This window comes from Phocoena sinus, chromosome 3, assembly GCF_008692025.1.
Source record: "Phocoena sinus isolate mPhoSin1 chromosome 3, mPhoSin1.pri, whole genome shotgun sequence".
In the NCBI taxonomy this organism is placed as follows: domain Eukaryota; kingdom Metazoa; phylum Chordata; class Mammalia; order Artiodactyla; family Phocoenidae; genus Phocoena; species Phocoena sinus.
Window position 1 is genome coordinate 79,534,086 of NC_045765.1, and position 144,179 is coordinate 79,678,264.

At 36.6% G+C, this 144,179-nt stretch overlaps 1 protein-coding gene across 6 annotated transcripts; it reads right to left on the reverse strand.

Annotated features, from left to right (window-relative positions):
- Positions 1–40,241: 40,241 nt before the first annotated feature.
- YTHDC2 (YTH domain containing 2) lies at positions 40,242–107,827 on the reverse strand. Of its 6 annotated transcripts, XM_032627349.1 has the most exons (30): positions 107,439–107,827; positions 105,837–105,927; positions 99,018–99,214; positions 97,486–97,685; positions 92,267–92,433; positions 91,397–91,499; positions 90,005–90,161; positions 86,947–87,054; positions 85,675–85,823; positions 83,782–83,917; positions 79,884–80,010; positions 79,606–79,671; positions 74,447–74,625; positions 74,096–74,192; positions 73,930–74,017; positions 73,763–73,843; positions 71,980–72,062; positions 66,394–66,499; positions 64,824–64,943; positions 64,242–64,514; positions 61,625–61,751; positions 60,372–60,577; positions 59,822–60,017; positions 57,683–57,792; positions 56,011–56,303; positions 51,746–51,920; positions 45,823–46,026; positions 44,888–45,070; positions 43,577–43,664; positions 40,242–43,441 (listed from the first exon to the last, which is right to left on the reverse strand). In XM_032627349.1, the coding sequence occupies exons 1-29, from the start codon at positions 107,623–107,625 to the stop codon at positions 43,584–43,586; spliced, it is 4,290 nt and encodes a 1,429-aa protein (XP_032483240.1). In that variant the 5' UTR covers positions 107,626–107,827; the 3' UTR covers positions 40,242–43,441; positions 43,577–43,583. The 6 variants fall into 6 exon arrangements, 5 of the variants coding, with proteins under 5 accessions (XP_032483240.1, XP_032483241.1, XP_032483239.1 ...); XM_032627350.1 differs by having other exon boundaries at positions 40,242–43,664; positions 57,683–57,789; XM_032627348.1 differs by having other exon boundaries at positions 40,242–43,664.
- Between the last annotated feature and the right edge of the window lie 36,352 nt (positions 107,828–144,179).

The following is a 144,179-nucleotide window of genomic DNA, read 5'->3' on the forward strand; positions in this document are numbered from 1 at the left end:
TACACAGCTGGAGGCAATGTAAATTGGTATAGCCACTATGGCAAATAGTATGGTGGTTCCTCAAAAAACTAAAAATAGAAATACCACATGATCCAGCAGCTCCACTACTGGGTATATATCTGAAGAAAACAAAAACACTAATGCAAAAAGATACATGCACTACAATGTTCACAGCAGCATTACTTACAACAGCCAAGATATGGAAGTAATCTAAGTGTCCGTTAACAGATGAATGGATAAAGAAGAAGTGGTTTGTACACACACACACACAATGGAATATTACTCAGCCATAAAAAATGAAATTCTGCCATTTGCAAACATGGATGGGCTTAGAGGATATTATGCTTTGCAAAATAAATCAGACAGAGAAAGACAAATACTCTATGTTTTCACTTACAGGAGGAATCTAAAAAATAAAACAAATGAATGAAAATAATAAAATAGAAAGAGATTCACAGATATAGAAAACAAAAACAAACTAGTGGTTACCAGTGGGGATAGGGTAGAAGGAAGGGACAAGGTTAGGATAGGGAATTAAGAGATACAAACAACTATGTATGAAATAAACAAGCAACAAGGATATATTGTGCAGCACAGGAAAATACAGTCATTCTGTAATAATTTTAAATGGAATATAATCTATAAAAATATTATATCACTATATTGTACACCTAAAACATTTATTATTATAAATTAGTTATACTTCAATCAATCAATCAATAAAAAATGATTTGCAAAAATATTTTAAAATGCTACTCTTCTCACTAAACTATTTGCTTTGGAAAGTTTAGCTATTTTTCATAAATATGTGTTGTTTATATTTAAATGCAATGAGTTTGTTATTGTTTTAAAAAAATTTCTAACATGGTAAATATCAATTGATATAACCAACATAAACAAAAGCTCTTTGGAAGTTTCAATAATGTTTAAGGTCCTGTAGAGAGTTTTTGAAACCAAAGAGTTTGAGAATCAGTGCACTGGAGAATTGAACCTGAAAGACTCCAGATTTGGGGACATCTTGAACAGCAGAAGGCAAAGATAAGGCATGAAACAAGGAAAGGATTAAGAGTCTACATACTGATCTATAAAACCTTTCTAACCCTTACTCCCATTGAGCACCCAGGAATCTAGGAACAAGGATTATACCACCTCACCCCAGGCAAAAGATAGGAGAATTCTATTCTGGAGAAACTAACCGACTAAGGGAAAAGTCTAATAAATGACTCCATACTCCCAGGATCATCCTACAGTGAAGTCACCAAACGACAGGCCCTGGCCATGCACACAGCCAAACCAGCTTGTTAATGTCTCATTTAAAGATGAATTGACAGCCCAGGATCACCAACCATTTGGGGGAAACTTCTAATGTGAAAGATAAGACCAAAACAAGCAAACAAGACAAGAGAAAGGCCGAGAAAGGCCATGAAGCAAAAGAAAACTTCAAAAGAAAATTATCATTGCCATCCTAAGTAATTGACATTACTTCAGGATACAATGAAGGAATACCTAAAGTAACAGAAGACTTGGAAATTAAAAACAAGATAGCCAAAATTAAAAAGATCAGTGGAGGTTTGGAAAACCTAGTTGAGGAAATGTCCTAGAAAACAGAGCAAAAATATAAAAAGACGGGAACTAGGAGAGAAAAGGCATTAAAGGACTGGTGAAACCAAGTCCAGTCCATTAACTAGTATTAACTTTTGATTTTAAAGCTTTTTTTTCTCTTCATTTTCTTCTTACCCCTCTGACTTTTCTCACACTTGAGCAGTAATAATTAACCAGTACAGGATGCCTTAAGAATGTAACCTGTGATAATATCACTGACGCACAAATCTAAGTTGTTTTCCAGGGCAAGATGACCTTTGCAGATCATGTTAACTCAGACCACCAGGTCACGGACCACCGGACCAGAGACACATAAACTGCAGACACCCTGCCTCCTTGTAATATGACTAAGAAATGTCACAAGATGATTAACCGCAAGCTCCCGTTTCTTTCCCCTTTAAAAATCCCTAGCTTGAAGACCAAGCTGGAGTGGATCCCAGACTTGCCTCCCACTTCCTTGCTTGGTGCCCTGCAATAAAATCCTTACTTTGTTGCGAACTCTCACTGTCAATTGGGCTTTCTGCGCTGTAGGCACATGAACCCTTTGCTTGGTTTCACTGGTTTAGAATGTGCAGCATCTGACTTAAAGTAGTTTCACTAAAAAAGGAGAAGAAAACTAAAACACAAGAGAGGAAATTATTAAAGAAATAATTCAAAAAAATTTCCCAGAGCTAAATGATATGAATTTCATCTCACCTGATAACTGCAGTGAAGCACCAGGAGAGGTTTGCTAATACTTCTGAGACACAGGCAGTTGCAGCTGTGAGGACATAAATCTTCAGCTACTCCTATCTGCCCCCAAAGGACTGAGTTTGTCTGAGAATGGAGCCCAAGTGAAAGGGACAGAGCTGGCGGATATAAAGAAATTCTGTCCCATTTTCATTATTTAATCCCCTAAGTAAGCCGCTGAGCATTCCACTAGCACCTCTCAGTCAATCATCTATTTACCAGTTTGGAGGAGGCCAGTTGGACTTTCTGCCCAAAATGAAAAATTCCTAAATGATACAAATATAAAAGATATTTGAGGCAGAGGAGGTCTTTCTTTAGCTAGCGATGGTCTGCCAGGCTGTAACTCCAGCCCAGCTCCCCACAATGGGGACATTTGAACCTGAATTACAAAGCTGCCCTGTGGCTATGATTCATGTGCAGCAACAAGCTAGCATTCATCAACTGCGTCCCTCATTTTAGCATCTGTTCTCCTACTACAGCACCATTAGGTAATGTATTTGTTTCCTGGAGCCGTCATAACAAATCACCAAAAACTTAGTGTCTTAAAACAATGTAAATTTATCCTCTCATAGTTCTGGACTCCAGAAATCCAAAATCAAAATGTTGGTAGGCCACACTCCGTCCAGAGGCTCTAGGGGAACTTCCTTTCCTTGCCTCTCCCAGCTTCTGGTGACCACGGGCATTCCTGGGATTGTTGGCACATCATTGCCATCTCTGCCTGCATGGTCACATGGCCTTCTCCCCTTCTCTCTGTCTAATCTCCCTCTGCCTACCTCTCATAAGGTTACTTGTCATTGAATTTAGGGGCCACCCAGATCATCCAAGATGATCTCCTCACTCAAGATCCTTAATTTAATTTCACTTGCAAAGACCCTTTTTTCCAAATAAGGTAACATAGGACATGGACATATGTTTTGGGGCGCCACCACTGAGCACACTACAGGTCACTAATGTCTTTAAAACCTGTCACAGATCATGAAGCATCTTCTTGAGGAAATACTCTTTGACATGGTGGTTCCCAGACTCTGCTTACACACTAGAATCACATGGGAAACTCCTAATGCCCTGCTGACACTCCATGCCAACTAAATTTCAATATTGAAGAACGAGAACCAGGCATCAGTAGTTTTTAAAGATGTCCCAGGTCATTCCAGTGAGCAACAAAATTTGGGAACCATTACTTTCATAGCAGTTCTTTGTTTCTATATATTTTCAGTAATCTTCAAGTTCAAAACTCTCCAGTTTACTTTTTCTGTTTGTTTATTAAAACTCTTAAACTTTTCCCTTGTGGTATCTGTTATTAAAATGAAGTCATTTTATAAAAATAAGACAAAAGAATATCTTACCAGATATATGGTTATGTTTTCCCGTTGATTGTGCTCTGAGATCTTAGGACCTGCTCTCACCCCATTTTCAAAGAACTGCTCTAAAATGAATGATTAAACATTTAGAGCTTTTAGCTCTATGAAGTATTAACATCAGAGAAGAAATGAAGAGATCGAGTTTTGAAGGAATCTTGATATGGGTATGGAAAAGAGATGCTCATATTTCTTATATTTTAAGAGAAATGGTTTGTAATATTTTCAAATGAGATCCATGATCTTAGAATCTTAGGGCATGGCATTAGTCCTGAGACATAGTGCTTTCAGGAAGGTGCTAAGTTTATCTTTACAAAGAGAAGTTCAACTTGAGCCACACATGTAGTTAAACTAGCTCTTAGATATTGAAATCATGAGCCATCTTTCCATTTTTCTTATTAACTTTTTATCAAATTTGCCAACATTCCACTGAAATATTTTAGGTAAAAATATTTCCCAGTATATATCTCTCCTCACACTAAATCTTAAAGCTCTCCACAAGGATATAGCCAAAAGTTATTAAATAATCCAAAAGCCCAGAACAGATGAGAACACAGCTTATACGTACTAAAAGAAGGAGTTTATACCTATTTAATATCCATTTCATATTACTGCAAGTGATTTCTTTCCCATAATATAAGTTTGACCCCTGGAATAAGCTATTTATCAACATGGCTAATTTTAATATGTATTTACTAGATTAATAAGACTCTTTTTACTTTATACACTAATATTTGCTAAAGGCTTTAGTAAATCCCAGATACTATACTCTCTGTCTTCCAAGATCTTTTAGCCAGAAGACACATGAGGATGCAGATTAAAATATTCCAAGATCTTATAGCCTGAAGACTCAGGAGGACACAGATCAAAATCATCAAGAGCAAATATTTATCAAATGCCTACTTTATGAAATGTGTTTTTCTAAGAATGAGATACCAAGAGGTTTGATGCCATTCCTGGGCTGGAGAGATTTCCTTGGCCTTAGTTGAAGACTAGGACTTGGACAAGGAGAGCTGCTAAGCAAGATAATCAGTTGGAGGAAAGGACCACTGATACGAAAGTACTTGTTGTGGTAGCAGGTATCTGGTCATTGTTTGCCCAGCATCCTTTTTTCCTTTTCAGGTAATTGCACCCCAACTTTCTTTTGGACATCTATTCTTCTTTCATTCTCAGTCAGCCAGTTTACAGATCCTGACAGGAGACACAAAACTCCTGGATCAGAGTCAAAACGCATGGTTACTCACAGCAATAGCAGTTGCCAGAGTATTTGCATTTTCTTGTGTCAGTTACCTGAGCCCTGGTTCCCAGAAGGCAATGCAAAGAGAGTGAAGGGACATCTGTACACACAGAGGGGTGTGTTGCAAGAACCCAAGCTTTTACAAGGATGGTAAGCATGCCTCCCATTTGTTCCAGAGGGAGACACCATCTCTATCTTCCAAGGCTGTTTGCTATATAAATGTGAACAAAGAAGAACAAAGAGTGTTGCTCACCACCTGGTTTTGCTAGGGTTAAGTCGTAACCCACTGCTGATCCACAGTGCACTCTAACAGGAAACTGAGACAATAACGGGATGAGGCCCTCTGCTTTGGACAAGCAGTCCCCTTAGATAGTTAGATGTATATCTCAGGCAGAATTTTAATGACCCCAGATTCTTGCATCTTCCCATACACAGAAAAGCACTAAAATCATTCACTTGAGATATCTGTCCTTTGTGATTAGCAGTAATCTTTTGCCAAGATGTATGCTTGACTGTATGTATTCCCTAGCCAAAAATCAGATATAAACTGGTTTCTCCCCTACTTTTTCAGAGCAGTTTCCTCAGAGCTGAGTGATTGTCTGTTGGGCTATAGTCTTCAGCAAGACCCTGAATAAAACTTAAACTCACAACTCTTAAACTGTGTGTTTTCCTTTAGGTTGACACAAACATCATTGAAAACAAAACAGTCACTCAGTGCCTCTGCTCACAAGACATGCAGAAACACATGAGACACAAGGAGAATTGTCTGCCAATGGGTACAGTTTTTGTTTTTCAGTCCATTCTTCCCAGGAAGTATACTAAGTATGCAACCACTCAATTAAAAACCGCTAGTCATCTGGCAGTTTGTTTCCTTAATTCCCCAGCGAAAAGTAAGGACGAGAATAACCACCTTGGATGCTATACTTAACCATGCCTCAGAAATGCATAGAAGCCTTGCTGAGAAATTTTGTCCAAGACAACAATCCCCAAACTTTAACTCTTGGGAGAGGGCTTTGTATGTCACAGTGATAGACAGTACACAGCAATTTTAAGAAATCATCTGTTTTTTACTCGAGTGTAAAGAACAGTGTCTTCTGCATTTTGGTGAATAATCTAGTTCATTTGCCAGGTCACTTTCAAACTATCCTATTTTAAAGATTAGTATGCAACATGAAAGTAAAAATAGCATTTTCCTCATTCCTTTTTTTCTGAAAAACTAACAAAGAAAAACATTTGTGTCTGAGAATGGTGGTTTTATTACAAATAAAAGGAATTTCTGCACAGTGTGGGTAAAAACTGAAGGAACCCATCCCCTTTAAGAAATTATGCCAGTGAATTTTTTCAAAGATTTGGAAAAGTTCATGAGTAAGAAATGCAAAGTAAGTTATAGGGAACACTTAAATATTAAAGGAAATAATACCTAACCATGAAGTGAGCTCTAATGTGACATTACAAATATACATACTTAATAAGATAGATAACTAGTGAGAACAGACTGTATATGCAGGGTGCTCACTCAGTGCTCTGTGGTGACCTAAATGGGAAGGAAATCCAAGGAAGGGGGGATATATGTATATGTATAGCTGATTCACCTTGCTGTACAGCAGAAACTAACACAACATTGTAAATCAACTATACTCCAATAAAAATAAATAAATAATAAACATACTAAGCTAATTCATAACTGGTTTATTGTCTTATGATCTTATTCTGATCTCTGAAAGTGGCATTTAATATGATGAAACACAGTGGAATTCTTGTTAATGAGCTATCCATATCATAGTCTTTTTCTGCTCTTTTCTAACCAGGTGAAATGATGATTCACCATTTCAACTAAATAATTTGAAGATATAGTTTCTGGCCTTACATTTAGGCCTTTAATCCATTTTGAGCTTATTTTTGTGTATGGTGTTAGGGAGTGATCTAATCTCATACTTTTACATGTACCTGTCCAGTTTTCCCAGCACCACTTATCGAAGAGGCTGTCCTTTCTCCACTGTACATTCCTGCCTCCTTTATCAAAGATAAGGTGACCATATGTGTGTGGGTTTATCTCTGGGCTTTCTATCCTGTTCCATTGATCTATCTTTCTGTTTTTGTGCCAGTACCATACTGTATTGATTACTGTAGCTTTGTAGTATAGTCCGCAGTCAGGGAGCCTGATTCCTCCAGCTCCGTTTTTCGTTCTCAAGATTGCTTTGGCTATTTGGGGTCTTTTTTGTCAACATACAAATTGTGAAATTTTTTGTTCTAGTTCTATGAAAAATGCCAGTGATAGGGATTGCATTGAATCTGTAGATTGCTTTTGGTAGTAGAGTCATTTTCACAATGTTGATTCTTCCATTCTAAGAACATGGTATATCTCTCCAGCTATTTGTATTATCTTTAATTTCTTTCATCAGTGTCTTATAATTTTCTGCATACAGGTCTTTTGTCTCCTTAGGTAGGTTTATTCCTAGATACTTTATTCTTTTTGTTGCAGTGGTAAATGGGAGTGTTTTCTTGATTTCACTTTCAGATTTTTCATCATTAGTGTATAGGAATGCCAGAGATTTCTGTGCATTAATTTTGTATCCTGCTACTTTACCAAATTCATTGATTAGCTCTAGTAGTTTTCTGGTAGCATCTTTAGGATTCTCTATGTATAGTATCATGTCATCTGCAAACAGTGACAGCTTTGCTTCTTCTCTTCCTATTTGGATTCCTTTTATTTCCTTTTCTTCTCTGATTGCTGTGGCTAAAACTTCCAAAACTATGTTGAATAAGAGTGGTGAGAGTGGGCAACCTTGTCTTGTTCCTGATCTTAGTGGAAATGCTTTCAGTTTTTCACCATTGAGGATGATGTTGGCTGTGGGTTTGTCATATATGGCCTTTATTATGTTGAGGAAAGTTCCCTCTATGCCTACTTTCTGCAGGGTTTTTATCATAAATGGGTGTTGAATTTTGTCAAAAGCTTTCCTCTTAGAGGAAAACATAGGCAGAACACTCTATGACATAAATCACAGAAAGATCCTTTTTGACCCACCTCCTAGAGAAATGGAAATAAAAATAAAAATAAACAAATGGGACCTAATGAAACTTCAAAGCTATTGCACAGCAAAGGAAACCATAAACAAGACAAAAAGACAACCCTCAGAATGGGAGAAAATATTTGCAAATGAAGCAACTGACAAAGGATTAATCTCCAAAATTTACAAGCAGCTCAATAACAAAAAAACAAACAACCCAATCCAAAAATGGGCAGAAGACCTAAATAGACATTTCTCCAAAGAAGATAGACTGTCAACAAACACATGAAAGAATGCTCAACGTCATTAATCGTTAGAGAAATGCAAATCAAAACTACAATGAGATATCATCTCACACCAGTCAGAATGGCCATCATCAAAAAATCTACAAACAATAAATGCTGGAGAGGGTGTGGAGAAAATGGAACACTCTTGCACTGTTGGTGGGAATGTGAATTGGTACAGCCACTATGGGGAACAGTATGGAGGTTCCTTAAAAAACTACAAATAGAACTACCATATGACCCAACAATCCCACTTCTGGGCATATACCCTGAGAAAACCATAATTCAAAAAGAGTCATGTACCAAAATGTTCATTGCAGCTCTATTTACAATAGCCAGGAGAAGGAAACAACCTAAGTGTCCATCATCGGATGAATGGATAAAGAAGATGTGGCACATATATACAATGGAATATTACTCAGCCATAAAAAGAAACGAAATTGAGCTATTTGTAGTGAGGTGGATGGACCTAGAGTCTGTCATACAGAGTGAAGTAAGTCAGAAAGAGAAAGACAAATACCCTATGCTAACACATATATATGGAATTTAAGAAAAAAAAATGTCATGAAGAACCTAGGGGTAAGACAGGAATAAAGACACAGCCCTACTAGAGAATGGACTTGAGGATATGGGGAGGGGCAAGGGTAAGCTGTGACAAAGCGAGAGAGTGGCATGGACATATATACACTACCAAACGTAAAATAGATAGCTAGTGGGAAGCAGCTGCATAGCACAGGGAGATCAGCTCGGTGCTTTGTGACCGCCTGGAGGGGTGGGATAGGGAGGGTGGGAGGGAGGGAGACGCAAGAGGGAAGAGATATGGGAACATATGTATATGTATAACTGATTCACTTTGTTATAAAGCAGAAACTAACACACCATTGTAAAGCAATTATACTCCAATAAAGATGTAAGAAAAAAAAAAAAAGAATCTGTAGATTTAGAATAAAGCTGCTGCCAAATATATAGACTCAGGACACTCAAAATGCATCCCTAACAAGACCCCTTTGATTTATTTACTCTCAAGTTTGTTTTCACACGAGGCAATATAGTCCACATTTTTAATGAAAGTGAATGTTTATGAGCACTTATTGAATATTACATATATTAACCCATGTGTCTGAAAGCCACTCTCTGAAGACCTTTGATTCTTCCCATCTTCAGATGAGGCCACTGATGCAACTTGGCCAAGCTCCAGTGCAGGGAATGGTGGAGCCTGGATTCGAGCCCAGAGCCTGTGCTCTCACCTCTACACCCACTAGCCTTAGGAACAGTAGCTAGTTTTCCCTACTTAGTGGATAGCAGTCAGAATCAACCCCCAAGGTATATAGCATTTCCTCAATACATTTCTAGAATTTAAAAATATCACAAGGGTTTTCTCATCTTAATTTGTTTTGGCTGTCATTTGTCATACTATGTAGTTTGTTTTAAGAGTTTTATTGATTTATTAGAACTGTAAATTTCTCACCCTTTGCTCAGATGGGCAGAGGAAATGTACATTTTTAAAATCTTGCCTATAACTCTTCTGATAAGTGCTCACAAGCACCCACCAGCTAGTAACAGGAGGAAGACATTTACATTTCAGTCCAATCTAGTAATCTGTCTGTCTGAGAACATTCTTTGAAGTAACTCATTGATCCCTCCTGGGATCATACAGGAGATACAGCCAGACTTCCACTGGGGACGCCCAGGCTGGGACCAAGGCCAGGCTTTCAGAAATTCTCCCTTCTACCACCCCTGCCCTCAGATGTGGTGCATGCTCATGGCAGTGGACAAAGGGATCTAATGATCTCAGTGGTAACTTCTTGCTTCTCTGACCTCTGCGTATCACCCTAGTCAGACTGCTCACATCCCTCTGACAGCATTTACAGCACAAATCCGTGCCTGGTGTAATTTGTGGTTTGGTCTCTTTGGCTTGTTCTGGGCCTAGCATTACTCATTGGCTTACTTGGCTTACTTGGAAGTATGTGTCTCTTGTATGATCCCAGCCACAGGCTCTGCCTTGCAGCCTTCAGCTACATGGTAACTTCCCCCCATGCTCCCCCACTCCAACCTAGAGCTAATTCCTCATCTAAACCTTTAGCAGGGACTTCCCTGGCTGTCAAGTGGTTAGGACCCTGCGCTTCCACTGCAGGGGGCGTGGGTTTGATCCCTGGTCAGGGTACTAAGATCCTGCATGCCGTGCCACGTGGCCAAAAAATAAAAAATAATTTTTTTAATTAAAAAAAATTTTTAATTAAAAAAATCCTTAGCCAAATGTTGTGTCATTCCTAAAGAATATTAGAAGCTTCTGGACTTGTCTAGGCCATGAACCAAACGTGAGTGGGAAAACTAAGCTTAGCCCCCCTTTTACGCCTAAAACCACTGTCAACAAGTTTAATTTGATATGGTTTCTCCCACAAATTAGGGTGTAACTTACAAAAATAACCCGCAACACCAAAATGCCAATCAAGGACACAGCTCCCTAACCGTGGCATTCCCTTCAGATTATTTAACATATTTTAGCCCAGAGAGGAGTGGTTGGGATGCCCCTCACCCCCTACCTACTCTGCCTCTCTCTTCCCTCTTTATCCCACAATCCCTCATGACAAGGGGATTTCATTTCATGCTTAGGGCAGTATGCCTCATGGAATAACTGTCATAGAGAGATGGGAATTTACTTTTGTTTACCTTTATCGAAGAAACCCTGATACTCTGATTCAAGTTCTCCCTGTTTGGTTCTTGATGTGCTAAGTTTCAGAAACTTGCCTCTTCCTCATAAAGTTTGTCATGCAAGCCTACTGCCTTAATGCAAAATCCTGTTTGATATGGCAGAAATTGAATGTTAATTCTTTCTTTCTCTTTATATTCCTACTGTAATAATCCTATAACCTCATCTCCACCCTCAGCCATATGAATCCATCAATCTGTAGAAGAAAAACACATGGAAGGAGACGAAAAAGAAAAACACAACATATTTTTAAGAATATTATCCTAGTTGCACTCATATTTAACATCTACAAGTATGTGCATATTTTCATGATTCTTGTATGGAAATATTGCTTCTACTTTTTTTTCTTTAAAATGTTTTCCGATTCAACCTTGGAGACGTCCTTTTATCACATATGCCACTTATGAGCTATTAATTTGATCTTTCTCTTGATTAATAATAGGTATATATAAATCTTTACTACTGATATAAAATTACAAGAAATAATTACATTAATGCCAGAAAGTGCTCTTCATCTTATTTTCATCATTTAGCAACAGTTTGCATTAGGTATCATTTCATTTCCGAGGCATTTTTACAATGGTTACTGTCTATATTTTACAGTGTATTCAGTTGGTGTGCATATCCATGGATGAGAAATTATCTCCACAGTTTCTCCCAGTATCAGCAACAACAATAGCAAGCCAGAAGTAAATGCCTAAGATCTTAACTCTTCTGAAGACAGAAAAATGAATACAAGGCACCAAAGAGAAGCAGCATGATCAACAGTCACTAACCATCAGGGAAATGCAAATCAAAACTACAATGGGATATCACCTCATGCTGTCAGAATGGCTAGTGTCAAAAAGACAACAAACAACAAATGTTGGCAAGGATGTGGAGAAAAGGGAGCCATAGTACACTGCTGTTGGGAATGCAATTGGTGCAACCATTATGGAAAACAGTATGGAGATTCCTCAAAAAATTAAAAATAGAACTATCTTATGATCCAGCAATTCCACTTCTGGGTATTTATCCAAAGAAAATGAAAACACTAATTCAAAAAGATACACACACCCCTATATTCATTGTGGCATTATTCACAAAAGCCAAGGTATGGAAGAAAGAAAAGTGCCCATCAATAGATGAATGAATAAAGAAGATGTGCTCCTGCAACTACAGGTAGAAAATGTACAAAAATCCTTAAATTTATGTAAGTTCCCTGTCACATGTTAGCCCATAGCCCAAAGAAAATCTCTGTAGGGAAGTATTGATAGATGTAGCCTTTCCCCTTCCACTTTCCTGCTGGGCTTTTACTCAGAATTAGCACTTTCCTATGTTTCAGCTTCACTCTCCTAACCACACAGAGAAGTCGCCATAATTGTTCCCTTCCATCATTGCTGCCTCATTCTCTCAGCAAAGTGTGGGGGAGTAAAATAAACAGAGTTCTCAGGACTTCCCTGGTGGTGCAGTGGTTAAGAATCCGCCTGCCAATGCAGGGGACACGGGTTTGATCCCTGGTCCGGGAAGATCCCACATGCCGTGGAGTAACTAAGCCTGTGTGCCACAACTACTGAGCCTGCGCTCTATAGCCCGCGAGCCACAACTACTGAAGCCCGCACGCCTAGAGCCCATGCTCCGCAACAAGAAACGCCACTGCAATGAGAAGCCTGCGCACCACAATGAAGAGTAGCCCCCGCTCGCCGCAACTAGAGAAAGCCTGTGCACAGCAACGAAGACCCAACGCAGCCAAAACTAAATAAATTTTAAAAAAATAAGGCCACATCTCGATATAACTTAACAAGTGTTTTAAGAAAAAAAATACTGAAGTAAACAGAGCTCTCACTTCCTAACAAAGCCTGGAGGCAGGCCCACGTCAGGGACTGTTGGGCACTTGAACATAAGCTACCTCCTGAAACACTGAAAACTAAGTCAAGATCAGTTAGGAAAGTCAAACCAAGCAACACTTTCAAAAGCTGATTGGAAACACACTAATCTGAGAAAGATTTTGTCATCAGAAAAAAAATTTTAACTAGCATTAATTTACAGGTTCTGTGCTTCAGACTACCAGGTTGTGCCCAGTTTTTCTACTCAAACACTTGAGAATATCCTCCTTTCTCTCATGCTGGGACACTCTTCAAGGAAGGAAAGGTTAACCCAAATACGAATACACAATGCTCCAACCACAAATTGTAGATGTGTATTTTTCACGGTAAAAACACTAAGCTCCCAAACGGACGTTTGTGCTCTCACATTCATAGCAGCATTATTCACAATAGCCAAAAGTTGGAAGCAAACCAAGCATCCACTGATGGGTGGATTAACAAATTATGGTATGTATGTATGTATGTGTATATATATATATAAAATGAAATATTATTCAACCTTAAAAATGAAGGAAATTGTGACATGCTACAACGTGGATGCACCTTAAAGACATGAAATAGGCCATCCACAAAAAGGCAATTATTGGTATGATTCCACTTCTATGAAGTATCCAGAATAGTCAAATTCATAGAGACAGAAAGCAGAACGGTGGTTGCCAGGGACTGAGGAAAAGAAAGAATGGGGAGTCATTATCTAATGGGTACAGAGTTTCAATTTGGGATGAGGAAAAGTTCTGGAGATGCATAGTGGTGATAGTTGCACAGTACTGTGAATGTACCTAGTGCCACTGAACTGTACACTGAAAAACTGTTGAAATGGAAAATTTCATGTGGGATATACATTTTACCACAACATAAACACACATGTGCGTGTGCATGCACGCGTACGCCCGTGCATGCGCGCGCGCGCGCACACACACACACACACACAGCTGTGTCCTTGCTCTGAATATAAAAAGTTCCTCAGCCATGCTCCTATACTTGCTGTGTACTACTTAGGAACTGATTTTCTTTTTAGAAAAATTGAGGCATACTTTCACCAGTTGCAAACCCCCTTCCTGTGTCTCGAGGTCATGCTTTATGACCATGCGCATTGGCAGCCTGATCTTCATCCTGGATTGGAGGAGGCAGAGGAGGACCCCAGGACCTCAGCTTGTCCAGCTAAAGCATATCATTCCACTTGTGTTACCTCCCTGTTTCCCCCAGACGACGGATTCCCTTCTTGGTGCCAGCTGAACTTGGTGAACTCCTTGTCCGCTCAGAAAACATCCTGACTGTGAGATGGTATCACGTGGACATGCATAAAAGATTCTGAACAAGTTGAAACTTTACAGTGTGAAGCAGGGAGGGAGGAGAGCCAAGATCTCCCAATGCTCATCCCAGCTCCTGACTGAGGAAGGGAAGTAAAGGGTCCTGATCATGAAGTTAGAGACTCCTCTAGGTCTCCCTTCAACACCTGTCCTTGCACCAGACCACATGAATGCCTTCAGGCTTGGACTCTGTCCTGTCCTGGAAGTATTATATCACCTCTGGGCTCAAATATCTTTCCACATGAGTTGGAGTAAGGGTTAAAAACTGAGGCAGTAAGTCCTCTTACCTGCAGCCTTGAGAAAGGGCTTTCTATCTGGAATTAGAACAGAAATATATGTTGAGGTCCAGTCATCCAGAAAGCCCCACATACCTGATCTTCATCCTGGCCCCTCTGTCAACATATCATCTGAATGAAGGACTCAGAGTTAAGTTTCAGAGACACACTTCTCCACTGTCATAAAATATTATTACATGCATCCTCATATCTGATTATTCTTTCTTAAGGGTTTTATGCACTCCTCCACTGTCATAAAATATTATTGCATGCATCCTCATATCTGGTTATTCTTTCTTAAGGGTTTTTATAAGCAGCTTGTAAATTTCAAAAGAAGTATGGGATGCAAATTTCTTAGCTAAATCAGTGTAACAAATGGACTTCTTGACAAGGGTAGGTCAGTCCTGGTGTCTGTAGAGTTTGTACGTTTCAAATATGTCTTCATTGTTCGAGTGCTCACAGTGACAAGGTCTCAGACCTGAGACCTGTTGTAGGAGATTCAGGAAAGAGGTAAAAACAACACAATCTGAACTGGAATAGGAAAGCATATGAGATTGATTCAGCTCAGTCTTGAATTAAACCTCTGAATTAAAGCTCTGAATTTCCTCTAAGCATTTGGCAGCAATTTCACCCACAAATGGCTTGCAGTATCACTTAATTTCCTATTGGAACTTTGGGGGAAATAATGATGCTAACAATAAAGTGAAATAATACATGTGCAAGAACCTAACTCAGTGCCTAGTAACATGTCAGTGCTTGGATGAATTTGAAAAACAATAATAACTTCTTTTATTAAACCAGCTGTAAAACATTTTTCTATACTTTATAGCAGTGTTGAATGGGGATGATCATTTGTCTGTTGGTTGCTTCATCTGCTTTCAAAGTGTTCAGCCTGTAAGGGTGGATCAGTCTCAAATAGATATGACTCCTGGATGTGGGAGGGAAGGCATGCGCAGGGCTCCTACACCCGACCAGCAGAAAGTAAACTTAGAGGATTCGATTCAACTCTCTTTCCTCAACTCCAAAAATGGTAATGCTTCAGAAATGGGACAAGTCTAAGTCTGGGCAACAGGATGAAAAAAATAATATGAATCCACTCTCCCTCCTCCCCAGTCCGATCCAAAATAGAATTAAAAATGCTAAAAAGTACTGTAGACCCCATGGAATCACAACCAACTTGTATTACTGACTTAGGGAGAGAGCTTCGGCCTCCTTTCACATCATTTGCACTCTGAGTGCCATCCCAAGTGAAAGAAAATTGACAGAGCAAGGCACCTTTATTGATAAAGGCTTGTTTTTTCAAAAGATTAAATCTTAAATGACAGAGCTTGGTTTATGAGTCCTAAATGGAAAAAGATTCACAAACAGGTGTTGAATTCCTCCCTATTCACAACTTGCTCAGCTTTATGACATGCTTCTTGTGTTCCCTGAACTGCTTGAAAGTTTTTATTTATTTATTTATTTATTTTTTGTGGTACGTGGGCCTCTCACTGTTGTGGCCTCTCCCGTTGCGGAGCACAGGCTCCGGACGCTCAGGCTCAGCGGCCATGGCTCACGGGCCCAGCCGCTCCGCAGCATGTGGGACCTTCCCGGACCGGGGCACGAACCCGTGTCCCCTGCATCGGCAGGCAGACTCTCAACCACTGTGCCACCAGGGAAGCCCGAAAGTTTTTATTTTTAATTTAGTCTTTTTGCTTTGAAACAGGCTTCATTTACTGTGTGCTTTTGGCATTATTTATTTTTCTAAATTTTATTTTCTAAGACACTGTGGTCCTAAGATTCTACTCTACCCTGGAGCCCATTTTTATGTTTTAAAACTGATTAGGTGGTTTATTTCATTTGTTTGCTTCTGTTTCCTGATTTTATGTTTAGTAGAAATAAAGCATCATGTTAGGGTATGTCTGATGAGATAAGCTGGTGTCCTCTTATTATTCACATTCTTACTTCAGAAGCCTCTAGAACTACTCTAGAGAATGTGCAAGCAGAGAAGAGAGAAACTGCAATGAAGTCATCACTTGTGCAGGATCTGCAGAGGAGACAGAGATGTCTGAATATGTTCAGAACTTCTCTCCTGATCACCAGAAGCACACTTATTTTCTAGGGTAAGACATCTTTCTTTATCCCATAACTGTGTTCTCACCTTCTTGAGAAGGTAAGAAGTTTGCATCCCATAACTTCTTTTGAAATTTACAAGCTGTTTATAAAACCCTTAAGAAAGAACCATTTTAAGAAGAGATTGGAGCCTCGAGGAATGGCTCTGAGTTTGTGTTGGAGCATACCTTCAACACTCAAGAAGTTACAACTCTGCCTTAGCCTTCACTTTCTGCTTGCCCATGGCCTCAAAGGCAGCCAGAGGGGAGAAAATGAGGCCCTCTCTGGCCTTTCCTGGATATGCTCACAGTCCCACACATGCACATGGCATTCTAGATTACCAGAAATAAATTAGAGTTTTTCAAAACCCCCTATACATATTTTGTTTCCCAGATTTTCCTCTAAAGTTTCTGGCCAGGCTTGTTTGCCCCAACTGGCATTGTAGCTTCAGGCAGCTGAGATGTTAAAGACTTGCTGCTTATTGTTTTTGTCAAATGCCTTGGGGACAGAGCATTTCCCAATAGATTAAGTTCCTGAGTCAGGTCAAGTCATAACAATGCCAGTCATCTCACTAATTGTATTTTGTTTGAAATATACATACGTATGCTATTTATGTTAAAATGTAACTAGTAATTTTTCAATGAAGTAATACAATTATTTTTTAATCTTTTTTTCAGTTTTAATATCAATTGCATTAAATATTGATAGACATAGTCCACAAAAACAGTATCTCTTTAGAGTCCTCAATGATTTTTAAGAATGCAAAGGAGTTCTGAGATCAAAAAGTTTTAGAACAAACAGTTTAGCTAAAAATAAAATTCTAAGTCTAAAGGACTTTTCCTTTAACATTTTGAAGACACTACTTCATTATGTTCTTGCATTCCATGTCATTGAAGAGAAGTTCAGCATTAAATTTACTCTTACCCTTGTACTGTTATGACTTATCTGTTCTTTCTTTCTAGAAGCTTTTAGAATTTTCTCTGGTTCTTATTTGTTCTTAAAGTTTATGATAGTATGTCTAGGTATAGGTATCTTCTTATCTATCCTTTTTTATACTCAGTGAATTCTTTCCACTTTCTCTCATTCTGGAAAATTCTCAGTCATTATTTCTTAAAATATTTACTTCTTTGCTTATTTTTTTCTCTCCTTTGGGGCCTCCTATTTTTATACAGATGTTAACACAGTTCCTTCTACTATTCATATCTCTTGGCTTTCTGTTTATATTTCTTACCTTTTTATCTTTTCCTAACCAGTGTGAGCTCCTCAAAGTAATCATATTTAGTTTTAATTCATTCTTCGTTATTTTTGAGTTCCCATTTTATTCAGTTATTTTATTTGTTTATTATGAAACATAGCAAACAGAAGAAAGTACATAAAACATAAACACCTAGCTTAACAAATTATTATAGAGTGAATACTCATCCAATCACCGCCAAGGCTGACTCATGTGCAGTTACACAGAGACCCATACTAAGGTCCCCATGGTTGATCTAATGTCACTGTCTTGAGATTTTTAATAATCTTTAAAACAAGGGACTCCACATTTTCATTTTGCAATGGCTCTGCAAATTATGTAGCCCATCCTGATCACCATCCATGTCAAGAAACAAAAAAATTGCCACACTTCAGAAGCCCCCAACTTGTCCCTTCCCAATTACAATCCCTTCCCTCCCCACAAAGATAATATCTATCCTGACTGTTATGGTAACAACTTCATTGCTTTTCTTATAGTTTCATCACCTACATATGATCCTGAATAGTGTAGTTTAGTTTTCCCTGCCTTATGAGTGTCTCACGTTGTTGCTCATCAATAAGATGGAGTATACAGAAGCTACTAAAATTTAATTATGAAAGTCACAGGGAATGGAAATAGGGAATTCCTTGTTCCTGACAAGATGGCTAATTATCATAGGCTCTTACTTCCTCCTCCAACTCAACTCTGAAGATAGCACATAGAAAAGAGCAGTGAATGAAGCCAAGGCAATAATGTAAAAAGAAGGGGGGGAAAAGGCTACAATGTCCCAGGTGGCATGCTGCAATAGTGCACCTAGTAGATAGGGTTCCTGCACAAACACTGAAAAAACGATCACACAAGGTATATGTCTCATAAATGTTCAAAGAAAAATACCTCATGCAATAAAAGCACATAGTGGGGATTTGACCAAGCCTGAAAATCTGAGAAGGCTCCAGGAGTAACTTTTGCTCTGAAATCTGAAGATGTGGACTGAGGTGAGCCCTGCTGTGGGAAGGAGCACATCTCAGACGAAGGATTTTAAGAAAGTGTGCAGCAAGTGAAGAGGAGGTGTCAGAAAAACCTGGACAGGCAAGCAGGGGCCAGATCAAACAGACTTTTATGCCAACAGCAAAGATTTGAAATAGGTCAGGGATGTAATCCAACTTGGTTTTAAAGGGTCTCTTGAGTTGCAGAAAGTGGATTGGAATGGAAAAATGGAAATGAAGAGACCAATTAGATGGCTACTGAAGTACTCCAGGTAAAATGTGAGGATGGCTTGTCCAGGGCAGTGACAATGAAGATGGAGAGAAACAGATGGATTTGAAAGATATTAAGAAGTAAAATGGGGCTTCCCTGGTGGCGCAGTGGTTGAGAGTCTGCCTGCTGATGCAGGGGACATGGGTTCGTGCCCCGGTCTGGGAAGATCCCACGTGCCGCGGAGCGGCTGGGCCTGTGAGCCATGGCCGCTGAGCCTGCGCGTCCGGAGCTTGTGCTCCGTAACGGGAGAGGCCACAACAGTGAGAGGCCTGTGTACTGCAAAAAAAAAAAAAAAAAAAAAAAAAAAATATATATATATATATATATATATATATATATATTAAAAAAAAAAAAAAAAAAAAGAAGTAAAATGGTCAGTTGTGGCTGTAGAAGGTGAGGCAGAGGGATGTATCCAGATTAAGAATAACCCCTAGCTCCTGGCACATGCATCCGAATGAACCGGGGTGCCATTTGCTGAGTTAGTAAATCAAAAATGAGGAACACCTGGAGGGGGTTGTGGAGTGGGGGAAGGGGGCATCCAAATAGCGAACTTGGTAGTTTTAGACATGGTGATTTGTTTCCTTGGAGACATCCAGTGAAAATAGTGAGTAGGAAGCAGTGTGGACCTTAAGCCTTTCATATGGCCTCTGATCACACTTGGAAGTTTACCAAAGAAAAAAAGAAAGAAAGAAAAAGGCACCCAAACAATATTCTTTTCATGTACCTATCTTACTCCTTTCTCCATTTTCCAAGGAAATTAATGAAGCCAGATGTATGATTCTTACTAGGACAGCCTCATTCTCAAGCCATGACTCTATCTGAAGAGCACTACAACCTATAATCTCTGATAAACAAAGATTCCTGATCCCTGGACATTAAATAATAATTATTATTATAATAAAATATTTAATGCAAAACAACTTGAGGAAGCTCTTTAAAAAGCATTGTGTACATTCTGAACTCTTATTACTGGGTGCCTACAATTGTACTGAACATTGGGTAACTTACTGAGAATGATTCCTTACTAAAGGAGAGGGATTATGTAGAAGAATATGACTTTGTACAGCAACAATTTTTCAGAGACAATATAAGCATCACTTTTCCTTAAAAGGCTGCAGATGTATTCTGTATGAATTTAATACTTAAGCACTAATCATTAACAATAATTCAGGAGTTCCCATAATATCATTATTCTAATAAAGCAAGATAACTTCCATAGCATCAGTGATCAGTGTTTAAATGAACAAGACTTATTTTATCATCACAAATGGTGGGAGGTAATCAATCTAATATGCCAGTATGTTAGCCAAGGTCCAATCACCCTTCAAACTTTTCTTTTGTTCTAATTGCGTGTCCCTTATAGACACATGTGTTTCTGACTTGCTGCTTCTGATTCTCCTTTCATGATACATTAAACTCCCTTAGCACCAATTATTAATTTATTAATTATCACCAAGTAAAAATTTGTTAAAAATGCCCGGAGGATATGTACTGTAGGTTCACAGCTATAGATCCAGCAGAGCTTATGAACTCATTTTCAGTGAATTAGGAGACTTCTATATGCTCAGAGGTCATTATTTGAACCAAAAATAAAATTTCTAATTATTTCCATCTATAAAATGTCCAGGAGAATGCTATGCTACGCTAATTTTAAGAATATAGAGTAATGTAACAGGTGTCATGGGTGAGCTACCACCTAGGAGAGACAAAATCCTTCAGTGAAGGAAGCTTTCTTTTTGGCATTATCATATTTCATTACTTATGAGCTCTAACCACTGAATTAGCAACAATAGTATATTACGAGGATGCCCTCTCTGTCCCAGACTCTGAACCAGTTGTTTTCCGTGAAATACTGTTTAATCCTTACAACAAGCTTATGAGATATATATTATCTGCATTTTACAAAGGCAAAACCTGAACACATTGGGAAACTTGCCCCAAGTCACACAGATAAGTAAAGGCAGAGCCATAAATTAATACCTTGCCTTTGGACTACAGAATCTCTATAGGAAACGATGGTAAGGAACAACTGGTAACCTGTGTACACCAGAAATCCTAGAAGCAGAAAAAGAAAACACCCAATAACAAAGATTTTCAATATGATTTTCACCTCCAGTCAACTCTTGATCATCTCAGGATACAGAAAACAGAAATTACCTAAACGATGGAAATTATAGGAAAAGCTTCAAATTTGCTTCACCAGTCCCTTTTCTTACTTAGTGTAAAAATGTGTTTAGGTTGCAGAGAACTAATGCCACAAAGATCTAACATTAATTATAGGGAAACAATAATCAAACAGAATTAAACTATGTGTGTTAGAAAATGACTTCAGAAATTTTTCATTTTTCCTCTTTCTCCATGTCCAAACCAGGAGTCAGACATTTCCTCAAGATATAATAGCACTGACTAGTACCACATTTTCATCACTAATTTATTTCTTGATTATTTTATTGTCAAATCTACTTGCTTTAGAATATCTCTGCCACAACCTCCATTTTCCCTTTTTGGAATTTTGGGTTTTTATTTTTTATTTTTCTGCCTTTCCATAGAAACCTAGGCTTAATATAAAACTTAATATAAAACTCATTAACTCTCTATTATATAATAAACATTGTTTCTGTAAGGTAATCTCTTAGGATCCTGGTCATTCTGAAAATTATCCTAGTCTGGGAGCAGATCTTAAACAATAAAGACTGTGTAGGTACATGGTCCCTTTTAACATCATCTCCCTTGTTTTGGGAATAGAAACATGCTGCAGTCAAGGTCCTCCCTACTTCTCCTTGATCCACCCATAGGATTAATCCTTACTGCATCAAGTTAAAGGTTACTAGTGGGGCTCTTTTTAATCCACTAATTTACATTTTGAAATCTGCCAATTTCCCAATATCAGAGGATATAGGAGTCAGCTCTGAGCATCCTTTTTCAATTTAGTTCAAATGATGTTATATCTAGAAGATATTCCTTCATCTGTGATGTGGAATTTAGTTGTTTCCTAGTTTCCTCTATATTTTTTCCTCTATATTTGATTCTTTTTGTTCATTTTGTGGCTTCAGGGAGAGGAATAAGGCAAACCTACTCTTATTTTACTATCCTTCCAGAAACTTATCTAATTCGAATATTTAAATACCTTATCCAATATTCATCAAAATATTGATTAAATAATGCATATTTAAATTGATAGAGGTATATTCTATGGAATTAAAAAAAAAACTCAAACATCTAAAGCCTCTTCTGATATTCATTGTTAAGAGTACTTACCCAAGCTTTGTTCAAAATGTGAACCTTTGACACGAGAAATCACATCACTCACTCCCTTACTAACCACTGGTTAATAGGAGTCTTGGTCTTCTCTACATTACACTAGGACCCTATAAGAACACGGAGCTAACAGGGGGGTAACTACTTAACCTGTACATAGTATGCATATTGACTGGCATGGTGAGTAGGTAGGTAAATTTGTTTGAACTATGAGCAGGAACCACAAATGATGGTTTGCACATGATTTAGGAAGAAATAACTTAAAGAGCAGCAGCAATATTTTTTTTTTTTTTTTGTGGTACGCGGGCCTCTCACTGTTGTGGCCTCTCCCATTGCGGAGCACAGGCTCCGGATGCGCAGGCTCAGCGGCAATGGCTCACGGGCCCAGCCGCTCCGCAGCATGTGGGATCTTCCCGGACCAGGGCAGGAGCCCGTGTCCCCTGCATCGGCAGGTGGACTCTCAACCACTACGCCACCAGGGAAGCCCAACAATACTTTTTAAGAGTATGAATTCCATGGTTAGGCACTACTTATTAACAGTGCCTGGACCACAATATGAACTAGCCCCAAGACCACCTGGCCTGGGTCACCAGACTACCCCATAACTCTTGTCACAATGGACTACTCATTCCTTTATATGTTGCACAAAAGTGCCTTTCCCCACAAAAGTCTCTCTACCTGAACATTTCTGATTCTGCCTGCCAGTTTTACCCATTGCAATGTCCATTGTAAATGCTTTCTCTTCCATGAAGCCTTTATCATTGTTTTCTCCAGTCAAAATTAACCTTTCCCTACTTTGCATTTCTATTTTTCCATCTGCCCTTTGTCCTCATTCATTAATTATTATTCAGCATCTACTATATGCCAAGCACTATTCTAAGGATTATGGATACAGTACTTTAAAGGGTATAATTATTGATCTATTAGCTCATATTCAAGTGGATGATACAAAGTAACAAACAAAAATAATTGAATTTCAAGTACAGTTTGGTGCTATAAAGAAAAATTAAACTAGTTAAAGAGTTAGGTGAATAGAATGACCGTATGGAAAGGGTTGGGGAAGAACCCTCTGACTAAGTGACATTTGAGCAGAGACCCACGTAGTGAGGGAGTGATCATGGTAAAATGAGGGAAGAGCCTCCCAAGCAAAGAGAACAGGTGCAAAGGCCCCACGGCAGGAATTAAATGCTTAGCATACTTAAGGAATAGCAGGAAGGCTAGCGTGGCCTAGAATGTTGGGGAGGGGGACAGTGGAAGGAGATGAAGTTTAGAAAGATAGAGGCCAGGTCAAGTACAGCCTTGTCGGCAATAATAAGTACTTTAGTAACAAGGACTGCATCTCCAACTGCACCAGACATCTCATCATCCTTTTCTTTGGTGAACTCTCACCATCCCCCATAGGGTTCTGTTAAATCTCCGTCACAACACCTTGCCAGTTCCCCTGCTGCAAAGTACATGACCCAGGTCAGGTCCAGCACTATCCCCTCCTATCCAGTCCCCAGAGAGTAGATGGTCATGTGACTCAAGCAAGGTCAAAGTTTTAACAACTGCATTGCTACCTTGTGCCAGGGGCTATCTGCATTCCATTTACCACCAGTGATGAGAGTCCTTTTTGTCAACCAAATGGTGCATAATCCAGATCCAACATCTTCTGCCAGCATCTACATTTTTGGATCACTCCTGGCACCAAATGTCACAGGTTGGACCCAACTCTGAGAAGGATTATGGCATGCAGGAGTGTTCTTGTGATAAATACCTGAAGAGGGGAAGCAAAGAAGCAGAGTTGGGCAGAGGGAGAAGATGAGCCACAATGCAATCTCAGTGGAGGTCTCAGCCCTCTCTACAGAAAGTCTTGAAGCTGGAATGACCCTTCAGAGTTGTCTCAAGTTGGGACAAGAGGCCTAAACATTTATACCCCAAACGTCAATCAGTCACTGGAGATGGGCCACCCTGGAAAGCAGGCATGGCTTGGGCAAGGCAGTTCTCTTCAACTGAGGCAGTACCCACAAGGGGCTGACATCTGAGGGCTTTCTGCCAGCAGCCCAGGCAGAAAGGGGACCTGTTTCCTTCCTAAACAGGTATCTGGGTAACGTACCAGAGTGCCTACATAGAAACTATGACTAGCAGTAAATAATGGATTTTTATGATAGTATTTTAAAACACACATACAAATACATACACAGTAAAAAATGTCAATGTTCAACTATTATGTTAATGCCTAAAAAGTTTCAGCTATAAAGCCCTCAGTTCAACCTAGAGGGTTGTGATGAGGATAATACATAATGAGAAACTGAAGTGCCTCATTTTGTCAGGGAGGGGAAACTTTACCCTTACCCCTCTTGGTTCTTTTGGCTGGTCTAATAATTAAACGGACACAAGGCAGATTAACAGGAGGAAGGAAAAAAAAAAACAAATTTAATTTTATATTTAGGGTGGTCCCATAGATATATGATCCATATAAGTGACAAAAGCAGGCAGCTTTTACACCTTTTAGACAAAGAAACAGTAAATTCGTGAAGAAATGACAAGACAAAGGGGTTTGGGCTTGGAGTAGTAAATTAGTAAAGAAGTAACAAGGTTTGTTTATACAGGCTTCTTGGCCCCCTGAATTCCCTGTCTCTAGTGATCAGGATGTCTCTCTCCCTCCTGGTACAGTGATGGTACCTTTCACAAGGGAGATTTATTTCCTGCTTTCAGGGGGACAAATGGAAATCAAAGTGTCCTTCTTGCACCAGCTGTGTCTTAAATAACTTTAATTCCAAATGATTAATATGCCAAAGGGCATATTTTGAGGCAGCATGGCCTAAGCCTCATCAATGCCATACCTGGCACCCAGTAAATGTTTTCAAATTAAATCTAACAAAACTTGACCATTAATGCTCCAATTTGAAAATTCACATATAAATCCATCATCACAGATGTTAAGAAGGAATCTCATACTACAGAAATTCAATAAAGTTTCATTGAACAGGTCAGGGTTTTGACTGAAAACAGATGGAAAGATTGAAGAGATTTTTATGAAGTGCCTATTTACAAAGGACTCAGGGTTAAGGAAAAACAACAAGGGGGAATGAAGTACCCAATGACTGGCAAGAGCAGGAGGCTACTACCACCCCTAGACCAGATGGAGCAAAGGAAGGAACAAGAAGTCGCTGGAAACCAGAAAGTCCCAGCTGTAGGATAGAGCTATCTGACAGGAGCTGTGGCTTTTAGCAGAAGATCAAGGACACAGAGAACCTGCCCAATGACCTAGCAGACGGATGTAGGGAAATAAATTCTCAGCTCTCTATCTTCTCACCTTCCCATTTCTCACTGTTGCCTTCCATTGGCCAAGCCCAACAAGAAGTCAGAGGACATAAAAGCCAGTATCCTGGGCACAAAGGAGAGTGATCTGTAGAGTCAAGGTCTATCCATCATAGCAACCTTCACAATTGCTCACTATAATTTAAGATACAACATTGAGTTTTAGATATAGTTAGGTATGTTTATCAGTGCAAATGAAAAGATTATTCTTTTAAAGGACACTTTATTGACTCAATATTATCTTCAGTGGAAAGAGGTGTGAACAGTGAGCACTTTAGTTCCTGTCTTGGCTGGAGTGTGGCTGAGGATATTACCAAAGTCAGAAAGGACTGGAGGAAAAAGAGAACAAAGAAGTAGAGGGGAAAATAGCACATCTTTTGGAGATTTAGGCACTTCAAGAATTTGGGGGGGAAAAGGGGAATTCCCTGGCTGTCCAGTGGTTAGGACTTGGTGCTTTCACTGCCCTGAGCCCAGGTTCCATCCCTGGCCAGGGAATTATTTAGAGCCTGCAAGCCACGCAGTCTTGGCAAAAAAAAAAAAAAAAAAAAAAAAAAAAAAAAGAATTTTGGGGAAAGGAATATGGAAGGGTTATACTCTAGAGAGGTGGGTCCTGAGCACATGCCACGGCTCTTCTTCATGCCTTTGTTTAGTGGTCTGTACACAAGGGATGCTGCAGAGAATCTGTATAGCCACTTTGCCCAAGTGGTCTCCCCATTTGACTTGGGTTTTCTCTCTCTTCATGTCTGAGGACTCCAAACACCAGTATTTATAATATGTTCCTTATGTGTCATCAATCCTCCGTATCCACACATTTATAGTGTTACCTTTGGCTGTGGAGAGAACATAAAGCACATAACTATAAGGTACGTGAAAGGGGTAGGGAAGGTTAGTTACAAGGAAGGCTCTGGGCAAGCTCCCTCCCTAACCAAAGCCTCTCAGCATTACTAGGACCCCTTCTGCCTCAAGGGAGAAGGACCGGCTTTTAAGTCATGATTGTAACTGAAATATAGACATGTCTCAGAGCCAAAGAATCCAAGTCCACAACCAGTATCACCCTGGTCCCTCAGCAGCCAGAGGCATATCCCTAAAGTATGTTACGACTGAAGAAGAGCCCCAGCTCCAAGTGTTCTTCCCGATCAGGGCATCCTTTTGACTTTTCCAAAGTCCTGTTTTCCGTCAAAGCTCTCCCTTAACCTTTGGGCATTAGGTTCTTCAACTGTTAAAAAAAAAAACATGCACTTTGTGATTTCTTAAACTCCTTCCAACCCTAAAATGTTCTTGAGAACGTGCCATTTAAATCACTGCACTTTTTCATTCACGTCTATAAAGCTTACGATTGAAGTTTGAAAGCACCATGCAATACCACCATCTAGTGGAAAAAAGGAAATAATACTAGGGATAATTAATACAAACAAAATGAAATTTCACAAGGAGAAAGTAATTATGTAGAACATTCCAGGCAGTTTTTTTTTTTTAATTATTTATTTGTTTTTGGTTGAATTGGGTCTTCGTTGCTGTGCGCGGGCTTTAGTTGCAGAGAGCAGGGGCTACTCTTCAATGCAGTTGGGCGGGCTTCTCATTGCCGTGGCTTCTCTTGTGGAGCACAGGCTCTAGAGCGCAGGCTCAGTAGTTGTGGCACACGGGCTTAGTTGCTCCGCGGCATGTGGGATCTTCCTGGACCAAGGGCTCTAACCCGTGTCCCCTGCATGGGTAGGCAGATTCTTAACCACTGTGCTACCAGGGAAGAGCCTGTATTTCTTAACTTTTTATACATTGTGGGCCTCTTGGAGATTCCCCCCAAAATGATAAAGTCATATATACCTAAATTCTGCATACAATTTCAGGGAACATATGGCCCTGTCGAGGCCTCTCCAATCATGCATGGGCCACAGGTTAAGAACCTCCACTGTTTGTATTATTTCAACCATTGGGAAAATAAAAAATGATACTATAATCATCAGGAATCAGTAGATGCTATAATAGATCTATGTCTCCCTTAAAAAAAAAAAAATCTAACCATAATTCAAACCTCCTTGTTCTTGGGAGGGATACTTCATTGTATTTGGGTGGTTGGGAGGCAGGGTCTCACTGTCCATGGCAGAAGAGGCCAGATGCTTCTGCTTCCTACTCTTTGACAGGAAGGTTACCCACTTGGCCAGTCATTCGCTCCCACCAATTTTGATTCTTGAGAGGGTGGGGAAAAGATACAGGGGAGACTGGGAAATTCATTGAAGAAAGAAGTGGGAATCTAGCATTGTCAGTGTCCAGTGGCAGCAAAGCCAGTGGTAAGATCCTGGACTAACTTTTCCTTGGCTCTAACTCCATCTACACACTCCCCTGCCCATTTCCATATATTTAATCCCATCAGTTCTCTAAACTGCTTTGACATCCTTCAAATAAATTCCTTTACGGCTTAAGTCAGAATGTGTTGCTTACAATTAAGTTACACCAAACTTTTTGATTGATACACACACCAAATTCTTAGGGGTGACCCAAAAGTTAACTTTCATTCAATACAACATATTTTATCATTTACTTACCAGCACTTCTACTTAAAACAAAAGACTGAAAACTAAAATTTCCAGAAGCCACATCTCTAAAGATGATCAAGTATTGACAGTGCATTACAGCAATATAAGTCAGTCTTACATGCACACTTCTCTTAACTGATGACCCTATGTTTTGCTGTTTATACAATAAGTCATTTCTTATTTTGTTATTTTCCCCTATGTTTCACACCAGAATTTGTTTAGTACAATCTCAAATACACTTTGGAACAAGATAAAGGATTCTATATATTTACATACTCACATAAGTGTTTCTGATGGTTAACTAGGATGAATTAAGGGTAGATGAAACATGTTCTGAAAAAAATTAATTGTAACTATGGAATCATTTTTTAAGAAACTGCCACATGAAAGGGAAAGAACCACCAACAGGTTTGTGTGTGTTTTTCAAACTCAAACAGAATAGGACTAATTTTTAAAAAGATTATTTCCCTGATTTAAAAATAAAAGTTTTTGTTCACTAAACTTATTGTGATAATCACTTCAAGATGTATGTAAGTCAAATCATTATGCTGTACGCCTTAAACTTATACAGTGCTATATATCGATTACATCTCAATAAAACTAGAACAAAAAATAAATAAAAGAAAATTTAAAAAAAGTATCCAGGTATAGCTAAGACCATTTCCATACCCAAATCATTCTGTTTAAGGAACCATATCCTCCACTTGTAGCTAAGTATACCTTGAAATACATAGTAGAATTGTTCATACCCTCTCATCTAGTAATACTACTCCTGGGTATCTGTCCTAATGAAATTATTTAAAATAAGAAAATATTTGCAATAATACTATTCACAATAGGGAAAATAAATGAAATAATTTTATTCTAAAAAAATGAAATGTATTCAATATTATATAGCCATTACTATGAATGAATCAGAAGTCTGCAATACCATGGGGGAAAATCATCATATAATTTTAAGTGAAAATAAAATATTATACTGTACTATAAAAAAGACTAGGTAAAATTAATATTCAATAATGACTTTTTCTCATTGCTATTTTCATTATTGCTCTTAGTAATTTCTTAGCAAATATTTATTAAATGCTTACTAAACACTGGGCAAGAAACTCAGCATATAAAATTGAAAGATTCCTCACCTCCAAGGAATGTCTGTGGACAGAGAAGAAGGCAGACATGAAAACAGTGAATCATAAGCAATTAAAGTATCTGATAATAACTATAATTAAAATATGCAAAACAGTGAGGAAAAATTATGTCAATACCTAGGACTGGAATGTGGTAAGTGTATGTTTAAATTTTTAAGAAAATGCCAAACTATTTTCTAAAGTGGTTGTATCATTTTACATTGGACTGAGAAATCCAATTTCTCCCTGTCCTTGCCAACATTTGCATGGCCAGTCTTTATCATTTTAGCTATTCTACTAGATACATAATCGTATCTCATTGCGGTTTTAACTTCCTAATGACTAATGGTATTGTGCATCTTTTTCATGTGCTTATTTGGCTTCTCTGTATCTTCTTTGGTGAACTACCTGTTGAAATGGCCCAATTTTTAAATTGGGTTGTTTTTCCTATTATAGATTTTGGAGAATTTAAGTGTCCTGGATACCAGTCCTTTATTAAATGTATGTCTTCCAAATGTTTTCTTGCGGTCTACAGCTTGTGTTTTCATTCTCTTAATAGTGTCTTTTAAAGAAGAGAAGTTTTAAATTTTGATGAAGCCAAAGTTATCCTTTTGTTCTTTTAGAGATAGTGGATCTAAAAATTCTGCAAAACCAAGAAAGATTTTCTCCTGTTTTCTTCTACAAGTTCTATAGTTTTAGCTCTTATATTTTAATCTTAAGATCCATTAGGAGTTAATTTTCATATATTATGTGAAGTATGGATCTAAGTTCATTATTTTGTATATGGATACCCAATTGTTCCATCACATTTATTGAAAGGGGTATACTTTCTCCACAATATTGCCTTTGTGCCCTTGATTTTATTTATTTATTTATTTTAACATCTTTATTGGAGTATAATTGCTTCACAATGGTGTGTTAATTTCTGCTTTATAACAAAGTGATTCAACTATACATATACATACATCTCCATATCTCTTCCATCTTGCGCCCTATCCCACCTCTCTAGGTGGTCACAAAGTACTGAGCTGATCTCCCTGTGCTATGAAGCTGCTTCCCACTACCTCTCTATTTTACATTTGGTAGTATATATATGTCCATGCCACTCTCTCACTTCGTCCCAGCTTACCTTTCCCCCTTCTGGCATCCTCAAGTCCATTCTCTACATCTGTGTATTTATTCCTGTCCTGCCCCTAGGTTCTTCAGAAATTTATTTTTTTTGTTTTACATTCCATATATATGTGTCAGCATACAGTATTTGTTTTTCTCTTTCTGACTTACTTCACTCTGTATGACAGACTCTAGGTCCATCCACCTCATTACAAATAACTCAATTTCGTTTCTTTTTATGGCTCAGTAATATTCCATGGTGTATATGTGCCACATCTTCTTTATCCGTTCATCTGTCGATGGATACTTAGGTTGCTTCCATGTTCTGGCTATTGTAAATAGAGCTGCAATGAACATTGTGGTACATGATTCTTTCTGAATTATGGTTTTTTCAGGGTATATGCCCAGTAGTGGGATTGCTGGGTTGTATGGTAGTTCTATTTTTAGTTTTTAAGGAACCTCCATACTGTTCTCCATAGTGGTTGTATCAATTTACATTCCCACCAACAGTGCAAGAGAGTTCCCTTTTCTCCACACCCTCTCCAGCATTTATTGTTTGTAGATTTTTTGATGATGGCTATTCTGACTGGTGTGAGGTGGTATCTCATTGTAGTATGGATTTGCATTTCTCTAATGATTAGTGATGTTGAGCATCCTTTCATGTGTTTGCTGGCAATCTGTGTATCTTCTTTGGAGAAATGTCTGTTTAGATCATCTGCCCATTTTTGGATTGGGTTGTTTGGTTTTTTGATATTGAGCTGCATGAGGTGCCTGTAAATTTTGGAGATTAATCCTTTGTCAGTTGCTTCATTTGCAAATATTTTCTCCCATTCTAAGGGTTGTCTTTTTGTCTTGTTTATGGTTTCCTTTGCTGTGCAAAAGCTCTTAACTTTCATTAGGTCCCATTTGTTTATTTTTTTAATTTCCATTTCTCTAGGAGGTGGGTCAAAAAGGATCTTGCTGTGATTTATGTCAGAGAATGTTCTGCCTATGTTTTCCTCTAAGAGTTTTATAGTGTCTGGCCTTACGTTTAGGTCTTTAATCCATTTTGAGTTTATTTTTCTGTATGGTGTTAGGGAATGTTCTAAGTTCATTCTTTGACATGCAGCTGTCCAGTTTTCCCAGCACCACTTATTGAAGAGGCTGTCTTTTCTCCATTGTATAATCTTGCCTCCTTTATCAAAAATAAGGTGACCGTATGTGCATGGGTTTAATTCTGGGCTTTGTATCCTGTTCCATTGATCTATATTTCTGTTTTTGTGCCAGTACCATACTGTCTTCATTACTGTAGCTTTGTAGTACAGTCTGAAGTCAGGGAGCCGGATTCCTCCAGCTCTGTTTTTCTTTCTCAAGACTGCTTTGGCTATTCAGGGTCTTTTGTGTTTCCATACAAATTGTGAAATTTTTTGTTCTCATTCTGTGAAAAATGCCATTGGTAGTTTGATAGGGATTGCATTGAATCTGTAGATTGCTTTGTGTAGTATAGTCATTTTCACAATGTTGATTCCTCCAGTCCAAGGACATGGTATATTGTCATTTGTTTGTATCATCTTTAATTTCTTTCATCAGTGTCTTATAGTTTTCTGCATACAGGTATTTTGTCTCCTTAGGTAGGTTTATTCCTAGGTATTTTATTCTTTTTGTTGCAATGGTAAATCAGAGTGTTTCCTTAATTTATGTTTCAGATTTTTCATCATTAGTGTATAGAAATACAACAGATTTCTGTGCATTAATTTTGTATCTTGCTACTATACCAAATTCATTGATTAGTTCTAGTAATTTTCTGGTAGAGTCTTTAGGATTCTGTATGTATAGTATCATGTCATCTGCAAACAGTGACAGCTTTACTTCTTCTTTTCCAATTTGGATTCCTTTTATTTATTTTTCTTTTGTGATTGCTGTGGCTAAAACTTCCAAAACTATGTTGAATAATAGTGGTGAGAGTTGACAACCTTGTTTTGTTCCTGATCTTAGAAGAAATGGTTTCAGTTTTTCACCCTTGAGAACGAGGTTAGCTGTAGGTTTGTCATATATGGCCTTTATTATATTGATGTAAGTTCCCTGTATGCCTACTTTCTGGATGGTTTTTATCATAAATGGGTGTTGGATTTTGTCGAAAGCTTTTCCTGCATCTATTGAGATGATCATATGTTTTTTCTCCTTTAATTTGTTAATATGGTGTATCACATTGATTGATTTGCATATATTGAGGAATCCTTGCATTCCTGGGATAAACCCCACTTGATCATGGCATGTGATCCTTTTAATGTGCTGTTGGATTCTGTTTGCTAGTATTTTGTTGAGGATTTTGCATCTATGTTCATCAGTGATATCGGCCTGTAGTTTTCTTTCTTTGTGACATCTTTGTCTGGTTTTGGTATCAGGGTGATGGTGGTCTCATAGAAGGAGTTTGGGAGTGTTCCTCCGTCTGCTATATTTTGGAAGAGTTTGAGAAGGATAGGTGTTACCCCTTCTCTAAATGTTTGATAGAATTCACCTGTGATACCACCTGGTCCTGGGCTTTTGTTTTTTGGAAGATTTTTAATCACAGTCTCAATTTCAGTGCTTGTGATTGGTGTGTTTATATTTTCTATTTCTTCCTGGTTCCGTCTCAGAAGGTTGTGCTTTTCTAAGAATTTGTCTATTTCTTCCAGGTTGTCCATTTTTGGCATAGAGTTGCTTGTAGTAATCTCTCCTGATCCTTTGTATTTCTGCAGTGTCCGTTGTCACTTCTTTTTCATTTCTAATTCTATTGATTTGAGTCTTCTCCCTTTTATTCTTTATTAGTCTGGCTAATGGCTTATCAAAATTTTATTTTGTCAAAGAAACATCTTTTAGTTTTACTGATCTTTGCGATTGTTTCCTTCATTTCTTCTTTATTTCTGATCTGATCTTTATGGTTTCTTTCCTTCTGCTAACTTTGAGGATTTTTGTTCATCTTTCTCTAATTGCTTTAGGTGTAGGGTTAGGTTGTTTATGTGAGATGTTTCTTGTTTCTTGAGATAGAATTGTATTGCTATAAACTTCCCTCTTAGAACTACATTTGCTACATCCATAGGTTTTCGGGTGCTATGTTTTTACTGTCATTTGTTTCTAGGTATTTTTTGATTTCCTCTTCGATATCTTCAGTGATCTCTTGGTTATTAAGTAATGTATTGTTTAGCCTCCATGTGTTTGTATTTTTTCACAGATTTTTTTTCCTGCAATTGATAACTAGTCTCATAGCATTATGGTCAGAAAATATACTTGATATGATTTCAATTTTCTTAAATTTACCAGGCTTGATATGTGACCCAAGATATGATCTATCCTGGAAAATGTTCCATGAGCACTTGAGAAGAAACTGTATTCTGTTGTTTTTAGATGGAATGTCCTTTAAATATCAATTAAGTCCATCTTGCTTAATGTATCATTTAAAGCTTGTGTTTCCTTATTTATTTTCATTTTGGATGATCTGTCCATTGATGAAAGTGGGGTGTTAAAGTCCCCTACTATGATGGTGTTACTATTGATTTCCCCTTTTATGGCTGTTAGCATTTGCCTTATGTATTGAGGTGCTCCTATGTTGGGTGCATAAATATTTACAATTGTTATATCTTCTTCTTAGATTGACCCCTTGATCATTATGTAGTGTCTTTTCTTGTCTCTTGTGATAGTCTTTATTTTAAAGTCTATTTTGTTTGATAGGAGAATTACTACTCCAGCTTTCTTTTGATTTCCATTTGCATGGAATATCTTTTTCCACCCCCTCACTTTCAGTCTGTATGTGTTCCTAGGTCTGAAGTGGGTCTCTTGTAGACAGCAAACATATGGGTCTTGTTTTTGTATCCATTCAGCCAGTCTGTGTCTTTTGGTTGGAGCATTTAATCTCTTTACTTTTAAGACAATTATCGATATGTATGTTCCTATTACCATTTTCTTAATTGTTTTCAGTTTGTTATTGTAGATCTTTTCCTTCTCTTGTGTTTCCCGCCTAGAGAAGTTCCTTTACCATTTGTTGTAAACCTGGTTTGGAGCTGATGAATTCTCTTAGGTTTTGCTTGTCTGTAAAGGTTTTAATTTCTCCATCAAATCTGAATGAGATCCTTGCTGGGTAGAGTAATCTTGGTTGTAGGTTTTTCCCTTTCATCACTTTAACTATGTCTTGCCACTCCCTTCTGGCTTCCAGAGTTTCTGCTGAAAGATCAGCTGTTAACCTTATGGGGTTTCCTTGTATGTTATTTGTTTTTTTTTCCTTGCTGCTTTTAATATTTTTTGTGTTTAATTTTTGATAGTTTGATTAATATGTGTCTTGGCGTGTTTCTCCTTGGATTTATCCTGTATGGGACTCTCTGTGCTTCCTGGACTTGATTGATCATTTCCTTTCCCATGTTAGGGAAGTTTCCAACTATAATCTCATCAAATATTTTCTCAGTCCCTTTCTTTTTCTCTTCTTTTCTGGGACCCCTATAATTCGAATGTTGGTGCCTTTAATGTTGTCCCAGAGGCCTCTGAGACTGTCCTCAGTTCCTTTCATTCTTTTTTCTTTATTCTGCTCTACAGTAGTTATTTCCACTATTTTATCTTCTAGGTCACTTATCTGTTCTTCTGCCTCAGTTATTCTGCTATTGATTCCTTCTAGAGAATTTTTAATTTCATTTATTGTGTTGTTCATCATTGTTTGTTTGTTCTTTAGTTCTTCTAGGTCCTTGTTAAATGTTTCTTGTATTTTCTCCATTCTATTTCCAAGATTTTGGATCTTCTTTATTATCATTACTCTGAATCCTTTTTCAGGTAGACTGCTTATTTCCTCTTCATTTCTTTGGTCTGGTGAGTTTTTGCCTTGCTCCTTCATCTGCTGTGTGTTTCTCTGTCTTGTCATTTTGCCTAACTTACTGTATTTGGGGTCTCCTTTTCATCGGCTGCAGGTTCGTAGTTCCTGTTGTTTTTGGTGTCTGCCCCCAGTGGCTTAGGTTGATTCAGTGGGTTGCATAGGCTTCCTGGTGGAGGGGACTAGTGACTGTGTTCTGATGGATGAAGCTGGATCTTGTCTTTCTGGTGGGCAGGACTGTGTCCAGTGGTGTGTTTTGGGGTGTCTGTGACCTTATTATTTTAGGCAGCCTCTCTGTTAATGGGTGGGGTTGTGTTCTCATCTTGCTAGTTGTTTGGCATAGGGTATCCAGCACTGTAGCTTGCTGGTCATTGATTGGAGCTGGGTCTTAGCATTGAGGTGGAGATCTCTGGGAGAGCTTTTGCCATTTGGTATTACATGGCACCGGAAGGTCTTTGGTTGACCAATGTCCTGAACTCAGCTCTCCCACCTCAGAGGCACAGGCCGGACACCCAGCTGAAGCACCAAGACCCTGTCAGCCCCATGGCTTCATTTCTATAGATTAGGGCTTTCCAGATGGTAGAATTATAGATGTCCCTCAATATATTCGGTCTTCTTATCCTTTGGGAAGTCCAGGCAAGTAGCTTGATCCTGAGCTTCTCAAATTTGGGGCTGGCTTAAAGTCAGGCAGGCTGGAGATGTTGGGCTGCAATGTGTCTCCTCTGGATAGTGGTTCTCCAAGTGTGATCCCCAGACCCTCAGCCTCAGCCTCACCTGCGCATTTCTGTGCCCTTGTTTTTTTTAAAAAATCAGTTATCCCTAGATGTTGGGTTTACTTCTGGACTCTCTATTATGTTCCATTGATCTACCTGTCTATCCGTATGCCAATATCAAGCTGTTTTATGTACTATAGTTTTTTATGAATCTTGAAATCAGGTACTGTGAGTCCTCTGAAGTTGTTCCTTTTCAGAGTTGTTTTGGCTACTCTAGATCCTTTGCAATGCACATGAATTTTGTCAATATCTACAAAAAAGGCTTATGGGATTTTGATTGAGATTTTGTTAAATAAAGAGTTTGAAGAGATCTGACATCTTAACAATACTGAGTCTTCCAACCCATGAACAAGTTTAAGTCGCAAGTTGCTTTTTAGGTCTTCTTTCTCTCAGCAATATTTTGTACTTTTCAGAGTACAAGTTTTTCCACATCTTTTGTCAGTTATTCCTAGGTATTTGATATTTTTAATGTTACTATAAATGTTACTTCTTTTAATCTACAATTGTATAAAAATACACTTTTTAAAAACTGACCCTGTATCCTGCAACCTCGTTAAACACACTAATTATTTCTAGTAGCTTTTGGTAGTGGATAGCTAATAATTTTGCCTTCCCCAGAATGCTTATTCTGGTAATATTACTTTGATATCCCTTTAGAGGATCATTTCTCTTCTAATCTTGGTCCATGTGTTTGGGGTGAACATTTGACACAGATTTGGCCAATTAGCATAGTGAATGGTATAGAGATAAGCACATGACCAATTGATCCAATGAGAGTCAATCCTGGAGCTTATGAGGAAACTAGTGAGAAAATGTTGCTTTTTCTAGCTGGTTTAAAGTAGGACGTTACTCATTTCTAATTTAAGTCCATTGTGGTTAGAGAACATACTCTGTATGTCCGGAAACATTTTTAAATTTATTGAGATTTCTCAAAAATAGAATTATCATATGATCCAGCAATGCCACTTCTGGATATATTCAAGAGAACTGAAATCAGGATCTCAAAGAGACGTGCACTCTGTGTTTACTGTATTATTATTCACAATAGCCAAGATAGAGAAACCACCTAAATGTCTATCAAAAGATGAATGGATAAAGAAAATGTGGTACATACCTACAATGAAATATTATCCAGCCTTCAAAAGGAAGGAAAGCCTGCCAAACACAACACCATGAATGAACCTGGAGAACATTATGCTAACTAAAATAAACCAGTTACAGGAGGACAAATACTACATCATTCACTTTATGAGGTATTTAAAGTAGTCAAAATCATAGAGACAGAGAATACAATAATGGTTGCCAGGGAACAGGGGGAGTGGGAAATGGAGATGAATAAGTTCTAGAAATCTGCTGTACAACACCATGCCTATAGTTAACATTATTGTATTGTACACTTAAAAATTTGGTGAGGGTAGACCTCATGTTAAATGCTCTTACCACAAGAAAAAATAAATTAATAAATAAATGTATTGAGATTTGTGTCATGGTCCACAAAGTGGTCTATCATGATATTCTGTGTGTACTTGAAAAGAGTGTATATCCTGCTGCTGTTGGTTGGTAAGTTCTATAAATGTTAATTAGGTCCATTTGGTTGATAGTGTTCTTCAAGTCTACAATATATTTGCTGATTTTTTGCTTACTTTTTCTATCAACTATTGAGAGAGGTATTGAAATCTGACAATACTGTGAATTTATCCTTTCAGTTCTATCAACTTTCACTTAAGTATTTTGAAGCTCTTTTAATTAGGTGCCTAAATATTTAGGATTATGTCAATTGATCCTTTTATTATTACTGCCTGTCTTCAACCCTGTCTTTATAGTCACTGCTCTGAATTCTACTGCCATTCTAGGTTTTTGTTTGTTTGTTTACTAATAGTAGCATGGTATAACTTCTCCCATTTTTTAAAACTTTTAACCTATTTGTTTTCATATTTAAAGTATATTTCTTGTAGGCATCATGTAATTGAGTCTTGATTTTTTTTATCCAGTCTGACAAGCTCTCCCTTTTAACTGGGATTTTTAGACATTAATATGATTATTGCTTTTGTTATGTTTGAGTCTATCATCTCATTATTTGTTTTCTATTTATTTTGTTTCCATTTGTTATTTCCATTTGTTCCTTCTTTTTTCCTCTTTTCTGCCTTCTTTCGAATTTTTACAAGTCTGGCTAGTGAAAAGAGTTACTATTACTAGCCTTTTATAAGCACCAGGCACTATTCCCTTTAATCCTTTCAGATAGTTCTTTTCCTGACCTCAGGCAGTTTCTGTGCATGCATGACCTGATCGGCACTCTGATGAGTGTTCCATGGAGACCGACAGATCTCTGGGGTTCACCTGCTATGCAGTTCTACCCTCTCTGGTCTTCTGTTCTATGAACTCTAGCTGCTCTGGTTTCCCCACTCTAACCTCTGTCTCCTCAACTCAGAAACTTTCAAGTTCTGCTTCAGTTCCCCTCCCTATGCCACAGCCTGGAAACGCTCTGAGGCAGTAAGCTTGGGCAATTGTAGGACTCACCTTGTTTGTTTCCTATGTCTCAGGAATTACTGTCCTTCACCTGATGTCCAGTGTCTTGAAAACTGCAGCTTCATGTATTTTGTCTTATTTTTTTAATGTTGTTTCAGGAAAGAAGGTAAATACGGCCCATGTTACTCCCCATCTTGGTTAGAAGTGCAAGTCCTCACTACCCAATTTTTAAAAATTACTCTAAAACACCAATAATCGAGACTTCAGTATTGAAGGACAAATATATAAATCAATGGGACATAATCGAGAGTCCAGAAATAGAGCCAAAGAAATAGGCAAACTGATTTTTGTCAAAGGTGCAAAGACAATTCAATAAAGGTAAAGTTTTCAACAATGGTGTTGAAACCACTGGACATTCATATGCATTAAAAATAAACCTCAACCTAAATATCACAACCTGTACAAATATTAACCCAAAATGGATCATGAATCTAAATATAAGACATATAACTACAGAACTTTTAGAAGGAAACATAGGAGAAAATCTTCATGACTAAGGATTAGGCAAAAGACTTCTTAGATATGACACCTAAATCATGATTCATAAAAGAAAAAAAACTGATTTTTTTAAAAAATTTAAAAATACAAAAAATACTGTTATGAGAATTAAAAGCTACAGAGAGAAAAATAAATTTTTAATCACATATCTGACAAAGAACTTGTATTCCAAAAATATAATGAAATCCCCAAACTCAACAGTAAGAAAACAAATGATTTAATTTTTAAATGGTCAAAACACTTGGACAGGCACTTCACCAAAGATGGAGGGTGACTGCTAGAGGCTGAATGTTTGTGTGCCCTCAAAATTCTTATGTTGAAATTCTAATGCCCAATGTGATGATATTAGGAATCTTTCTGGGACCTTTGGCAGGTGATTAGACGATGAGGGCTGAGCCCTTATGAATGATATTAGTGACTTTAAAATCCCCTTCTACCATGTGAAGACACAGTAAGAAGTCAGCAATCTGCAAGCAGGAAGAGGGCTTGCACCCAAACTCAACTATGTTGGCACCTTGATCTTGGCCTTCCAGGCTCCAGAACTATAAGAAATAAATTTTGGTTGTTTACAAGCCACACAATTTGTAGTATTTTGTTATAGCATCCTAAAGAGACTAAGAGAGCACATGAAAAGATGGTCAACATTAATAGCCATTAGAGACATACAACTTAAAACGATGATCAGATGCTATCACACACCTAATAGAATGATGAAAATAAAATATACTAGCAATAGTAAGTACTGTCAAGTATATGGAGCAACCAGGAACTCTAAGACATCGCTGGTAGGAATGAAAAATGGTACAGCCACTCTGGAAAACAGTTTGGCAGTTTCTTATAAAATAAAACATACACTTACCATATGCTCCAGCAATCCCAGTCCTAGGTATTTACTCAAGAAATGGAAACATATTTCCACACAAAATACTGTACACAAATGTTTAGCTGTTTTACTTATAATCACACACACACACAAAATGGAAAACAATCTAAATACCATTTGACAAGTAAATGGTTAAAAACAAAATGTGGCACATTCTATACAATGGAATACTACTCACGATAAAAAGAAATGAACTTTGATATACACAACTTGGATCACTCTTAAAGGCATTATGATGAGTGAAAGAAACCAGACCCAAAAGGTTACATACTGTATGATTTAAATGATATTCTCAAAAGGAGAAAGCCAAAAATGTCAGAGAACAGACCAATGGCTGGCAGGTGTTAAGGGTATATAACTACAAAGGGGTGCATGAGGGAGTTTTGGAGGTGATGGAACTGTATCTTGATTGTGGTGGAAGTTACATAAATCAGTACATGTGTTAAAATTCATAAAGCTATATATCTAAGAAAAATTTGATTTTACTGTTTGTTAATTCTAGAAGTTAAATAAATTTTTTTTAAAATTTACAGTAAACCTAACACTGAATGATGACACAACTAATTGGCCAAACAGATATTCTGAGAAGAGTAGGCAGAGTGAATAGCTAAAACTAGTCTCTGATGCTGGAAGGTGCCTGGTATATTCAAGGAATAGTGAGGAGGTCAATGTGGCTAAAGTGGAATGAGCAGAGGAGAGTAGAGTAGAGAAGTTCATAGATGTAATGGGGGATCAGATCATAAAAGGTGCTTATACCATTATAAGGACTTTGGCTTTGAGTGAAATGGGGAGCCGCTGAAGGGTTTTGAGCAACAGAGTAATATGAACTGATTTAATGTTTTTAAAGGACTACTGATTTCTGTGTTGAAAACAGATTGGTGGCATGAGGAACAGGAGAAAAGGGAAGACATCTTAGGAATGATGGTGGCTCAGTCCACAGTAGTTATGACACATGTGGTGAGAAACAGCTGGAGTCTAGATATATTTTGAAGGTGAAGCCAAGAAAATTTTCTGATGGATTAGTTTGAGAGAAATAAAGGAATCATGGATGACTCCAAGTTTTCTGGTCTGAACAACCAAAAGAATGAAACTGGCATCAATTGAAAATAGGACAGCCTTAAGTGGAATAGATTGTGGGGAAAGAACTGTAGTTCAATTTTGAATATACATAATTTGACATTTTATTAGACAACCAAGTAGAAATTCATTTTTGGCTAGAAAGACCATGATGCATCCAGTGGCCTTGGCTATACTGACTGCACTGTATGGTCCTCTGGGTAGAGAGGAATCATGGAGAATTCAGGAGCACAGTGAGGATGTGTGCTGCGGGAAGCTCATTCGGACTGAGAGGTGTGGCCACTTGTGAATTATGTGTCCAGTTTTTCACCCTGGTGTTGATTCAGGGGTTAAGTTCATTTGACTTATTCCTTAACACTTTCTCTGTCTCAGGATATAAGATTTTAAATGGTGAAGAATGAGTCTCTGAGCATAAATTCTTAAATGAACATGTCTTTTCTTGAAGTACTCATTTGAGATTATTCTTTCCTTATTGTCTATCTTTGCTGTAATTGGTAGAGTGAAGCTGGGTTGTTCAGTGGATGCAATAATGCAGTACCATCATGCAGTGTCCTGAGAACAAAAGGTCCACGGCTACATATTCTATTAATAAGCAAAGGATTTTATATAAAAACACGTCTTGGGATTTTCCCCATTCCCCTATCGTAATAAGGCAATTTTTTTTGAGGGGGAGGTATTGATATGAGGCCATCACCTTCTATTGCAATTTAGTATTCTTCAAAGTGTATGAAATTCATTAATATCTCAAGGGGTATTGTTGATCATTGTTACCTTAGTCCTACTATATAGTGTCAGAAATAACAAAATTTTAATGATTTAACAGAACTTCATTTAATAAGTATGTTTAAAGTTCATCTCTTCCAAAAAACAGCATTTTAATTACATTCAAATTGTGTTCATCTTAAATATCAACAAACACATCATTTACATACAGGGATATATATTAGAAAACAGATGGAAATTAAAACAACTTCTATTTTTTAGAAGTTCTTACTTCCAAATTAGGACACTGTGAACTGCTAAATATGTACCTAAACAAAATGTATCCATTATCAGAAAACCACAACTTGCTCTAATAGGAAAAGAAGTGTAATACACATATAGTGGAACATAATTCACATAGGCTTAATTTACAGGTATGTTTCAAAGTATAAAACAAACAAAAATCCTGTACCTACAAATACAGGCAAAAGTCACAGCCGACATTTTAAACTAATGTACCAACATATAATGCTTTACCAGAGAAAGTAGAAGAGTTCCCAAGATTTTATGTTGACCCATGATTTTTCACTTCTTTGTTCTCAAATACAGAAGAAGAGGACTTAGAGTTTTCTTTTTGTCTTTAAATCATATTCATGTTTGTTTTTTGTTACATGGCAATGACCCAACTGCATCATGAGAAGTGCTATCAAACCAGATAGAACTCAGTAACCAAGACATTTCTTTGATTTCTCCCTGTACCTCCATTTCTCTTCAGAAAGCGTCTAAGGAAACTTCATAGACAATTGTGGTAAAGAGAGCAAACCAAATAATTCTGAGATGGCAAAGAAATATATGAGAGTTGGCACTAACATGGGTTTACAAAAAGTTACCCACCATTTATTAAACCACAAATGCAAACAAAGAGAAATCTTACCTGGAAACATAAGTAGAATAAAAAGTACTAGAAAACAAATAGAAGGCATTTAGAATTGTGGCGTTTGGAGGCTTCAGTTTGGAAGACATAGAGAAACTAAGCTACCAGTAACTGTTAAGAGCATTTCTTTTCAACTTGTATAATTTACTTAAATTTTTAACTTGTCTAAATCAACTTTCTCTAGCCAAAACAAAGAGATCATAATCACTGTTTTTATATCAGAGATGTGTGACGACTGTAATGTAGGAGAAAAGAATGTTTGGGACACATCAGGTTTAAAGAGGTAGCACCAGGAATAAAACTAAGCACTTAATCTGATCAAAGTCAGGGAGGAATTCTGCCTTTCTTCAGTTTTTACTGCATTTCATAGTTGCAAAAAAAGAACATCCTTTCTTTTTTTTTTTTCCTTAATGTGCCTCAGGTTAAAAATGGCACAATGAATAGTCCTTAATCAGCACACATTATTTTTGAAAGGGACATTTTTAGATTTTGGTCATTTGCTTTTCTTTGCTTGTTTTTTAATGATAAATCTTTAGAGTCGACTCTTTTAAAATGTTGCTCAGATGGACAGATATAGTCAGACCTTTCTTAAAAGTAAACAATTTACTCTGCATTAAAAAAAATCACCAATAAGAGTTCTAAGTCAGTGTTTCAAACAAATGAAATGTTTAACTTCAAATTAAGTATGTTTAACTGCTATTGTGTTAAATAATGAAACTAACTCTATTTCATTCAATTATAAACATATTAACAAACATATAATCATTCCCTATGATCACTATAAAAACTAAATTATCCTTTTCTCTTTTATATGAAGATGGTGGTTCTAAAGCAACACTTTCAACCAGAAAAGCCCATTCAGAATAACACACAACCCCATTTCAGTTTTTGGAAGTCAGTGCATTCAGTGGTTATGAGTAGGCATGATGTTCTTCTGAAGCTAAGAAGTCTGGAAGGGTTAAAAAAAAAAGAAGAAGAAGAAGAAGAGGAAGAAAAAGAAGAAAAAAAGAAAAGATAAATAATCTGAAAGATATCCTTAATGATCACAAATACTGCCAGTACTCAAAGTCAAGTATGTTATAACCTGAATGTCAATCAGTTGTGGTTTTTTCTCCCAATGAAAGGCGTTCCCATAACTGGAGCAACTGTTCACCAACCTGAGGTTCTAGTTCCTAGATAAACCAAAAGTCAGAATGAACATAAAAAGGACCAGACTGAATTTTTTATCATCAAAACCTATACTGATAAAAATGTAAGAAAATCAACTCAAATTCCATGTTTCTACAAGAACATGCTAAACTCCTATGTTATGCATTGCTCTAATTCTTTTCGTTAAGATTCAGAGTTGACTTCCAGATTTCCAAGATTGTAGTTAACCTGAAAATATTGCAACTATCTGTGACAAAATGGTGAGAAATTTCCAGGAAGTTCTTCTGCAATTTTTTCTATCTGGAAATAATAAATTTTGTTTTCGTGGAGATTTAGCAAAAGCACTCAGCTTAAACTTCCAAAGGTTTATGGTGATACTTAGCATATTAGATGTTTGGGGTATTTTTCTCAAGAAAGTATCTTGGATGACTATAAGGAATGTGACTTATTTCAAAATCATTATTATAGAATAAAAATGAAAATATTTTTATATATTTGAAAAGAGCATTTATAGTCCCCTTGTGACATCATGTGCACTTAAAAGGAACCCTAACACTTTTCATATGGTGATTTGAACTGAGTCACACTTGTTCAAATAAAGTATTAGATGTGACCTTAGGCAAGACTAGATAGATTCTCTGAATCTATTTTCTCCTATAAAATATTTGGCTAATAACTCATTTTAGGCCTAAGAATTGAACTACCTCATATAAAGAAGCTAGCACAGTAGTCAATATATCAATATATGTTAATTCCCATCACCTTAACTAGTTTAAAATACATAGCAGCATCATGAAGGCAAAGCAAAGCATAATAGAAATAAAACAAGCCACAAAAATATTAAAAGGTTATTATTTATGTTATATTATTAGTTAAAGCCACAAAGAACTTAGATACTGTTGTTATCCTTAGACTTTAGTGAAATTACTTCAGAATTACACTAGGTTTTGATCATATCTTTAGTTAAACAGGAACCTCCAAGAATTGACTTATGAAAGATTTTATATATGCAATGACAGAGAGAAGTCAAATTTACAAAATGTTAAAAAAAACAATGAGCTCTGTCAGGCACATTTGAAAGTAGGCTTCTAACTACCTCTTTTACAAATCTGAACCATTATCTCCCCATGTGCACATAGAATATACAATTTGTATTCTTGCATTTGCTCCTCAAACAAATCACTGAATAACAGCCAAACAAAACAAAAAGAAGAGTGGAAGAAAAATATTAAATGCCATTGCATACCTGCCCATCTCTGCTTATCTGGACTTTCTTGTTGTCATTCCAAGGATTGAGTAAATGGTGTGCAAACTGAAAGGGAAGACTTTCTTTTCGTATCCACTCCACCTTAAACACTCCTCCTAGTCCAGCTGAACCCCAGTCCTGACTCTTCTCCCTTCCTATCTCAGAAGACATTCTAGAAAATCCCTGTGGGTAAAATGAGGGGAAATGGTGAAGGTGAGGATGACATTAAGACTCTGAATTCAATTTATCTGAGAAACTCTGAGTTGTTTTTTTTTATTTTAAGGTAAAAATGTAATATAAAAATAATAGATATATAACAAAAATCCAGAAAGCCACCCATTGTTTTTTATAAAAAGATGAATTAGCAAATTTTAGAGGAAAGACCAATTCCAGCCTTCTAATATAATTTCAAATACAGATATTTTCTAAATAATATATCATAGTTCTAAACCCACATTTATCCATTACAAATGGATACAATCTAATTTCTAGGTTTTTAATTCCAAAAATGATAATAATATCAAATAATAATTCATTATTTTATAAATTCAGATATACATCAAGTAAAGATGAATTAAGAAACACACTCAGTTTCCTGACAGTCAAAACTAATCTCTTTGGCCTATTTTAAATAAACATTTTATCAAAAAGCCACACTTCTCATTACTTTTAATCCACCTGAGAAATAGTAAATCTAAAGTTGTCTCAAAAGGAAAAATTGTTTATCTGGAAAAGCTCTGGTAAAACAAGGCAAAAGTAAAGGGATCCCTATACATCATTCCTTTGAAGAGGTGCAATATATTCCTCATCCAAGCACAATGTATTCTTCCATTCCAATGCAATAAAAAGCCAGCTTCTTTTTAACCACTATGATTTAAATGATCTAATCTGCAGAGAGAAGAACAATGCCCTTTTACTGCTTCAGGATGGCTCACCTGGAAATGTCCAGATCCTTGAACAGAAAATATCAAGTAAACCATGCTGCTTTCCCAAAAGGCTCGGTTTAGCTTCCTCTCATTACTAGAGGTTGTAGACCAGATACCCTTCTGTTGAGAAATTTCAAGGTTTCTCAGATTGCTACTCTTCATTATGAAGTATCGAATAGGCATGTTTGGTCTTGGTGAAGGAGATTTTGAGCCCTAAAAAAGGAAGTATAAATTCTTGAAAAGTAATTTGACCTTTCAAAATCAATAGGCTCCATTAAACATCTTCATAAATATATAAACCAAAATATTTTACCAAATAGTCAAGAAATGCAAATAGCTCTATAATGCCTGAAAACCTACACAAGGCTCAGTCAAAATGAGGTTAAAGAGCCAAAACCAAGCACTCATTTTCAGAGTATTCAAAATCCCTTATCAAGAAAGGATCCTGTGCTTCCCTGGTGGCACAGTGGTTGAGAGTCCGCCTGCTGATGCAGGGGACACGGGTTCGTGCCCTGGTCCGGGAAGATCTCACATGCCACGGAGCGGCTGGGGCCGTGAGCCATGGCCGCTGAGCCTGCGCATCCAGAGCCTGTGCTCCACAACAGGAGAGGCCACAACAGTGAGAGGCCCACACACCACAGAAAAAAAAAAGAAAGAAAGGATCCTGGTTTGCCAACTTTGATTTACACTCCAAATGTACTTTCAGAAAATATTTTAATAAACTTGCGAAGTCTGAAAACAAAACAAAAATTGCTCCAGCTTACTGCCTCGATACAGTTTCCAGGCGGCAATGCGGGAAGGGAAACACAAACAGAATCCAATGGTCTTACTGAATTGCAGACATAGACCTTAAGAGTTTAGAGGTCAAGGTAACTAGATTTTCCACGGCAGTGTACTATATAGAAGGAAGCTTCATGGGAAGAGAACTCCCAGGGAACTGCAGAAGGGGTTCCCAGAAGTTTTGGGGTAAGTAGTGACCTGCACATAGGTAAGAAAAAATGACCTGAGGCCAGGAAAGATCCAAAGGAAAAGAGTTCTTAGAGCTCACACACAGTTGGGAATATTTCATCTTATTCCAGACAGAAGAGAAAGAACTTGTAATACATAGTGCATTAGCCCACAGAAGGATCATACTTTAGTACTGGAACTAAATTAGTATCAGAATAAAAACTGCCCTGGATCCACCCTAACACTGCTTAAAAGCAAATCCCGAAAGGATTACACTGATTGCAACTAACTTAACTGTGTATCAGAAAAATGTCTAACACTATTTAAAGAAATACAACAAAAATATAGCAGCCAAACAAAATTTTAAGGAATGCAAACAACAGGAGAATATGACACACAACCAGAAAAAGACTAATCAACAGGAACAGAGTGAGATCTGACAGATGATGATATTAGGAGATAAGAATTTAAAGCAGCTATCCTAAATCTATGTGCTACGTTCAAGAAGGTGGAGGAAACATAAATGTGATGAGTGGGGAAATAGAATGTATTTTTTTAAAGACCCAAAAGAAGTTCTGGAGATTAAAATATAATATATGAAGTAAAAATACACTAAAAAGAATGCACATCAGATTAAACATTACAAATAAAAACATCATTGAATTTAAAGATGTAGCAATAGAAATGATCTCAAATGAAGGAAAGAGACAAAAACAACTGAAAAAAATGAAGAGAATATCAGTGACCCATGGAACAATATCAAGTAGTCTTACATTTGTATACCTAGAGTTCCAGAGAAGAAGGGGGAGAGATGAGATATAAAAAAATATATGAAAAATAATGGTGTTAAATTTCCCAAAATTGATGGAAACTATAAATATACAGATTAAACAGGAAATATAAAGAGAATCAGACCGAGTCATATCAAAATCAAATTGCTGAAAACCAGTGAGAAAAAGAAAATCTTAAAAGCAGCTAGGGGAAAAAAAGACAAATTATATATGGAGAAAGAAAGATAAGAATGATACTAGACAACCCATGAGAAACTATGTAAATTACTAATCTAGTATTATAATAATGAAAGAAAATCACTGTCAACCTAGAATTATACACACAGTAAAAATATCTTTCAAAAATAAAAGTGAAAAAGAATTTTCACACAAAAGCTAAAAGAATTCATTTCCTGCAGATCTGTACTTAAAGAAATGTTAAAAGAAGGTTTTCAGCCAGAAGAATATGATCCAAGACAGAAATTCGTGTCAACACAAAAGAATAAAAAGCACAGGAAACTGTAAATATTGAGTAAATATAAAGGACATTTTCCTAACTTTTGCTAAAAAGATAATTGACTATGTAAGTAAAAAGCAATACATTGTGGCATTTATAACATATGTTGAAAAAAATGTATGAAACCAATAACATAATGGATTGAAGGGTAAAATAAAAGTACATTGTTGCAAGGTTCTCAAACTGTAACTGAAAGGGCATAATACTGATTCAGGATACATTAGGGTAAGGTAAAAATGACTTAACTAGTGAATTCTATCAAACATTTAAGGAAGAAACAATACCAAATCTATACATCTCTTCCAAAAATTGAAGTGGAAGGAACACTTCCCAACTAATCTTTAAGAGTACAGCATTATTCTGATACCAAAACCATCCAAAGATAACATAAGAAAAGATAACTAGAGAATAATATCTCTCATAAACAAAGATCCCTCATTTAACAAAATTTTTGATTGAACAAAATCAAATCTAGCAATACTTTAAAAGGATAATAGATGATTACCAAGAGAGGTATAAACAATAGAAAATCAATCAATGAAATCCATTATATTAACAGACCAAAAAAAAAAAAAAAAAGAATTGTGTTATCATTTCAATAGATGTAAAAAAAAAAAACACTGAGTATAATTCAATGCTTATTCCTAACAAACCTTCTTATCAAACTAGATCCAAAAGAAAACATCCCACTAAATGGTGGAAGACTTAAGATTTACCCTCTAAGGTCAAGACAAAGAGGAGGACTCTCAGCATCTTTATTAAATATTTTATTGCAGGTTCTAGCCATAGATATAAGGCAAAAAAGAAATAAACGGCGTTCACTTTGGAAAGGAAAGAAGTAAAACTACCTTTATTAACAGCATGATTGTCCATGTAGAAAATCCTGAGAAATCTACATAAAAAGCTAATAGAATTAATAAGTGAAGTAAGGTCATAGGATATAGGATAAATATACAAAAATCAAATGCATTTCTATATGATACCAATGAACCGAAACTTAAAATTTAAAAAAAACAGCATCAAAAATATAAACTATTTAGGAATAAATGTAAGAAGAAAACTGTAATATTTGAACTCTGAAATTTACAAAACACTGTTGAGAGAAATTAAAGAATATCTAAATAAATGCAGCTATGCTTATGGATTGGAAGATTAAAAATTGTTAATTGTAGATTTTCAAGTTGATCTATAGATTTAATGCAATTCCACTCAAAATACAAAAAGTTTTTCTGTAGAAATTGACAAGCTTCTTCTAAGTTTATACAAAAGCACAAAGATTGTAGAAGAACCAAAACAATTTTGCAAAAGAAGAACAAAGTTGGAGAAAAATCATTAACTGATTTCAAGACTTACTAGGAAGCTATTATATAATCAAGTCACTGTAGCACTGGCAAAGGAGAAGTATGCAGATCAATGAAATAGAGTCCAATAAGTAGAAAACATATTTATGGTCAATTGATTCTTGACAAAGGTGCCAAGGTAATTCAATGAAAAAAAGATCTTTTCAACAGATGGCTCTGGAACAACTGTATAGGCAAACACCACAAAATTATTGTTCACCCACCCATACTATAAACAAAAATTAACTTGAAATTAATTAATTCAAGGTATATGAAATAGATCATATACCTATCAATACATGTAAAAGTTCCAACTGTAAAATCTCTAGAAGAAAGCACAGGAGAAAATCTTGGGTTAGGCAAGGACTTCTTAGGACACCAAAAATATGAACCCTAATACAAAAAACAGATGAAACCAAAATAGAAAAAAATAGATTAAATGGATTTCCATCAATATTTGTTCTTTAAAAGACAACTGAATCACTTTGCTGTACACCTGAACCTAATACAATATTGTAAATCAACTATACTCCAACATATAATAAAAATTAAATTAAAAATATAAAAAATAAAATAAAGTAAATAAGCAACAAGGATACATTGTACAGCACAGGGAAATACAGCCATTATTTTGTAACAACTTTAAGTGGAGTATGATCTATAAAAATATTGAATCACTATGTTGTACACATAAAACTAATATACTATTGTAAATCAAGCATACCTCAATAAAAAATTAAAAAATTTTAAAAACACTCATAAATAAATAAAGTGATGGGTTACATGAGAAAAAAAAAAGACACCATTAAGAAAATGTAAATGCAAGCACAGACTATTAGAAAAGATGTTCAAAACATAAAATTAAGACTTGTATCCAGAATATACTAAGAAACTCTTACAACTAAATAAAAAAAGACAACCAATAAACAATGTAAAGAGGTTAACAAAAATTTGCACAGATATTTCGCCAAAGAAGATTCAGAAATGGCAAAAAAGCACATGAAATGATGCTCAACATCCTTAGTCACTGGGGAAATGAAAATTAAAACTACAGTGGAGTATCACTATATACCCACGAGAATGGCTAAAATTAAGAGACTAGTAATGTTAAGTATTGTTATGAATACTGAACAAATGGAATTCTCATAGATTATTGAAGGGAATAGAAAATAGTACAGCTATTTCAGAAAACAGTTGAGTAGTTTCTTGTAAAGTTATACTTACCATACAACCCAACAAACCTACTCCTGGGTATGTACCCAAGATTAGAAAACATATCTATACGTAAAGATTTGTACCTGAATATTATTCATAATAGTCAAAAAGTAGAAATGATCCAAATGTCCATCAATGGTAAATAGATAAACATACTGTGGCATATCCATACAATGGAATACTACTCAGCAATAAAAATAAACTAATAATACACTCAATAATACAGATGAATTTCGAAAGTGAAATAGCCTGTCATAAAAAGCTATATACATTCCATTTAGAGGAAGTACCAAAAAAAGCAAAATTCCCAGAACAAAGAGCAGTTTAGTGGTTGCCAGAATCTAGGGGTGATGCGCATGTTCTCTACATGACTATAGTACAGTTACATGATTGTATACATTTGTCAAAATTCACTCAATTGTACAGTTTAAATTCGTGAATTTTATTGTGTAAATTATGCCTTAATAAAGGCACTTTAAAATTAAAAACAAAAAAATCTTAAAACCTAAGAATGCAAATCTGCAAAAACACTGCTTTTCCTCTTATTTAACAAGAGTAGTTCAGCAGACATTTTCACCAGAACCACATCATATAGCTAACGAACACTAATCGAATACTCAGGTACTAACAATGCAGGAAAGTAAATGTAAACATATTCTAGACATTTGAAGTCATTCGTATTACAAATTTTTTAAAAGATACATAGTTCTCAATTCTTTATCAACATTTCCTATCTTCCTAACCCCATCCAGTCTTGTGTTTTTTAATATAACCATTGAATTGGAGAAATCAATTAAGAATTGAAAGAAACTATTGTTTTCAATTCTGAAGGTATGAACCAAAATTAATTTAAGAAAATCTTCTTGTCATTTGTTTTGAACAAAAAAAGGTTCTAAAGATACAGAAAGGAAATCATGAACTGCCTAGCTACATGCCATCAGTGAATGACCTATTAGGTTTAAAACACCCCAAGATGATAATAACCTAAAATACTTGGCAAGCAGGAAAAAACTAAAAAATTTACTGTTTGTCAGCTTCTATTTATATCTAGAACAGAGGCCATGATTAGTCACTTAAAAACAATTTTATAATTTTGTTTAAATATGTAACATCAGATTTGCTACAAATCCTTGATACTCTACCTTTCCTGAGGATGGAGGAGAAGGACTAGCACAAGGACTTTGATAATTATTGCTGTCTGTATTCACAGAAGACTGATCTGACCTGTCATCAGTGCTTCGTTTAGGATGTAAAATTCCTCTGTCTTTGTACTTCTGAGGTGGGTGCAGTGCTGGAGATGGAGATTTCATCAATACTCTTGAGTGAAAATGAGGAAGCAAAGATCAGTTATACATAAGTTCATAATACAAAGCACAGTCCATTTCAAACCAAAGCTCCAATGACACTTTGATTTATGGAATAGTATTTAAAAAGGCAATTTCATTCTTCAATTACATTTAGATGAAAGAGTTGTATTATTACGGTATACTTACAAAAACAACATTTAAAATAATACAAAAATACATTTAAAACAACCTATAAAAATCTTTAACTTAATATTAAATACCCAAGTATTATTCCCTTACAAAACTCCTAATCTCTTTTAATGTCAGTCCAGGATAAGTCCTTAACAATTATAATGTCTTATATTGATATTTAATGTCTTTTAACATTATAAAATTAATTAAATATACCTGTGCTAACGGCCTTTACTAGAATATCACTGACTCCGCTTCCGTTCCACTTTCATATAATATCGTAAAGCCAAATACAATAGATTTCAAAAGCATACTAAAAATTACAGTATGGTAAAGTGGAAATAAGACAGGACTAGAGTCAGGAGAGAAGATTTTTGGGACAGTACTAAATTTACAACTAACGAGGCAGGTGATCCTGGGCAAGTCTTAATTTATCTGAGTTTTAATTTCCTTACCTGTTAGATAAAGGGAGTAAATTAGATAAACGCTAAGATTCTTCTGTTTTAAAATTCTATCAATAAATGCAGCAAAAACAGCAGTCAGGAATTTTATAATTTTTTAAAAAGTATACATCTTAGTGGAACAACCAGACATTAAAAAAAAGACATTAAGTACTTCCTAAAGTAGTGCAATATAAAGTTCATAGCACTACCTATAAAATATTCTTGCCAAAACACTGGATCTAATCAAGCCCTGAGAGCTAACCACCATTTTCCATGAAATACATAGGGTATAGCAATAAAAAGAAACCAATACAGAATGTGGTACATCTAATGCCACTGACCTCGTTCCCTAAAAAAAGTCAGCAGAGGAACTAACTGCTCTAGATCACAAGAGATTCAAGAAACAAGACACCCTAATACAATGCATGAGTCCTCCCTAGATGTTGTTTCAAATAAATCTATAGTTTGAGAATTGGGGAAATGATTATTTTCTTGGGACTGATAATTGGATTTTGATTATGTAGGAAAAATCCCTCTATTTTTAAAAGATGCATATTTAAATACAGAAGGGTAAAATGACATGATGCATGAGACTGATTTTTGAAATATGTAAACAGAAAAAGAAAAGAAGCAAGAAAAAAATAATTGGGGTAGATAAAGCAAATAGGTGAAAATCTTGGTAAACTAGTGAAGCTGAAATATGGAATTCACCATGACATATCATTTACTTTGCTATGTTTAACAATATTTGTAATAAACAAACGAAACAAAAAAGGCCAAGTCATCAATAGTATATAAACTTCCACTGAGTCTTGCAATTATAATTATTCTGCCTTCAAAAGAAGTTAAAATAGCTTATCCCCACAATTTGCTTCTCTTTCAGTAAGTATCTTAGATCCAATACTATTTCGTTCAAAAATGAAATAAAATAGCTAAAAACCTAAAAATATTAATGAAAATATATAATGAATAAACATCTGAATAATTAATAACAACTTGATAAATGTAAAGAACCAACTTTTCAGGTTTTTTTCCCTCTCATGAATTGACGTTCAATGAATTATCAAGTTACACCTCTAAAATTCCATCATTCTTTCCCTGGTACTTTATTTACCTGAAAATTATGTAACAGAACTTAACTGAGTGTAATACCTTATTAAAATAAAAATGATGTTTTCAATAGAACTAAATGTCTACTTTCGTGGTTTTCAATTTGATCTTTGACTCTGTGCTCTATTCTAAGTTTTTCTCTCATACTTGGCTTCCCCCCCAAAATTTCATGCATGTAGAAACAAAACAGTCGTGTAAACCCTTCTAACCTAAATTTTTATTTAAGAGGAACAAAGAGCTCTGATAACTCATTTATATCTCATTTTTCTTATAGAAAAGATATGTTTATTCTCTGTAAATGAGCAAGTTATTATTTAGAAAATGACAATAAAAATTGGTTTAATTTTAAGGTGGGATGTGGGCAACTTCTATTTTTAAATAGTTTCTTAAACTTTTAAAAAATAGTTTCAATAAAATCCTTTTATTAAAAGAAATTATCTAATCTATATCTTGCCATGCTAGCATGAAAACTCTAACTATAAATCCCTTTTCTCCAAGAAGTAATCCTAGAAAGATTATAACTTCTCCATTCAAAAATAAATCTTCCTAAGAGTCCTCATTCTATTCCTCACCAAGCTATATCAATTCCAGGCCTTATCTATTAATGCTAGCAAAAGTCTAAAAGTGGATGAAATTCTGTATCTCACTGTTCAACAGACAAGAGAATGAAGAATGCAAGGCTACAACTTGTAAGGAAAGGAAAATGGTAGACACTGGTATCACAGGCGGAAAAATGAATTTATAAGATAATCAGTTTCTAAAGCATAACTAATACTACACTTTATAATTCTGATTTTCTTCTTCTGTATTTCCAAATTTTATTAAATGAGTATGTCTTACTTTTATAAAGAAAAAAAAATGAAGGTTTTTTTTCCCTAAAAATGTATGTGTGTAGTATGTATGTATACAGACACATATGTGTGTAAAAAGTCTCTGTGAACATAACAGGTTTTTTACAGATTAGTCTATAAATAACTCTACCACATAATTTCTATGCAAATGTATTCTCACATTCTAAACAATCATTGTTCAAGTAAACTTTTAGAACAATCTTTTTAAAAAGTGAGGCGTGTCTAAGTAGAAAATGTGTTTTTTACTATTTTCCTTTCACTTGGCAGTGTCTATATCAGAGAAAAAGGTTCAGGGATGCATATTATGAGAAGGTTTTCTAAGCAATTGGTTGAATTATTCCTAAAATGTAATATATGAAGAACTTGGAAACCACCATGTATTATTCCTTTTCAACTGAAGCCTTAACTGATAACATGCTTTTATGCTTCATTCAAATAAGTAAAATCTGATCAAAAGAAGGCAGGTACTATATACTCCATCTGATCCTTGAAAAACAATAAGCACTACATATCTTTTATGTTTCCATTGATCCTATTTTCAGGTTTTTAACAATGAAATCATATTCTTATCACAGAAACTATCTACCATACTGCCAAAATTAGCATTCCAAGCAAGAATTTTGTCTCTGTTATCAATTCTAACCTGGTTTAAAAAAAAAAAAATTAACTGATATAAAGAAATTTAAATTTGATTCTAACAAATATTTTTACAACCAGAAATATTTCTGAATCATGACCAACAATTCATTATAACCACTATTATACCACAATACATTTTTGGATAAATAATTCAATATAAGAGCTCTCATTATTATTACTAATCATATAATAAACAAAAAATCACATCTAATTGCCAAATGCTAGAAAAGATAAAAGAAGTTAGCTAAACTAAAAAATTTTGCCAAGACAGTAAATTTATTTACTTTTTTAATATATGTATGCCTCCCCTCAATAAAATGTAAACTCTGAAGAAAGAGATTTTGTCTGTCTTACACATTGCCATATCCTTCACACTAAGAACAACAGGCATTCAATGTGTCCCTGTATGAATGAATGAATAAAGTATTTTTCTGTAGGAATACTAGTCAGTGTTATTAATATCTAGGTAAGGCTTGTGGGGAGGCTGTTCTTCTAAATGGCCACAGCCAACACTTTTCATTGTGAAGTATCTAGGAAAGATATGGCTTAACATATATCAACTAAAATACATAATAAAAAATGTTGCTATCTTTTTCTCAGACCCTAAATTTGTAAATTCTGGAAATTAAATGTTTTAAGCTTTTCCTGACAAAAAAATTTCCTTGTTAAATAACTCAAGACCCCAGGAGCTTGAAATCCTTAATATTATCTAACACTTGAAAGAATTATCTTTTGAAAGTAACTCTTCCCATTTTATTGTGACCTTTTTGTGTATCTTAGATTATAAGAAAGTAATTTTTAAATATTATAAAAGCATGTGATTCTATGATAAATAACTATTTTCCTAGAGAAAATATCTCATTTTGATAAAATGTTACGAATTTACCTTTCTGCAGTAGTAGACTCATCAGAAAATTCAGTATCTGCTGAAATTTTCCTACTATTATTTGACCTCCAAGATGATGCCAAAGGAAGTTCTTCTGAAGACATAGGCCTTGGCCTTTGGCCAATCCCAGATGGTTGTTGTAAACCTGCAGACTGTTCTTCAGTGCTTAAAACAGCTATAACTGCTCTTATGGTAGCGTCATCAACTTGGGACCAAGGTTTGGATGGAGCTCTCATTCGGCGTAAAAATAAGCTATGCCACTTCTGTCTAAGCTGCAGCAATAAACTGGCTGCCTATAATAAAATGGTTTCTTCAGTTCAAATAGATACAAGCAAAATATCTATCACACTTCCAAGACAACTATTTGTTTATTAGTTAAGGTCTAAAACTGTTTCCAAAGAACACGTTTTACATTTCATATCATTTACTATCAATTTCAGTCTTTCTGTTACATGAAAGAAATAAAATATCTTATTTACCATTTTGAGGCACTAGAGACCCAAAATCAAATGAAACACTCCAATGAGAGAGAAAGTAAACAATGTGTGGTAGAGTGTAATTATGATTAATACTGGAAAAGTAACAGCAGGGTAAATAAAGAAAAATACATTTAGTTCCATTCATACTTTATTTTTACTGCCAAATGATGATGTCCATAAGGCAGGTGAATTCATAGGTCCAGAGAAAAGCTTAAGCTAGAGATACAGATAAGATGTACCTGGAAGTTATCAATGCATAAATGGTTACTAAATCTACACATAGATGTAAGGTCCTTAAAGATTGTGCAGAGACAGAAGAACAGAGTAAAGAACAGACTACTAGAGAACATCTAACATTTAAGGCACAAACACATACAGAAGAGTTAGTGAAAGAACCTAAGATGGAATGACCTCTCTAGATAGAAGAATCAGGAAAGAGTAATGTCATAGAAACTAGTGACAAAGAAGTTGGGACAGGGGTGAGGAAGAAAAATGGGGAAGGGCAGAATCAATAAAAACAAGGGTATGGACAATAGCTAAATATGAGAGAAAGGTCAAATTTATCAAGGACAGCAGGCTGGCTTTGATAACCTGGAGGAGACAATATTGACCTTGGCAAGCACAGTTTCAGTGAAGCGAAAGATCGATGGGAATGGAAATGAAGACTGCAGTAGGTTGAAGTGATAAATGAATGTATGGCAAAAAAGTAAACCTAGCCAGTATCGACTTTTAACAGTTGATATTGTCCCAAAAAAGGATATAGAATGATCTTTAAAAGTAAAGATGGAATTAAGGGAAGGCTTTATCAAGAAAATTTTTAATTTGAAAAAAAACATTCATCTTTCCTACTCCAGAGAAATATGAAAAGAGAAAACAGGATGAACTCACACCTTTCCCTTATAAACAGAGTTACATGAAATAAAAGGATTTCTTGTGTACCCAATATTCAATATTTTCTTATATACACAAAAATATTCAAATATTACCATGCTCAAATACTGAGCCACACCTAGATTTTTCAAATCCTCTAGAGAATAAACCCCAATATGGCAGAGAATGTATGAAAACTGAAAAACAAGCTGTATTCTCTCATACTAAGGGCTCAATTTTAAAGATATAATTTTCATCACACTGTGTATCAATTCATACAACTGAATAAAAGAAATCTATCACACTACTAAAAAGCAACTTACCTCTGGCTCTAGTTTGAAATTGAGCCACTCATCAAGTTTTAAAGCTGCCAAATTAGCAGTAGTTCTGTCTTCCATTTCACTATCACTACTGTCATTAGGAATACCATCTGCTGTTCACACATATTGAAAGGAAAAAAATTTCACTTTTACTATCTTATATCACAGACAAAATAGTAAGTCAATATAGATACTCTACATTTACACAAATCCTCCTGATATACTAACAATTTGTGTGGGGAGTTCTCCAAAAACAACAGGTCACAAATTAAAACTCAGTATCTGGCCATTGTTTATTTCTCTACTCAAATTCTAAATATAAGAATTTTTCAAATTTTGTCAAGAACCCTCTTCTTTTTAATATCATTTACTAGCTGATGATTTCCAAATTTGTATTGCTAGTCCAAACTTTTTCCCTGAGCTCCAGATATGGATAATAAATCCACTGACTCCAAAAGAAAAAATCTTACTTAGGATTCCTTAGCCATCTCAAATTTAACATGTCTAAGAGGACCCCTGACTTCCCTACACAACCTGCTGCTCCCAGTTTTCTGAATCTCAAATAAGTGGCACCAATTATTCAACTAGCTATCACAGCCAAAAACCCAAGAATTAATGATTCCTCCCTTTCACTCACCACCCACATTCAATCCAGCCATTACTAGTACATCCAAAATAATTTTAAATCTACTTCTTTTCATATCAGATGCCATCACTGTAGTTCTGAGCCATCATTATCTATCATAAGACCACTGCAAAAGCCTCCTACTTGCCTCTTCTCTTCCGTTCTTGCTCCTTCAAGCAATCCATTCTCACAGCCAAAATGATTTTTTTTAACATAAATCACACCATGTTACTCCCTTCTTAAAACCCTTCAACAGTTTCCCTTGCATTTTCCTTTACAAGTCCATGTCTTTCTTTCAACCTCAGATCATCCCACTCTCACCTTGATCACTGTGGTCCCAATCACACAATCTTTCTGTCTGTTCCTGTATCATTTCCTAGTGCAGAATCTTGGTCCTCACCATCTTCTCCTACCTAGAGCATATTCCTGCATCTTCACATGGCTGATTTCTTCTCATACTTTAGAGCTCAGCTTAAATCTCATCTCCTCATAGAAACTTGTCTAAGGTCCCTTTCTAAAGTAGGTCACTCCTAAGGAGACCCTCTTCATTTTCTTCAAAGTACCATGCATGTTATTTACTTTTTTGCTATATGTCAACACCCACTAACAGGTGAACTCCTGAAGACAGAAATACTTTGTATATCTTATTTTCTGTTATATCCTCAATGCCTAGCACAATAACTGACATGTAATAGTTGCCCAATAAATATTTGCTGAATCACCAAATGGCAAAAAATTGGAAACAATCTAGATGTCCGACTGTAAAGGAACATTTCAAATGCATTATGTCACTATAATGTGATAGAATATTTTCCAGCCATTAATATGAAATATTAAAAATGTTTTTTATATTTTGTGAAATGAAAATAGCAGAATATAAACAGTATGGGTAAAATAACCTAAAATATGTAAACATACAGAAAAAAATGTATAATATTAAAAAGTGTTTGCGTAAGGGTAGTGGGATTATGGGTAACGTTTCCTTTAAACAATTATTTTGGTTTTCTTTTTAACATCTTTATTGGAGTATAATTGCTTTACATTGTTGTGTTAGTTTCTGCTGTATAACAGAGTGAATCAGCTATACATATACATATATCCCCATATTCCCTCCCTCTTTCGGTTCCCTCCCACCCTTCCTATCAACCCCTTTAGGTGGTCATAAAGCAAGGAGCTGACCTCCCTGTGCTAAGGGGCTGCTTCCTACTAGCTATCTATTTTATACTTGGTAGTTAAACAATTACCTGTTTTTTATGTTAAACTATCATTTAAATTCAAGTGGAAGAAAAAAACAGACTCTCAACAAGATTAATCAAAAATGCACAACTGAATATCAAGTTACCTTAGAAATCAATTTCAAGAACAATGGTACACTTTAGTAATTTTTAATTAGTCTTAATACATCAAAAGGGAGCTACTACCACATAAATTTTTATAATTTCAAAATTTGTTTGGTTTAGTAAGAAGAAAAAATTTTATTTCAAATAGATTTGTATTTCCTTCAATAATATATTTACCTCGAAAAGATGAAAGTTCCTGAAGAGCATTACTTGCCAACCTAGCTGGTCCACAAAATATCAATACAGTGACAGGTGTCACTGCTGAACAACATCTAATATTAGCTATTCTATGAGCTCTGGTCATTTCATCATAAATAAGCCAATCTGTGGGCAGTGCCTGAATTGCTGCAGCTTGACCATTAGCTGGAGGAATCTATTAGGAAAATAAATTTTAAAACTGTTAAGTAAATTTATCACTTAATTTACTGGTAATACTTTTAAAAAGTACAAAGTCCCTCAGCGAAATAGATGTTGTATATTAGTACCCAAACAAAAATTAAAGCAAGTCATTGGTCATGTAGTTTGTACATAAGTCCTCAATACTTAACACATTACCTCTTCCAACTTTAAGACTCAACCAAAATATTGTTCCAATGTTGAATTATACATACATAACTAATTAATTTCTTAAAGCAGGTTGGCATTGGGAGCATTTTTTTATTGATCTTCAACTATCTAAATTAGATTAGTTTTACCTCAAGGCCTAAGAGCATTCAAAAAGTTTTACCTTTTTATAGTGAGACTGACTGAGAACTGAACTGGGATGAAACCGTACTTTTTTCTCCTTTGGCCCTGTCAATACTACATTCTCTCTGTCCACGTGGACTAAATGAGGATACATGCCTGCAACCAATGCAGCTTTAACGACAGCCCAGTTCTCAGAATTTGTGTTAACATCTCGAATGTCACCACCACCTCGTGCTCTCACAAAACCTAGAAAGAGGAAACAAACCACACCAACCTTTTCTATTGCACAAAATATACTTTTAAATTTGGGTTTTAACAAAAATTGTATAATCCATACAAGTTTAATGATTCAAATGCCACAATAATTCATAAAATCTCCTCTGAAAAGTTTATAATATAGTCAATGTTCGAAGAAAGTTAAGTTTGCTTAGGCTAAAGTAAGCAGAAGATTCAATTGAGGAGTTAGGGACTTCAGAAACCAAATACATATTCTTGCAATAAAGTTCTTCATAAGCTGCTATCAGAAACATACTAAAATCATAGCTGAAAACCTAAACTATTCTGCTGAATGGTATTAATAACATCTTGGTTGTGACAGAAACTAATCCTGGAAGTGAAGTCAAGTAAATATAAAGTATTCTTGCTTGAATTTCAAAAGTCCTTCATATGTCCCCATATTTGAGACAACTCTGAATCCTCTGGTTCATTCCTTATATTACTTTGGCACTTCAGCTATTCCATAAATCCAGGCTCCGGTACTTTTCTTCTGTTTCCTCAATGTACTACGCCACTCAAAAAGAAATTCAAAGGAGCAGTTCTAAAATGAAATAGCAAAACTGACATTCTCTTTAAAAAAAAAAAAATCAAGTGCCTTCAAGTGATTACTAGTTGTTTTATGTTCCAAAAATATAAAGGCCAGCTTTCATATCAATCTACTTAAATTTTTGTAATTTCTCTTTCATAGAGCTAAATATTTATTAATAATGATAAAATATAACAAGTACAATCTCTAAATTGATTTTTGCCAACAAATATATTATAAATTGCTCATTGCCAACAGTATCAAAAAGCATTCATATATTTCTCAACTATAGCTTCTACAATATCATTTTTTTAATCAACAAACAAAAGTTGAGGTCATGCAGAAGTCTACAAAGCAGTTCATGAACATAAGATATACAACATGATAATGTCATAAAAATAATATAAGATGGCATTAGTTAACACTAGGAATACTATAATGTACAGGCAACTCTCAGTAGTTTAAATAGGTTCTTTGGAGGAAAATTTTACCTGATGCTCTAAGTTGACCAAGCAACTGAGTTCTCATGCCTATGATTATTTCCAGAGTAGCTTGTGAAAGAAAATTCTTTTCACAAAAGGCTCGCTCCCACCCATCACTTCGAGCCTTCTGCCATGCCTATAAAAATATAATTACATAACAAGACACATTTCTAATCACTTCTTAGGAACCAAAGTAACTGAAAATCACTACAATAACCACTCAAGGTCAGTTTTCCTTTTTCTGATTACTTTATAAAATCTAAGACTATGAAAAACAAAAACAAACTCATAGATACAGAGAACAGATTAATGGTTGCAAGAGGCGGGGGCTTAGAGGAGTGAGGAGGGTGGATGAAATAAGTGAAGGGGATCAGAAGGTACAAACTTTGAGCTATAAAAATAAATAAGTCCTGGAGACATAATATATAACATGGTGACTATGGTTAATAACACTGTACTGTATACTGGAAAGTTGCTAAGAGAGTAATTTTTTTTCATTTTTCAACATCAACATTTATTTTTTTAATTATTTTTTATTGGAGTACAGTTGGTTTACAATGTTGTGTTAGTTACTGCTGCAGAGCAAAGTGAATCACTTATACATATACACATATCCACTTTTTTAGATTCTCTTCCCCTATAGGTCATTACAGAGTACTGAGTAGAGTTCCCTGTGCTATACAGTAGGTTCTTATTAGTTATCTGTTTTATATATAGTAGTGAGTATATGTCAATCCCAATCTCCCAATTTATCCCTCCCCTCCCTCTTTCCCCCTTGGTAACCATAAGTTTGTTTTCTACATCTGTGATTCTATTTCTGTTTTGTAAAAAGTTCATTTGAGAGAAATTTTTTTTTTTTTGCCTCCACCGAGCGGCATGTCGGATCTTAGTTCTCCAGTGAGGGATTGCACCTGCACCCCCTGCACTGGAAGCGTGAAGTCTTAACCACTGGATTGCCAGGGAAGTCCCTGAGAGTAATTTTTTTAATAAATATTTTTATTGAGACATAATTGACATATAACATTAGTTTTAGGTGCATAACATAATGATTTGTATTGTGAAATCATCATAACTCTAGTTAACAGACTAGAGAGTAGTCCTTAAAAGTTCTCATCACAAGAAAAAATTTTTTAACTATGTGTGGTGATGGATGTTAACTAGACTTATTGTGGTGACCATTTCACAATATATATAAATACTGTCATTAGGTTGTACACCTAAAACTAACATAACGTTATATGTCAAAAACATCTAATTTTTTAGAATAATTTTAAAATAAAATCTAAGACTTTATGACCAAATAGAATTTATCATTTTCAATTTATACTCAAATGCTATGAAAGCCACTGAGTTTATAAAATCCCAATGAGAACAAAGTATCAGGCAACCTGAATACCTAGCTATGTAAAAATATTTACCTTCACAGATGTGCCTGCTAACTTTCCTCCACTGAAGTATGGGAGATTTTCAATTAAGCCATCATAATACCATTTATATCTAAGAAAACTGCCACTTCAGGCCTCTAAAAATAATCTTTATATCACCCTCCTAATCTGTCTGAGAATGGAAAGTGGGATTCCTAGAAATCACCTATATGTAGTATAATGGAGCTCTCTTTGAAAATGAGTTCTCTTGTTTTGGAATATAACTGAAAGACAAAAGCAGTAATTTACCTTCTCTGTTTTTGAAGGAGCTGGGGAAAAAACAAAGAATAGATAGGAATTCTACTCCAAATCTCCCCCCAGTTATAATCACTCAACTGATCTACTATAATATATGGTATCTAATAGACCAAATTAATAGCAATGCATCAACCACTATTCAATAATGCCCACAAAAGACCTTATAATTACTTTTTTAATTGTATATATTGGAAAAATCCTGTATGCCTGGAAAAGAGTACTTTCTGCAAAAACGCAATTTTTTAATGTATAGATACAGCCTACATTCAAGAGAATTAAAGGATAAATAACATGTCTACCTTTTCAAGAAATAACATATTCTTCCCCCACATAGCTGAATTTCTAAATTATATATCATTTCCTTTACTCAGGCTCACTATACTTATCTTTTCTTTCCCATTTATTACTGTCCTCAATTTCTCACTATTATTATCTTAAAATTTTTAAGTGATTTTTGGATTTTGCTTTACAAAATTAAATTCTTAACATAGTGTCTTGAGCACACAAGAAAGGAACACACTGTAAAAAATCAATAAATGGATATTAAATTCAAGATAATTTTCTTCTAAGTTTTGTTCTATATACTTTGAATAATGTACAATGTTTCTTAACTAAAATTTTAGAGCATTCCTAAACAAGATATGATTAAAGATAAGGAATTTGGGTTTATAAAAAAGAAATATACATATAAGTATAAATAAAAATAAATATATACATAGTTTTACAAGGAGAAAACTGAGAAAATGAAAGAAAAAAGTAGAGAAAAATATGATAATTTTAACATATTAACAGTTTAGGAAGGTATTTTTCTGAGCAATTAATAAAATGTGACTTTATAATGAAACAAAATTAACAGAATCATATCTATTTTCTAATTTGTTACACTTACCCTAGAAATGTGTTTAACCAGCAACACTTCAAAAATAAAATGACAATAATAGTACCTGGAATGCTCTGAGAAGTGCCATGTGGTCACTGAAAGTCCCTGCAGTGAAACGTTTCCTACAAAGCATAGCTGCACGTTTTTGAGAGGCCTGCGTTGGCAGGACAAAAGGATCTCGATAGGCTAGTGTGCAGGCAATTGTAAGGATGGGGTCCAGACACTTTAACACCACAGCACATAGGACCATTTTACCAAGATGTGGTTCTACTGGCAAGTCAGCCAAATGATATCCAAGTTCAGTGAGATCTTCCCATGCATCCATTGCATCTATTGTCTAAATAAAAGGATATAAAATAGAACTTGACATGACCAAAAACTGTTTAATCAAACCACATACTTAAAAATCCATAAGTAAGATACAAGAACATAAATTTTCTTTTGCTACTGTACCTCGTAAAAAATATATTTTGCTTCAAATATATTATGTAAAAATGAACTATACCTACTGTGTTACTATAATTACCACGAGAGTATTATTCAAAATACATAATACGAAGATAATTTTTTTTAGGTAAAAAATTAGTTAAGACATATTCTCAATTGGTTTAAATTTCAGGTAAAATGAAACTATTAAGACACCAACCTTAAGCATGTGCACAGCATTTCTTACAATTAAAGTTGGTGGAGGTTCAGGAGCTTTCATAAGGAAATCAGCAATAGGACAATTAACTGGGGCTAAGAGCTTGGTATGTAAACAAAGTTCCTGTAAATAAGAAGAGCAAATAATTTTGAAATACTGACACTTATAATTGATATTTATTTTTTTAAAAATCCTGGGAACTATAGTTTCCCAACACAGACTAGTAGAGTCTCTGATTAAAATGAACAGCAAAGGGAACAATGTCTTTCTATGAAAGATGGGCTCATACTTTAGTGCGAGAATCTTAATAACCATCCTCCATCAACAGCGGGCAATGTCTCCTCACACAGTTCTTATATATAACAATAACAGTCACTGTCCAAAAATCTTTTTTTTCCCTTTATATTACATTCTAGAATCTTTTATCCATTCAACAAATATTTAAGTGCTTGCTAGGTGCCAGGCACCATGTATCAAGTTGGAGAAAAAGAAGAGGATAGGCAGACACTGCCCCCATGGATTTTCACTGTGTGTGAAAAACAGAATAATTATATAATTAACTACTTAATTACAACTGGGATAAGTGCTATGAAGGATACAGGGAACTAAAGACGTAAACACAAGTTCAAGAAAGAGTAGGAGGAGGCAGCCATGGGAAGTCAAAGACAATTTCTGTGAGGAAATGACACTTAAGATGTACAGATTAATTAGGAATTAAACAGAAAAGGAATAAGGGGGTGGTTTCAATGGAGAGGGGATAGCACATATGAAGGCCCTAAGACAGAAGGAAACAAAATGTGCTTCAGAAACTGAAACTACTGGTATGAGCAGAGAGAAGAGGAAAGGCAAGAATTAAAAAATTAAAACGAGACACAAGCAGGAGAGAAAATTTAGGCTTTTGTTAAGAACTTTGCATATCCTAAGAAGAATAGAAAATGGTACACAGGCATGGAGAAGTGGGAAGTCATCCAGGTACCTGGATGCCAAAAATATGACCCAGTGTCTCTTTAAGGTTTGGAAGCCAGCATCTAGCTCAGCACACCAGAGAATCAAATTAATGCACTTCTGATAGTTTTCCCTAGAAAGTACATAGTGTTTGGCTGTTCCATGAAGTCAGAAAACCAAAAGGAAAACAATTCATACAGGCCAGGAAATCTCAGTGAACTCAATTCCAAAACTACCAAGGTAAGATCAGCATCTTAAACTGAGATTTTGGTATTATCTTTTGTACTTTAAATGATTTGTTTTCTACTTCTCATTGAGAATTTAAAAGGTGAACACTCATGTGGTTGACAGACTCCTAGAATGTTACATTAAAAATACAATATATCTATAAACCATACTTAAATTCAAATGCACTCAAGTAATTCTTTTAAATTTTGGAGGTTTTTGAGTTAAATTTTCTTATACAGAAAAAATATTAGTTATATATAACCACCCTCAATAATATATACTTTATAATTTTATTTTATAAATTGATTTTTAAAAGCCCAATCAATATGAGTTGAAATGGTCCCTCTCCTCCCTCACCCACAAAAAATAGCCTTTTAGATAGAGTTAAGTAAATTTCCACCTGTAATGGCATTCTCAAAAGTTCTGGAGTCTGAAATTCCAACATATTCTGGAATCGAAGTCTACTGAACAGCCGGAAACAAATTCCAGGTCTGCATCGCCCTGCCCTTAAAATTGAAACACAAAATTAAGGCTCAAACCAGGAATAAAGACTATAATAAGGAAACTGTAAAAGCAATATGATTTAGGAGACAGAACAATGAACCAGTGGCATGACATGTGAGTCTGAACCTCTACTCTGATACTGATCCCCTAACCTTTGAAAAGGTACTTCACATCTGTGGGACTCAATTATTTCATTTATGAAGTGAGATTCATGAATGACAAGTAATACTACCTGACAAGTAATACTTCTAAGACAGTGGTAAAAATTTATATACTATATATATATATATATATATATATATACACACACACACACACAAAAATAAAAGTGAGTAAAAAATAAGGCATTAATAAATATATGGTAATTTAAATTTAATCAATTTTACAGAGCTGATACTAAGCACTGTGTTTAGGCCCACTAAACACAGAGTTGTGGAAGTTATGCATTACACAACTCTAAGGGAGTGTCATTTACCCCACGATCATAGAGACTTGCATAATTTTCTGGAAAGCACTAGAAATACGTCTTGAGGAAAAGCAGTCACTTTTAATTTCATCCAAAGTCCCTGTATCAGCTAATAGCAAGGCTGAATATGCCAAGTGACAGAGATACAGAAATATCCCTACGTAGCCTCACAAAGCTCATAATCCAAAGAGACAAACCTAACTATAACACAGTGTGATACAAGTTAGAAAATCTGACATTGTTGGACCATTCCCTCCTTCATCAAATATTTCCCTCACTACATACCCATTAGCTTTCCCACCTATCCAGCCTCCTCTGAAAGATTTCTATCCTTCCCAGTTCTTAAATGTTGATGTTCCTCTGAGGTCAGACCTTAGCCCTTTGCTCTCCTTATCCTGCTCTCTCCCAAGTGATATTAATAATCCTCCTAACTTCAAGTTCCGTCCATCTAGGTCTCCTTATCCTAATTCTAGACCTATATTTCAGAAGGCTCTTAGCTCCACCTGGATTTTCCACAGTCAACTCAAACAACACAACCAAAAATTAATTCTCCCCACATAACCACGCTTTACATTTTCCCCGACAATAGCACCACCATCCACAAAATTTTCAAAGAAACCTGTAAGACATCCTTCATTCCACTCTATTCCTTACCTCCCACCCCCTGGACATACAATCACCAATATTACTCTCCTGGATATCTCTTGAATTAGTTACTTACAGGCATACCTCAGAGATAGTTCAGGTTCAGTTCCAAACCATGGCAATAAAGCAAACATTGCAATAAAGTGAATCACAAGAATGTTTTGGTTTCCTAATACACAGAAAAGTTATGTTTACACTATACTGTAGTACATTAAGCATGCAATAGCATTACGTCTAAATAAACAACGTGCATACCTTAATTTTAAAAATACTTTATTATTAAAAAAACGCTAGCCATCATTTGAGACTTCAAAGTCATATAGCCTCTTTGCTGGTGGAGAGTCATGCCTCAGTGTTGATGGCTGCTGACAGATCAGCTGAAGGCTGAAGGCTGTGGCAATTTGTTAAAATAAGACAATAATGAAGTTTGCCACATCAACGGCCTCTTCCTTTCAGAAACTATTTCTCTGAAGCATTCCATGCTGTTGGATGGATAGCATTTTACCCACAGAACTTCTTTCAAAATCAGAGTCAATTCTCTCAAACCCTGCTGCTGCTTTATCAACTAAGTTTACGTAATATAATCCTTTGTTGTCATTTCAACAATCTTTACAGCATCTCGACCAGGAGTAGATTCTATCTGAAGAAACCACTTTCTTTGCTCATCCATAAGAAGCAACTCCTCATCTGTTAAAGTTTCATCATGTGATTGCAGCAATTCAGTCACATCTTCAGGCTCTACTTCTAATTCTAGTTCTCCTGCTCTTTCCACCACATTTGCAGTTACCTCTTCCCTCAAAGTTATCCATGAGAGTTGGAGTCAACTTCTTCCAAACTCCTGTTAATGTTGATATTTTGACGTCTCCCCATGAATCACAAATGTTCCTAATGGCATCTAGAGTGGTGAATCCTTTCTAGAAGGTTTTCAATTTACTTTGCCCAGATCCATCAGAGGAATTACTATTTATGGCAATTATAACCTTACAAAATGTATTTCTTAATGAATAAGACTTGAAAGCTGAAGTTACTCTTTGATCTATGGGCTGAGGAATGAATGTTGTGTTAGCAGGCAAGAAAACAATATTAATCTCGTTGCGCATCTCCATTAGAGTTCTTGGGTGAACAGGTGCATTGTCAATGAGCAGTAGTATTTTGAAAGGAGTCACTTTTTCTGAGCAGCAGGTCTCAACAGTGGGCTTAAAATAGTCAGTAAACCATGTTGTAAACAAATGTGCTGTCATCCAGGCTTTGTTGTTCCATTTATAAAGCATAGGCTGAGTAAATTTAACATAATTCTTAAGGACCTTAGGACTTTTAAAATGGTCAATGAGCATTGGCTTCAACTTCAAATCACCACTTGCATTAGCTCCTAACAAGGGAGTCAGCCTGTCCTAGGTGGCATTTTCTTCCAAGAAATGGCTGTTTTCTAAGGAAAATCTGTTTAGTGTAGCCACCCTCATTATCTTAGCTAAATCTTCTGGATAACTTGCTGCAGCTTCTACATCAGCACTTGCTGCTTCACCTCCACTTTTATGTTATGAAGATGGCTTCTGTCCTTAAACCCCATGAAACAGCCTCTGCTAGCTTCAAACTTTTCTTCTGCAGCTTCCTCACCTCTCTCAGCCTTCACAGAATTGAATAGAGTTAGAACCTCGCTCTGGATTAGGCTTTGGCTTAAGGGAACGTTGTGGCTGATCTGATATTCTATCCAGATCACTAAAACTTTCTCCACATCAGCAATAAGGCTGTTTCAATTTCTTATCATTCATGTGTTCAATGGAGTAGCACTTTTTATTTCATTCAAGAACTTTTCCTCCACATTCACAACCTGGCTAACTGGTGCTAAGAGGCCTAGCTTTCGGCCTGTCTTACCTTTTGACATCCCCTCCTCACTAAGCTTATTCACTTCTAGCTTTTGATTTAAAGTGAGAGAAGTGCGACTCTTCCTTTTACTTGAACGCTTAGGTGCCATTGTAGAGTTATTAATTGGCCTAATTTCAGTATTGTGTCTCAGGGAATAGGGAAGCCCAAGAAGAAGGAGAGAGATGGGAAATGGCTGATCGGTGGAGCAGTCAGAACACACACAATATTTATGGATTAAGTTTGCCTTCTTATACGAGCACAGTTCGTGGTACCCCAAAACAATTACAATAATAACATCAAAGACCACTGATCAGAGATCACCATAACAAATATAGTAATAATGAAAAAGTTTGAAATATTTCAAGAATTACCAAAATGTGACACAGAGACAAGAATTGAGCAACGCTGTTGGAAAAATAGTGCTGATAGACTTGTTCAACACGGGGTGCACAAGATTGCCATAAACCTTCAATTTGTAAAAAATTCAGTATCTGAGAAGTGCAGTAAGGGGAGGTATGCCTATATTCCTCTTTATTTCAACCACCACTATAATAATTCAGGTTACTCTCATCTCTCCCTTATTGTAAATGACAGGATTAATGAAAAGAGTCTCCTACTGGGGTCATCCTACCATCATTTTTGTCTCTACCTATTCATTCCTCAAAAAGATGAAAGAATACTATAACCATGTTATTAAGAAGAAAAAGGAGAGAGAGAAAATACAAAATGGTCCTAAAGGACCAGTCTGCAACTTACCTCTTTCCACTCATTTTTCATTATTCTCCTCTAAACTAAACTCCATCCAAACAACTTTCTTTGTCACTCTTGCCTTTAGGCCTCTGTGAATGTTTTCCCTCTGCCAGAAATGCCTTCCCAAAATAACTATTTAACCATATTTGTCTCAGATTCTATCTTAACTCCTCTAGAAGCATTATCTAGTTACAGTGCAGATCGCATAGTATTAAAATTGCTTAATTTATTGGATTCCAAGATGGACTGCAACATTTCCCCATCTCAAACTTTACCCATCAGACCATAGTTTATTCATCATTGCACCCCTAACACTTGCACAGTGAAGGCTGCCAAAAGACATCTGTTGAAAAAGATGACAAAGAAAATTTCTATAATTTCTGATTTTTATCCCTGATAATATACTATTAACACGGTGTAAGTCCAGCTCAATGTGCCAAGCCACACTTGTCATAAGAAGACAACTGACACAATAACAACAACAAAGAGCATTCTATAGTTATAAAGTACAGAAATCAATGTATCCACCATCTTCAGTAGGCAGCACTCTTAAAGTCAGTATCTGATGTTTTCTTGTTAGTTAAAATGCAAGAAAAATTAGTCAAATAATTACTGAAAAATATGACTCTTTTTAATCTTGCCTTTTTAAAAATGAAAAAGTAATGCAAGTATGTGCTAAATAACTGAAATACAAAAAATACAAAAATAAAAATTGTCTCCTTCCTCCAAGAGCCCCACAAATCCTCCTTCTCAGAGTCAACAATCACTGTTTTGTAATGTTTAGCTCAGCCTCGACAACATATGTGTGTCTAAATATACATGCAAACATACACATGCATAGATATTTTTTAGAACAAGAAAATACTAGATACATGTTTTATACCTTACTTTTTTCAATTAATATGAGCTTCTGAAAACTCATTCCACATAAAACACATACATCTACATATTTCCTTTTAACAGTTACTTAGTATGACATTGTGTGACAATAATATAATTTGCTTAATCACTTCACTACTTATGGATACTACAGTGTTCCTAGACTTTTCACTACTACAAATAATACTGCAAAAAACATTCTTAAACATACATCTTGGCACACATACTATGAGTGCCACATACTTGGCACACATTTATCCTGAGTACAAGTATGCTCAGGATAAATTATGAGAAGTAGAATCCACTGCTAAAGGGGAGAACTGGATAAACGGTTTCAAATCATCCTCTGAAGAAGTCACATCAATATAAACTCCCATCAGCAAACTGTGAAAGCCTACTGGCCCATGGTTTTGTTAACTCTTGTTATGTGTGCTGTTAAAAATTTTCATTGATGCCAATCTGATAAGTAAAACACAGTACCTCATTAATTCGCATTACTTTAGGTATATATGAGATATATGTGGTATATGTGAGGTTAATGTAGTGGTCTTTATTTAATTGATTTTCATGGAGCTTTTTATGTATTGTACAGAAATTAGTCCTACATCTTACACTGCTTTTATTTTTGTTTTTTAAGTTTCTTATGTCTTCTGAGTGTAGATCATACTGGACAAAAATTTTTATTTTTAACATAACCTAAATTCAACTTTTAAAATAAGTATTAAAATGGTATGCTTTGCAAAAATAATATAAAAATTAAGACTAACACGAAAGTTTTAACATTTTAGAGAAAGTAGAATATACATTAAATATGTAATACATATGAAAATGTTTCCATTTTATAGGCAATTGAATCAATGTCCATTAAATATACATTACCTGCCTTTTCGCTGTATGGCACTAGCTTTGGAAATCCACACCATTTTTAACATTGTAACAAAATTCAGTGCATCGAAGGATTTCTGTAATATTTAAATCACATTCATGTTAATACATAAAAGGTATTTAAGAAGAAATAGCAGAAAATATTATGAACATATTTTAGCACATCGAGTTTAATTCAAAGTCCCTTTTGATTAATTAGAACAGGATACTGATTTAAAAAAAAAAATCCAGATTTCTGGCCACAAACATTCTAAGGAAAAAGAATGAAAACTAAACTTAGAAGAGCTGTAAAACTTCCTCATTCTGTGCCTTGCTAAGCTACCTGTTTTTCTCTGCTACACTTGGATAATGGCAGTCAGTTCTCAGAAGGCATCAAGATTGGAGAGAACTGATCTATTCCTTGAGGTCATTTTCTATCAGATTTCCATCACTGTGGGTAATAGGAGTGACCAGGGAAAGACGTTTTCTGAAATACTTTCCAGGAAGTTGATTGGAAGAATAACAATAATCACTAAAGTAATCCTATTCCCAACTGAATAATTTTTAACCCCTTCCATTTTACCTCCTGCTGAACTACTAATGCAGTTAGCCTATCCAGAATGTTACAAAAGAGAAAGTAAAAAAGAACCATTACTATCCCCATACTTTCACTTCTAAAGTGGAAACTTATGTAGAAAAATATTTTAAAAGAATTCATTGCTAGAATATATACATCAATCATTCAGTGACTTTACACTTTCCTTTTCATAACATTACTACATAGAGCAAATACAAATGTGTTCTCATAATTGTTTAATTATGGGATTTTTAGAAAAGATGCTGCTTATTTTGTTTTTAATAAAATGTTACATTTAACAATTTTGTATATAAAATAACTTTTGGCACTACCATCACAGTTTACTTGATAAATAACACCTAAAGGTAATTAATTTTTTCACATTAAAAATGATCATTCATATCCACTAGAACAGATATAATTTGCTTTCCCAACATGGATAGCATTGCTCTCCTTGAAAAATCAATTACCTCTATCACTTTCAATTATTTCAGTGAAAGGATCGACCAAAATTAAGGGTGCTGAGAATTGCTGGGCATTCCAACACTAAAAGGAAATAAATGCTGCCTTTTATTTATATCAGGAATTGGCAGTAAATATTTTAGCCTTTGCAGAGGGGGTCTGTTGCAACTACTCAAATCTGCCACTGGAGTGTGAAAGCAGCCACAGACGATGGGTAAAAAGTAGACATGGCAGTATTCCAACAAAATTTATTTTTACGAAAGCAGATGATGGGCCCAATTTTACTGCTAGCCATCACTTGCTGAAGCCTGGTTTTATGTTTGTTTGTTTCCTATCAGCATGGTTCTCTTGAACTAAGTATCTTTTGAATACCTACTATATGTGGAGCACTGGAGATATAACAATGAACAAGAGGGACACGGTCCATGCCCATGAGTAGAAAGAAAACATACAAAATATGTAATCAAATTCCCACATTGACAAAATTTTCACTGTAACTAGCCAAATCCTTTATTTTATTCCTAATATTTAGTGAGCAGAGGCTAAATTTTTTGTATAATTTGTTAAAATAAGACAGATCCTACAAACTGAGTTGTTTAAGGTAGAATATTTACTTTAGTGAAACCAACATTTACTACGTTAAATTCATCTTAGAACCAGAAATTTTCCCATTAAAATGAATTCTGCTTATAAAAGCATTTATTGTTATGGAACTCAACCTTTGTCATTTAGGTAAAATTACAACTTATCCATACATACCTCTTTCACTTTACCAGAATCAATAACAAAGACAACGTCATTGACTGTGATGCTGGTTTCAGCAATATTGGTGGAAAGGATCTGCAATAGGATATTATGTTATCGTTAATATGAAAGCAAAACCAATGACTAATAAAATGGAAAAAAGAAGATTTTATGAAGCTTACTATTTTTCGAACACCTGCAGGTGGGTTTTTTAATATCTTCTTTTGATCAGATGTTTGCATATTTGAATGAAGCATAAAGACTTGGTACCTGTCGACAATTAAGAGAAAATATACTGTGGTACCTAACTGTTATTTAATGCAATAAATATAAAGCTTTAGTTTTTACCTATGAGTATTGTCAGCGAACCGCTTGTCATCAAACAGGATGCGATCCCTCAGACCAACAATTTCATCATATCCAGGCAGGAAAATCAATATTGCACCTTGAAGAAGAATGACTTTTTTTAAAACATTAAATCTCTTTGTAAAACCAGAATCAATCAAAACAACTAGCTATAATGAACTACATCATGTGTTTTCAAGTACTGATAAACTCTAATACTTATAAAATGACACAAGAGATTATTTGTGCATTATTATCAACAAAACTGTATAAAAATTTGTACACACACAAAATACTAAATTTAAGTCAAAGAATATATTTTTGCTTCAGTTCTTTTAGACAATACTTATTTACCAGAATCACAACTATGGCAGATATTGTATAGAAGATGCATGATCAAATCCAAGTCTACTTTTTCATCATCAAAACTATGATGATAAGCTTTCAGGAGCTCTCTGTCTTCTGCACTGAGATCACTCCCATTTGTTTGAACCAAAGAACTTTCATCTAAATTTCCAAATTCCAATGAAGCACTAGAAAAGAAAAACACAGACCAAGTTAAATTTCATTAAAAAGAGTAACGCTTAAAGGCCAATGATTCCCATTATGTCCATGTTCAAATTTTCAATATACTCTAAAGAGGGTAAGTGACAATTAATACACTATAATGTAATTCATATTTTGGTTTCAAGTATATTATTCAAAGTAAAATTTGGCAATATGTGTTTTTAAAAAAAACTCTATCTGAAGACATTTCTCCAAAGGAAATATACAAATAGCCAATAAGCACATGAAAATACATTCAACATCATTAGTCATGAGAGAAATGAAATTCAAACCACAATGAGATACCACTTCACACCCACTAGGATGACTATAATAAAAAAGACAGATAATATTAAGTGTGAGAGAGGGTGTGAAGAAATTGGAACCCTAATACACTGCTAGTGGGAATGTAAAATGGTGCAACCACTTTGGAAAACAATGTGGCAGATCCTCAAAACTGTTAAACATCGTGTTACCATATGGCCCAGCAGTTAGACTCCTAGGTATATAGACAAGAAGAAATGAAAATATATGTCCACATAAAAATCTGTATACAAATGTTTATACCAGTACTATTCATAACACCCCAAAAGTGTAAACAACCTAAATGTTCATCAATTGATGAACGGATAGACAAGCTGTGGTCTATCCATAGAATGGAATATTACTCAGTCGTTAAAAAGATGCTACAACATGTACAAACCTTGAAAACACTATGCTAAGTGAAAGAACCAATCACAGAAGATCACATATTATATGATTCCATTTATAGGAAATGTCCAGAACAGATAAATCTATAGAAATGGGAAGTAGATGAGTGGTTGCCTAGGGCTGCTAAAGTTGGGGGAAATTAGAAGTGACCTCTAATGAGCACAGATTTCTTTTTGGGGTGATGAAAATGTTCTCAGAATTGGCTGTGGTGATGACTGCATAACTCTTCGAACATATATACTAAAAACCACTGGATTATACACTTAAGTAGGTGAATTATATGGTATGTGAATTTTAACCCAATAAAACTTAAAAAAACACAAACTTTTGGTTGTCATTTACCTTTTCTTAATAGGTTGTTTCTAATTGTTCATTATTATAAACAATATTCTGGAGAATAGTTCATACATAAAAAAAAAAACAGTCTACAGGTATCAGCTTAAAATGACTAATTCAGTTATCCTACACTAAAAGCAGGTTGATTATGCTATTTCCTGAAAGCCAAAATCAGTAGAAATTACTGAAATAACCCCCTTGCTTCTTCATCCTGTAAGTGAAAATATAAAACTGCCATCACTAGTAATTATCAATATGACTTCTAGAAAGTTCAGTTCAGCCCAATCTTTCTTAAAGAACTTAGCAGAAAAATAACATAAGACTGCTTTCAGGGACTTCCCTGGTGGCACAGTAGTTAAGAATCTGCCTGCCAATGCAGGGAACACGGGTTCAAGCACTGGTCCAGGAAGATCCCACATGCCACAGAGCAACTAAGCCTGTGCGCCACAACTACTGAGCCTGCGCTCTAGACCCCATGAGCCACAACTACTGAGCACACGAGCCACAACTACTGAAGCCCACAGGCCTATAGCCCGTGCTCCGCAACAAAGATAAGCCACAGCGATGAGAAGCCCATGCACCGCAACAAAGAACAGCCCCCGCTCGCCGCAACTAGAGAAAGCCCATGTACAGCAACAAAGACCCAACAGAGCCAAAAATAAATATTTTTTTTAAAAAAAAGACTGCTTTCAATAGGAAAAATATGAAACTTCTGCAACGTTATAATTGTAGTATTTAAAATTTTTAAATCCAATTTAAAACATTCCAAGTTTTTTGTTTTCTTATTTTTACCAGGTAAATTAAGGAGGTATTATGTTCTTTGTTTAATGCTATAAACTTTAGATATCAAGTATCAATAATCCAGCAAACATAATAAATTTAATTTAAATATTTGAAATTTATAGTTGATAACATCATGATTTGTGGAATAAAAAGAAAGCTGACTTAGCTGGGATAATTAAAATATTATCCAGATAACTGTTTTACATGGTAATCTGTAGTACATATTGAGCTACACCTAACACCGTAACAGTATCTGGAACATTCAAAGTGTTAGCATTAAAAGGAAGTTCTGGTGCAAGTTCTGGTGCTATTAATGAAATGATAATAAAACCCACCACACCAGAATTAGCATTTGGATCTGCCAAGACTTTGAGACTCTACATTATCATTTAATGAAATTAAAATGATAAAACTATTTCATATTTCAAATGTTACTTTCATCTAATACCCGAGACTTCATCTATAGACTTAAATACAAAAACCCAAGTCAAATAAAACATTTTATATGTTCTTGAATAATAGATGTTTTAATATATTTTAACTTCATACTCTATATTTTTTTGACAGTCTTATCGGTTGAAAATAGATAAAGCTATCAGCGTACTATAAAATACATTTCCTTTAAATTTCTTTTAAATATATTTTTTCTTTAAATGTCTAAACTCTGTATAACATCAAAATTTATCTAAACTAATTATCTAAAAGAAGAATATAACAGTTTCATAGGATTTTGAAAGTATTGCCCTTTTTTTTTTTAAATCAAAGTAATACATGTACATAGTGTTAATAAACAAGGGTTTTATAGAAGTTATAACAAAAACCCCTCTCCACTCCCAGTCACACTGCCTAGGACCTTTTTCAATTCTTTTAGCCATTTCTTTTGGTATTTACTGCTGTATTTCTAAGCAACATGCATCTTCTGCTATTTATTGATTTAACAATTTAGTATATTATCTGTGAATCTCCCAATTAATGAAAAATGAGGTCACCACCCCCACCCCCATATAGGTTCCACACACATAACCCCTACAATTTTCGTTAAATCTGCATTCAGCTTTACTTTGCTATGTAAACATTATTTATCCCTGAGCTAAATAGTAAACTATGATTACACTCCCTTTCTTCTGTAACTTTTTGGTTTTCCCTTGAGTAATTACTGTCTAATTTTTATTTGCTTAGTTTCTGTGTACTTAGCACTAATTTTCCCAAAGTGTCCAACAAATTCATAAAATCTTTTTAATATGATCAAAACGATCAAGGTAATCCTTTTTTACCCCAGAGGGACTTTCCTCCCGGAGCTCTCTATCTTCTGTTTCTATGAGACAGGCCTACTGGGCAGCTGTCATAGGAACAGCCCTGTGCACCAACATACTAAGCATTTCTTTCACCTATCTCCTGTGCTGGATCTACTGTGTTCTTCTCTGTTTTACTTCACTTCCTCATTTTGTAGGACACATTCTCTAACAGCTTCCTCATAAAAAATACATAGGAAATAAATTTTCCTATCCTTTTTCTACTATTTTCTATTTTTTTTTGTCTTCTTTTCCTACTCATGTCAGCAATTTTTTCAACTTTTATCTTGCAAACCCTTCTGAATTATTTTTCTGCTATCATATTTTTAATTTTCAAGGGCTCTTTCTTTTTATTCATTCTTTCAAAAATAATCACTGAACATCTATATCCAGACACTGTCCCCTGAACACAGGAGACAAGAAGCTTACTAATTCCACTGGAGAGAAGAGACAGACAATAAACCAATAAAGTACAGTAAATAAGTAAATTATATAGTTTATTAAAGGATGGTAGGTCCTATGGACAAAAGAAAAGTTAGAACAGGTTAAAGAGGATCAACTGTGGGGGAGGCGGATTGCAATAGATAGGTAAATTTGGGTAGCCCTCATGAAGATGAAATTGAACAAGATTTTGTGGTCTGTTCCTTTTTTTCTTTTTTTAAGCACACTGTTTTCTGGTTCATGAATGTTATTTTCGATACTATTTTTGAAGTTTTCTTCTGGTCACTGATGCTCAGTTTTATTCAACTTCTTGGGGTTTTTGTTGTTACTGTTTATTTTGATGTTTGAGTGCTTTTTCCACTCAATGCCTGTGGCAGTTTGTTTATTTTTAAAGAGTAAAGCACAAAAACCTCCATGTGTACAAGTGGGGAAAATTGAGTTATCTGGTTTAAAGATGGTCATTTCATTGAAGGAATACCAAACCTCTTAAAGTTCTAAATCTTTTCTCTAGGCTTGGTCTTTTTCCAGGAAGGAATTCTCAAGTTTTCTGCCAAAGAACATAAGCTTCAAACAGGAAAAGGAGATAGGGACAGCAGGGGAAGGGAGTGGATGGTATCTCAACTTTTAGTCTTTAAGTAGACTTTCTCTTAAACCCCTTTTGTTTGATACCTACTGCCACTCTCCCACTGTACCTGGTCACCCAAGTCCAAACTCTAAATGGTTTAATTTTTCAATAAACTTCCTACATCCTGCTACAGTGGGAAGAGATATCACCTGAGGGCAGGGAAGAAGGGAATCTGAAATTCCAAATATTTCTCATAGAGAATTTCAACTAACTCTGTTATTTTTTTAGCCCTTTCTTTCATTGCTTCATTCAGAAGTAGTTGAATGAGCCTCTAAGAAGTTCAAAGCTAAAATGAGGTTGTTTCTCATTGGCACTTCCCTCTTTAGGCACTCAGGCTTCAGCTTTCTAAGCTTTGCTAAGTCAAACATCAGTAATGCATTAGCCATATATCATCCAAAAATTTACTAACATCTTTCATCAGTTGCATATCCTCTTCCATTCTCTTTGACTTTGTTAGTTTACACATTTTATATTCCTTCCTTACCATTTAGTGAGGTTTTGGGGAAATGCAGAGAGACAAATACCAAGTTTAACTGGAGATTCCCCTTCTTCTTTTTTAAGATAAAATAAAAAATAAGGTAAATACTATAATACAGTGGATCTTACTAACAACCTACAAAATAACTGAAAGCTGTTATTAGAAAAACTCCTTAGAAACACACACAAAAAAATCTGGATAAGAGACTATAAATAGCCTTCATTTGTCACATTCTATGATTTATATGGCTAAGTTTTTTAAAAAGGAGTCAGGATTAATAAAAAATGAGTATAAGTGTTACCTGTAAGATTCTAGAAGATCCACAATTTCAGTCTGTCCAAAGTGTTTAGCCCAATCTAAAGCCATCCTGCCAAAATTCAAAGATATCGAATTAAGAAAGAGAAATAATATTCCCAAAATTATAAAACCAGTTACTCAAATTTATTCATTCACCCATTAAAGTAAAGATGTATGAGCAATTATTACAAATAGCTTTTAATATAAAGACATACAAGAAATCAAAAAAGATATGTGTAGTTATACAAAGATATACAAAGAATGAATGCAATTTAAAATTACCAGCCATTTGATGCTTTAATATGAACATTGGCTCCCATACTAATTAACTGTTCTACTTGACTTGAAAAACCTCGTCCTGCAGCAACCATCAAAGCTGTTGCACTGGTTTCACTATGTCTGTAATCCACTAAAAGAAGGAAAAGATACATAAATGTTACATTTCCAAATTACTTTGGAAAATCATTTTAATTTTCTTGAATGTTAGGAGAATTAACCTGGGACTTGCTCCTTTACCTAAGTATATAACAGCATTGTATAACCTTTAACTCAGTTGATCCAAGAAGATCTGATACTGATGTGTCCTTAGTATAAGCAGGATGAAATAGGTATTATCAGTTGGAAGGCAGGAGAAGGAAAGATAGTTGTTAATTAAAACAGAAAAGGAAAGCTACTAGCTTTGTAGAATCCTTAAGTAATCTTCCTAGATATGCCTTGACCAAATGACAAGATATAATTAAAGAAGAATTAAAAAGTTAATTTTCATCAGTATCTGGTAATGAATACTTAAAAGGGCAAATGAAAAGTTCAAAATGATTTTTTGAGGTCCTTTTGTTTTGCTTTTATTACCCCATCACGCCAGGTTCTTATTATCTTAGATGCTTAATGAGAATAACACTGGCAGGAAGTTTACTTCCCATAAAACCCTTCCATGAGAAAAAAATTAAACTTTTATTGAATTTAAATTCATTCTTAGAATATATTTCAAGCAATGCAACATACTATAATTACTGAGAACAAATTTTCATAAATTACAAAATCTCAGAAAGAAATCAACCACTGAAAAAAAAACCTCTGTAGTAAAATTTAAGATAATTACAAAAGGAAAAATTTAATTTTCCATATATACCCAATTATCCTCATAATTTAACAACCCTCTAAAACATGGTATCCGTTATTAATATAAGCCAACGGTTTTAAGGTGGGGAGAGGAACCTATGGAGAGAATTACTTCAGGCTTTTTATTTCTGAAAACACAGATAGCTATGCCTTACTCCTAGATTAAGATTCAGTAGGTCTGGGATGGCCAGGAACATGCATTATTATAGAGATCTGCAAAGATTATGATTTGTACTCAATATATGGGAATTACTGTTCAACGGAATATTCAATTGGGGTATGGATAAATGTGGGAGTTTGAAAACATCCAAAAATTCTTTAACACTCTTCCCTTCAAGGGGTGGAGCCTAATTCCCTTCTCCTTGAGTGTGAGCTGGACTAAGTGACTCATTCTAGCAAATAGAATAAAGTGGAAAAGATGGTGTGCAACTTTGGAGACTAGGTCATGAAAGGTACCTATAGCTTCCTGCTTGCCTTTTCTTCTTCTCTTCTGAATCACACACTCTGGGAGAAGCCAGCTGCCACATTCTGGGAAGAATAAGGCAATCCTGTGGAGAGGTCCAGATGGCAAAGAACTGAGGCCTTCAGCCAACAGCCAGAGACAAACTGAGGCCTCTAGCCAACAGCCATATGAGTGAGCCTTCTTGGAAGCAGATCCTCCAGCCCCAGTAAACCTTAAGATGACTGAACCCCTGCCAACAGCTTAACTACTACTCCATGAGTGACTAGGAACCAGAACCACTCAGTTAAGCCACTCTCAGATTCTTGACTCTCAGAAACTATGTGAAATAATAGATGTTTCAGGTTGCTAAGTTTGGGAATCATTTGTTATGCAGCAATAGATGATTAGCATCCAGCGTTCCATAGAATGCCTAGTCTTACAAAACCAGCTAATTACTACCTGGTTATACAAGATCACAGAGGGAAATTGATATGATTAAAAAAAAAATCTACCAAGCCCAAGGCTTCCTGGATCACATGAAGTATTCTCAACTCTGGTGCCAATTAAGAGTTGAGATTTTAGAAGAGAAATAAAAACATGGGAAGTAAATTACTGTTCATAGAGATACCATAACATTTTAGTTTACTACATACACATGGCCTAAGACATTAGAATACTGGGCTCCGGAAAATGTCCAATAAAACTATAAAGGAGAGGGACCTGGATGGTCATAATGGATGACCATTATCAAAGTAATAGTCTAGTACTCTCTAAAGAAATATCTAGGAAGAGGGTCAAAGATAATACAAAAATACTTTAAAATGTTTTATAAATATTTTAAAGCAACATGTCTCAGAGTTCAAATTTCCTAACTTATGGATAGAAACCTAAATGAAGCAGGCATTGGGCCATATGAGTATCCATGGGAACCGCGTTCCAAGCACAGAAAACAACAAAAGCAAAGGCCCAAAGATGGGAATGGGCCAGCATATATGAAGAGCAAGAAGACAAGAGTGGCTAAAGCACAGTGAACAAGGAAAAGAGTAGTAGAAAATGAGATAAAAAAGACTGTCAGAGACTAAATCAGGGAAAGAACTTTGATTTTTATTCAAAGTGTAATTGAAAGCCATGGGACAGCTAAGAGAAGCGAAGTGGCATGATCCAATTTCCTTGTCAAAAGGATCAATCTGATTGTTCTCTGGAGAACAGACTAGTAACATAAGAATAGAAGCAGTTAATAGTCCACTGTAATAGTCCAGGAAAAAATGTTGGCTTTGACTAGGATGGCAGCAGTAGAGGAAGTAAAACGTGAGATTCGGGATTTATTTAGAAGGTAAAACTAACAAGATTTGCTAATGGATTATATGTGGGGTATGAGAGCAAAGTCAAAGATGATTTTATATTTTGTTGCCTTAGCAACTAGGTGAATGGTAGTACCCTAGAGTTAGATTCAGTGTGCCTGGGATGGCCAGGCACATGCATTTTTAAAGAGGTCTACAACTGATAATGATCACTAAGGGAACACTAAGGAAAAAGCAGGTTGAGAGAGAGGTAGAGAAACAGAGAATCAAGTTGTTTGGGGAATATCTAGTTTTATTCCCCTAACAGACTCCCAACCGGAGATGTCAAGTGGTGAGGTGTATTGAAGTGAGGGGGGAGTTCAGGATTGGAGATGTAAAATTAGGAGTCATTTTAAATAAATATTTAAAGCTTCGACTAGATGAGATCCATCTAAGGAGTAAGTGTAAATAGAAGGAAGGTCTGAGGATTGAGGCCTGGGACATTCCATATTCAGAGGTCAAGAAAAAGAAAAAAATCCTGCCAAGGAAACCAAGACATACCAGCCAGGGCGATGAGAAGAAAATAAATCAAGTATGGAATATCAGAAGTTAACTGAAGAACATGTTTCAAGAAAGGAGTGATCAAGTATAGTAATAATAATGCTGAGAAGTTCAAGTGAGGGGATAAATTACTTGACATCTAAATCCCTTCCAGTAATGACCTTTTATTATCATCATTCTACCTTTTGCCTAAAAGCCTTCAGGGTCCTAAAACTCACCCCTGATTGCCAATATCCATTATAACCAACTAACGAAATCAGAATAAATCATTAGTGAAAATATGTCATGTGACATAACGCAGGTACATGTGAATCAGAACTTAAACCTATATAACTAAAGGTATACTAAAATTTTCCACTTATTGAATGAATAATCTAGAGTTAAAGTTATTAACATTTTTCCCCTGTTTTGAAATAACAAATCTCTTTGAAAACCCAAGATACTCCAGGGGTAAAGGTGATGCATAGGGGGTAGTATATTTATATCACAAATTTTATACACATAAAAATACTTTTGCATATAACTGTCATATATTCACAGACCCCATGAAACTATTCTGGAGACATTAGGTTAAGAGTCCCTGATTTAATACAATACTTATCTATTCTACTATGCTAATAAGAAGATCCTGATTTGTACATTTGAAATAGTACTCCAAAAGAACAAAATATTGGTTGTGAACAAAAAGTGAATTTTGAATTTTATGAATTAAGCTACACTTCTATCATAATAAATAACTTCAAGAGTAATACAAAAAACTTAAATAAATTATACTTACCACTAACATTTTCAGTTAAAATAAGGTGAAAGACCTGAGCAAAGGCATCAACATCTTTACGCAGCCATATGTCAGAAAGACAAGCATCCATTTCCTTTATTAACCATGGTTCAAGGCAATTCACATCTTTTTCTGTCTTTAAAAAGAAGCAAAGATTATAAATTACTTAACAGCTTAACCTTTGCTTGCAAAGAACATGAGATGGCCATAACGGCCACAAGAACTACTAACCATTCGGTATTACAGCAAAGGCTTTGACATAAAAGTTTCTCATCTCATCACAAACATAATCACTCACAATATTGTATCTTGTTTTCACATTCATCTTTTATCTGAGAATGAGCCTGTCAACAAAGGAGTATGATACAGTCACAATATTAACTGTGCTTCTGAAAGAATGTTGCTAAATGTACCTGTCTATCAGTGGTCTTATGTCCCAACTGCACAACAGAGGAAACATCACCTGGAGCTTTTCAACACTGAAGCCACGTCCCACCCCAGAGCAAGTACTTAAGAATCTCTGGAATGGAGGCCAGATTCCATAGGACTTTAAAAGTTCCTTAGGAGATGTTACTGTGCAGCCAGGCTTAAGAATCACTAATTTAGGGACTTCCCTGGTGGCACAGTGGTTAAGAATCAGCCTGCCAACGCAGGGGACACAGGTTCGAGCCCTGGTCTGGGAAGATCTCACATGCCACGGAGCAACTAAGCCCGTGCACCACAACTACTGAGCCAGTGCTCTGGAGCCCGCGAGCCACAACAACTGAGCCCATGTGCCACAACTACTGAAGCCCGCATGCCTAGAGCCCGTGCTCCACAACAAAGAGAAGCCACCACAATGAGAAGCCCACGCACCACAAAACAAAGAGTAGCCCCCACTCGTTGCAACTAGAGAAAGCCCACACTCAGCAATGAAGACTCAATGCAGCCAAAAATAAACAAGTAATTTTTTAAAAAAAGAATCACTAATTTAAAATGGTCAAAATGCTGTTCACTGAACCCAATGGATGTTCCCTGCACTAAATAACAATTTTTAAACATTCTTTAAAAGTACACATTCTTTAAAACTATAATTCATTTGGATGCCATCAGAACTTTAAACACTGGGAGAAAACTGCAAGCATATCTGCATTATGTAGCTTCTCATGCTCAAAAGAGTTAAATTCTTTTTCTAAAAAGTGCATAGTCCCAGCCATCTCACTAATCACCAATGCCTTTTAAAGAATTCTAAACCAGAATCAAAGACCAGAAGGGACCTAGGAAATCCGCTGGTTCCAGTTTTCAAACAGACTCCAAGGAATCCAAAGTAGCAGAAGCCCCGCTTAGGGGTGGGGATGGAGAGTGATGGATGAGCAGGCAGGATTTCTACAAAATATTTCATTTGTAAAAGATATTGTGGCAAAATAGAAGGGAGAAAAGCAGAGAGAAAAAGAAACTGAGGTCTATAGTGGGTAACTGATTTTACAGATTCACATGGCTTTGTGGTATAAACATCAGTCTTGATTACTTGCCCTAATACCAAGAGGCTTTTCTCAGTTTTTTCCTAACTTAGCTTATCTTGCATTGCTTAGCTCATAGGTTCTTAAACTTCTGAGATGATAAAATATCTAGCAATAATAATGTATGTATATATACATAATATCTACAACTATTTTCTTCACAAAATTTATAGAAAATATTGAAATAGTTTTAACTCAGAATGAAACAATAAAAGATGTTGTATTATTTGAAAAAAAAGTGTGTAGAAAATTATTCTGAAAAATGTGTTGTAGTCTAAGATAAACTAAGGGAATTATGCCTTAATAATGTAATAAAAAATATAATCTCATAAAATGTTCTTTAAATTACACAATTTTCACTCAAAATAGCAGTGTGAAACCACTGAGGTCTTACCAACTGACTGAAGACGGCATCACCACCATCATCCAATAAATCATTTTCTTCAGTTACATTTGGGACAGCTCTCTGTCTCTGAGATTCAGGCTTGAAAGTATTCTCTTGAGCTGAGTACCATTCTGTAAGTGTGGTTTGTTGTCTTTCTTCTAAATTAATTACCAAAGAAAATAAGTAGATAAATTCTTTGCTTTTTGAAATATATTTCTTTGTTTAAAAAAAATTAAGTGAATCTGAAAATACCTAAAAGTTGGCCTTATTTTAAAGTTACTTTTTAAAAATATATTAATTAGGAACATTCAATAAAATGTGTTATGCTGAACCAAAAGGAGACATGAAACTGCTTTATAAAACCTCATCTATTCATCTACTAGTAAGAAGTTTACTTCTGAATCAGGACATAATTTAATGAACAGTATTTTAGCCATATAACAAATACTGTTTAAATCAATGACTAATATGCATATAGCACTTTGTAGAAAATCATTTATTGAATTTCTACCACCATTCTGTTTGAGACACAAGTTATATTCAATTTTCATCTTCAAAAGTTTTGAGAACCAGAAGTTTTATAATTTACGTATTAGTGATTCAGCACTGCACTGTGACACAGGCATTGCTAATTGCTTTTTTCAAGTGAAGAATCCAAAGAAGTTAAGATTATTTGTCCAAGGTTATACTAACTAAACAAAGGAATCAAAGCTTGAAGCCAAGTCTTCCATCATGAATAATGTAATTAAAAGTAAGCAAAAGGAACTTAACCTTAATTCAAAAGCTGAGATATAGTATAAATCATAAGAGATGTATTAATAGGCAAGTAATGTTAAATTCAAAGTACTGATGCAATTCATAACAATATCAAGATTTGAAAAACTCAACAATTATACCAAAGATAAGCCTGTTATTACTCATATGCTACCCTTTTCACTTCCTCACCCACTCCCCACTCCCACTCTATAACATATGCTGGGGACAGCCAGCACAAATCTTCTGCCTCCTTAAAATAGTGGTTGAATGTTTGGATACAGACACACTCAGCCTCCTCAACTCTGGCATCCCCTTTCAATTCCTCTCTATAGATTATAACTTCTAGACATAAACCAGAATGTAGAACTTCCATATGGGACAGTATTCTAATATAATATTCTACAACTATACACAGAGAGAAATACTTTCAAGTGTCCTTGTATCTGCATAGTATAAGACTGGAGTACTCCAAAAAGTCAATATCAATAGTAATTTTCTTTTATATTTGTTTGATAAAAAGCTTACCTCGTTGTTTTTCCTTTTTGTATTTTAACATTTCTTTGTTTGTGTATCCAGTAGTTCTTAAAATGTCTTCCAGAAACATTTCTTTTACTTCAAATGGTCTTCCCTGTACTAAACAGGAATTTTTTCAAACAGTCAATTTGCATCTTAGAGATAATTCACATAAAAACATGAGATTCTCAAATTAATAAATCTGAGTATTAATCCAAAGGCAATTCCACAGGTCAAGTGATCCTCATATTGTCCTTTAAATATAACTCTGATCTATATTTTAGACAACTGTTCATTTGCATGTTTTTTTCCAGTGTTTACTATTTACTTGATTGTTTGGCATCATGCTAGGCACTAGGAATATAAATGGTAAGCAGAAACAGAGTTCCTCCTGCTCTCTTGAAGCTTGAAGCTTGTAATCTAGCAGGGGAATCTGACATTAATCCAATAATCCAAAACATCAATGTAAAAATAAAGTTGTAAAAAGTCCTGTGAGAGAGAAGTACAAGATACCATGACAGTACATAATAGGGGAATTTGAAGGAATCAAGAAAAGCATCCTCACTGAGAAAAATGAGAATCAAGAGAAGGGAGTAAACAAAATAACTAAGCTACACAGAGAGGAAAGAGTATACTTTGAAGAAAAAAACAGTATGTACAAAGCCCCTATGGTGGGAAAGAGTATGATGTTCTCAAGGAACTAAAAGGCCAAGCTAGTTGGAACATGATGTGAAGAGGGGTGTGAAGAAGGGATTGTAGTTCAAGATGAGGCAGAAGAAATAGATAAGTCTTATTAAGGGTTTAGGTCTTTATTCTGAGGTAAAGGTTGTTCAACGTTTCAAGCTCATGAGAGTATTTAACATCATCAAAATTCCACTTCAGAAATCTGGCTGAAAATTCCACGTTGGCTGCAACATGGGGAATGGATTTAAAAGAAACCAGAGTGGATGAAACAGACCAGGTAGGAGCAATTACAATAGTTCACGCTGAAGAAGACAATAACCTGAACAAGACTGGTGATAGTAAAAATGGAAGGAGACAGACAGACTAGATAGATGGGAAGTAAAATCCACAGAACTCAGCATTAGGTTGGATATGGAAGAATGATAAGGAAGTGTCAACCACAGTTCTTGAAAGTCTGGCTTACAAAACTCAATGGATGATGTTGTCATTTTCTGAGGCTGACAAGGAAAGCTAAAAGAAAAACAGGTTGGCTTGTGGGAGCCGGGGTTTGGTTTTAGACATGTCAAATGTTAGGTGCCAAAATGACCTTCAATTAGCAGATGCATAAATTTTATGTGCCTTACCACCCAGTAATATTATGAGCAAAAAGACTTACAGGTTTATGACTTAAGTGATTAGGTCAATGGTATGATTAACCAAAACAGGCAACACAAGAGAAGCAGATTTTTTAGAAAGGATTAAGTATTCAGTTTGGGCATATTAGAGGTGAACTGCTTATAAGCAACCAAGTCCAAAGCTCTGGAGAACAGTTTGAACTGGTAAATAAAGATTCAGGAGCCATCAGTGCAAGAGAAAGTAGAAGCCAAGGGCAAGAATGAGATCTTCCAGGAAAACTAACTGTGCACCCCCAGTACCTAGTAGAGAACAGCATAGAGCAGGAAAGAGAGAAAAAGCAAAGAAATCAAAGAAGGAAGGGAAGGGAAAGGGGATGGGGAAGGGCAGGGAAGGGCAGGGACGGGCAGGGAAGGAGGAAAGGGAAGGGGAGGGAAGGGAAGAAGAGGAAAAAAATGGGTCATGGGAAAAATCCTCAAAAATATCAATATTTAAGCACCATGCAAAAGAAGAGAAGCCCACAGAGGAGACCAAGAAAGTACAGGCTGTAATACAGAATGAGACTTAGGATGTAGTTCTGGCAAATAAATTATGGGATACGAGCATTTCACAAAAAAAGGGTAACGATTATGAGAAATACTACGGAAAATATAAGTAAGATTTTTATGTAAAATTAAATCAATTTCAAAACAATACTGGTAAGAATGCACAAATGAATAGCCCCATAAACTGCGGAAATGTGAATCATTTCAGCCTTTTGAAAAAGTAGAATGACAAAACCATCTTACTGTTAAAATTAAAAATAGATACATTCTTTTACTCAACAATTTCACTTTCAGGAATCTATCCTTAGAAATAAGAGCACCAATATATAAGAATATATGTAGAAGGATGCTCATAACAACGATGTTTATAGTAGGGGAAAGGGAGAATCCAGGACCAATCTAATGTCCAAATATTAAGAAATGGTTAAATAAATCATGGTACATTCACACTAGGAAATATAAAAGCAGTTCTTTAATATAATGAACTACATCTAGACTTCTAAACTGGAGAACTGCTCATGATATACTGTCATATGAATAAAGCAAATTGCAAAACATTGTATATGGCATGTGCCCATTTATGTAAAAACCATTTTCTATAAACCCAATATATATGTATATATTTACCTATGTTGTATGAGCATGGACAAGGTGAGACAGGATATACACTAGGCTTCAATATCAAGTAATCTCAGGGAAAAAAGATATGAAATGAAAAGAAGACAGGTGATTGTGAACTTTTTCCCTGAATGTCTGTACTATTTCACTGAGGTAAACACATACAACTTTTTCAATTTTTGAGAAGGAAATCAATAATTTTTTTAAAGATTGGTGGAAAAACCAGATTTGATTAAAGGATAAGGACAAAAATTAAGTGGCAACATATTTAGAAGTACATGGGAGGTAAACACGGGCATTAAGACTACTCTTTGAAAGAGTCTAGCAATAAAGGCAAAGCTATAGGACAGAATTTAAAGGGGAATACAAAATAAAGCATATCTCCTTTTAAGACTAGAGAGCAGGCTTACTACACAATACCAAAGAGTTATAGATGGAAAAGGAGAGGATGAAAATATATAGAGATGACTGATTAAGCATATTTCAGAGAAAACATAAACAGATGCTCTATACATCAGAACATTCCCCAATTTCTATTATAATAAATAAAATCAAGCCAAAAAAGTATTCTTTCATACAAATCCTAGAAGAAATCTGACAGTTTAACTTACTGTATGTCACTGGACAACTCCCGAAATATCTCATAAAAAGATTTACATCTAAGGCAGCACTAGAAAGAATTAGTTTCAAAGTTGGGTACTTCTGCAACAAATCTCTTAACTTTGTAAGTAAAAAATCACTAAATCGATCCCTTTCATGTACTTCATCCTGCAATAAACAAAAACAAAACCATGGAACAGTTAAAATACAAAAATAAAGTCTTTAAAATTATGGAGCTGCTGGGTTTCACACTAATTCAAGTTAAATGTGGACACAGCCAATTAGTGAAAATTTTGTATTATGGACAATTTAGAAATAATCAGACATTAACGACCTACTGTGGGTAACAAAACACTGCCCTTTTTTCCACAAAAACTACAACAAATGCTGAATTAGTGGAGTCTAATTTAATGTAATTTTAATAAATACAAAATCTATTTTAATATGCTTCTGTTAGCATCAGGACCAGGTGCATCCTGTGGTTTGAATGCACAGAACTAATAAGTTTCCAAAAGCTGCCCTATCACAAGCTTATAAAACTTAATCTAAGTTTTCTGACACAAACTGGATAAAAGCTTAGAATTCTTTAACAAGGTGGTAATTCATCTACTTATTTCATCAGGAGCTAGTTAATTTAGCAGCTTAACCATGAAGTTAAATGACTTTAAAGTATGCCTCTAAGATTTGGAAGAGAAATCAGATGACTAAGCACAGAAAAAAAAGAAAACTTTCACCATTCTGGAGAACTCTTAAAATACATGTGCCATTTTCATATATAAAAAGCACTTTTTAAAAAACTATCTACTTATTTTATTTTCACTCATAAAACCTGATGGTAAGAATATCTTTATTTAATATAAAATATTTATTTCTAACAATTATGGACAATAAAAAGTAACTTGAGGGACTTCCCTGGTGGTCCAGTGGTAAAGAATCCACCTTACAATGCAAGGGACACGGGTTCGATCCCTGGTCAGGGAACTAAGATCCCACATGCCGCAGGGCAACTAAGCCCGCACGCCACAACTACTGAGCTCCTGAGCCTCAACTAGAGCCCACATGCTCTGGAACCCGCACGCCACAACTACAGAGCCCACATGCCCTGGAACCTGCACACCACAACTAGAGAAGAGAAAACCTGCAGGCCACAACTAGAGAGAAGCCTGCTCCACAACGAAAGATCCTGCATGTCTCAACGAAGATTCCACATACTGCAACTAAGACCCTAAGATCCGACACAGCCAAAAATAAATAAAATAAATAAATAAATAATAAATAAATCTTTAAAAATAAAAGTTTAAAAAAAAGTAACTTGATTAGAATAGCCTGTTTTAAAAAAATTGGTTCTCATTTATATCCTATTCTAAAAATTTAATTAGATATTTAAATTTAAATATTCTTACCACAATAACATGTGTCACGGTTGACAATGAACTATCTCCTGCCATCAGAGTACGAAGCAATACCCCATTGGTGCAAAATGTCAGAAGTGTCTTTGGAGAAACCCTTTTTAAAAAATCAAAATAAAGTTCATAATTACAAATCTTTTATGTAATTAAAACAAGGTCATATATTAAATGCTAGTGTCCTTTGTACTTTAATAAGTGTTACTAATATAACAATGTACTAGTATATATGCTTTATTAGCAAAGTTATGTGAAATATGTATTTTATGCCTGATAATCTCACAAATTTATTATTACTAACAGCCTTTTATTAATTTAGTAATTATTTTGTTAAAGAACTTAAAAAGATTTTTTTTAAAGATCTTAAACATTTTTTACTTGGGGGAAAAAAGTGTATCATAAATGAGATTAGCTTTTTGAATCACTATATCCAAATAACTGTGAGCAAAGAAATGGTACTACTTCTCAAGAAGGTACTACTAGCATTACTACTACTACTAATAATAATCAATTCAGTCACTAACATTTACTGAGTGCTTACTATAAACTTCACATCAAACCTGTGCTCTAGATGCTTTCATTAGCCCCATTTTATAGATGAGGAAACTAAGACTCAAAGAGGTGAAATAACTTGCACTTTATCATGAAACTATGAAACAGGATTTCTATCTACGGCCCAAACTCTTTTTCAAGCTATTTATTTATTCAAAACCTAAGTTTAGACATGAGCTCAATGGCCTATTATAAACTTACTTGGAGCAAAATGATCATCTAACTTTTCAACTAACACATGCTCTATATTTAGTGAAATATAAATATTTAGTCTTTTCTGAGAATGATAAAAAGCTACAGGTGAATTGTCTTTACCTGCTTTCTAAACGGATCTGATACCCAATTGTCTGACCAATCCTTTCTCTTCTCTCTGCAGCAACTCTTTCAGCCACAGCAATAGCTGCTAATCGTCTTGGTTGAGTACAAAATATACGGCAGGGGATACCATTTTTAAAGCAATCATCTAAAAGGAACTGAGGAATCTGAAACAAATTTTAAAGTACTATAAGACAACATAATTGTATATCCAGAAAATCCATGTCAATCAACTGAAAAACCATCAGAACTAAAAAAGTTATGTAACATGTCCAAACATAAAATAATCATAAAACCAACAACTTTCATGTAACTGCTAATAATCAGCTAAAAAATGTAATTTAAAAAGATCTTGTTCACAATAGAAACTAAAACTAAAACACTTAAAAACAAAATTATAAAGAAATAGTTAAGGTTTACATGAAAAAGATTATAAAACACTACTGAAAAACCAAGATTATAAAACACTACTGAAAAACATAAAAGACGGGAATGTACTAGAAAAATACAACATATTCCTGGATAGGAATAATCAATATTGCAAAAATGTCAATTCTCCCCAAGTTATCCTATAAAGTCAATGAAACAACAATCAAAATTCCATTGGAATTTTTTAAATAGTGAAAAATATAAAGAAACCAGAAATAGCCTAATACCAGGATTGCAGACACTTTTCTATAATTAAATTTAAACAGGTCAGAAAGATTTAAAATAAAAAGTAAAAGTCTTCCCCACCCATACTACTACCAATAGACCTCTCCATGAAAGTAACTACTGTTAATTTTCTTATAAACTCTTTTGGGGAAAAAAAAAAAAGTTTATACAACTTAAATTATTTGTGTATATAAACAGGTCTTTATTCACACAAAGTCATTATTATACTTAATGTTTGTAATTTGCAGATGTCACTTAATAACACATCAGATCTACCTAATCCATTTTAATAGCTGCACATTCCATCTTATGGATGTGCTATAATTTAACAAATATGACTATACATTAAGTAATTTCCAGTTTGTTTAGGCTTGTTATTTTTGATGCTGTTGCTTACTATTAAAAAGAATGATGCAGTGAACATCTATCTTCAAATACTTACGCAAAGACTAATATATGTGGAGTCAAAGAGTATACAAATTTAAATTTTCATATAAAAATTATCAATCTGCTCTTCAAAACAATTTATACTTTTACCAACAGAGCAGAAGATGCTGTTTTCCCAACACCTATGCAAATGCTGGATTTCATCAATTTTTAAATTTCAGCCAATCTAATAGTTGAAAAATATAATTATTGTTTTGATTTCATTTCTTTAACTATGAGTGAAAAGGACATCTTTTCATGCACGTCTTACCCTCCAGGATTTTTTAAAATTTGACCAGTTCATTCGGAAGCATAAATGCAAACAAACTGCTAAGAAATATCTAAAAAGAGAAGCTAATAATAAAGAGGAATATTATGCTACATACTGTAAAACTACAAAATGCAAAAAGTGAGATCTTGGTGTAGGAACAGATAATTAAAAATACATAACAAAAATTCCAGAAATATACCCAGGTACTATAGAAATTTAGTATTTGATCAAAAGTAGTATCTCAATACATGCACCCCAATGTTCACAGCAGCACTATTTACAATAGCCAAGACATGAAAGCAACCTAAGTGTCCATCAACAGGTGAATGGATAAAGATGTCGTGGGTATATATATATATATATATATATATATATATATATACACACACACACACATACATACACACACACACACACACACACACACACACGTACACAATGGAATATTACTCAGCCATAAAAAAAGACTGAAATGTTGCCATTTGCAGCAATATGGATGGACCTAGAGAATATCATACTAAGTAAGTCAGACAGAGGAAGACAAATATTATATGATATCACTCATATGTGGAATCTAAAATATAATACAAATGAGTCTATTTACAAAACAGAAACAGACTCAAAGACATAGAAAACAAGCATATGGTTACCAAAGGGAAAAGGGAAGAAGGGATAAGTTAGGAGCATGGGATCAACAGATACACACTACATAAAATAGATAAGCAACAAGAATTTACTACATAACACAGGGAACAATATTCAATATCTTGTAATAACCTATTATGAAAAATAATCTGAAAATAATTATATATATATATAAATGAATCACTTTGCTGTACACCTGAAACTAACACAATATTGTAAATCAACTATACTTCAATTTTTAAAAAGTAGCATCTTAAAATCGGAGGAAGGGATTATTAAATGAAAATTATATTGGAACACTAGATACTAACATAAGGAAAAAAGTTAGATTCCTACCTGATATGACACAATAAAATAAACTCCAGATGGATTTTTAAAACTACAAATATAAAAGTATTAGAATAAAATATTTGTAGGAAAATGTTTTTTAATCTTGGGGTAGAAAGTGATTTTCTGAGCATGGCATGAAGCCCTAAAAAAAGACTGACAGATTTGACTAAATAAAAATGTAAAACTACTAATCAAGATACCATAAGCAAAGCTAAAAAAGCAACCAAAAAATTGGGAGAAATTGTTTTTAAGATATCTAACACATAACAGCCATGTATCCATAATGTACAAAGCATTATTAAAAATAAATCCAAAATGATTAAACCTAAAGAAAAATAAGATATAAATAAGTAACTCACAGAATATAAATAGATAATAAGCAAACGAAAAGATACTCAACTAAGAATCAGAGAAATTAAAACATTATTTTTTGCTTATCAGATTGATAAAGGTAAAAAATAAATTATATCCATTGTTGCCTAAGTTTTAGAGAAATGGGAACTTTCAGTACATTCAGTACTATTTTAATATGATAAGTCTTTTTTGAATTAACAGACAGTAACTAGTTAATCTAGCTACTAAAATTTTAAATGCAATATTTTTGATCCAGCATTTCCACTTCTAGGAATTTATCCTATTAAAACATTCCCACAAATTAGAAAAGAAATATTAGGATGCAATATAATAAAGTAAGTACAGAGTAAGATTCCTGCTCTGCCACTTCCTAGTTATGTGAATTTGGGTAGATTAACATCTGTAAGTTTTAGTTTTTATTCCACATCTGTAAAAAGAGATAATAACAAGCCTACATATCTTGGGTTAATAAGATGTTTAATTAAGATAACTGTTGTAAAACTTCAGCACGCAGTAAACAGTCATTTATTTTATCACTGTTATTACAAAAATGCTCAGGAATGCTACTCAATTGTTTAAAAAATGAGGTCTATTGCTAGGTACTAACACAGAAAAATAGTCAATATCAATTAAGTGAAAAAAGCAAGATGCAAAGCGTATACATATTATCCCATGTTTGTTTTAAAAATAATCTATATCAATACTGTAAAGAGAACAAAAACAAAACAAACAATCCCCCGAAAAACCCAGAAACATATACTCCAAGTTTCTGACAATAAACCAGGGAGAAATATAAAAACATTATATTTTCTATAATGTTTGAATTTTATATAATGAATATGAACATTCAAAAGGCAAATAAGGGTTTCCCTGGTGGCGCAGTGGTTGACAGTCCGCCTGCCGATGCAGGGGACACGGGTTCGTGCCCGGTCCAGGAAGATCCCACATGCCACGGAGCGGCTGGGCCCGTGAGCCATGGCCGCTGGGCCTGCGCGCCCGGAGCCTGTGCTCCGCAACGGTAGAGGCCCACGTAACGCGAAAAAAAAAAAAAAGGCAAATAACTTCCTAATGCTCCCAAAGGAAAGATGAAAATGGCTAATGATATTAACTTCAAACTGTCATATCTGTATTTCATAGGACAGGAACATTAGTAATTTTACTTGAACTCCTTGAACAAGATACAATTATTTCTTAGGTTTAAACCCATTTAGATTAATAGTTTCTTTTGAAAAGCAAAGAAAATAATATTTAATTCCTAACTAAATTCTCCAGATCTTTTCATACCTAGTAAAATGATACACATAATTGTGAAAATAGACATCCATAATTCCAGTATACAAATATCCTTAGGAAGAACACTCAATTTAAATAAAACCATATTTGTTATATTTTATCAAAACTTTCATTATCTCTATTTGATATAATTAAAATGGCTACAATTAACATCAACTGACAAAACTTTCTAATACTAAAACAATTATAACAATCTAAGACATCTGAACAGATTCTTTGGCATGACTCCATGGAATTTCACTTAATCATAATCATATTGAAGAAAAATCTTATACGTTGTCTTCATATAAAAATTTCATCACGTTTGTAATTAGTTTTATAGGCTCATGTTTTAGGTATAAAGAGTTACACTTCTGTGAAAATGATTAAGTCCCACAAGTAAATAACTGATAAAGTTTATAGTCAACCTCTCCTACCACCTTGCCTTATTTATCTAACTTTATGAAACCAACCAATATAAGCATAGGAAATCTTAAGCAATTGTCAAAAGCAAATTTATTTGTCCATAAAAGAAAAGAAGAAAATGTAAAATTATACTGACTATTCTATCTGCACCTCAATCAAAAGCAAAGTAATTTTATTGTTTCAACATGCTAACATGTTAAAGAATATAAACAAGAAAAGGTCATATCATTGTACCATGCTTACTTCCAACCTTGTCAGCCTATGAGTGAAACTTCATAACAATGAAGTACTATGATTCTAAACATCCAAGTCAAACATGTCATATTAATCCCACTTTATGTTAACTTTATATTAACACTTCTTGTTGTTATCAATATTACTTTTAATTTAGCTATGTAAAAACACTATGCTAGGCACTTCACAGACATTACCTCTAAACCCCACCTCGAATGGTAGCAATTGTTAGTAGCATTTTATAAATGAGGACTCTGGCTTCAAGAGTTACAAGTCTAGCCTAAAATTTCACATTCAATAAATGTGGAAGCTGGAATCTGAACTGAAGGTCAAAGTCCATTTTCCTTTCATGATACCAAATCACAACCTCACCTCTGTTTAAATAAAGCCCTTATGTACTAATTTAAGAATAAATATTTTAAAACATTACCTTTCTACAAATTCTCAAAATGTACTTCCAGTAATAATTTATTTCTGAAATAACCATTAAAATAAACAAAAGTTCCTTTTTTGTTTTTTGTTAAAATACATGTAGTGTAAATTTGACATAAAACTATCACGAGATAAAATAATTTTTTCTTCTATAAACAACAAAGAAGAAACAAACCTGTGTAGTCTTTCCAGACCCAGTTTCTCCTACAATCAAAACTACTTTATTTTCCTTAATTATTTTAACAATTTCTTCTTGTTTCTCAAACACTGGCAGAGACTGCCTGAAAGAATCAAATTCAGATTCTCCTCTTTTCACTGGAATCTGAGATATGCCACTGTTGAGTCGCCCACTTGTCTTGCTCATTTCCCGGTTTTCTTTGAAAATGAATAAGAGAACAAAAAAATTTATGATCAACAATAAAAAGAGTTAAAAAACAAAAATAAGTAATTTCTAATGTAATTCCTTTCAAGTGCTTCTTCTCTACTCAGTCTAAAGTTAAAAAGCAATGCCTCAGCTGTTGTACTGCCACACAATATTCTTAGAGAATGTTACACATTTTTATATCAATCAGAAGGCAAATTCCCCAAAAGTATTTCCGGTGCACAATGTTTAAAAATGAACAAAAACCAATCATTCAAAAATCATTAAAAATAAAACCCAATTTTGATATCCTAAAATAATTTTCAGCTTTGTTTCTATCAATTATAACACAGAAAATTATAATTTTAGAGTAGGAAACAATGTATATTATACTTATAAATTCTGTTACATACAGTATGAAAACACATATGAAAAATAAAAAACCCTCTATGTTTAAAGTTAGCATGTAAGATCATGTGATCAAACAGAATAATATGTGTAAATATAAGGTCCTAATGATTAACAAATCTAATTGTGCATTTTAGCCAACATCTACATTTAAGCAGATAGGAATACAAAAGGCATGATGTGCTTTATACTCTTCACATAACCCAAAATATTTTTATGTGCATGTATTTTTAAAACTCCTTGATAGCTAGCACCATGCATTTCTACATTCTGCAAACGTACTCCGCCAATAAAAATTATGCAGATTCTTTCACTGGAGATAATAAAAGAAATAACTTTCTCATTAGAAAAGTTATTTTTCCAAATAGTAAAATTACTTCATTTTATAACCTAAATATATTTATTTATCTACCTTTGAACAAGTTAATGTACTGAAGACTCTGTCCTGTCTCTTTCCAGAAGCTAAAGTCCCAATTCAAAATCCCACTCATTAGTGTGTCACAGCATCATAATATAGGAAAGTTCAGACTTTGGAGTCACATCCCAGCTTTGTGGTTTACTGGCTGGTTGAGTGGCCTTGAACAAATTTAACTTCTCTGAGCCCCAGTTTCTTCACCTGTGAAATAGGGGAAATTCTTACCTTGCAAGGGTTGCTATGAGACTCTATGTAGAGTTTAGTATACTGTCTAGCACACAATAAGTGCTCAATAAATGTTTAGCTATTACTGTAACACTTTACAAAAAACCCTGTCTAACTTAATGACATGGCTTAACACTGCAATTCATTCCAAAATCTTCACAACTCTTAATCATTTCTAACCAACTATTCAAATTGAGAAATCATATTTCATGTTAGTTTTTAAAAATAAATTTTAAGTGGAAAAAGAAGAGTCAAGAAATAATAGGATAAACAAGGAAGCTCCCCAGAAAATACATACCAGCTTCAACTGCAAACACATTTCCTCTTTCTGTTTTAGGCAGAAGTTCAGTACGCTCTTTACTGGTGACAGGAAATCTTTGAATTAGGCTCCTAACAGCATGTTTTGCATTATGAGTCAAATTACAGGTCATCATTGCATGAGCTGTTTCTGATCCATCTTTCTTCTTCACAGTTAGGTATCTACTTGCTCCCTTTCTGAATATTAATAAAAATCATTTATTTACTATATATAGTCAATTTGTTCACATATGATGTATGGCTACTTAGAAAACATGTCTCAAGCAAAACACTGAAAAAGATCAAAATGCTTTGGGATAAGATGCTGGATATCCCAGAAAATTCAGTAAAGAGGAATTTAATGCTAAACTGGCCACAAGACCATTTTCAATTAAAATTTCAAAATGCTGCAAATCCAATTTTAAATCAGCAAAAAAAAAAAGGCTTACTTACCCTTAAGTGTTAAAGTTTGTCTTAGCAGGCTTCATGGTGGATGAAACATCACCAGTTAATACATGCTGGGAAACATATAGAGGGAGAAAATCAATTTGAACAATAGAATCTAAAATTGATAATGAAAACATTATAGTGGTCCAATTATAACAGTGGTCCAGACTAATATATCCCACTGAATGTTTCTCCAGTATGCTGGTAATGTCACACTCCCATGAAAACCTGTTAAGAAAGCCAAGTTTAGTGGCTGGACCAAAAAAACATAAATCAGCACTACTGATAAGTATTTTCAGATGTATACTGGGGGAAAAAAAAAAAAGAAGTTTTTCAAAGCTTCTGACTCTAGCCTTCAATTATAAGGTAATGATGATTTATAACTGTTCTCAAGTTACCTGATGTAGGTATATTTACTTCTTTAAATGGTCCTAATTGTGTCTTTGATGACTTCTGTAGCTTTAGGAGTACTAACTACAATGTTATACACACAGGAAGTCCTCAAACGTATTTTGAATGATTTAATAATACATGTCTATAATCTAGTACAATGTAGTACTGTAAAGAGCTTGGGTTATGAAAGCAAACAGACTTGGATTTGAATCCTATCTCTACCACCTACTAGCTGTGGGACCACAAGCAAATTATTTAATAGCTCTGAGCCTAAGATGATGATGATGATAATAATAATAATAATACCTGCCTCAAAGGACTCTTCATATGATTAAATAAGATAATGCATGTAAAGGGCAGTATCTGCTACAAAGTACACATTAAATAAATGAAAGCTATTATTATAATTATAGCCAGGAAAAAATATCATTTCTTGTACCAAAAATAGTTACACAAAACATTTCATAAAATGTTTTGCCATTTGTTAATGCCACTATCATATTATAGAAATGAGCAACAAAGCCACAAATACAATGAAAATTATATATATAATTTTACTAATTCTAAACTAAATTTTAGAATTTTCCTAATTCCTAAATCTAATTTAAATATTTTCAACAATATCTTCACTATAGAGTGACATGAAACTGAAGATTAACCTATACAGCTTCAGCTATCTAAGTCTTCTAAGTGAGGTTTTCAATTTACCAAGATTTTTAATTTCTGGAAACTCCTCAATGAATTATACCCTTTCTATGCCATCATCTACTCCTGGACAAGTGCTTAGTGATGCTTAAATGATGGCATAAAGATGAGCTTATTAAAATCTAACTGATCTAGAAATTTTAGTCATTTCCATGGTAAATCAGAATTATTGGATTCTAGAGATGTTCTCTGTAGTAGGTTCTTTTCCCATGGACTTTTCTGAAACCTCAGTACAGTCATGATAGACTCAATTATTCATTCCCCTTCTGTTCCATGTACTTCATAAAATTTTAACTATAGAAGGCCAGAAGTGTGCTGAAATGAGCACTAGAGCAACAGTCAGGAGGCTTGTGTCCAGCTAGTAATAATCTTTCAATTAACGAGCTATGTGATCAAAAATAAATCATTTTACTTCTCTGACACAGAATTTTAAAACCTCTAATATTTCTATCAGCTCCAAGATGCTTTAATTTTCTCAGAAATCATCTCAGGAAAGTTTTGCTATATTTCACCTTTAATTTTATTTTATTCATTCATTCAATCATTCATCATATATTGATTACCTACTGTATGCCAGGCACTATGCTAGAAGCTACAATTACAAAGTTGAGGAAAATATACTCTTTCCTCAATAAGCTCACAACTAAAATAACAGGTCAGATTGAAACTTTCCTAACATAGGTTGCCTAATAATAATTCAGCATTAATCTATAACAATAACTCATACTAAGCGAGTGTGAGTACTTAGTCATTACCATTTACAATTTACTAAATTCAGTTTGAACCCAGATGGTGGGACAGAAAGAGAATATCAACTTGATAGTTTTTATGTTTTAGTAAAAAAATTCTACTATTAGTGCTATTAGGGCTCACTCCTACCCCATTCAACACCACAGTGACACTGATATATAATTAAAAAATTAGTGAAATTTTGGCAAAATATTCACCTCATTATTGTGTGGATGAAAACATTCAATATAGTAGAGTTGTCCTACTATGTAAACTAACACACTGAAATCTCATCATCATGCTTTCATTCCAAGGTAACCAACACTATAATTTGATGAATATCTAGTAGTTCCCTTTACACAGCAAAATTGACTAGAAACTACCTGCACAACATGGAAAAGATGCTAGATAAATGAACTTCACAAGAATTTTTTAAAATAATAACATGTAAGCCCTATATGCCATATTTAAGTATAAAAGTAAATGGCCTACAAATACAGATAAGAACATCATAACTTCTAACTTTCAAAGGGAAAAGTAATCATGCATGTTATAATGAACTTACGACATTTCAATAGCTTCTTCTTTTTAAAGAAAAATGATGATATAACTAATCAAATTTGATGCAATTTTAATATTAATAAATGTTTCATTTACACAGCATGTTACTGAGTAATCTACCTCAAATACAACCATACACCTTGCTATTCCCCACTTTACAAACCTGAGAACAGTTTAAAAATCTGCTAAAGAGCCAAAATCTGAAATCACTGCTTATAAAGCTCACATCCACCAAGGAGCTAATGCCTCTAAAAAAAATACACATTTGTTTGATGTCTAGTATATACTTAATTTCATATCCCTTTAATTTATACTTCCACTAAGCAGACAGATGCAAAGATCTAACTCCAAACCATTTTCTCCTCAATACTGTAATACAAAATTACAAATTTATTAAAGTTTGAATCACACAAATTTGTGCTTTATTATGATTACCTAGAAAATAATAAACCAAACGAGTTAATTTTGTCACTAAACACAATTATTTTCATGTGATGCTATGTTTGTGGTAAATTTTTTTCTTTTTGTGACTTAATGGACAATAAGCAACTTAGAGATGAGCTTTATCCAATATCTCTGTCTTAACTCCTCGCAGTTCCTAAAACACTGTTATGAACTCACTGTGAAAAACAAAAATTAATTAGCTAAACATTAACTAGGTCTGATTGCTGGCTCTGCCACCTGCTAGCTGTGTGATCTTGGGAAAACTATTTAATTTTCTAAGCTCGAATTGCCTCATCTGTTATACAGGCACCAGGTATTGAAAAAATAGAACCTACCATACAAGACTGTTGTGAGGATCAAATAATCTACTTAAAGCACCTAGCACAATGCCTGTTGCACAAGAGCACTTAATAAACGTTAGCTACTGTTACTATTATTACTGCGCACTGTATGTGTTTATTTAATGGATATCCAAAACTTCACTAACAGGGTTCATCACTTTTAACCCATTTTCTGTTTTAGCTAGGGGAAGAGAGGTGGAGTGCGGTATGCAATCTTCCATGGCAGGAGGTAAGGGAGGCAGTAACTAAGATCTGAAAGGGGGTCTTGTTGTACAGTAGAGCCTCCTGGTCAGGGTGAGTAGAATAACTGGATACCTATTAAGCAGCACCTTCAGCAATCACAGGATAAAAAACCTGTACTTGGAAAACCTGCTTTCATACACTTTATATTTTCTCTTTCCACAAGTTTTTAACAAAGTTCATCTTGTAAATTTCTTTTTGTCTAACTTGGACTAAGAAGAATAGGAAAGAATTTTGTTTTATTCATGAACAAATTAAAGACTCAGAAAAGTGTGCTCTTAGAACCAAAACACAGTGACATAGGTTGAGGAAAAACAGAACAAATTACAAGGTGAAATTTTGGGTATGGGAAAACTTGACTGGAATGTCTAAGAAAACGTTAGGATATAGTGAAGAACACAAAATGGGGGTGTTACTCCAACAAGAGTATTTTTACCAAAAGATGAGCAATTATAAAGAAAATAATCAATTCAAAGTAAACCCAACTCTCTAAGAGGAGATGAAAAACAAAATCCAACACATGTGGCTTCATTTTGAAAGAAAGGAGATTTAAAAAAATTAAAAAGTGATCAGAAAAAAAAACCTGTAAATTATCACACAGTAAGTCTGGAATCTGTTTTTTAAAAACCTTGTAAGAAACTCAAAATAAACTACGGGATCACAGAATCTTAACCAACACATAGAGATTAACTCCTTCATTTTTTACATTTAAGAAAACAGGCCTTTAAAGTTAAGGGACATGACCAAAGCTAAAGAACAAAGCAGTGACAGACTGGGATTAGAATCCAGGTTTCTTGTCCTTTCCTCCACACCTCTCAAATAGGTAGTATGAAATCATAACACCAGGCACAAAAAAAAAAAAAAACAAACACACAACAGAAAGACTAACTTAACAATTATTAACTAACTTAACTATCCTAAATTAACAAAGTTAATTCTAGGAGGTTAAAAATAAAAGATCGTTACTCAAGAGTGAACAGAAAAACCCATACAAGTCAGGTACAAATTCTCATATAAATGAAAAGAAAGGATTTAAGAAATATATTCAAAGTGATTTAGTTCTTTATATATGTAAAAAGAAGGAAAGGCATTTGAAAATGACAAGGACCACTAGAAAAACACTGTACTAAGTTTGCTCAGAGATAAAAAGGGATTGGGAAAGAGCTAGGACATTTACGAAGAAGAGGATTTATGGAGCACTAGATATAGGGAGTAGGGATGAGATAATAGGTGGAGTTGCCTTGATTCCCTTAGCATCTCTTTCCTGTTTCCTCTTTCTGTCTCTTCAATGTTTCTTCATCCCCCTTTTTTTGTCCTGATAACTTGCTCTCCCCTTCCCCCCCAAACTTTTTTTCATCTCTGGACCATCCTTTAAAGGATCATGCTACTGAACAAAAGTAGAGGTAGTCTAGTCCAATGGACTGCTTTTCTAAGAGTAATTTCTAAAGGTCATTTCCAAGTTCACTGTTTAGAATTAAAAACCCATATGTGACCACAGAAATGATGTAGCTGCAGAACAGTGTGTTTATAACAGATATTTTCTAGTGCAGGCCCACAATCTCTTATCTACTACCCTTAAATCCAAACAGCTCTGAAAAGTGGCAGACTTCTGAAAGTCTGCAGCAACTTCATTTGGCAGCAAAGCCTGGTTAAATTAACATGAAGCTATTTATGATCTTTATTTACCTTAGTGTGAATAGTCATACATTTTTCAGCAAGAAATATAACATACTGCTAATATACCCTATTGCCTTTCTGAAATCTGAAAATCTGCATCTCAAAACATATTTGGCCCAGGCCCTTTTGGATAAAGGATTGTGGCCCTGCACCTTATTTTTATTTTCAAGTGCAATATTTTACCTATCCAGATGACTATAATATGGGTGGGACCTTTCCAGGATGCCAACACTGGTTTCAGTTATGTTCAAAGTGCACATGCACCTAAGCTACATCCCTTGTCTCAGTCAGTAACTGTACCATCACTATGGTGGACATTCATATGCAAGACATTGCAACCTCAGCTACTTTCACCTTAGGACCTTCTATTTAGTCATTAATATATTTACTCAATTAAGGCTTTGTTTTCCCTCTTCTTAACCTAAAAGCTGGAAGCTGAAATTTCATCTTCTTTTCCCCCAATCTCAGTGGTTCTCAACCAGGAGCAATATTGCTCCCAGGGAAGATTTTGGAAATGCCTAAAGACATTTTTGGTTGTCACAACTGGGGGTGGAAGTGTTACTGGCATGTAGTGGGTAAAGGCTAGGTATGCTACTAAACATCCTACAATGCACAAAATAGCCCTCCACAATAAAGAATTATACAGTCCAAAACGTCAATAGCACCAATACTAAGAACTCTATATCAGTCCCATCATTCTTATTCCCAAAATGAAATAACTCCACAGAATTTTAGAGTTCTTCAATATGGATGGCTCAAATGACTTTTCCCCACTATGGATAAGTGATCTTCAAAAAATATTTAAGTTTCCTCTTGTTCGGTTTTATTTAATCAGTTCTAATCATCAGATTCGTGACTTGGTATGAAAAAAAACAACAAGCATGTGTTCTAAAAGCATACCATTATAGTACAGTAGCATCAAAAGAGATAAGTTCTGTAAATAATTGTACTTATTATTTTTAGTCCATCCATTCTTCAAGAAAAAAGTTTTGGTTTCCATACAAGAAGAGAATACCTTTCTCAATGCAATCAACTTCAACTTTTAAACCATTCTCTTTATATCTTAAAATTTACCTTCTTCTTCCACTCTCCCCCAATCAGGGAAAACAAAAAAGGGGGACAGTAAGAAAAGCAAAGAGCTGAGTTTGGTACAGACATGAATCAGATCATCTACACACAATATAATTAAGGATGTGAATCTCACTAAAGCAGTAATAACTAGTCAAAAACATTTCTCTTTTTCGGTAAATAATTTTTTCAATTAAGAAAACTTGTCAGCTTACCCTTTACTTTTAGAGACCAAACCAAGAGACTGACTCAATCGATGAATAAAGGCTCTTTCCGTACTGGTCAAAGAAGAAGGAAATTCCATTTCTACATGGAAAAAAACACAAAGCATCATTTGTGGATCGGCAATTTTCCTTCAAGGTACTTCAATACACATATATGTTTATAAAATATGAAAAATCATATAAACATATAATCAAATTATCATATTTTATGTGAAAAACAGATATAAGCATTCCTAGGAGATACTGTGGGTTTGATTCCAGACCCTTGTAATAAAGTGAATATTGTAATAAAGCAAGTCATACAAATTTTCTTGGTTTCCAGGGCCTATGTTATGTTTACACTACACTGTAGCCTATTAAGTGTGCAATAGCATTATGTCTTAAACAACAACATACACAATTAATTTAAAAATCCTTTATTGATAAAAAATGCTAACCATCATCTGACAACATGGAGTTGCCACAAACCTTCAATTTGTAAAAAAGCACAGTATTTGCAAAGCACAATAAAGTGAAGTGCAATGAGATATGCCTGTACTAATTAACCACTGAATGTCTACCAGAATTCTGATATTAATAACATTTAAACCTAAATGTGATAAAGGACCCTGATGTTCACCAAAGATTAGTCCTCTTGTGCTGAAATCTTGAGCTCCTGATGAACATATTTTACTATCTTAACTTACTTGCTTAACCAACAAAATGTTTATTTCCTTCAAGGATGAGGTATGCTCAAGTATTATGAATGCTCAGTATCAGATTCCAGTGTCTTTGCCTTCAAAAACTGCATAGAATCCCTATTTCACTGTCTCAGACTGGATATGATGCTGTATATTTCTGGGGCTTCACCTCTGTTTAATGAAAGTTCAGAATCACTCTGTCCAGGTCCTTTTTTGCGGGGAGAGGGAAAGACTCTAAGCTTCCAGAATAAGGGGTCCTCTACTTAGAGGAGCAAATCGGAATGAGCTCTCAATATCCTGTACTGATCACAGGTCAGCTGCCGGTTCTGCACTGTGTGACCCAAGACAAGTAGCTTTCCAACCTTAAGAGGTATGGAAGACGTTTCGTCTAACAGAACGAGTTTCTTTTTTTTTTTAAGTGTTTAGAGTGATACTTCCAGGATGTAAACAAAGCAGTACATATTGCCACTGCATTTATTCGTCGAATTTCCTTCTGTTCCTCTACTTCCGAAACTCAAACTAAACGTACCTCGATTAAGGCTACCACCACCTCCTTTAAAAAAAAAAAAAAAAAAAAAAAAAGTAGAGTCTTAACAATACCTAGAAGTTGTGGCAAAGCTACCGAAAGGCCTCTCCCTGGGGAAAGAAATGCCTCCTGCAGTTGAGCAACCTGATTTTCGTGTCTTCGGACGCCAGACAAGTGCCCCGTAACCCGGCTGAGCCGCAGGACGCCACGGGGCTCTTCACATCCCCGGGCAAGGCTCACAACTCTGGCCCCAGCCCCGCGCCCGCTTCGCTCGGGCCCGGTGGACCGCCCCCGTCTCCCCTCGCTCCGGTGAGGCAGCCCCTTCCCACGAGGGACCGGGCTTCCGGGAGGTGGGGCAGCCGGCGGGGTCCCTGTCGGGAACCTCACCTCTCTGGTCCCCGTATCGGAAACGCTCCAGAGCGATATTGACCGCGATCTTCACCTCCTCGTCTATACGAATGTCCTTCAGCCCCTTGGCCCGGCCGCCTCCCGCAGGGCCACACGGCGCCGGGCCGCTACCGCCGCCCCCTCCAGGAGCCGACGGCCGCTGGGAGACGCTACTCGGCCTGGGCATGGCCCTGAGGAGGTGTTCTCCTCGCGGTACAGCGGCCAGGCCTGCTGGCTGACGGCCAACGACAGGGAAAGTGGGCCTCGGGGGCCTTGGCGGGGCCAAAAGGCTCCACAGGCTGCCTGCGCTGGATCGGGCTCACCGGAAAGCTCCCGGTGTCCACAGCAGCCGATGAGGCGCCGGCGGCACTAGAGCGCCAGCCGGGCGGAGAGCGCGGGCGTGATGACGTCACCGGGGCCGGCGCCGGTGACCTCAGCACGCCGACTGTCCCTGGCGTCCTGCGCGCTGCGTCCAAATCTCCAGCTCCCTGTCGAGCTGGTTCTTCCTGTCGTTTCCTGTCCCCACGCACCGCGCCCCCGCCACCGTCCCGAGGGCCTCTCGTTCAACTACTTATTCAGTCGCTCGCTATTTGGTTAAATCATTAATTCATTCAGTAAGCATGTGTGGGCTTCTACTATGTGCCCTAGATATACATTGGGGAACCAGACAGAAAGGGCTCCTGCCTTCGTGGATTTTACATTCTAGTGGGGGTAGAGTTGCCAGATTTAGTAAACAAAAATACAGGATGCCCAGTTTATTGGAATTTCAGATAAGGAACACAATTTCAGTATAGGTATTTCCCATGCAATATTTGGGAGCACACAGAGTAAAGAATTATCCGGTACCTGAAATGCAAATTCAACTGAGTGGCCTTATTTTATCTGACAACCTATATAGGAATAACAGACAGTAGACAAAAAAAATGATTAAAGGTAGTTGTAAGTGCTATGTGAGATAATGGAATAGGAAGATGCAACCCTTTAGTTTGGGATGTCAAGGAAGATTATGAGAATGTCCATTTGCTTGTATACAATTCCACTAACATAAACCTCAACCCAGCCACCCTAATTGCTTCCACTCTAGTCTTCCTATTATCCATTCTCCAGAAAGCAACTAGAGTGATCTTTTTAAAAACACAGTTGGCTTTCAGTATCTTTGGGTTCCTTATCACTGCTTCAACCAACCACTAAACCAAAAAAAAAAAAATTTTTAATTCCAGAAAGTTCCAAAAAGCAAAACTTGAATTTACTGTGCACTGCAACTATTTACATAGTATTTACATTGCATTAGGCATTATAAGTAATTTAGAGATTATTTTAAGTACATAAGAGGATATGTATAGGTTATATACAAATATTACTGCCATTTTATACAAGGGACTTGAACATCCTTGCATTACGGTATCCTCAAGGAGTCCTGGAACCAATCCCCACAGATAGAGAGACAACTGTACAAGCCAAGTAGGTTAACACCCCTACACAAGGCACTCCAATTGCTCCCCATTGCAACTATAAAACACCCTCAATTCCTTACCATGACCCTGAAGACCCTGCCTAATCTGGCCTCTGTCTACCTCCCACCATTCTCATCCTCACAGTGCTCAAATGCACTAATTTCTTTCTGTCCCTTGAACACACCAAGCTTATTACAGCAGGGGAACTTTCCACTTGCACAGTTTTCTCCTGCACATGACAATCTTCCTCCCAGTACTTCACATGGATGCCTCTTTCTCCTCATATAAGCCAGGATTCCATCCGTTACCTAGATAGGCTCTCCCACATCAACCCATTATCATTTCCCACTGTTTGAAATTATTTTGTTTATTTATATATTTATTATTTGCTCTTTTCACTATAATATAAGCTTTTTAGGAGCAGGAACCTTATCTTGTTTGTCACTGTTTCAACAGTAGCTAGAACTATAAGGGCATACAATAAAAATTTATTGGTTTTCCATATTGTAGAATCTGGAATTAAGATTTGTCATCTCTATCCTCTGAAAACTTTCTTCATAATCCTTGGGATCCTAATCAATTTGATTTGCTACTAGAAAGAGTTCTGGATAAGCAGAAATAAGTCCTGTGTCCTGGTCCTGTCATGGTTACCAGTGAACTGTGTGAACATTTTCTACTATGTTGATCCTAATTTTCTTAGCTGTTCGTAATAATGCCTGCCATTTATTAAGTGCCCAGGGGCACTGTCTTTATTTTTCCAATCCTCACAAAACCATATGAAGTAGTTATATTACCTCATGATACAAATGAGTAAACAGGCTGGATGAGGTTAAAAACTGGTCCAAGGCCATGCTAGTGATAATTAATGAGGTAATAGAAAAAAAGCCCAGCTGATCATGAGGCCTGGCTTCATTCCAGGACAAATCATAAATAGAAGATAATACCTGGATGCACCAAATATATTGTGATAAAACTGAAAACATTTTATGTGGGGTAAGACACATATTGCTTTCAATTTCACTCGATAACCTCTTTGTTCCACACTTTATTGGCTCCATCATTTATTAGCTTTGTGACTTGACTACTTACTTTGCCTTCTGAGCTTCTGGTTTCCCATCTGTAAAATGAGTATATTTAATATTCATTTTATAGTATTGTGAATTTGACATAATATGTAAGTATTAGGCATTGATCTAATGTGTGCTTCTTCTTTCCTTCTTTATTTTGGAATAAATGCCAAAATATTTGTATTCCTAGTACCTCGTAAACATATGGAATATGTTCATTGAAATAAAAGAGAATATTTACTTAAGTTACATAGCAGTAAATTATAAAGTCAATCAGATTCTACATTATCTAATGTTTTTGCATACTCCTAGAAATTTCTGGTGCTTAGGGTGAACACTGCAATTCTACTTTTTACATGTGCTTCAGAAAAAAATTAAAAATAAGGAAGATATGGAATATTTACAAATGATTTCAAGTTGAACTTACTGTCAGATAGACCTAAAGTTTTGGGAGGTTTTTTGGGGTTTTTTTTTTTTGCGGTCCGTGGGCCTCTCACTGTTGTGGCCTCTCCCGTTGCCGAGCACAGGCTCCGGACGCGCAGGCTCAGCGGCCATGGCTCATGGGCCCAGCCGCTCCATGGCATGTGGGATCTTCCCGGACCGGGGCACGAACCCGTTTCCCCTGCATCGGCAGGCGACCTCTGAACCACTGCACCACTAGGGAAGCCCCAGACCTAAAGTTTTAATCTTTGTTTTTGCCACTTTATAGTTATGGCCTTGTGCAAGGACTTAATCTCCCTATGCTTTAATTTACCCATCCATAAAATGTGTGTGATAAAAACACCTATATCACAGCATTATTATGGGAATTAAGTTAGACTGTATTACCTTTATGCAGATGAAGTACTTAGTACAATTCCTGGCTCATCCTTAGCATTCAGTACTAACTAGATGCTTTTGACTTCAAGTAACAGGAAACCAAAGATTTTAAAAAGGCCCAAAATAAGGACATTTATCATCTTACATAGCAAGAAGTCTTGGGATAGGGTGGTTCCAGGAATGATTAGTTCAACATTGTACATCAATGCCCTCAGTCATGCAGAATCTGTTCAGCTTAGCACTCTGCCTCCTAAGAGTGTTTGACACTCCCCTCTTGGTTGCAGATCCAAGTAAGCACATCATCACACAGAACCAGATAAAGGCAAGATAAGTGCCCCCATCTGATATTTCTTTTTAAGGTAAAGAAAAACTTTCCTAGAAGTCCCAGACATAGACATCCTTATGTCTCCTAGCCAGAACATGGCTAACCCAATAACCAGCAAAGAAAAATGGGATTACCATGAAAGGTCTGGTCTTTTTTGAACGAGGTGGTCACCTAGAAGAGAATGGAGAAAATTGGGGTTCTCATAGCAAGTAAAAAGGGATGGAGAATGACTACTGGGTAGGCAACCAAAGATATTATGGTAGTCAGCAGTGATGTTTGTCAAATATTTCTGGTTTTCTTCCTTCCCAGGGATGTCCCAGAACTATAATTCCTGGCCCTGTTTCAGTTAGGTGGGAACATATGATTAGTTCTGGGCAATGAGGAGTGAGTTGAAGTGCTATGTTTCACTTTCATGTTGACCTCACTTTTCGCTGCAGTTAGCTGCAAACAACTAACAAAACATGTCTAAGAAAGAAAAGTGAATTTATCTTATTACAAATTATTTAAAAACTCCAAAACTACAAAAGAACATTGCTGAGAAAAACTTAAAGACAAACAAATTAAAACATATACTGTGTTCAGGGATCAGAAGACTCAGTAGTGTTAAGATATCAACTCTCCTCATTAGTCTATGAATTCAACATAATCCCAATCAAAATCCCAGCACAGGGCTTCCCTGGTGGCGCAGTGATTGAGAGTCTGCCTGCCGATGCAGGGGAAATGGGTTCGTGCCCCAGTCCAGGAAGATCCCACATGCTTGTGTACCGCAAAAAAAAAAAAAAAAAAAAAAAAAAATCCCAGCACAATTTTTTTCAAAAAAATTAACAAGCTGACGCTTCATATGGAAATGCACTAAAATAGCCAAAACAACTTTGAAGCAGAAAAAAATTTGAGGGCTAACACAACCTGATTTAAAGACTTATTATAAAGCTGCATTCAACAAGATAGTGTGGTACAGACATAAAGGTGAACAAATAGACCATTGGTACAGAATAGAGTGTCCAAAAATAGACCCACATATATTTGGACAACTGACTTTTGACAAAGGTAAAAAGATAATTCACTGGAGAAAGGCTGGCCTTTCCAACAAGTGGTGCTGGAACTGAATGGCCAAATGCAAATAAGATTTTAAAAATAATCCCAAACCTTCCTTCACCCCATACACAAAAGTTAACTCAAAATGGATTATAGGCATTACCTAAATATAAGAGGTAAAACTACAGAGCTTCTCGAAGAAAACATAAGAGAAAATCTTTGTGACCTTAGGTTAGACAAAGATCTTTTTAGATATAACACCAAAAATACAAACCATTAAAGGAAATAATTGATAAATTGGATTTCATCAAAGTTAAGAATTTTGCTCTTTGGGGGCTTCCCTGGTGGCACAGTGGTTAAGAGTCCGCCTGCCAATGCAGGGGACATGGGTTCGATCCCTGGCCCAGGAAGATCCCATATGCTGTGGAACAACTAAGCCTGTGCACCACAACTACTGAGCCTGCGCTCTAGAGCCCACGAGCCACAACTACTGAGCCCATGTGCCACAACTACTGAAGCCCACACACCTAGAGTCCATGTTCTGCAACAAGAGAACCCATGACAATGGGAAGCCTGTGCACTGCAACGAAGAGTAGCCCCTGCTCGCCGTAGCTAGAGAAAGACTGCGCATAGCCACGAAGACCCAACACAGCCAAAAGAATTTTGCTCTTTGAAAGACATTGTTAAAAGAATGAAAAGATAAAACACAGACTGGCGGGAAAAATTTGCAAATCATATATCTGATAAAAGCCATGTCCAGAATATATAAATAACTCTCAAATACCATAATAAGAAAACAAACAACCCAATGTTTTAAACTGGGCAAAGTTTGACCAGGCACTTCACCAAAGAAGATATATGGGTGGCAAATAAACACATTAAAAATGCTAAATATTATTCATCATTAGAAAAATGTAACTTAAATCCACAAAGGGATGCCACTACATACCTATCAGAATGTCTAAAATTAATTGATTTTACAAAGTATTAGAGAGCTAGTTGAGGAACTGGAATTCTCATACATTAGTGATGGGAAAGAAACCACTTTGGAAACAGTATGGCAGCTTCTTTAAAAAGTAAAACACACAGTTACCATAAAATCCAGCCATTCAATTCCTAGGTATTTATCCAAGAAAAATGGAAGCATATATCTGTACATAGACAAGAACACAAATGTTCGTAGTAGCTTTGTTTGTAATAGCCCAAACACAGGAAAGAATCCAAATATTCATCAGCAGGTGAATGGATAAACAAATGGTGATACATGCATACAATGCAATACTGCTCAACTATAAAAAGAATGAACTATATATTGTTACACACAGTAACATGGATGAAGCTCAAAATAAGTATGCCAGATGAAGGAAGTCAGACAAAAAGAGTACATCTATGTAATTTCATTCATATAACACTTAGAAAGTGCAAACTAATCTATAGTGACAGAAAGCAGATCAGTGGTTGCCTAGGGATAACATGGAGAGGAAGGAATTTCAAAGGGACATGAGGAAACTCTTTGGGGTGACGGATATATTCATTACCTTGATTTGGGTGATGGTTTCACTTATGTATACATATATCAAAGCTTTTAAAATTATACACTGTGAATATGTGCTATTGTATGTCAATTATACCTTAATAAATTTGTTTTTTAAAAAAGTAACCTACAAGACTCTGAGTCTAGTACTATTTTTTCCTACATAATATCAGAAGGCATATTCCCTCCTTTATAAAAGTCATTCTTGGACCTCCAGATAAAGAGTTGTGTGATCTTTTATGTTTTAAACTGACATATAATTTCAATCCAAATTGAATGATCAAATATTCTGTATTAATTAAATATTCCCTTATACAAGGTACCAAATTGTAGGTCGGTTTAGCTCAGATAATTAATTTATCTAAAGTAAACATGTCTAATTATCCACAAAAAAATATCTCAGATATGGTTTTGCTAAAAGGGGAAGAACGGCTATCTTGGAAGGCAGAATATTTTAATTCCCAGAAGATACATTAAGACTTTATAAGAAATTAGAAAGTAAGCCACAGAGAACAGCCATCTCCTTCACTAAAGTAGAAAAGACCACACAACTGCTAATATATCCATATAGAATTTGAATTAGCAACTCAGTATCAGTCAAAGAATAATTATTGTCCCACCATGTTAGTCATTTTCCTACAGTACCTCACAGGATGTCACAGAGTTACAAATAATGATAATTTAGAAACTAAAACCCAAAAACCTAACCCAACAAAGAGACTTATATACATAAACACTCAGATTTTTATTTGTCTTAGAGATTAAGGTGAAGAAAATGTGTCCTGAATTGAAACCTTGAGTCTACTTATTACACTCAAGTTTTGGTGTTTTCCCACTGACTTCATTATTTACATATCAAAAATATTCCCAAATAATAATAAAATTGTTGTGCTCAGCCCTAGTTAGATAATATGATTTAATTGGAAGAAACCTAGCTGCTCCTTAATTTTGACAAGTTATTGAGTCTCTCTAGTACTTCTCAAATTTTTCACTTCATGGCACACATAGAAAATTACAATATTTTCATGGCACTGTGGCTATGGCAAAGCTGCTAGTGCTCATAAATTTTCATGTTTTCCTCTTCTTTCTAAGCACACTAGACCACATTTCTTCCACATTCTCCCATGTTTTTGTCCCTATTTTTGCTGTGAAATTGTGACACTAACTAAGTGCCGGCCAGTGGAATGTGGACAGAAGTGATTTATCCTACCCCTCTCGCGATCCTCCCTCTTCTCTAGTCTGCAGCCAGATTTTGGAAGAAGGAATTACAAACAAGGAAAGGGGGAAAGCCAGAATGAGGTCTGTGGTGTTGGACTGGAATTAGCAGTATCAGTATGAAATCATGGCTTTTAATATACATACGCAAAGGGATAGGTAGAGAAATAAAAATAACTATGTAAGAATGTATGTGTGAGTGTAAACACTGAGATGGCCTAGAAGCAGACATCCCAATATTATTGTGTACATCTAGCGCTCAGATCCTAGTTTCCAAATTCCATTCTCCAATAAAAAGAACCAAGGCTCCCTACAGAAATGGCTGACTCTGGGGCTGGGACAGGACAGAAACAAGATGAACCTGAAACATTTTTATTTGTCAGAAGGTAAGGAATTGCTCAAAACAGGATATAGGCTTATCAAAAGAACACAGGAGCCAACCTCAAGGAGCTCTTTCCTAGGGGCTAAAGCTGGCACAATCTGACAAATAAAATAGTGATAGTATTGGAATATAACCCATAAAATAAAATAAACATCCATGAGCCCACAGTAATATTAATACATAACTGGATGTATAAGTAAAGAAGGGATAGGACAGCTTTTCCTTACAGAAGGATTCTAATTATAAATGGTGATGGGAAAACTGGACATACACAAACAGAAGAATGAAACTGAACCCCTATCTTACACCATGCACAAAAATTAACTAAAGATGGACTAAAGATTCGCACATAAGACTTGAAACCATAAAACTCCTAAAATAAAACATAGGGAATAAGCTTTTTGACATTGGCCTTGGCAATGACTTTTTTGGATTAGGCAACAAAAGCTCAAATAAACAAGTGGAACTACATCAATCTAAAAACCTTCTATTCTGCAAAGGAAACTATCAAGAGAATGAAAAGGCAACGTATGAAATGGGAGAAAATATTTGCAAACCACATATCCCATAAGGGGTTCATAATCAAAATATATAAGGAACTCACACAATAGCAAAACAACAAATAACCCAAGTAAAAATGGGCAAAAGACCTGAATAAGTATTTCTTCATTTGTATGAAAACATACAAATGGCCAACAGGTACACGAATGGTGGAAATGTAAACTGGTACAGCCACTGTGGAAAGGAGAATTGTTACTTCTCAATAGAACTACCATATGATCCAGCAATCCTCCTTCTGGGTAGAAATCCAAAGGAAACAAAACCACTATCTGGAAGAGATATGTTTATTCTCATGTTCATTGTAACATCCTTCACGATAGGAAACAAAGTGCTTGTCAACAGATGAAAGGATTAAGAAAATATGGCATATACACACACACACACACTAAAATATTATTCACACTTTTTAAAAAAATAAGGAAATTCTATCATTTGCAGCAACATGGATGAACCTGGAGGACATGATGCTAAGTGAAATAAGCCAGACAAAGACAAACACTGCATGTGGAATTATAAGCACTTATATGTGGATTTGTTTTTTTTAAGAAAGAAAAAAATGTCAAACTAATCAAAACAGAGAATAGAAAGGTGCTTGTCAGGGGCTGGGAGGTGGAAGAAATGGGGAGACTCAGGGGGAGGAAGAAGTCATGTACTAACATGCTTGTGATTCACTAAGAAGGATCCTGAGGGAGTTCCCTGGCGGTCCAGTGGTTAGAACTCCAAGCTTCCACTACAGGGGACACAGATTCAATCCCTCGTTGGGGAACTAAGATCCCATATGCTGCGCAGCATGACAAAAATTTTTTTTTAATTTTAATTAATTAATTTTTAAGAAGGATCCTGAGCCCTGCCCTCCTAGAGGAGAACAAAACAGAAACTCCAGATGGTCTGGGAGATCCTCTAAGAGCCTGACCTGTGCAGCTTTCCCAGGTGGATCCCCAAGGAGGCAGCCTGGGAAAGTGGTGGTGCGGCCTGTCTAGGCAGGTGGGGCTCAGTGTGGTGTATAACAGCAGGGGATTCCTGGTGCCCAAAAGGGGCCCAGAATTGGCAGAGACATACACGAGACCTGAAGGTTTTGTGCAGCTGGGAACAAGGAATGAAAGACTTAGAAGTGACCAATGTTGTTTGACAACAAAAGAGAGAAACCCTTCCCACATTTCCTGATGACTTGATACCCCTTAAGTCCTCCAGAGTTTAGAAGCAAGCCTAGGGGTATATTAGGGGCCACTGAACTGACTGAGATTAAGTTAATTACAGAGAAATGAAGTCCTACATATCAGAATCTGTGGAGTGAAATTTGTCCCCACTACCTGAGTTAATTGTGAAATTTCTTCCAGCTCAATCATTTATTACATGTATAATTACACAGACATCAAAAATATATATTTTGCTAATACTCTGTATATCTATCTACATAAAGGTATATTAAAAGGTTGGCCACAAGGTGGTACTAGAAAATGATCTTTTGCTCTAGGCCCTCCTTGACCATCACTGGTTTTAATATACAATTGTGAACAACTATAATCACAGCAATCAGAGTAGAGGTTGAGATGGCAGAGACTGGGTTCATGTGAGGCAGTGTGCATATTTAAAAACCATAAAAATAAACCCTTTCTCTGAAAGTTTCTATCAACTATTTTGGATTCTTCCTCTTTTTCTTATCCACTATCATGTCATCATAGACTATTCCAATTGTTACCTGAAACATCGAACGCTATATATTCAGCACTCAGGGTAAAATTTAAACACACATGGTGCTTTAGATCTCAGAGTGTAAATTTTAAATGAATATTTTTACAGGATGTGCCTCAAACATATCTGGGACACCCTTAAACCTCTCCGAAATACTAAAGCTCAGTGCCAAAATGAGAACACAATAGACCAGCAAATGCACTGTGTAACTAAAACAGTACCTGCTATCTCATGCTGAGGATAACCGAGGAGAGGAGGAAGGTCATCTCTTCCAGGTGAAGTCTTGCTAGGTTTTTTTTTTAAGTAGATGTAATTTTAAAGAGATGCACAGTAAAAAAAAAAAAAAAGAGAGAGAGAAGAGGTATGGAAAAGCTCACAGTTAAGAACTTTCTAAGCAAAGGGGTGGTGTCGAAGACAAAGTACCATGTCACAACCCTGAAGACTACCCACTGGGAACAAGGCGAGGCAGGTTGAAGGAAGCAAGGAAGAAAGCAGTGACCTGAGGGGAGATGTGTAAGTCTAGTCTATGGTCTGGCAGAAGAGGAAATTGATTTTACAGGGAAGCAGAACCACTATGTGGCTTGAAGACAGGAGTGATAAAAATATGCCCACTGGCATACATCCCTGTAGAACTGTAAGGAAATGAAGCTGTTAGGAGGCCAGTCAAGAGTAGGCTGTAAAAATCAAGGATTTAGCTGTGATTATAAGAAGAATCAGATAAGAATCTATGAGAGGAGATGCAGTAGGGTGAGGAGAATGAATGTCCCTAAGTTTCTCCCTCAGGAGAATGTTCAAAAGAACTCAGATATGAAGAGGGAGAACCTGTCTATTTGTGGAGACCTCTCCTGGAAATCACTTTCTGGGACATTCTGAAGAGAAGAAAACATCAAAAAAAAAAAACTACTGACAGAAAAAAAAAATTATCACTAAATATTTACTGTTTCCATTTTATTAAAGAATCTAGTTTTTAAAGCTTAGGCCAAATTTACCTTTACATGTAGTCGAAGAAGAATTAGACACATTTTTCTCTACCTTAACACTATATTTACACTCCACAAAATAATGACTTTACTTTCCCCATGGCACACTTAGTACTTTGTAAATATAATACTTTGTCTCTCACTGATATTTTTCTTTAAAATCTTCACCAACAAAATCCCGGTAATCACTGAATCTGGGTAATGAGTATAAGAGTTCTCTTTGTACCATTCTCTTTACTTTGGAACATGTTTGAAAATGTTGATAATTTTTTAAAAAGTCTTTCCAGGGCTTCCCTGGTGGCGCAGTGGTTGAGAGTCTGCCTGCCGATGCAGGGGACACGGGTTTGTGCCCGGGTCCGGGAAGATCCCACATGCCGCGGAGTGGCTGGGCCCGTGAGCCATGGCTGCTGAGCCTGTGCCTGTGCCCCGCCGCAACGGGAGAGGCCACAGCAGTGAGAGGCCCGCGTACAACAAAAAAAAAAAAAAAAAAAAAAAAAAGTCTTTCCAGCTCCAACAGGTATCTAGTTAATAAATCTACATCACATGTAGGACAGGTTAAGAGAGTAAAAATTGCTTTAAGAAATGCAACCACTTTGTTTGAATAGATCATCTGAAAGTAGTCAACTTCATCCAAAAGTAGTCAACTTCAGCAACAGCTCCAGAAGAAACACCAACCTGGTAACCACTGGTTGAGGAATAATGTTTAAGAATAATGCTTTCAAATGTTTTGAGGATTTTTCTGTCATGCTTACTTTGGCAAACTGGCTCATGGCTAACACTGGAAGGGAAGGGGGCTACATGATTAAAAGGAGATTGTATTCGTCAGCTTAGGCTGCCAAGAATAAATACCACAGGCTGAGGCTTAAACTAGAAATTAATTTTCTCATAGTGCTGGAGGCTGGAAAACCTAGAATCAACATCCAGCAGGATCCCGTTCTGGTGAGAGCTCTCTTCCTAGCTTGCAGACAGCCACCTTCTCACCACATGCTTACATGGCCTTTCCTTGTTATGTGTGTGTGGAGAGAGAGCGAGCAAACTCTTTCAAGATTCCTCTTATGCAGGCACTAATTCCATCGTGAGGGCCCCACCCTACATAGCCTCATTGAACCCTAATTACCTCGCAAATGTCCCATCCTCAGATACCACAGCATTAGGGATTAGAGCTTCAAAATGTGAATTTGAGGGGATGCAAACATTCAGTCCATAACAGAGATGGAAGGAATTTCAGAGTCAAGTGCTAAAATTCATGTTGACTCCAACTGATTCAACCCTCCCCAAACTATTGTCTATCCTTAATCTCTCTATATTACCTTTCCCATAACAACTAATCCATCACTCAGGGTAGTGGAGCCCAAGAAGTGCGCTAGATTCACATTGGTGTTTGGACTCTTCTTCAGCCCCTTCCTCTCCTCCTGCCCACAAGATCTACCTAATGGACTACTTCCATAAAGTTTTAAATCAGTGCTAAGGACTAAATATTCTTCCAAGGACATTTCCATTTTAATAAAGGAGTCTTAAAGAGAGATCTCCAAAGTGCAAAGACATAAATCTCTTTTGTGTAATTCAGGAAATGCTATAGCTAGTGAAGAGTTTGCAAATTTGGGATTCCATCTTATTATGCCCTAAATAATCACATAGAAGTAATTATTACTCTCCCTGTGAGACTGACTCTTATCTGAAATTAATATAGTATTGTAAATCAACTATACTTCAATTCAAAAAAAAAAGAATTAGGGTAATGCATGAGCAGAGAACAATTCTGTCTCACTGATAATTTGCCAATATAATGGATATGGGTGAGTGAAACTTTAACTATGGCAAATGAATCATGGAACTTTAGCAATAAAAGGGACCTTTAGAATTCAACCGAATCATTTTGCATATGAGGAAAGGAAAGTATAGCTTAGCTGGATGGATTGTCCAATACTGTACGGTTACTTGAAGACTCAAGACTAGAATGCCTTTCTACTACATCATTTCACATCAGTGCTCCAGTTCTGCCTCATATCATTAGACATCAAGATCAGCCTCTGGCAGCACAGAGGACCTGTTAATGAGGAGGTAGTTGAGGGGGAGCATTTCCTCACCAGCAAGGTTTTATATTCCTAGCCCTGAGCAAGCAATTCTGCAGGTTTCATGCTGTGTTGGGCCTCAAAGATTAGTTTGTGACTTCCTGTTAGAGCAAACCACATGTGTTTAATTGCCAGCTGTTGCCAACCACCTTCTCTAGTCATAATTCACAACATCGGGTACTTTCTAGGTAGTCATAGGTCTTATTGCCTCCTTAATTATCAATGCACAACTGAAATAACAAGCACAAGTCTCTTCTTACCTACATAGACTTCTGGAAAGGTCTAACATTAAAGAGATTTGTGGAGCCCATGGAGAAATGCTGGATTTACTAAATATTTCAGACACAAATCTACTGTGTCTCTTAGATCTCTTCTGATTGCCCAAAGTGACTATGGTTGATATGCCTCTCCTAGAGAGCTTGATCTCCCTTGACTTCAGGACTTGGCTATTGGGAGCAGTTAAGAATGTAGAAAAAGTGTAACCCATTCATTGCTTCCATGTTGGTTTGAGGTTATGGAGAAAAAGGTAATATCAGCCCTTGGATGGATTAATTACAAGGAAGACTATTAAAGGCATTTGAGGTATTATGGAAATTTTCAAACACAAAGTAAACAGAATAGTATAATGAATCCCCAAATCAGCCATTCTTGACCCATTTGTTCCTCCATACATTTCCCACTCTTATTCAATTTTATATCTATATATAACAACAGAAATTTATTTCTCACGGTTCTGGAGGCTGGAAGTTCAAGATCAAGGCACCATCATGGTCTCCTTCTCTGGTGAGGACCTCCTCCCCAGTTTTTATAGCTGGAGCAGTCTCACTGTATCCTCCCATTGTGGGAGGGGCTTATTGTTTTTTAAAGTAAAATGTATACATACTGAAATGCACAATTAGCTATATAATTTAGAAATGGATATGCCCATATAACACACGCCCCTATTATCTCCTTCTGGTCACATTTAAAATATGTAAATGTATAGATAAGGAAACAACTTACAGGTTTTTAGCTTTTCTCATTTTCAGATCATGAAGCATTGCTGTGGATGTTCCTCATTTTGGGAATTCTTCCCTTTAGCCTCCCCTCCTCCTATTTCAACACTGCAAGATCAACCCTTCCAACTCCACTTTTGTTTCAAACACTGTTTGCCTCTGCACATTGGCTCCAGATTTCTGTCTAGCAACCTAGGTTTGAGGATCTAAATGAGATTTTCTGTAATTCCTTCATTGGCGTCACCTATCTCAGATAAGACAGCTGCTCCAACCCGCTCCCAGAACCCAGCAACCTAGCTCACTCTTGACTGCTTTGCCCCAGAGGAGAGAGAAATGGAGCAGTCCAGCCTTCTAGACCCACCTGGAAACCACCTGGAACTGAGAAGGGGCATAGGAAGAACAGAAATAAAAAGCATTCTTCCGTGATTAACCCAAGTGTGACGAACAGAAGGTGAATGAAATGGACAGGATTAAGAGAAATGTCTCAAGCCTTTCCTCATCAAAAGAAAGGAAAGAAAAGTAAGGCTTCCTGGCTCAGAGTGTCAGGGTAATTGTTCTTGCTACAAGTATCTTCTCCCTAAGGTTATGTATTTTGGCTAGATATACAACCAGATACACACTCTTTTTACATTGTATCCCCAAAAAAGCAATATATGCACAAATGAAAAGGTTTTCTGAAACAATATATAAGACTACTAGGTTAAATACATTCAGATGTTTTCTATTTCTTCAGCTCATTTAAAAAAGAAAAAAAAAAGCTGATCACCATCCACTAAAATGATTTGGCATTTTATGGGTTGCAATCTAAAGTTTGAAAACCATCGCCCTAGGGGCTTTGCCTATGATGTTGGGTTGGGCTGCTTCTCTCTGGGGCTCTTGGTCTCACTGTTTCCTTCACGGGGGGCCAGTTTGAGCCCTCACAAAGTATGGCGGCTCAGCTTAAATCCAGGATACCTAGGCTCCTTACAAGAGATGATATTTAGCTAGGAATTATTTAAAGCTAACCAACATTGAGTAACTGCCAGATAGAAGGCTCCCCTTCACAGCCTGCCAGACTCGCCATAGCTGGGGTGGAGTTGGCTGGAGAGCCAGTCATCATCTGAGGTCAGGAGAGAGTGATGACGATGCACAGCCATCCACACACTCAGCCTGCTCCAAGATTCCATGTTGTGTTTGCCATACCCTTTAGCTGCAAGAAGAAATGCAAGCCTCTTACATACAAGAGGTGCTTTGTGTGCAAAGAAAATACCAAACTGCTTCTCCAGAGATTTGAATCTAAATACTGTATAGCTAACTTCCTATACCTAAACACAGACAAAAAAAATAGAAAACATTTTAAAGGAGAAGGTCTGATGATAGCTATCCAACAATAAAGGTCCTGGTAATACTATGATGCATAGCCTGATCCAGTTTTCTAATAAAAAATAATAATAGTTAAGTTTCACTGGGCTCTTCCTAGTGATCCATATGATGTGCTTTACATGAATTATGTCCTGGAATTTCACAATATCCCTAGGAAATAAATAGCACTACGACCCCCATTTTACAGATGAGGAAACCGAAAGGCAAAACAGTTAAGTAATTTGTCCAAGATCACCTAGGAAGTAATCAGCATAGACAGGACTTGAACTCAGGCTATCTGATTCTGTGTGGACACAGAGATGTGCCACCCAATCCTCCTTCAAGAGAAGACTTGTTGTCCAGCTGCTGGGAGTGTCACCAGTGGCAGCCTGCAGCTGTCAAACTGTTCAGGGGTTGACTCAGCCTCAAAGAAACTCCTTGACCAGAGTCATGACTTTCTCAGAGCAGCCGAAACCCAGTGACTGATTGAGGTGGAGATATGAAGGCCCATGACAGACCAACATAGGACAACTCTAAAAGATTACTTAACTCCAGAGCTTCCTATCAGATTGACATTAGGCCCACACCAAGCTATACTTCTCCCTTTACCTAATCTTGCTTCCTTTCTCTTTTTCCCACAGTCCTTTCAAGGACAGTCCTTAATAGATATCTTGCACACCATATTCTACCTCCAGGTATCTTCCCTGAGAACCAAAACTGTAGCAAGGAAAAAAATCTTCCCAATGGGCAGAGCTTCAAGTGGTCATCTACTATGTATAGAGAGAAATGGCCCAAGTTAGAATATATACAACTCATAGGTAGTGGCAAATGGTCTAGCCAGCTGGTCAGGAGCATGAAAGCAGGAAAATTGGAAAAACAGGGAGACAAGAAGGACTAGATAGAAACATATGAAAGGACACATGGGAGTGGGCAAAAGATGTGAAAACCTTTCTATCATATTTTATAGTCCACCAAAGAGGATCAACCACAGAAGAGGCACTAAGCAACAAAGTAGACAAAATAACTCAGCCAGATGACACCAGCCAGGCCCTGTCATCAGCCACCCCAGTGCCAGCACAATGGGCATATGAATGAAGCAGCCATGGAGACAGAAATGGAGGGTATGCCTGGGCCCAGCAATATAGGCACCCACTTAACAAAGGCTGATGTTGCTGCTACTGCTGCCAGATGTCTAGCCTGGCATTAACAGAGACTAATACTAGAGTTCCAATATGGCACTATTCCTTGAGGAGATGAACTGACCATCAGTTCACCTGTTGGTCAAGTTGACTACATTGGGCCACTATTAGTTTGAAAAGGCCTGAGATTCATGCTTACACTAGACACACATTCTTGGTATGGGTATGCCTTTCCTACCTGCAGGGCTTCAGCCAGCATTACTATCCAAGGGCTTACAGAGTGTTTGCTCTACGGGCATGAGATCCCACATAACACTATGTCAAATCACTTAACTCACATTACTTGAAGCACAGGAGGGGGTTCATGATCATGGGATCCACTGGTCATATCACATACTGCACCACCAAGAAGCTTCTGGAAAGAGAAGTAGAACAGCTTCCTGGAAGTACAGCTAAAACACCAGCTTGAGGGTGATACTTTATGAGAACAGTGGACCCCCCTCCAGGACACAGGATATACCTTGAATCAAAGGCTTCACATAGTGCTGCATCCCCATTAGGAAGACTACATGGGTCTAGAAGCCAAGGGGTGGAAGCAGAAGTGACCACACTTACCTTGACTCCCCATGACCCCTTTGGGAAATGTGTGCCTCCTGTCCACAAAGCTCTTGCCTTTGCAGGGTTAGAAATCTTGGTCTTCAATGGAAGAACTCTTCTACCAAGGGATACAGATATCAGCAGTCAAGAAGAAAAGTCAACATCTTTGCTGAGGTCATTGACCCCAGTCATTAAGAAGAGGCAGGGCTATAGTTATACAATAGGGGCAAAGAGGAATATGTTATGTGATTCATTTGGGCACCACTTTAATACTCCCTTGTTCAGTTATAATTAAATGAACAAGTGTCACAATCAGAGATGAGGATCTGGGTTGTGCCATGAGGTAAGCCACTGAGGCCAGCTCTCTGAGGGTAAGGGGAATCTAGACTTGCTAGTGGGGGAGGGGGACAATGAGTACCACTTGGGACCCCAAGACCTGCAGCAGTGGTCAGAATTGTACTTTTTCCCATCACTTCCTCTAAGACTCCCCCAGATTAAGAGACACACCAGAATCCAAGAGGAGCTGTTCCCCAAATAGCTATGAAGAAGTGGATCCAGATGGCTCAAAGAGTGAACTGTGATGAACATGGAGATGCACCACGCAGTTCTTCCTTCAAGAAAGGAGCTTACTGTCCCAGCTTCTAAGAGCGCTGTCAGTAGACAACATTCAGCTGTCAGCCCATCAGGAACCAACTCTGCCGCAGAGACCTCACCAAGGTCACAACCTTCCTGGGGTTTAGATCCAGTGGGATGTGGCTCTCCATCCAATAACTAATTGAGGCAGAGGTAGAAAGGTGCAGCCATTTCATTTTATTATAGGACAATCTGATGGACCATGTGGTAAGCAGAATTGATGCCCCTCAAGACATCTACATCCTAATCCCTAGAACCTATGAATATGTTATGTGCATGGCAAGGGGCCTCATAGAAGGTGGGAAGTGAGGGGCAGAGGGAGGCAAGGACTCTGGGGTTTCTGGCTTGGAAGACTGAGTGGATGATGGACACAATAAGAGGAACCAGCTGTGGAGAAAGCAAATAAGTTTAGTTTGATGTGTGCAATATTCAAGTGAAGATGTGAACCTACCCAGTGGGAACCTAGATATATAGATCTAGAACTCAACTGAAAGTTATGAGCTGCTGATATATATTTGGGGGTTATTAATATATGAAGATACCCAGGGATAACGGGTAAAGGGATCAGAAAAAGTAGAAAAGAGGATCCTGGGAAGTGCCAACATTAAAGAGAAAGGCAAAGCAAGAAGGAGAGCTGGAAACCAGGAGAGAAATGTTCTCAAGCCGTGGGATGAAATGATTTAAAGAAAGAAGGTGTGGCTGTCCATGTTGAAAGGAATGGTTCTCATTTTGGCGAGAAACTTAAACAGCTGTGGAAAATTACCACAGATCATAGAGTAGAATATTGTGGAAGCCCATCTGTTTGATGTTTTATTCAACTCAGTACACATTTATTAGACCACTCCCCTATGCCTAACGGTGTCTTGGAGAAAAGTATAATCTAGATACAGTTTGTGCTCGAGAAGCTCAAGATCTAAGAGCAGACCCTGAAGTCAAATATAAAAATGACTGCGTGTAAGAAAAACCAGATCTATTGGACTGAATTCTTCAATTTTCATTTGAGTATTTATTTTTTAGATAGAGGCTTTGCCTCTGTTATGTCAAAAATACGACCAACGAATGGAAAGATTAATTTAAAAATTAGACTCTGCAATATCAATTTTCTTTAAAAAAGCAGTTAGTTTGGAGTCATATACATACAGTCATGATATATTCCTATTTGGGATTATACCACAGTTTGATTGGTCATTTCATTATATAGTAGCAGATCTTGCCAACATTTAAATGCTTCCAAATTACGTTTATTAAAAAGTCATATGTCAGGGCTTCCCTGGTGGTGCAGTGGTTGAGAATCTGCCTGCCGATGCAGGGGACACGGGTTCGAGCCCTGGTCTGGGAAGATCCCACATGCCGCGGAGCAACTAGGCCTGTGAGCCACAACTACTGAGCCTGCGCGTCTGGAGCCTGTGCACCACAACAAGACAGGCCGCGACAGTGAGAGGCCCGCGCACCGCGATGAAGAGTGGCGCCCGCTCACCGCAACTAGAGAAAGCCCATGCACAGAAACGAAGACCCAACACAGCCAAAAATAAATAAATAAATAAATAATTTTTAAAAAAGTCATATGTCGTTATTACAATTTTGTAAAGGGACTTTGAAGAAATTTTATAAATCAAACAGTCTGTTTCTGTAGGGCCTATTTCTCCAGTACTTAGATTTATCACATTCCCACATTTTACACTGAAGAGCATTCAAACAGAAATCAAAGAGCCCCATTATTGACTGAATTACCTCTGAAGAAACTGCTGAGAACATTTATCAATATTATGTAAAGGGGAAGGAATGTGGTATCAGGAACTGGGAAACCGGGTTTTCAGTCTCAACTCAATCACTTACTGTTTGGGTAACTTTGGGCAAGACACCCAACTGCACTGAATCCGAGAGTTTTTAATCTATAAAATGGTAGTCACAGTAGAATTGCACTGAGGCTATAACAAGGTGTAAAATTCATTATATTAAATAAATGTGTAGAACTGCTCTACAAACTATAAATTCCTATACAAATATTTATCATATTATCATTACCATTTCCTTGAGAGAAAGGTTAATGTGAAAAAAAATGTTCAAATATGAACTCCCATTTGAGGCTTATAGATGCATACTACATAAGTTTAAATGGTGTATAGAATCATTGCCAAGTTGTAGAGAGAATCACCAAATAACCAATCCCTTTTAGTAGTAAATGGAATAGAAATAGCCACGTGGGGCATTTTGCTGATCTTAATGACCAGATATCACTCTTTGGCACTTGACATTCATGACAGATATAAGAAATTAATTGATACCTAAATAAATCAATTACGTAACTGAGATCTTAGGATTTTTAAAATCATCTCATATGTAGAATTACATGACTATATGTGATCTATATATGAATGTTTATCCTAGCTTGGAAATAGATGATAGATATAAGATAGATATTATATTCATATAGCATAACTCCCTCAATTTTCATCAACATTTTTACCAAATCTTTTAAGAGATTGAAGGAAAAAATAAAGATGTGAACAAGAGAATAGCATTTTGAATAATTTTGAATATGAGGCAACATTTTTACCACAGAATCTTTGAATCTTAGAGTTGGAAGGAATCCTAGATTTTGTATATACACACCATCCACTAAATTCCTTATCAGTGGTTTTCTGGCCTCTGCTTGCACAGAGAATAAAAGAGTAAATATTCTACAAGGTATCTCATTCTTTTTTTTTTTAACAGTTTTTCTCTTCCATTTTTAAGCAAAATTAAGAAAATTCTTCTTTATATTGAACTGAGATATCTTAATACTTTTAAAGCTTTCTGACGACATTTTATGGGGCAAGAAAATCATTCATTCATTCATTCATTGAACATTAATTGCCCGTTACCAGCTGGCATTCATACAAGTAGACCCCACTCACAAGCCAAGGTGCAGTCAAGTTGGAGATAGGTGTAACTCAATTGTAATTGATTTTGTCCAACACCAAACCCCAGCCTCATCGGAAAATCTCTTTCCCTACAACAAATCTAATTGCCTCTCCTAAAATACTTCCCTCAGTTGATTTTGCAATTTAGTCATTATCACATTTTCCTGTTACTTCCCCAAACCAAATATTGAGGTAAAATAGGGATATCCAGAGTGTAGCAGGCAAACAAAACAATTTCTATCCTTTTCCCTTCTAGATTTTCTCTAGCTCTATGTAAAATAAAGAGTAAAATGGATAAACCTGTGATCATTTTACTTGCCCCTCAGGACACAGTGCTCTGAAACTTCAGCAAGCATATCTTCTGTTTGTTTTCAGGCCATGTTATCAGAAGGCTATCTGACCAATAGGAAGTTCAAACAACCAGTCAGGAAAAATTCTACACTTTTAGGGGCCAAGGGAGGAGAACTTCTCAAGAGCAGAGGGAAGAGGAAGGAGGCAGGACTCACAGCAGACGTCAGTTCTGCACAAACTAGCTGTGGGATTCTTCCTGCCTCAATCTCCTCATCTGTAAGGGTGCTAATAAGGAATCTTTAAAGCACCTTACAGTTTAAAAAATCTACAATTTCAATTTTTATTTGAATAAAATCAAATAAATTTGGAAAACAATGCGTTTTCAACATTCCAACGTATGGCAAGCTTATTAAGGACTTTTCAGCTTGTTAATATCTTAGAACAGATTTCTTGACACACATTCAAACTAGATATTATTGGAGGAGGTCATCGAGTGGATGTGACTGCCTGGTGACCTGTAAGCTGAACCCAGGCAATTGGAGGCTCCCCACGCTCTTCCCTTCCTTGGAATATACATTCCGCCCACCGTTCCCACAGCTGGAGCCATTTTCAGGGATGCAGCCTTGAGACAGTAATGTGTTGTTGAGACCATGTGGATGGTATACGTGACTGAACCCAGTTAAGACCCCATATAAGCTCATATTCTGGCTATCAGGTTCAGAGATCTACTGGTCTTGCAGCCACCCAAGACAAGCCTCCTACGTAAGTTTTCTTGCTTATGAAAACTGCCGCCTGCCAATCTGGAGTGGTCTTCCTCTTTCTTCAGTTTCTCCTTGTCCTCCATGCACTGGGGTCAGTTTACAAACCAACAGATATATAACATTGTTCTTAATAAGATTTTATGCATGTGGTTTTTATCATGCATATGATCCATTATTACAACATACAAAAACACATTTACAAATTTATTTCTCAACTGATTTAGTTGGAATTGTGATTGTTTTATTTATTAGCAGATCTATGCTGTCTTATTACCCTGAGGTTTTCAGTGACTTTTAGCTTGTAAGAAAAGCTAGAGAAAATAAGGGAAGATGAGACAAACATTTGTGAATATACATGATAGTTGAATTAAAACTTTCCATCATATTATATAGCATCCTAAAAAAACAGATAGGAAAATATATGAATCATTCCCTTCAATCATTCCCTTGTTTATTTGTTTTTGTGGTACGCGGGCCTCTCACTGTTGTAGCCTCTCCCGTTGCGGAGCACAGGCTCCAGAAGCGCAGGCTCAGCGGCCATGGCTCCCGGGCCCCGCCGCTCCACAGCATGTGGGATCTTCCCGGACTGGGGCACAAACCTGCGTCTCCTGCATCGGCAGGCAGACTCTCAACCACTGCGCCACCAGGGAATCCCTCCCTTCAGTTTTGAATGGAACATTTAACAATCATGAAATAGAATATCAATGAGTAAAAAAATATTTCCCTTAAGAATATCCATATTTAAATGCATAGATTTTCATGTAACCAATAAATAACTCACTGATAGGAAAGACTGAATTGTTCCTGGTTTTTTTTAATTTATTTTATTTATTTTTGGTTGTGTTGTATCTTAGTTGCTGCACACGGGCTTTCTCTAGTTGCAGTGAGTGGGGCTACTCTTCATTGTGGTGCACAGGCTTCTCATTGCAGTGGCTCCTCTTGTTGCAGAGCATGGGCTCTAGGTGCATGGGCTTCAGTAGTTGTGGCACACGGGCTCACTAGCTGTGGTTCACGGGCTTAGTTACTCCACGGCATGTGGGATCTTCCCGGACCAGGGCTCAAACCCGTGTCCCCCAGATTCTTAACAACTGCGCCACCAGGGAAGCCCCTGAATTGTTCCTGTTATCATCATTTTGATGAATGATTATATAGTTCTCTGCAGTTTTCAGGTCTTACGCTTGTGTTACAGTTTGTTAGTTGTAACAGATTTTCCCTCTGTAACTGGGAGCTTTCACCAGCCAACCAAGAACCAGCTTTCTGAACTTCTTTTCCTTCTGACACAGCGCTGGGACCTGAAATCCTGTAGCTACACCCATTTGCTTACTGGTTAGGAGAACATATGGTCACAAACCGATTAAAACAAGATTTTCTACAGAATGGGGCTGATTTTCCAAAGTGCAGTGATGCAATTCCCCTCTGCTCCCTATCTGTACCATACCCTCTCTGGACTGGATTTGTGAGAAGGAAATTATTCCATAACGGTACAGCACATCTTTCATTTGAAGAGACTTGAGCAGTTAAGGAAACAGAACCAAAGCAGGTGGGTGTAGCTTTTCCTTCTTGTTCCAGGCTTGCCACTGACCTTGGGAAAGTCTCATCTCATCTTAGTTTCCACAGTCGGAGCTGAATAGTTAATGAAGCTCCTCATAACTCTTTCATCCTGTGACTGACTGTTTATCCCATTTTTTCAACTTCTGGTGATTTTCCCTAAAAACTAACTCTATTTTAAAATTTAATTTAATTTCCCCAAATGATCATGCAGTAAATTTGACCTTTTTTGTTTTGGAGTAGAATTCTATGAGATTTAACACATGGATAGATTCTTGTACCACCACAATCAGGAAACTGTATTGTCCCATCACCCAGAAAACTCCCTTTATAGTCACGCCCTCATCCCCTAGCCCCTGACAACCACTAATCTGGTTTCTATCTTTGTCTTTTTGAGAATGTCAAATAAGTAAAATTATACAATATGTAACTTTTAGAGACCAGCTTCTCTTAATCAGCATAATGCTTTCAAAATTTTTCCAAGTTGTTTAGTACATCAATAGTTTGTTCCTTTTAACTACTTAGTCGTGTTCCATTGTATGGATATACCAGTTTGTTTATGCCTTCACTCATTGAAGGACATGGGGTATTTCCAGCTATTAGCTATTACAAACAAATCTATCAATATTATGAATATCTGTGTGCAGGCTTTTGTGAGAATATAAGTTTTCATTTCTCTATGGTAAATACCCAGGGGTGGAGTTGCAGGGTCAGTGGTTAGAATTTGTTTAACTTCATACAAAACCACAAAACTGTTTTCCAGAGTGGCTGTACTATTTTGCATTCCTACCAGCAATGTATGAGAGTTCCAGTTCCTTGTCAGCACTTGGTATTGTCAGCACTTTTTCTTTTAGCCATTCTGATAGGGGTTTAGTGATATCTAACTGTGGTTTTATATTTGCATTTATCTAACGGCTAATGATGTTGAGCATTTTTCATGTGTTTATGTTCACTATCCTTATATCCTCTTTGGTAAAGATTCTGTTCAAGTCCTTTGCCCATTTTTTAATTGGGTTGTTTGCTATCTTATCATTGAGTTTTGACCTTTTAAAAATACATTCTGAATACATGGCCTTTGTCAGAAAGGTGATTTGCAAATATTTTCTCCCCATCTATAATTTTCTCTTTATTCTCTTGGTGACATCCTAAGCAGAGCAAAAGTTTTTAAATTGCTGAGGTTCAAATTATTAATTGTTTTCTTTACAGATCCTATTTTGGTGTCATTCTTAAGAACTCTTTGCTTAACCCTAGGTCATAAAAGATTTCCCTAAGAAAATAATTTTAAAGAAAGAAAATGTTATATGCCTAAGGACATTCTTTATGGCACTATTAGTGAACAGTGAAAAAGTGGGTATAATATCATGTTGCCACCCTAGAGCAATGGGTACATAAACTATTCCCCTATCATCATAGGGCCATGAAAAATATTTATGGAGAGTATATAATAACATCACAGGGAAACAATTATGGCTTAAGTTAAAGTAAGATACAAACGCTTTGTGCCATATGCCACAATTACAGAAAAAACAAAATACTGCTTAGAAAAAGAGATAAGAAAAAGAGATAAGAGATAATACTGCTCAAAATATTATCAAAGGCTACAGTGATTCCAGGTCTTTTCTATATTTACTTATTTTTTTAAAAATAGGTTTATGAAATAAATCAAATAAAATTTTATGTTTAAAAATCCATTTTTGACATTTTGTCTCTGCTGTGAGACCAAGCACTGTCCTATATTGAATCTGACTGCTCTGTCCTTGAGGGTTGACCAGCTGGCCAAGGGATAGATGTTTGAAAAGAAAGATCTTCCTGCCCTGGCTAGAGGAGAGTTTCCCCAGAGTTGGGGCAGGGAACGTGGGGGGTTGGGCAAGAGCAGGAGTACACCTGATAACACATGGAGACAGAGGTTGTAGCCTCCACACTAGCAAACTCCATTCTCTTTTCTCTCTCCAGTCTACTGTCTCAATTTACTACATTCCAAGAGCTCTGGAAAGAGTCTCCATTTTTGTGTGGATCATAGCGATTCAGCCACTATCGAGGTCTCTCTGTGTGTCAGAACCTGTGTCCTGGAACACCAAGAGGACGGAGGCACAGCCTCCACCCTGTAGGACCTCAGCATCCAGTGATTCCAACTGCCATGCTACACAGGCAAGCTCCTTGCCACTGCTGCAGCTAAATAAGCTCTCCTCTGCTGGACATGGGCTGCAGTTTTCAAAATTACCTTTCACTTAACATCTCCTCAAGTAGCCACACAATTCGCCTTTCTTGGTCTCCTGCCCTGAGCTGTAAAATTGTGCTGCGCTTTGTTTCTTAAACATAGTTGCCCCATTTCACACCAGGGCATTGATGGCTCCAGAGGAGATAAGTGATCACCATACTCTTCTCCAGGAGGAAATCCCCAATCCTCGTGGATCAGGAGTAGAACTGACAGGCTTTCTGGGCCTATTTATCCCAATTCCCCCCTTTCCACATGGCAATCTAAGCAAACTGAAAAGCCTCCATCCACCAGGCCTGACAAAGGTAATTTGTTCTGAGTTCCTCTTAGAATCCTTAGGACCCACTTGAATATTTCAGATAGGAACTGCTAGAGCCACCCGCAGTGTCAAAGAGAGGAAACAAAGCACGATGGCACAGAGTCACGGTTCTGAGCCAATGGGCAAACTAGGCTGTCACAATAGATTACAAAGTAACAGACCTCCCACCAGAGGGAGGCGCTTTCGGACATGACCTGTGGCTACCTACATCTTGGTCCCTTTGACCTCAGAGTAGGGCTGTGCTAATAAAAAAGGGAGAGGCTCATTAGCTTTCTTTTCCATTCATGCTTGTTTTGAAAACATTACATGCCTTGCAGATTACATGATAATTATACTTAAGGGCTGCCAAGGAACTTCAGGAATAATTATCATATGATTTGCAGGTTTTAGAGCTCATGGTAACACTTTGGTGCTGGGAGGCCTTCTTTAGTGAGTCACAGCAATTACCCTACTCTCACAATCTTAGATTGTTCCTTGAGCCCTATGAGAAGACAAGGAGGCTAAATATTCAAAGAAGAGAGATATGGGGGATGTGAAGCTCCACGGTGGTGGTCCTGACTAGAGGGCCGGCCAAATCAGATCATTTTACTGGAGCCACATGAAGGCCAAGAATTAACCAAAACTAAAACCTGCTCAGGGATCTTTCTTGCAAGAGACACTAAAGTGCCTACTCCTTCCTTCTTCCTAGACGCCTCCAAATGTGATTAAAAGTAACAAGCCAGTCATTTTCACCACTCAACTGAAATTGCTCGTGATGATGTTTCTAACAATGACCACCTAAGTGGTAAAGCCTTTGAGAATTTTGCCTTCTCAGCAGGTGAAGTTTCAGCGGATCATACCTCTCCTGTGTGATCTCCTTTCCCCCTGTGGCGCTGTAGCCCCGGCTATATTCTACTTCTCTTTAATTTCTCTGTTGATTCCTTTTACACTGCGTCAATTTCTGTGTTTGACACATAGTAGGTGCTGGGTAGTTGTTTACTAAACTGGTGGTGATCAAATACTGCCCAGGGGGCTTCCCTGGTGGCGCAGTGGTTGAGAGTCCGCCTGCCGATGCAGGGGACGCGGGTTCGTGCCCCGGTCCGGGAAGATCCCACATGCCGCGGAGCGGCTGGGCCCGTGAGCCATGGCTGCTGAGCCTGCGCGTCCGGAGCCTGTGCTCCGCAACGGGAGAGGCCACAGCAGTGAGAGGCCCGCGTACCGCAAAAACAAAACAAAACAAAAAAAAAAAAAAAAAAAAAAAAATACTGCCCAGGAGTTGTATTGAATGTGTGTGCATTAGTGTTTAAGGAGTGTGTGCAGTGTTAGAGAATGGTGTCTTGTTGTGTGCCACTCATTTATTCATCACCCAACACCTATTTAACACCTATTAAGTGACAGACAACAGGTTGGGCACTGGTGTCACCACCAGGAACAAAATAGGTAAAAACAGAATTTTTGCCTTTGGGGAGCCTGGTCTAGTGGGAGATGCTGATAAATAAAAAGGTAATGAAAACAGAACCCAATAAGAGCTATGCCTGGGAAGCAAAGGGCACTGTGGATGCTTGTAGGACATGCCCCAACTCCAGGCTTGGAGGAGGAGAACAGATCTCCCCAGATTTTTAGGCCGAGACCTGAAGGATCACTAAGATTTGGAGAAGGTTAAGAGGAAGCGTGTTTCAGATAAGGAAAATAGCCTGTGAGGGAGCCTGGAGGCAAAAGCGAGTTGAAAGACTGCAGGAATGAAGGGTGAAGGCCAGGGAAGAGGCAAGTAAGGGACAGATTAACTCAGGGTTTTGTGCATTTAGGAGAATTCAGGAGAATGAACGAGGAGGGTGCAAGCAGTTTGTGTTCAGGACACTCACTTTGACAGGGAACTGGGTTACCGGTTTAGAAGGATCTCATAGAATTGAGAAATACACCAGTTCAGCCACAGTGAGAAGAGAGCGGAGAGATCAGCGCTGGATGAGACTTGGTCTTTGAGGCTTTATAGGAAACTTTGGGAATCTTCACAACTGTGCCTTGTGTAAGATGACAGGGTAGGTGGACAGCCCCTTCCCTTGCAAGATAATTAATGAGTTTCCCACAAGAGGGCGCCCTTGCAGAAGAAAGTCCTCATTCATCCATTCACATCCTTTGTGCCTGACGGCAGCAACCCGAGAAGAAACGGCCCCTCAGAAGAGCCCAGCAGGAAGACATCCCCTGATGAAGACAGAAATTCCGTGGCTCCCTTAAATTCCTATGGAGCTGAAGCACAGGTGTTCCTGTGAGTCCAAAACAAAAGACTCCTATTATCACCTCAGGGCTCTATTTTCTTATGTCACATCACTCTTTAGGAGTCTCATACTATTTACAATAGCTCCAGTCAAATTTGTACTTATCCTCTAAGCAATGAGCTGCCTGCCTTTGACGTCTAGAAGGATTCAAAGTGAACCTTTTGGCTTCTTTCAGTTTTATACCATACACATCACCATCAGGTCTGCTACAAGACCAAGAGATTGTGTCTTATTTGAGGTGACATACTATAGTCATGTAGGTGTCTCTAGAAATATGCCTGTCACCTTAACGTCTCTTGGTTTCTTAGTGATATTATCTTGGAATTTCAGCCCATTTCCTCAGGAAGTGCTATTAACAGTACAGGATGCAGCATTTAGTCTAATGAGCAGACAACAGTGTGGGTGTTTTAAGCCCAGGCTACATCTTGGCTGACTGCTTAAATTAAAAAGAATAAATGGACCCTATTTTTTCTTGCCTAAGGACTCCTCAATGGAAAGGCACTCCCCTGCCCCCGCAGGTGTTGACATAATAATATACGGCAGGTAGTGAATATTATCTGACATGCTCCTCGCTTGCCCAGACCCTTTCCAAGGCTCTAGGAGGGTCTTAGCAATTTTGTATTGTAATTCTGTTTTTTTTTTCTTAAATGGGGCTTCCCCAATTATATAAACTTCAGGCTGTCCCCACAAAATCTTGATTTCCCCAGATATTATTTACATGAAGCCATACCTAGGACCATCCTTTCAGCAGCAGAACACCTGTCAGTCACTGCTAGATTGACCGTGTCTAGGACAATAGCAATTGTTTCAAGTCTCACGCATTTCCACCAGCTTTTCTCCCCTGGTCTTTCTTTAAGGGTCTATTGTATCAAAGAGAAGGAAGGAAGTGACTAAGAAAAGGAAGCTATGCCTAAGTCATTGGAAAAGTGTATTTGTCAAATGACACAACCTTTTCCCAAAGTAGAAGTTTCAGGTGAGGCTAAGGACAGCATGAACTGAAACACGAATCTTAGGAGTTGAATTCCTACTCTTCTGCCTATGGATTGTCCTTTGAGCTTTTACAGATTTTTCCCAGGATCCCCTATATTCCCAAACTCACTTAATTCATGGTCCATCTACCTCTCTGTTTCCTTTTTCCTCTGCGCCCCCAGAGATATGCATGCCTCATTTTCTGCATAGCTGGCTTCATTTCCATCTTCGGCACGTGAGAGTGTCTGTGATGGCTGCAGATAAATTACTTCTGTTTTCCTGGAGTCATTCCCATCCCTGCCTGTCTCAGACAGCTCCCTTCCAATGATTTTATTCTGTATCATTCCCCTCAGCCACATAAGCTAGCAAAGCTAACGGAGACAGTGAACTTAGCCTTCTTGTCCATCCCCGCCATGGGAAATCATTTCCAACGGCATTGACTCTTTGCAGTGGAAAAGCAGGAAAGAATCTTGTTCTTTGTGGTCTCAAGCCCACAGTGGCAGAGACTGACTTACTATGAAACTTCCAGCTTCAGGCAAAGAGGGGAAAGAGAGCAGGGCATGTGTAAACTACAGGAATGCCCACATGTGCACACACATTGAAACATGCCTTAGGTTTTCACAGTGACTGATATGCACATGGGTACAAGCCCCAGTTTCAAGCTCTTTCTACATATTGGATATGCTCTTGTGAGGGAGCTCCCCTTTTCTTTCTTTGACATTCAGTTAAACTAAAAGCAAAAACGGCCATCTGTACTGCCTTTGATACAGTAGATTGCTAAAAGCTGTTCCCTGTCAGACCTCTTCTTTCAGCCTTGGCAGGGAGACACATACACATATGACACTTCTCTCATCCACATATGAGACACAGATTTCTACAGGGTCATAGGTCTTCTATAAAACCATCAGGCTAAATACTAAATTCTTCCCAATGACTGGCTTGCCTTCTATGGCCATAGCTGAAAGGAAGGGCTTCATTTTGCTTTCAGGTTTTCTGGTTTGTGTGTTTGTGTGTTTTGTTTTTGCCGCTGAGGGCACCAAACCTTCTCTCTGATCTTCACTTGTGTTTCACATTTTTCATTAACACTTGCATTTAAGCAGCTCATTCTAATTCTTTCCCTTGTTCCTGTTCTGCGTGAACTATCTGCTGGCAGTTGCCATGCCAACCTCAAATCCTGGGGTCCTGCTGCTAGATCACAAGCTGTCATTAGCATATTTTTATTAGCACCTGATTGCCCTCCAAAGACCTTCCAGTTGCTGAACGCCATTAGCTCAGAGTGTCACGAGATTTGGCTGCATATTTACAGACTGGATCAGGAGGAGAACAGGCTGAACTGCACAGCCCTTCTCCAGGCTTAGTTTCCATAAGTGCCAGGTTGGTTCCCTGGGTCTCGTCCACAGGGAAGATCATCACAATTGTGTGGTCCTTGCAGGTATCAGTTCTTGCTTCTTGGAGGTGACTTACAATAATGTGGATGCCAGCATGACCCTCAAGCTGGTGGGAGACTTCTCTCACCTGTATTGCAAAATAGGCTGCTCTCCACTGTCTAGGGACACGGGCAGGGGGGATGATGCTACCATCTTGCTCTTTCTAACTTTCACCGAACAGAATGGAGCAGGCAATACTGATCAGAAGTCAGTTTCTCTTCAAAAAAGAGGGAGCAGAGAGTGAATGAGAAGTGTTTCGATAATTAAGAGTTAAGAAGGCAGATTATTTCAAGGTATGTCCTTAAGAGCTTTTGAAATTAAGTTGCTTTGAAGTTCTGAAGACTCTCAGCAAGCCAGTGAGCTAGGTCAGAGAATGTTGACACCTAAAGTGAAGACAAGAGGAAGTTTAAAACTGCTACTAAAATCTGAAGAAAGCAAAAAGAGTTAGGCTAAACTGTAGGTAAAAACAATTTAGAGAAAAGGGACCTTGCAAACTCAGATGCTTATGGAGACAAGACAGATAAGGCAAATGGATGAAGTGAGATGCTTGGAAGATGATGGAAGGCAAAGGGCCCTCAGTTTCCGTGCTGTAGAAACACGAGTGACATAAGGACTGGAGCAATCGGAGTGCTGACTCTATCCGGAGTGAGCGTCCCTCCTACAGGTAATCAGGAGGGCCCAGTGCTGCCAAATCTTCAGAGAGCTGAAGCAAAGTTAGAAATATATATTTTTGAGGAAAGTTCCAAATTTTAAAATATTGAGCATATAATAATTTGACTTGATTAAAACATTGGGCCACCCAACACTGGGTAGGGCAAAAAAAACCCATTTCTTGTGTTGAATATTGTCCACAAGCTGCCAGTTTGCAACCCATTTTAAAAGGAAGCCACGCTTAATCCTAGAACTAAGATATCATTAAAATAAAAATCCAAATTCCTAAATAAGTAACTGTATTTTGATAGAAAGCACGCTAGATGAGGTCGTATGTTGATCTGTATCCCCGGGTAAATTTTCATGAGCTTTAATATTTGGTTCGTATAATCAAGCAATGCTAGAAGAATGGGAAGTTCAATGATCAGTACAAAAGCTCAAAAGATAAGACAAAACAAAACACGCTTGGCTGATAACATCATAGAAGGCTTCAAGGAAGAGGCAGGACTTTTCACTGTCCTTCAAGGATGGTTGGATTTGGAAAAACAGAGATGAGAGGGGAAATTTCTTGGGTAGAAGGCACAGTGGAACCACAAGTCCAAAGGAAGAAATTATAAGATGCTTTATTCTCCATTGTGCAGACTGCAACATCACAGAGGCAATGCTGGGCTAAATAAATAGTAAAACACGATGAAGAAAAACATTACTGCTCACTTACAGTCCTTAACTTCACATATTAGGTCTGAGAGGCATGAAAAACTGAATTTATCTTGGGAATGCAGACTCCGGTATTTGAATGTGTCTGCCTGGAAAGCTGACAATCTGAAAGGCGTTGCGTTAGTGCTCAGAGTATTTACTTAAATTATGTTCATGTGGATACAATTTCAATTTTCTTCAGAAGACTTGTATTTCTTCATTTTCTTTATTACCACTATATACTGCCACTGTAATCACAAGCCTGGTTGTGAATTCCATTTGTAAGCCTGGGATCTCAAGCCTGGATTTTCTTCAAACACTTAAAAGTTTACTTGCCCATCAAAGTCAGTTCTTTGACACTTGCCACCTGTGGTCCTCTAAGGGCTTGGTGGTTTCAACATTAATTTGATTAGTCAATAGACTAAATATTATGATAGTCTATCTGTTGATGGAGAATTTGGGTCTGTTAAGTATAATGACTCTGGCTTTCTCACATAACTTGGTTACACATCTGTTTCTGCAGAGCTGCTTCCTACAGCCTTCTCAGGCAAAGTCAGATGCGGGAGGGATGGTGAAGTTAGTTCATCCCCAATCAGGCTATCCTGGAGAAAAGTCTGCAAGGGTGGGAGGGAGCCTGGAAGGGTGCCAACAGGGGCTTGCATAGGACTAGCAGGAGGAAGAAAGCTGATTAAAAGTCCAGTTAAGTCAAGTCAAAAGAATAATAAATCAAAAAGGTCATCAGGCTAGAGGAGCTGAGTGGGACATGAGCCAAAGGATCAAAGTGAGGGTCAGAAACAGGATGACTGGAAACAAAGCCAATTCAGGAACTCACCCTGGGAAAGCTGAGACAATGCTCTGGCATATCGTAGGCACAGATGGGTGAGCCCAGCTGGACAGGACCTGTGTTATGACAGTACCAGAGCCTGGATGGAACCTCCGAACCTGATGTGAAGAAAACAATGTTGAGAGACAATTCTGCAAGCACTAGTTTTGGAGCATTGTTTCCCTAGCCTGTTGAACGAAAGATTTGCACTGACCATCTCTCATGTCCGTGTGAATGACAACGTTCTCTGATGCCATCTGGCTAAAGCACCGTTAGGCTCAGGCCCCTCCTGGATCCAGCCAGTCCTCCCTCAGCCTTTGCAAATCTGTCTCTGGTGAACATGCCAATCATCAGCACTGATCCACTTGCAGGTAACATCTGAGGAGAGCAAATAGCCAGAGCAGAGCCCCAGAACACCCATCCTTCCTCGGCAGGGGAAGGTACCTCAGTTAGCACCTCCTGCAGGAATGAAATGCCTGTAGAGACTGCCTTTCCATATGCCCCAAGATCAGGCCCTAGAATCTGGAGAAATGCTTGTAATGGGAATGTGCCATCCTATAAATTCAAGTACACAGATCAGGTTGAAAGAAAGCAAGGAAAGTGCATGCCAAGTTTGCCTGTGGTCACATAAGCGAGCCTTAGCTGTTTCCTGAAGATAGGAGCTGGAAGTCTCCTGGGTAAAGCTGACTGAGCTCACACATTTCACCCTTGGCCTACTTTATTTATCTTGAAACCACTGAAGCATTCAGTCTAGACCATACAGTATTTCCAGTATCTCCTGTTACTTTTTTCCCAAGCATCTGGTTTTTCTCAGGCCCCACATGACTCACCCTACATGGCCTCGTGCTGGGATCCAAGAACTCCTGCGGAATGTCCTGCCCGTGCTTGGGTCACTGAAGACAACTGCTGAAGTCCGGGGTCTGTCCTGCAAGGTGACCTGTCAAACAGTACAAACATGAGTTTTCTTTCTGGACAGCGAGTTTGGGGCCTTTGACTAGGACTTTATACTGGACTTCCGAATTCGGGGAAGGGAGCAGCCAGGGAGCTCCTGCCCTGGGAACTCAGCTTCAGGCCTGGCATCTGGGAACTTCTTGAGAAAGAAGCCCTGAAACTCCTTGGGAGGCCTCAGCTCCCATACAAATTGGTTTTCACATCGTTCATGTCCGTTGTGTCACAGTGTTTGTTATTTTAGTTTTTCTTCACTTCTACAATGTTTAAAACCCCACCCATCAACAAGTATGAGTAGCTGCCACATAGCTGTGCTAAGCTAACTGCTTTGGTGAAGGCTTCCAATCTCAAGAGGTGAGATAATAAAAATAATTCATAAAAGGGAACACTGAGTAACACAAGGCTGTGTGTCATGAAGGTATTCACGTGAGTGGCAGACAAGTTCTGTAAAGATGGAGCCTAGAGGGAGAGCAGTGGATGCTTCCGAGTAGAAATAGATTTATAGTAGGCTTTGTAGATGGGTAGAAATTAAATGGTGGATGGATACTAAAGGCTTTAATGCAAGAAAAATTATCTGAATTTATTCAGATAGATAGAAATAGTGAACTAACTAAAGCATAGGACAACAGACCAGATTGGGTTGATTTATCATTTTGTCTCATTATCTTGTATTACCTTTTTATATGATGCAAGATAAGGAATTTGATTTCTATTTGATACAGATTCAGATAATCCCTAGGTATTTACTTACATCTGCCCTTTGGGTTTAAGGATGACACTCCCAGTTCTCATAAACTTTGGCCAAAACACCATATCCTCCTTCAATATCATCATTTTCTTTCAGCCAACAATTTTATGCTATTATGCTCAATATTGTCTATTTGGGATCAGATCCATTTCCACCCCAGGCTTCGCGCAGTCCTTGACATACCACTTTCATATAACATTTGCTTCTCTTGCCTTATGAATGGTCAAGTCAGATAAGTTCCTATTTGTCAATATTTACAAATATTTATGAATATGTAATTCATATCCATCTTGGGTTTCAGAAAGTCTCAATGTCCTTCTATTATTTATTCTATTTCAAACTAAGAAACAATTAACAGCCAATAACTGACATCCAAAGGAGGTATACAAGCAGCCTCAGGAGACACTGAGGCCAGAAACAGGCTGGTTCTGTTGACTCCCTCAGGGAACTATCAAGGGGTTGATGTCACTTCACTGTTGAAGACAGGTACCAGAAAAGATAGCCATGATGGAAACAATGTGAACATTTGGAACCAGAGAATGCTTCATATGGGTAGTGATGTGCTTAATCAGAACTGCAAGTGATGGCCCAGTTAGTCATAGGGAAGTTGATGGCCTGCAGAGAATACACCCAAGCCTTTGCACTTGGACAGCCTACCCATAAAACATGTTCTGACCTGTGCCAGATGGCTCCCAGTTACAATCAAGTCTTTATCTCACACAACTTTGGATGTTAGAAGGCTAACATCCAGTCATGGCCACAGGGAAAAGAAAGAGGAATTATGTAAATAAGGATGCTATAGCTTCAACATGCCCAGTGGGGCTGTTTCCAAAAACAGAGGAGGGTTTATAGCAAGGTGTTTGGAACTCATTTGTAGAGAGTGTGCACAGTGAAGCAGGATTTGGAGGATATACAAGAGCCAGAAATTGTGGCCGACAAGCGAGCAGTTTTGTCTCTCATAAGCAAGACAAGTCCCATTGGGTATAATTTGTCCCTTGGCTGTGTTAGCAAATACTCCTAAAAGTGACAGCAGCTGAATTATTGGGACATTTCTGGTACCCTTATTTTCACAGAAGAAGAAGCATTATCTTGTGATCAATTAACATGAAGTTCACTGGGTAAATTTTTTAAATGCTGGACCTGATTCTGGGAGTGAGATATAAACATTCTATCAGTGTATATCCTGTTCTATTGCATTAAGTGCTATGTAAGGTCTAGAACAAGTGCACCCCTAAAGTGAGACATGTGTACCCCTGAGTGTCCTTCTGAGATGTAGCTTAGAGATTAGAAGGCTTTGGGAGAATGCTATAGGGTAGAGTTCTGACTGGATGAGTAATACTGCCTTCTTGATTTGACTGCCAAGGACCCTGGGGAATAAGTAGTAAAGAGTATAAGAAGCAGAGATTGGTTCAAGATGGCTGAGTAGAAGGACATGCGCTCACTCCCTCTTGCGAGAGCACCAGAGTCACAACTAACTGCTGAACAATCATCGACAAGAAGACACTAGAACTCACCAAAAAAGATACCCCACATCCAAAAACAAAGGAGAAGCCACAATGAGATGGTAGGAGGGGTGAAATCACAAATCAAATCCCATAACTGCTGGGTGGGTGACTCACAAACTGAAGAGCACTTATACTACAGAAGCCCACTCACTGGAGGGAAGGTTCTGAGCCCTATGTCAGGCTTCCCAACCTGGGGATCTGGCAATGGCAGGAGGAATTCCTAGAGAATCAGACTTTGAAGGCTAGCACAATTTGGTTGCAGGACTTTGACAGGACTGGGGGAAACAGAGACTGCACTCTTGGAGAGCACACACAAAGTAGTGTGCACATTGGGACCCAGGGGAAGGAGCAGTGACCCCATAGGAGACTGAACCAGACCTACCTCTAGTGTTGGAGGGTCTCCTGCAGAGGCAGGGGGTGGCTGTGGCTCACTGTGAGGACAAGGACACTGGCACCAGAAGTTCTGGGAAGTAATCCTTGGTGTGAGCCCTCCCATATTCTGCCATCAGCCCCGTCAAAGAGCCAGATAGGTCCCAGTGTTGGGTTACCTCAGGCCAAATAACCAAGAGGGAGGGAACCACGCCCCACCCATCAGCAGACAAGCAGATTAAAGTTTCACTGAGCTCTGCCCACCAGAGTAACATGCATGTCTACCCACCACCAGTCCCTCCCATCAGGAAACTTGCACACGCCTCTTAGATAGCCTCATCCACCAGAGGGAAGACAGCAGAAGCAAGAAGAACCACAATCCTGCAGTCTGTGGAACAAAAGCCACATACACAGAAATATAGACAAGATGAAAAGGCAGAGGGCTATGTATCAGAATGATAGTGAAGATGATCCA

Excerpts from the sequence above, each read along its gene's own strand:
- YTHDC2 (XM_032627349.1), bottom strand. The coding sequence starts at position 107,625 with ATGCCCAGGCCGAGTAGCGTCTCCCAGCGGCCGTCGGCTCCTGGAGGG. Across the intron at positions 83,918-85,674 it reads ATGCCGTCTTCAGTCAGTTG|ACAGAAAAAGATGTGAATTG; the intron begins GTAAGACCTCAG and ends TTCTTTTTAAAG. Across the intron at positions 56,304-57,682 it reads ATTTCAAACTAGAGCCAGAG|GCAGCCAGTTTATTGCTGCA; the intron begins GTAAGTTGCTTT and ends ATTTTATTATAG.